This window comes from Xyrauchen texanus, chromosome 13 (assembly GCF_025860055.1).
Source record: "Xyrauchen texanus isolate HMW12.3.18 chromosome 13, RBS_HiC_50CHRs, whole genome shotgun sequence".
NCBI lineage: Eukaryota > Metazoa > Chordata > Actinopteri > Cypriniformes > Catostomidae > Xyrauchen > Xyrauchen texanus.
In genome coordinates this window covers 20108454-20252632 of record NC_068288.1, presented here as the reverse complement: position 1 = coordinate 20252632, position 144179 = coordinate 20108454, and the positions used below count along the sequence as shown (strand labels likewise).

The 144179-nt window shown below is 37.5% G+C and overlaps 1 protein-coding gene across 2 annotated transcripts; it reads left to right on the top strand.

The window, feature by feature from the left end:
- Positions 1-41837: 41837 nt before the first annotated feature.
- LOC127653844 (serine/threonine-protein kinase N2-like) lies at positions 41838-141358 on the top strand. Of its 2 annotated transcripts, none has more exons than XM_052140625.1 (22): positions 41838-42371; positions 73795-74095; positions 107310-107470; positions 119538-119661; positions 119754-119908; positions 121063-121276; positions 122453-122638; positions 124493-124602; positions 128124-128267; positions 128362-128437; positions 128783-128942; positions 133928-134054; positions 134366-134493; positions 134583-134658; positions 135356-135447; positions 135969-136145; positions 136246-136308; positions 136390-136466; positions 137181-137323; positions 138276-138383; positions 138551-138631; positions 139966-141358. In XM_052140625.1, the coding sequence occupies exons 1-22, from the start codon at positions 42351-42353 to the stop codon at positions 140167-140169; spliced, it is 2928 nt and encodes a 975-aa protein (XP_051996585.1). In that variant the 5' UTR covers positions 41838-42350; the 3' UTR covers positions 140170-141358. The 2 variants fall into 2 exon arrangements, with proteins under 2 accessions (XP_051996585.1, XP_051996586.1); XM_052140626.1 differs by lacking the exon at positions 41838-42371 and adding an exon at positions 57785-57982.
- The last annotated feature ends 2821 nt before the right edge of the window (positions 141359-144179 follow it).

Below are 144179 nucleotides of genomic sequence, written 5' to 3'. Positions count from 1 at the left end.
GGACTCACTGGACTGATCTCTCCTGTGATTCTGTGAGAGGGATTCTATGGGGCTTCTCTGGTCGTGTGAGAGGGACTCACTGGACTGATCTCTCCTGTGATTCCGTGAGAGGGATTTACTTGGGCCTCTTCTCTGGTCGTGTGAGAGGGACTCACTGGACTGATCTCTCCTGTGATTCTGTGAGAGGGATTTACTTGGGCCTCTTCTCTGGTCATGTGAGAGGGACTCACTGGACTGATCTCTCCTGTGATTCCGTGAGAGGGATTCTATGGGGCTTCTCTGGTGGTGTGAGAGGGACTCACTGGACTGATCTCTCCTGTGATTCCGTGAGAGGGATTTACTTGGGCCTCTTCTCTGGTCGTGTGAGAGGGACTCACTGGACTGATCTCTCCTGTGATTCCGTGAGAGGGACTCTATGGGGCTTCTCTGGTCGTGTGAGAGGGACTCACTGGACTGATCTCTCCTGTGATTCTGTGAGAGGGATTTACTTGGGCCTCTTCTCTGGTCGTGTGAGAGGGACTCACTGGACTGATCTCTCCTGTGATTCTGTGAGAGGGATTCTATGGGGCATCTCTGGTCGTGTGAGAGGGACTCAGAGGGATTACTTGGGCTGCATGTGGATGGTCTGCTTTGGTTTGGACAGATGCCAACAGTTTCTGCTAAAAAAGAACAGATGACAATAAAGACAAAATACTAAAAAACAGTTATGTACCGAGCCGATCTTAAGGATCAATATCAGGGCTGATTAAACTTTAACTATCCTAAGCCCAATCCCTTATTTTATATCAGCTATATTAAGTGACTCGGATCGGGGGCACAAAAAAAATTGGGACATCCCTACTAAACTTTTACTATGCACTAACTTACATGGAACAAAATTTAAGATTAGTGTTGAAATAAGACAAGATTTTGATTTAAGTTCAGCAGAAAAAAAGGGTTGAACAAACACCAACCAGAATGCACATTCTTCTGAACTTTCTTGGGTACATCAGGAAGAAAGAGATCATCTACGAGGAAAAAGGATATAGATACTAAATATCTCTGACCATAGGCTCCATTCAGTTCAGATTTATAAGCATCATTGGCAGGCATTAACAATTTATCAATTTTAATGTGAAAAATGTTTTTTACTACAATGTCAGATACCTGCGTGCTCACGTATTTGGGGCCCAGCAACAGCCACCATTTCAAATCCATTTACATTAGTGTCAGGAAGGTCATCTGCAATAATTTACATTCAATATTTTTTATTTTTAAAAGGTTCAGTCTTACACAAAAGGAAAACAACTAAAATCAAATCTCCTCATTTATCTTTATGGCATTTTAAGTAGAAAATCAAAATACCAGAAGGTACACCGAACGCCATGAAAGTTTTATGGATATTATTAAAAATGCACTGGCTGGTAACTTAAAAATAAAATGCAGGCGGGGAAACAGTTAATAATAAACTACCAACCCATTTGATAGTCAGGATAGCTCTTCTTCTTTGACTTCCTCTTTTCTGGGATCTTTAATGGTTCTTCCTCTGGGCAGCTCAATTCAGCAGTGGTTGTTAAATCATAGTTTTCACATTCCTGTCTGTTATCTGAAAGACGTTGTTTGCACAGGTATAATGGAATTATTAATGTTACACCTACTCTGATAACAGCTTGTAAACTAGGGCTGGGTATTCACACACAAATTAAAAAATAAAATAAAAAATCCACTGTAAACTATACAGGGAAAATTAAATGATTTGTATACAAACACTTAAAGAACGCCAAAATGGTATTCATAATAAAATAGACAGAATCTGATAATTTTTGTTTCACATCAGAAGTAAAAAAGCTTATTGAGATTTACTGGATGCATACACGCTACAAACTTTTGTTCATTCATCAACTGAAAACAGTATAGAATAAAAGATTAAAAGACTAAAATGTTATTGGGATTTAAGAATTTATAGCCTACCAGTTCACAAAAAAAGACAACAGATTATAAAATCAAGAAATTTATATTTTTCTCAGCCATAATGTAAACAAAATAATTACATACCTGACTGAAATTTTACTTTGATAAGAGGAAACTTCATCCATATATCTTCAGGCTCTTTGCAGGTTTTCATGGCTTTTTTCACTCCTTGATCAGGCCAAAACACACAACCATTTTTAACCCAACATGATGGTATGACTCCCTCCATCTCTCCATTGCATTCTCTCCATACAGCTCTGGCCCACATTGTTCTTGTCTTCCACTATACATAAACAAACATAAAAACAATAAAAGTTTAAAAGCTATGACATTTTGTGACAATTGTGCAGATGGTTAAATGGAAAAGGATACTGGTGAAATGTTATTGCCATAACATTTAATACAAAACATATAGTACAAAACATTAGTAGGATTGGGGTTACCTATTACAAATACTAAATTTGTCCAGTTTTGAAAACATGGATTTTAAGTTAGTCTCCACTCCAGAAACCATTTGTCTTCAGATTTCCTCCCCTCTTATTTTGTAAAAACCTTATCAATTTTGCGAGCACCATTTTATACCTGTCTTAAGCACAGACCACTTGTGATCTGATCTTAAATATGAATCACAATACCAGGTGTAAACGGTGTCAATATTTTTACCGGTGTACACACATATTTAAAGTATGAACACCTTCACAGTGGGATATCTGTGTTTGAAATGTGCTTTTTTGTTATAATACAACAAAAAATTAGTGACATCCCTTGAAACAGAACATTTGTGTGAAAAAAAATTACCATGTCTTTAACACCTCTTGCACACACTTGGACAGTTCTTAATGCTTTTCACTGCCATGAAGCATTGGTATCAGAACAAATCCATTTCCATATGGAAGACAGACAGCTTTCTTTCTCAGGTCTTTCAGTTCAATGAGCTTTCGTTGGTAACACTTTAGAATAATGGTCCGTAGTTAACAAGTAGCTATGCAGGAAGTAATAGGTAGTACTGCATTAACACCGAACTTAATACTATTAACTAATATGGAAGCAATATTAACTAAGCAGTAAGTAATAGGTAATTTAGTACAAAGGTAGTTCCTTGGTAGGTATTTGATTATTACTAAAGAAATATATCCTCATTGAGAACTACTTGTGAATAATGCAGTACTACCTATTACTTCCTGCATAGCTACTTGTTAACTACGGACCATTATTCTAAAGTGTTACCCAAGTTATTTAATTTTATATTTGACTCATACTGTACAGGTTCTGTGAGGCACTATAACAAACACTGTAATCTGGAAGATGTGGTTTTACGCTTATCGCAACATAAATGCAGCCAATTTCTTCATTAAAGATGCAAATTGTTTTTGACAAGAGAACATCAATGTTTATATTCATATCCTAAAGAGAAGTCCTCCTCAGGCAGCTACTGTAACATAAAGGTAGGTCTTTGGAGTCTGAGATATATTGAACTGACACTCAATAGAGCTCATGATAGTGAACTAATCCAATCATGAGAGTGTCAACATCACTTCCTAATTATTTAAGATTTAAAAAAATATATCATTATTAGTATTATTCTATGTTTAAGTTTGAAATAAACAGAGAACATACGTCCATCCTTTGGCAAGAGTAGTAGTCACAATCTCAACCTGTAGCTAATGTATTTGGGGAGATAATATTCATAAACTGGTTTCCACAAAGAACCCAATTGAGGCACATGCTTCTGAAATGTTATGACCATGATGACCATACCCCCACAATTGTTCACTTTTAGACATGTTACTTTTGTGATTAGTAATTAATTGGTTATTATTTCTTAGTTCACAAGTAGTTCTCAATGAGGATATATTTCTTTAGTAATAATCAAATACCTACCAAGGAACTACCTTTGTACTAAATTACCTATTACTTACTGCTTAGTTAATATTGCTTCCATATTAGTTAATAGTATTAAGTTCGGTGTTAATGCAGTACTACCTATTACTTCCTGCATAGCTACTTGTTAACTACGGACCATTATTCTAAAGTGTTACCCTTTCGTTTTACAGGTCTTCTTTTATCCCTTAGAAGCGCAATGTTTATAAGTTTGGAGTTGCATGGAGTGTCAAAGAAACTGTCTAAATGGTCAAGGTTGTACACCTCACACACACACACTTTATCCATTGTCTTTTCCTTTACAAAGGCAAAACCATCTCCAACAAGAAAACAGGAGTCCTTCTTTTTGGTGGACACAAATGTCCGGTGGAGTGCTGGTGTAATGCATACTTTGGCATTATCCATTTCAGTTATTCTCTTGTAAAGTTGTGTAATGGGTTTTTTTGCATTCCTGACACTTTTCTTCAGCTTTTGCAGATGGTTCTCGAATGAAAAAGCACTTATCTCATTTAGTGAAGTTCCAAAATTTCTAACATCTTCTGCTAAGTGGGTAACAGAGTGAACATTGTAAGAAGGAAAGATGGGACTGTATAGCTTAGTAGATGCTTTATAAAAATACATCAGTAGTTCTTCAGCAAAGGCAGTATATGCACTCCTAGTGTAGTCATCAGAGTCCAACAGTATGGACATGGCAACAGTCAGTGTCAGGAAGTGGTGGTAGAAGCTCTCAGGCAGCACTGCACGAAGAGCAACAGGTCCAGTGTACAGTAAGAACTGTCGGAATTCAGTTGCTTTCCATCTGTCCAGAACAGCAAGAGACCGCGGCTGTCTGGCAAATTCCCTTGGCAATGTTCCATTGAGGGACTCAAGTTTGGATGAAATTTCACCAATTTGTCTCTGAGAAAGTTTACACTCTCTTGGACCCTGTCTGAGGAAATTCAGTAAGCGTCTAACCACCCCTAGGCAGACAAGATGCATGTAGTCTAAGACAAATGACTGTATGCATGGAAAGCCTACATCTACGAGGGGTGAGTGTCCACTTTGGTGAGAAGAGTAGGACTGCCTGTTGAATTCCTCTTCTGTTCTTGATGAAACATTCTCTTGTGGTTGGTGATTAAACACAACCCTGTGGTTCACATATTGTCTTTAAAAGTGCATCGCTCGCAACTATTGTATCCAGTGTGTCCCTTTATGCATTTTAAGAAGGCTCTTGCTGGAGCATCACAAATGAAAGCATTAACTTTCACATTTAAGGTTTCATCTTTGAAAGCAATTCCATCTTGTTGGAGGCTAGTAAGCTCTTCAAGAAATTCTGACATGAAATCACTCACAGAATTGGGTTTTTCATTGCCACAAAATACAGCTACAATAAAAGGCTGAAACCTTTTGACACTGCAAAGGATTGGCCAAATCTGGACATTTGATGACTTGAACAATGGCAAACCGTCTATGTTAAAATTCAGGAGTACATGATTTTCTCTGGAGAAGTCATCAGGGTATTGTGAACATATTTTAAAAATTCCTGACTCAAGACCAAAATACAGATATTGTCCACCACATAATTCCCGTTCTTCTACTTGGCGAGGAGTTCCTAACAGTGTTCTTGCATCTTTAGATGCAAGAACAGAGAGAAGCTCACAGAGAGGAGCTCATCAACAGATGTTCGTGTTGCTTTATTCTGAACAGCCCATTTACCCAAATCACTCCTCAAATCACTTAATTCATCTGAGGAGGTGTCGGTTTCAGTACCATGATCACTTTCATTGTAACTATCATACGGCTGGCCATCATGATCATAAGCAAGATCATCGATGTCTGCAGCACTCTCTGCACCATTTTCTCTCTGAAAGCTGTTACTGGTTGCACCCAGGTCAGACCCAGAAGCAAAAGAAGAATGATCCTCCTCTGTGTCACTGCTAGACAGCGCTATTACATGCAATTCAGCATTCTGCCTCCTCCATTTTTTATGGTAAGCCATCTATGAAAAAAGTATGATTTTTACTGTCATAACAGAAGGGAAAGACAAAGGTAAAATGTGTTTAGGTAACAGTCTGTCAGAACAAGAATTATTTTCGGTATGATTAATCTTTTCTGCAAGTTATAGTTTAAATGAGTGTTTAAATGAGTGTATTAGTATTTATATTATTATAATAACATTAGATAAAAAGTTACATTTTAATCTAATAGTATACTGTTAGTATACTGTTAGTATGTTAATATATTCATAATTTAATTTTACTATATGCATTGTAATTTTATGTAATAATATGCTATATAGCTCACCACAGGTATAATATTTATTCCAGTCGGACAAAACAGCAGTTTCATATTTGTGAGTTGTTTTCATTTATTAAATCCCTGTTCAAGAAAAATGGCCTACATTGGTCTCTAATTTGTTAATGCTACCATCTCATCAATAATCAGAACTATTCATGCAGGAGGAGATCAACATTTGAAAGTTTATTGTAGCACGTCAAACTTTTTTTTTGCTGTGCACTAGTGGAGATGGACACAGCCATTGATTAACATGCAAGCCGAAAAAAATATGCGCTGCTCATGCGCCACTGACGCTTCCGGTGTGAAACGGCCGTATAATTGATTGGTGAATTAATGTTTTTTTTTGTTATTGTGTGACCCCTTATTTATACTGCACACGTCTGCGGCGCGTTACGGCTGCGACACGGCTACCGGAGCTGATCGCGCCCACTCTAGTCAATGATTGTGTTTACACCAGCCACGACGCGGCGCGTTTAAGAAGCGTCCCAGCTTCGCTAAAGATAGGTGCCTAGTCTGTTTTTGACGGACGTCGCGTCCAAGCCGAACCGTAAATACTTTAAATAAAGGGGTCAGTGTGACCAATATAACGCGTGAATGCAGCATGATCTGAATGCAGGGAAATACACGGAAGTGAATTGCCATCAATAAGAAATGAGATCGCATTTATGTTTGAATTGAGATCGTGATTTTTTATTTTTTTTTGATTAATCGTGCAGCCCTACTGTGCACTTTACTACCTGTGGTCCTTTAAGTGTATTAGAAAAACTGATGGCTGACTGACTCAAAACATTATTTTGGCTATAGCCTTCTTTGTTGTAGTTTTTAGTTTAAAGTAGTCTAAACTAAATTTAAAGACTCAGATGTTCTGTCTTTTATCTTTTTTTTATTTTATATTCTACAGGAAAGTTGTATTTGTCAAGCCCTAAGCTGTTCCCAATAACCAAGCACAGGCTGCTAATTTAATATGCTGGACATGTTGCTTGCAAATAAATACACTGGTGTCAATTCATGATACGTTGTCTTCTCTTAATTGTAATACTTAATGTACATTGATGTTAAATATAGTTTAATAAATAATGCTACATGATAAATAGAAGGCTTCAAATAGACCCTGTAATCGGTGATTGGTATCGGGTGATACAGCTTCCAGTAATCGGGTATCGGTGATCGGCCCCAAAAATCCTGATCTGAGCACCCCTAGTTAATATGAATGATTTTAAAGTTTGAACATGCAATACAGATACAGATTTAACTACTGTGACTTAAAAAAAAATTCTTAAAATTAAATAAAATCACTTTTTCTAAAGTAGAATAGTCTTTTCAATGAATGATGCATTCTTTATAACTAGCCTACTTGCATACATCATTCTTTATTCTTTCAAGCAGCAGACATTTATTTGTATGAATTAAATATAATGAATCCTTATTAAAGCTATTAACGAGCAGTGAATGCTTTTCTCTTTTCTTTTGTTGCTTGATCAATATTAAGGACACAGACCACATTAGGTTTATTACCCACTTTTTTGGATTTACTTTTTTTTTTTTTTTTTTACTTCAGTAATAATCTGCCACGGGTCTTCTTTAAAATTTTACCAAACTTAAGTCCTCTATGTAGCTATGTCTAACTTTTTTTAATTGATGCACAAGGGTTAAGAAACATTATAGATTTAAGACGTGAAAAATGATCAACTTTAGTGATGCACTGTCCGAAAGAAACCGTTCTAGGTTCAGTACTAGTGATTCGAGAACCGCTGTACCTGTGCATTCGGTAGTACGCGCATGCTCAATATCAACAGCTCGTGCTCATCACTTCTCTCAGCACAACAAATCGTGAACTGTTGAGTTACTGGAGAAATATACTCCGGGGTATTGGTTTATTTGTAGTCGGAGGGACTGTCAGGCATGTCCGAATGTGAGTAACTTTAGGAACTTGTAGATGAGCGCTGACTAAAGACGCGAACTGTTTTGAACGATTCAGTCAGATTTGGTGAACTGGTTCGACCGGTTCACTAAAAAGAACCTGTTCAAAAGAACGATTCCTTCACGAACCAGACAACAACGAAGATGCAAAAATAAGAAGCACCCATTGTCCTTTAACATTTCATTGGTACGCCAATGTTATATGACGGTTATTATCAAATAAAAAACCTTGCAAAACTGCCCCATCTTAACTTAACGCTACCGAATCACACGCGGCTATAACTTAGGCATACTTCAGATTCATAGGGGAATTGACCATACAAATAAGGCCTAGCTAGAGTTAAATAGCTGAAAAATAGTGAAAAAAATAAAAGCTTCGAACGTTAAATTGGCGGTTGACCTAACGTTACACAAACACTTGTCTCTCTGAAAATCACCGTAGCAACTGCAAAAACACAATGGTGGCAAAAGTAGTTAAGTGAAATAAATGTCGAAACACATTTCCTGACCCTCGTTAATAAGTTAATTTAGCTAACTGTAGCGTTAACATTCGTGTTTCAGTCATACAACTTCACATTATAAACTAACTTACCTTAGTTCGTCGTCGCTCAAAATCCCGCCTCTCTGCTCTCTCGGTGTCCTTCCTTGAACTTGAGCCACCTGAGCAATCTTGCACGAAATATAATTAACTAGAAATATCGCGATGGGTAAATATCTGGGTGGTTAACCAAATAATATATATCTGCTCCGACCGAGAAATATTTGCAAACTGCTGTGCTCACGTGCAACGAGTTGACTCAAACAGTAACGGACGTGTTTTTCAAAAATGAATAGGCACGAACATTGTCATTGGCCAGTTTCCTGAAAGACAGAAAGATTAACCAATCATGATCAAAAGTAAAACGGTGAAATGACCAATATGGCGAAGTGTTGATTTGCAGTCTATTTAATTTGACAAAAGTGTTTTCATATGCATGGTAAACGGCAAGCACACAAAATTGTAAATCCACACAAAATCTCGTTAAGGCAAAGTTTCTGCTGCTCTCTTGTGGTTGAAATTATTAATGATAATAATTATATTTACAGCCGTGAACACTTTTCTGTTGTTGAAAACAACAGAATACAGCAACTATGCGCACAGACCACGGGTCATGAAAATCTGGGTTGCCTGACTGGTGACGAAATTTAGGATTTAGCTATCAGCAATGTGGACAACTGAAGTATTCTCAGGCCTTGTGTTTGAAGGTAATTACTTAAAAAAAAAAAAAAAAAAAAAGAAGAGAAAAGTCTGATATTTTGACATGGTCAGTTATTATCCCTGTCCCTAAGAAACCTAAAATCACAGGACTTAATGACTACAGACCTGTCGCCCTGACATCTGTGGTCATGAAGTCATTTGAAAGACTGGTGTTGGCCCACCTGAAGGACATCAATGGACCCTTTCTGGATCCCCATCAATTTGCTTATCGAGCAAACAGGTCTGTGGATGATGCAGTCAACATGGGATTGCATCACGTCCTGCAAGATCTGGACAGACCGGGGACATACGCAAGGATCCTTTTTGTGGACTTCAGCTCGGCTTTCAACACAATCATCCCAGCTATACTCCGGACTGAGTTAAACCAACTCCCTGTTCCCACCTCTACCTGTCAGTGGATTACCATCTTTCTGAAGGACAGGCAGCAGCTTGTGAGGCAGGGAAAATTCACTTCCACCACCTGTACCATCAGCACTGGTGCCCCCCAGGGATGTGTGCACTCCCCACTACTCTACTCGCTCTACACAAATGACTGCACCACCAAGGACCCCTCTGTCAAGCTCCTGAAGTTTGCAGACGACACCACTGTCATCGGCCTCATCCGAGATGATGATGAGTCTGCATATAGAAAGGAGGTTGAACGGCTGGCTGTCTGGTGCATTCAAAACAACCTGGAGCTGAACACGCTCAAAATGGTGGATATGATTGTGGACTCTAAAGGACAGTTCGGCCTGCTGAGAGGATTATTGGTTGCCCCCTGCCCCCCCTTCAAGAACTATACACTTCCAGAGTGAGGAAAAAGGCTGTAAAAATCACTCTGGATCCCACTCACCCTGCCCACTAACTTTTTGAACTGTTGCCTTCTGGCCAGCACTTCAGAGCTCTGAACACCAGAACCGTCAGACACAGGAACAGTTTTTTCCCTCAGGCTATCTATCAAATGAACAATTAAATTGCCCCATTGAGCAGTAATTATGTGCAATACACAGTTTAAGTCTATTTATATTATCCAACATATCCACTTCTGCCATTACTTACATTGCTCTGTACATAATGTACTGTATTTTGTTCTTTATATAACAGATTGTAATAGATTTGCACTACGTGTGTGTATGTAGGTATGTATGAAGGTGAGTGTATGTACGTATATGTATAATTATTAATTATTTATTCTTTTTTGTTTTTTTGTTTTAATTACCTATGTCTTGCTGCTGTTTTTGGTATTGTTTGTATTGTTGTACACTGGAAGCTCCTGTCACCAAGATAAATTCCTTGTATGTGTAAGCATACATGGCAATAAAGCTGATTCTGATTCTGATGTTTATGAAAAGGCACATTTTGTTCAGGTCAAATGGAGTAACCATCAAATCTGTAAAAACATTGTGGGTTTTTTCTATCTTGAATTGATTGTTACACCACTTGACATTTTTAAAGCCACAGCTTTAAAAGAGCACAGATTACAGTACATTTGTACCAACTTCACGTGTGTTTTAAACTAGATATTTAAAATATTTTATTTATATAATTTAGGACAACCTTATTTGTCAGTTACAGTTCCGGTACTATGATAAGACCTTTAGGAGTCCATTTTGACCTTTAGGGTGGGCAACAGGTTTCCTTTTTGTCTGATCGTTTCGAAGCCCTACTGGGGAGCATTTCGAATGGACAAATCAAATGTTGGGTAGAAACTATAGGGATAGTTCATTCATATTGTCAAAACCGGAAAACATGGTTTTAAATTTCAGATCCTTACTGTTTGCCCTTCATTCACACGAAATCTGAGTTTAAACAGGTCATTAAGTTTAATGACCATAAAGCTCTGTAAAGACATATGCCAGACCATAATGAAACTCTAATCCCTAATTTCAGCACATGATCCTGAAAACAAAATGGCTGCCAGTATGGCTACCAGCCCTGTTATATAACCACTTCTGAAAGACCTTGTTACAATTTTCATTTCCTCATGTGGCACAAACCTCATTCCATATTTCATTTATTTTTGTTAACTGATTGTTTACTTTGTGGAGTTCATAAAATCCAAGCATTGTCAAGTTTTGGCTTTCCATGTTAATTTCTGTTCAAGCCAATATTTCTTCAGACCAGGCTTTATGCCAGAAAATTGTAAGACTCACTTCAAAAACACAAGTGGTTGCCACATTGCTCTTACTAGTACAGTTCCACATTGTCTGTATGTCTTTCAGGTTTCACCAGACTTCACAAAATTCATGTTAAAGGGGAAACAGTAGGGTACATTTGCAATGCCCATGTTAGAAACTGCCTGTATAGTATAGCTGGAAAGCATACAGTACAACCACATACAACATTGCACACTTAAATACACAAAAAATACTAATAACACAATAATAGCGTATCATATTTTACAGAGTTATTCCTAAAGAACAGGACATCATGTTGGATTAAAATGAGAATGAATTAAATTGTGTGTCATTTGAAAAACCACTGGCATCCAGTATGATGCACAATGACTTGCTCTCCCCAGCAAGTCATGAGTTAGTCTGCTGCGATGCATGAGCCATTGTGAGCATGGCAAACGTTATACAAAAACAAACAGCATTCAGGTTACAGGCCAATCGATCTCCAGTCATTAGCCATGTGCGTGTGGCGCCACTGGATGACTAGCAGAGCTTAGGGGTAACCCAACCTGCCCCTAATGAGACAGCACCCCAGCAAGCCACAGATAATTGATTCTGGTCAAAAAGGCTTTGTGTCACAGGAAACAGGACAAAATCTTAAAGCCAAGATGGATGTGAAGGTTTAAAGCAAACTGATATATAGCACAGTCCAGGACATTATCTGTTATTCATCCCAATGTGCTGACATACCTGGAAAATGTGGTGCAAAAGTTGGATAGAAAACAAGAGGTTTATGCATTCTGAAGTTAGGTAAAGTACTGTTCGTTTTGTTGATGTAACAATGGTAACAGTAGAGATATTTTTAAATATGTGACATACTTCATTCATAAAAGAAGAATGACTGTTCTTCCCAATATTCCCTTCCCATTAGTGCTCTGCAATACCCAAAATTCCAAGCTTGCCCTTGCCTGACAATGTAGAGTGCATGGACACACTGTCTACTAATAAATCCCAAACGGCAATGAGGAGAACTAACTGTCAAACCAAATCAGAAATCATAAAGTATTCTCTAAATACAGGTTGTGTCTTGTCCTCACCTAGCCTAATATATTCAATTTTCTACATGGTCAGAGAACCTAAGATAGTGAGTTCTCATTCACATTAGGGCAGTTAATTTACAGTATGAGTCTAGTGAGGACTGGTATATTACCATGAGCCAGAAGCCGGAACTATAATAGACAGGAAGAGAACTGGAGGGCAGTTCCTGCTTGTGGAATACTGATGATTAGGTCTGTCCTAGTCCTAAGAGGAGCATAAGTGCTGAACAGCTAGTCAGAGTTGGAATGCACTTGTGCAAGCAGGCAGTGCACAAGACTGAATGGGATAATGATGTACCTGTCCTCTACTATAACTCTAATCATGTCTCACCAGCAGGTCAGGCCTTTATAAGGTCACAACAAATTCACTGCTAGGAATTTTAAATCCTGTTGTGTTTTATTGAGGCACATTTTAATTAGAGTAGAAAGAAAGAAAGAAAGAAAGAAAGAAAGAAAGAAAGAAAGAAAGAAAGAAAGAAAAGAAACTGTCCTCTGTACTCTTAAAGCAAACATTAGGCTTTGTGTTGGATATTGCACTGGTGGGAATGAATGTCTATTTGTGATGAATGTGAAAGCCTGTCAGTGCCCAGAAGTTGGTTTACAGTGCCCACTACGGTCTGAAATTACAACCGGCGAAACACCTTTCCACCTTGCAAATTAATGAAGTCAACAAACACTGGCCAGTATATGCGACCAAACTTTAACGAACATCTGTGACGGTACAGGGCTCTGAGAGGAATTCATCATAAAGGGACCACACAACTACATTTATGTTTCTTCCTCCAATTACCAGACCTTTAAATAATAGAGTAAAATAAATAGCATCCATTAAACTGATCACATTATGCTAACTCAAATTGTGTTTATTATGCTAATGGTACATGAAATTAAGAAAAAGGCGTCGATGTCAGGAGAGTTAATTAATGGACTTTCGGAGAGAGCCCCGAGATGTAATTCATTTCAGGGTAAGCGAGTCTCATTTGCAGTTGCATGGGTCCGAGAGCTGCTGATTGCATGAGTTATTCTTGCAGATGTGCCACTCAAAGCAAATTCCCTTCATTAGAAATGAACACATCATTATATAAAGCAGATAATTAAACATAAGATAGCCCTGCAATGACTCATAAATACAAGGCTCCTGTTTCTTCATAACCACTTTTAGATGGAAAAAAGAGAGAATGCAATCCAAACACCAAGGCTATGCTATGACTTCAGCATCATCTCAATACATCTCCACATTAACATTGGAGAAAACAATGCTATTAAAGACAGCAATAAAAAGGAGGGTAACACTTTTTTCCCATCCTTTTCATCTTTTTTATCCACCTGCCATTATTCTTTATCAAGAGCACCTGTCATGGCTTCAGTTCGCATTAAATCATGATGCCCTCAATAAATTTGCATGGTTGTGCATAATGCACCGCCCATGTATTCTTCAAAGGGACTGGTAATCAAATTCACAACAAATCCTCAGTGAGGACACTGTAATTATGACAATAAAAAGTGGGACAAACAGAGCCAACAGAGGGAGAGTAACTATCCATGGGATCTAATTGAACCTCAGTCACACAAGTTCCAATCATCCCCTTCCTATCTTACAAACACACACTCTATTGCATTGGTAAGCCCCAATAATTCAGTGCTAATTAAAAATGCTTGGGAATGCACAAATGCTCAGAGAGGAGGCGAGAGGAGTCACCAATCCTTAGAGTACTCCAGTAGCTGAATGTGAGAGTATGTGCATGCATATGTGTGTCTGAGTATGTCAGAAAGACACTTCTATTGTGTTGTTACAATATATTAAGTATAATTACTTGTCATTATGTTGGCTTGACAAAACTAACACATTGTTATCCTACAGACTTCGTTAAATGTTTTTCTAAAATCCCTAAACCAAGACCACAATTTTAAAAAGTTCTGTCCTCCTATAGACCATTTCAAGACAGTTTAACGAAGTGACATCCTTTTGTTCCATAAATATTTCCTGATTGATGTCAAAATCACACTGCATTTCACATTGCAGAAATCACCCTCCGAAGGGCACTATGAAGGGAGAACCTAAAATGTTTTAGCTTGGATGGTAATGGAACGCACCTCATTCAAAACACCAATGGGAAGCGCTTCATTCATAGTAACTTTAACACGATTAACATTACTAAGGTTAACACGAATGTCATAAAATATCATTATTAACCCTATCACGCTGTATGTATCAAATATCATACACAACGTTTGCCGTTTGTTCAAGCTGAAAAGCAAAAACTTATGGTATGTAAGTTTCACATGTTTATGGCACCATGTTAGTGTTTGGTGCATAAAATTAATTTGATAAAAATAGTTTATTGAAAAAAAAACATTTATTCATATTGTATTTGATGTGCTGAATTGAACTGTGATACATTTCAATCCATATTTATAGTGCAAGGAGAGGATGTTGTCATGGTCAAACTCTCAAACATTTGGTATCTCTCAAAAGCCCTGGGAGTCCTCTGATAATACCCCAAGATTTACTACTGTGGCATGTATGGGCTTAGAGAAACTTAAATAAAAAATGTCCTATACAAAAATGAATTGCTGGGCCTCAGGAAGATAATGACCTTTAAAGCCTAATGGATCAAAAATGATACATAAAAAACAAAAATCTTTTAAATTTTTGCCTAATGGTACTAAAAACAGTTTAATGTAAAAAAAAAAAATTACATTTTCTGACAATTGTTTCATATGTCATGCTTTAAAGGGTTAAAATGTGGGCCATGCTGTTTGGTGGCTGGATGCTCCCTTGATGCCTGGAAGTTGGAACTAACAGAAATAAAAATGTTTGGATATCCGAAAAAGCAATGGAAAATGGACGTATGAACCGCTTAAGTGAAGCGAGGTTGGATATGTGCAGTACAAACACTTGCAACACGTCTTATTGCAGGTAAGGGAAAGGTAAGGGAATTGTAGGTAACTGAACAATATTTTTGTTAAATAATTATACGTTTGAGATGTAGAGCTCTAAAAGTGACTATAGATCACCCCCATTATAATAAATGAAACTGCACAAATACATTTTGTAAGTTTCAATGATTATAATAGGAGCGAACCAATATTCCAGATCTCTTCACTGAGGAAATCATTGTGAGCATCTAAACTATGAGCAATTTTATCACCTCTCTTGCGTAGATGCTTAGTATCAACAACAAGTCTGGATAAGTCACTACAGGTAAACATTTTATGTTATTTGAGGAAAATATGTTAAAGATGCTGTAAGCGATTTTTTCATGGAAAGGTATGCAAATATTTTCCTTCTCCCTGAAAGATATGAATGAAATAAGTTTCATAAGATATCTCAGCTGTTTCTGTGACAGTACTAGACTCTGTAAACAGCAAATAAAAATGTGCCGTGGGCCACGCACAATGACATTTTCGACATGTCAATAATTTGGCGCATTCTAATACAGTGAATTATTGAGGCTTACTGGCATTTTTGAGCTATGTTTTACATAACATTTGTCTGTTGAGGGCACTGTTTTGCTGCGGTTGTTTTAAACAACCATTTGTGCACGATGCTGGTCTCAATAAAGATCATTTGTTATCTTTGGAGTGCAGGGTTTTGGAAAGAGGGGGTATGGCTAATTCAACGTGGAAGTCTTGTGGAAGTAGAACGGATGAAATCGCATACAGCACCTTTAACTCAGAGTCTTATTTAAAGGATTTGTTATGGATACCAGAAGTGCTTCAGGAATCGTTGCATTCTAATTCCTTTGTGTAACAAATGGTAAAAAGGGAAGGAGGAGGGGGAAACAGGACGAAACATCAAAATAATGTTTAATGAGAAATTAAAACATAAAGACAAAACATAAACACAAACGCACAAACTGCAGCTGCATGTGGCTCTCTCTCTCCCGAACAGCCGCGTCCCTCTGCATTTATCCCTCTCCTCGGCTGATTAGCTCGATTAGGGGCCAGGCGTACACAGTCACACAGCCCTCCTCCTCGTCACACTCCTCCCTCCTTAGTCTCAGGGAGGGAAAACCACGGCATGACGTAGACACCCCCCTTCCAGCCTTCTTGGCCCCGCCTGGCTTTTCCCCGCCTCTAGGGCTGGGGAGGGGGGTGAGGGGAGGGGGGAAAAGGAGAGGTAAAGGGCAAAGTGGAGAGACAGCGAGAGAGAGAGAGAGGAGAGAAAATAAATACCTTGTACGCCGGCACCCAGATATGCTGTCGCCCGGCACACAGCCACTCCTCAACCTCTGGCGGATGAAAGCTCACTCCTCCCCAGTTGACGGTAGAAGGTCCTCTGGCCCCGGACAGATGGTCACACTCCTTCCCCCCTCATCCCCCCTTTCCTTTTTTCTCTATTCTTATTTCTATGGAGGGGAAACGGCAGCGTGCCTCAGATCTTGGCCGGCAGTGACGTCTCCGTCCCTGGGAGGATGGCGCGGATGCTCCTGGGTTGGCTGGTAGTGGTGAGCAGAGGTGGGTAGAGTAACCAAAACCTGTACTCAAGTAAAAGTGCTATTATTTCAAAAACATAATTACTCAAGTACAAGTAAAAGTACTAACATAAATAATGAATTGAGTAAGAGTAAGAAAGTATCCAATTAAAAGAGTACTCAAGTAGTGAGTAACTTGTTACTTTCACAAATGACATAATAGACGTTAACTCCCCTATATTCCATTACATAATGCACGTTGAACATGTACTATGGAATTATGATTATTAATAATGGAAATTCGGTCATCATTCACCATCATGTTGTTCCAAACCTGACTTATTTTCTTCCATGCAACACAATAAGGATATATTAGACAGAATGTTTGCCTGAGTCACTATTTACTTTCAGTGAATGTTATATATATATATATATATATATATATATATATATATATATATATATATGTTGAAAGTGAATGGTGACTGAGACTGTCAGTCCCTAACATTCTGTCTAACATATTTTGTGTTCCACATAATACAAAGCCTCACACTGGTTTGGAACAACATGAGGGTAGAGAAATGATGACATAATATTAAATTATGGCTTAGCTATCACTTTAAAGAGATAATTTACCCAAAAATTTCTCGTCCACACCTATCACATTGCTTCTGAAGATACTGATTTAACCACTACAGTCTTATGAATTATTTTTATGCTGACTTGTATTTGTTTGTTTAGCTTTAAAATCTTGCCTTGCCACACATTCACTTGCATTGTATGGACCTACGGAGCTGAGAAACTTTCTAAAGATCTTAATTTAAGTTCAGCAAAAGAAAGAAAGTCATACACATCTGGGGATGCACGAGGGTGAGTAAATAATGAGAATTGTAATTTTTGGGTGAACTATCCCTTTAAGGGCTCTTGTCAGATCTGAATGAATTTGTCAATAAGAAGAGAAGTTTGGAAACATTTCTAGTAATTATTACAGTGAAAAGGTGAAAATGTCCATCGACATTTTATATAATGCTGAAATATAATGCCTTCTTTTGCTATTTCATAGCTTTTGAAGTCCTGTGTGGATTCTTATTTCAGAGTAGATTCAGTTTTTAGTGTTGTAAGTATTTAGATCATTGGTTCTGTAAAGCAGTACTGCAAGGAAAATTGAAAGGAGGAGGCAGGATAATGTTTAATGAGAAATTAAAACATAAACACAAAACATAAACACAAACGCACACACTGCATTTGTCTTTCTCTCTCCCAAACTGTCGCATCCCACTGCATTTATCCCTCTCCTCGGCTGATTGGCCCAATTGGGGGCCAGGCGTGCATAGTCACGGCATGGCCCGGCCCCGCCCCCCCTTCTCATCACACTTTGTTATAGTATACATGCTTGAAATGGCCTATAGACCTTTCAAGCTACATCCATAAAATTTGGCACAGACCTTCAGCCTGTTCTGACTTAGTGTGCTAAGTCTTTTCTAACATTATTGGACATATAGTTTTCCCATAATGGACCATCGAAAATTTAAATTCCATGTATTTAGGCCACATCCACACTAATCCATTTTCTTTGAAAACTCTGCTTTCTGTTTCTTAATGTCATTGTTACAGCATGTGTGACATTATGGAGATGTATCAAAATCAATGCGTATTCAAGTAAAACCATATTTGTCTGGACATAGCCTTAAAATGATGAGTCTTGGGGCCTGGGTAGCTCAGCGAGTATTGACACTGGCTACCACCCCTGGAGTCACGAGTTCAAATCCAGGGTGTGCTGAGTGACTCCAGCCAGGTCTCCTAAGCAACCAAATTGGTAACCTCCTCATGGTCACAATTAGTGGTTCTCGCTCTCAATAGGTCACGTGGTAAGTTGTGCATGGATCACAGAAAGTAGCATGAGTCTCCACATTTGGAGTCTCCACCTTGTCATGCACAACAAGCCACGTGATAAGATGTGCGGATTGATGGACTCAGAAGCGGAGGCAACTGAGACTTGTCCTCCACCACCCGGCCCGAGGTGAGTAATCGCGCCACCACGAGGACCTATTGAGTAGTGGGAACTGGGCATTACAAATTGGGCGAAAAGTTGATGAAAAATGTAAACAATAAAATAATGAGTCTTAAAACTTGATGTGACATCATGTAAAAAGGGCCTACATTGTAGCGAACTCAACAGTTAAAGGTACTGAACACACATTTCTGTTTGATTTCAGTATGCCTGAAGCAATTTCGGGTTGAGCAGCTTGTTCAGTTTACAGATTACCCTTACATAAATCTGACCCTGTAATTTTTGCAACACCAGCCAAGAACCTTAGTCTCTTGCATACAACCACCCAAACCCAATTGTTTTTCCACATAATCTTTCTTCTCTGGTTGCCGCAACCATCAAATATAAGAGGTTTTACTGTGAAAACACTGGTGTAATTCTATGTTTGTACTGCCATGATTGAACTAACTACACATATACTTTACTTAACCTATGATTCATAGCTTTCATTACTCTTTCCAGAATGATAATTTAACAAATAGCTGACTCACATCAGCATACAATATACAAAATTAGACATGTTCGATACACCATGTTCAAATAAATAAACACTTCCCAGGCTTTAATTCATGAGAAAACTTTCATAATACATCCTATGAATCTACAGGAGAGGGCATATAGCCTCAGTCTTACAGATGGTTCGAGAAAAGGTCTCTTCGTGGAGGTTCAACTCTGTCTGCTTCTGTGTTACACAAAACCTTTCTGAAAGTCTGGAGATCTGACAGTGGCTTGACGTTGAGCTGTGTTAATTACTCTAATGGCACATATTCTCGTTAAGACATTGTTTACGTATCCCAGGGCTTTGTGGATTCCAAGTGGCGCTCTTGCTCACTCGTATACCACTGTGTTATTTTGCTCATCGCAACGGCAGTGGCCTCGTTAGTGTAGACAGCTGTTCCTCCCAGCCAAAGATAAGGCCATGGCAGAGAAGGCAGGCTCCAATGGGTCAGGAGAGGCAGCACCACAACACAGAAATGGGGATGACATGCAAGTGTGTGCCCCCACTGCATCAGAAATAGCACAGTGTTACAAGGCGGGTTAATGTTAATGAATAATCAAAAGAAAAGACAATAGGAAGAGGGTGCCCTAGGACACATCATTCTCACTGCCCCCACCTTTTTTCCACAGAGCCCCCATAATGTGCCCATGTGGCAGGCTCCCATGGACTCTCACCATTTCATAAAGCAAAAATGTATACTACCAGAATTGATTGCCAGAGGCATCAGCAGTGGAATTTGGGTTTTAAATTAATTAAATTTAAAAAGAACATTCTCTTGATTAGCTCATCAGAGAAGAATTCTATGCCTACTCATTAACCTTTGCGTTAGGTTAGAGCCTAGGTTAATATGGCTCCTCTAGACAACTGCAGGCATAAGGTGGCCAGGGATATTCCAGAGGAGCTTAATGTTCCCTCTATAAAATTCTACTACTGGGAAGAAGTTGGTATAGTTATCAAACCAGATGATGACATATTTCTGCTCTCTCTCGCTCTCTCTCTCTCTCTCTCTCTCTCTCTCTCAAGCATACCAAGAACAGTAATGAGAAACACAACACCCCACCCAAAACCTTTGCACTACACACACTTTCAAACTGTGACATAGTAGGTTTGATAAGAATTTGTTAAAACATCTTATGACTGGCAGGTCACATCACGGCATGCGAGAAGCAGACACGTGATCGGCGATCTGTGCACACTTTGCTAGTTTTAATAATATTTGTGTCATAAACCGGTGAGATTCGATACACTCTGATTCTTAACTGTTCAAAGAAGACAATATGTCAAAGATTTTAAAATCTTCGGGCTCTGGAGATATTAAAAAACACTTACATGCTCAAGCTGATTCCCCTCAGCGGCAGGCCGAAAGCCCCGGACTCGTTTGTCATCAATGCTGACGAAGGTTGTTGCAGACTTGGAGTATCTTGCTGTAATACGTTGATCGATCACTTCCATGGAGACGAAATTCTCCATGGTAAGATAATCTTGTTGGTAGTAAAGATTGACGGATGTCGAGAGACGGAATGATTATCTGGAGTCATCTGAGAAGGAATTACCTGCTAACCCGCTAGTGAACAAGGCAGACTTGGAACGAGTTTTGGAAAAAACTTGAGAATCAAATCAATTCTTGAGCACGAAGAAAGCCGAGATCTAGTGAAATTCCTAGATGGGCTCCTCCCGAGTCTGCTTGACATATCAGTACATAAGCTGGAAATCGAGCGAGCACACAGGGTCCGGAGGTCCACAGAGGGAGACATACCCTGATCATGTTACATGAGGCGAGGTGTAAGGGAAAGCTCTCTTGGAAGAACCACAGCATTTTCTTATTTCCAGACTTTCATGAAAACATTGGAGTAAGTAAGCCGTTTGGTGATTTTCATCTCGCCACTTAGTGGATATGAGTGTACGAGGGCATGTAAATATTTTAGGACTATCTGAGGAAACTGAGTACCTTTTTTCATTTAATACTGTTTCTGCCTAGCGGCTGGAGTTTGATTTGTTTGATATAATTTCTCTGGGACAGCTTGTGGATGAATCTGCTCGTTTTAGGTGCTTATGCCTTATAAAAAGAAGGAAGGTTATTTCTCTTCTTAACTCTTTCCCAGCCAGCGTTTTTAAAAGAAAGTTGCCAGCCACCGCCAGGGTTTTTGACGATTTTCGCTAAACTTTAATGGCCCGCAGAATATTTTCTTCCATGAATATATGAAGATGCTATATATCACAATAAAGATCTGAGCCTCTGCTTTTAGGCAAAAAAAAAAACGATTTTATTTTATCTTCATTTGTTTTTTTTTTATTGTGACTTGAACAGAGGTAGGTTTTGTCAAAAAACAACATTTCAGACAAAAAGCTGAGAAAAAGGCATGTTTATGTCTGATATTTTGAGCTTCTAAATACTCCACTTCTTCATGTTTGAGACGATCGCAGTCTGTTTCTTTGATCAAAGAGTTGCGTACTCTTTCAAAACATGTGCAGGGGTCTTCCTTACCGTATAACACCTAAAACACGGAAACCCGGAAATTCCGTGTTTGGCGGGGAAGCGTTTTTTCATAAAACACGGAAAATTCCGTGTTTGGCGGGGAAAGAGTTAAACGTAAGAAATATGATATCGTGTTTCTTCAAGAAATGCATCTTTCCAAGAAGCTGAAAACTTTGAGAAGATATGGGGTGGGCATGTTTTCTTTAGTGCTGGCTCAAATAAGATCAGTGGAGTCATTACATTGATATGTAAACATCTATAATTAAAATGCCTCAAACAGAGTTAAGATACATTTGGAAGGGTCATTATTGTTTTAGCGGAAATTCAGGGGTAAAGGTTGATTTCTGCTAATATTTACGCACCTAACGCTGATGATCAGGGCTTTTTTAAAGATCTTGAAGGGATGTTGCAAGCCGCTGGCACCCCTCATGATATAATATTGGGAGGAGACTTTAATCTATGATGGATTCAGTCCTTGATCATAGTGAAGCAAAAGTGTGCAAGCCACCTAGAGCAACATTGACGCTTCTCAGGATGTGTAAAGATCTTGGTCTTACAGATATTTGGAGACTTTTAAACCCATCTGGTAGGGACTACACATTTTTTTCATAAGTTCATAAGATTTATTCTAGAGTACATTTTTGTATATATCTAAGTGAGTCATTTCATCTTTTTTTGATTGCTTAATTAGAAATATTTTAGTCTGAGATCACACCCTGTTTGAGTTTAGAGGTGTTGCTTCATATGGAGAAAAATAAATCATATAGTTGGCGCATTAATGTATCCCTTTTGCAAAATCCTGATTTCCAACAAATGTTAAAGGCTGAAATCAATGTTTATATGGAGACCAACTGGTCCTCAATATACTCTGTGGCCGGTGGCTTGGGAGGCACTTAAGGGGGTTCTTAGGGGTCGGATCATACAGTATGACTCATTCATCAAAAAATCCAAAGCACGAGAACTCGTGGAGTTGGAAGAGAATATTAAAAGTACCGAGACAGAGCTGCAGCGGCAAATGTCGTCTGATGGCCTTAGAGACTTTATCCGATTGAAATACAGATAAAATACTATTTTGTCACAGAAGGAGGTGTTTCGGAAATTTAGGGCAAGACAGTCATATTTTCAGGAGACAAAGCAAGGAAGCTTTTGGCTAGATATATAAAGCAGAGTCTTTTTCTACCATTCTCTCAGTGAAATCTTCATGTGGTGACATTTTTACCTCAGGCATTGGTATTAATAATGCTTTTAAAGAGTTCAATCTTTATCTCTATTGTTCCATGTCTTCGTCTTCTGATGAAGATATTAGAAACTTTGTGGAACCATTACCTGAACTGACGACAGAGCAAAAAAAATTATCTTGATTCTGAGATAAACTTGAAGGAGCTTGATGAGATAATTAAGGCCTTACCTGCAGGCAAGGCTCTGTGGCCAGATGGCTTTGTTGCTGAATTTTTTAGATCTTATGCTAAAGAACTGCATCCACTTTCGTTAGAAATTAAATTATTAAAGAAGGGAAAGCTTCCGCCAACATGACACAATCCCAGATGAGTCTGATTCTTAAAAAGGACAAACTTCCAAGTAAGTGTAAGAGTTACCGTCCAATTTCCCTGATCCAGCTAGATGTTAAAATTATGTCAAAGATTTTGGCTAACCGATTAAGTAAAGTTATGACATCTCTTATACATACAGATCAGGTGGGGTTCATTCAGGGACGCAGCTCTTCTGATAACATTAGGCATTTCATCAATATCATGTGGTCAGTGCGAATGATCAGATTCCAGTCGCTGCCATCTCACTTGATGCTGAAAAGGCGTTTGATATGGTAGAATGGGATTAACTTTTTAAGGTTTTGGAAATACACGGGTTCGGAAATACATTATTGAATCGATTAAATTACTTTATAGACACCCGGTTGCGGAGGTACAAACAAATTTATTAATTTCAGATTATTTTACTCGGGATACTGGCACCCGGCAGGGTTGCCCTCTTTCCCCATTATTGTTCTGTCTTGCCCTGGAACCATTAGCATCTGTGATAAGAAAGAAGGATGATTTTCCATTTGGCTCATTGCTGGTCACTTCCACCTGAGAGAGAGACCGTCCCTGGTTTTGTATTGAACAGGAAATCATTGCCCCTATTTGCAAAGCCTTTCTATCAAACTGTTTTTTCTTTTTTTTTCTTTTTAGGTTCTAGTTGTTGGTGACCACAGCAGTGCGTGTTTGTGTTGGGGGGAGGGGGTTTAATGTGAATAATACATTTCATTTTTTAAGTAGTGTTTGTTTGTTTTATGTTTGGAATCAATAAATTGTTAATATCAACAACAACAAAAAACATCTTATGACTATCAACTGATAAAATTCAAATCACCAATTTACTGTCCAAAGAAAAATGGTTGGGCTGTTACAATATACGGAAATTAGAATATCTAGTTACGGTAGGCCTATATGTTATTTTATTTCAGTGTTCTAACAATAAAAGCTTTATTTTAACTATCATCTCAGGGATCCAGCTGAAATTGGTATTCTTTGTTGGATACCCCTGCGTTTGCTGCCAAAGAAAGCCTTTGAAAAACAAATTACAGTGAATAAAAGAGAAAAAGATTAATTTGTCATTAAGGCAGAGCCTAATTGCAGTCAATTCTGAGTAAACTTAAATTCAATTTATGCTCATTAAAATGAATATGCAGTGCGTTTCTCCCCATCATTGCTTTGAGCTCTCAGATGAGAACAAGGGAATAACTTCATCCTTATTAAATAGAGGGGAGTTTATTTGGCCCTGTTGTTGCCGAGCCACTTTTATTTTGGCATGGATGGAAGAAAAGAGCAGCTGGAGGAGAAATAAAGTTGAAACCAAGCCGGAAATTTGACGGAAACGTGAGCGTAATAATATTTAATAATTAAATTCGCACAAACAATGTCGAGCGGATAAGTAATCTGCAACAAATGCGCACATGTCATTTGCATAATTGACTCTAGTCCCCCCTCACCATACCATCATCCCCATGTAGCAGACCCCCTCCCCCATAAATGAATAATGAAGATAATAAAAGATGTTGCTAAAATTGTGCACAATAACAGCAAAATTTCATCAAGATCCCGCGCTCTGATTAATCTGCTCTTGCAAATCAGCACGGCGAGGAGAGAGAGAGGGCGGGAAGCGCGTGATTAACAACGCTGGGGACCGCTGCGCTGGGCACGCTGCCCTGCGCGTGAGCCACCCCTCCGCGCGCAGCTGCTGTGCTTGCGCGCTCTGGCGGTGCCGCTGCCTGGAGGAACACGGGCAACTTTCCGCTGCCATAATTTGTAATGTCGTTAACCCTTCACATACCGGTCCGTGGTTTAAAGCCTCATTAGGCCCTTTCCCTTTCGTATTCCACCCCAAGCGCACCTCTCGCTTAAATTAGCAGCGATGTAGCCTACCTTGAAAACAAATGAGGAAGCCCAAGGCTTTTTCTTCCCCTCTGGTTTATGGGGGAATGAGGTAAGGAGGGGTAGTGGTAGATGTTGTCCTCTACTCAAGATGGTTAGAGGCTGGCTCTTTAAATGATTCACTGTGTGATGAAATGGAAACTAATTTAGGTTATTAGAAACTGGATTACAGTTTGTATCTGTATGATTTTGTGCTGGCATTATCTTATTATCGTTGATTTAAAAGCAGTTACAGGCTGGTGTGTCATGGGTTGTCTTTCTAATCATAGAGACTGTATAAAACACTGTTTGAGTGTGGTAGGGCAAAGGTGTATCCCTGTCCTTTAAACGCTAAAGGAAATGTGACTGGACAAGTGTCAAGGTCAAGAAGCTGACACTACTGGCATAATTTAGGTAATAACTGTGCTCATTTACAAATGTTTACCATGTCTGAAAAGCAAGCACAGACAAGATTTATATATTCTCTTTGATACTTTTAATTGAGTTTGTGTTTAATAGTCAATTAGCTTGATTAAATTCATAATTATGGAATACAGTTTATTTTTTGGATGCATTTGCTCTGCTGCAGTCTGTTAATTGGTGGGTGTTGGAGATCCAGCAGGCAGTTTACTGTCCTTCTTATGTCAGTGTTCACTACCTAAAAGCACAATGTGCAATTCCAATGTACTCAGTTGAGAGGAAACAAATAAGTTATATTTTCCTTTTTTTCTTCTTTTTTTATTAATTTATGTTTAATTACCTTGCTTTACAAGGACATCTTTTCTTTTTTAGCATAATTTGTTATTCATCATCATTTTAAATTAGTGACATTTTTGTGAGTAAGTGTTGAAATTATCGTTAATCGTTAGTTGGTAATTGAAGTAGCAATAAGTTTGAGTTATGCATTGAGCACAAGATAGATAACGATCCCCCCTCCACTCTAGACCCAATAATCAAAAAGACAACAAATGAAGAAAAAAACAACAGATGGGCAGTGAGAGCACTCTCAATGTGTGAGTTCTCAGTTGCCATTCGCCCAAGTGCTTAAATACATAATTCACATAATACACATTCAGAGCAAATCAATGAGTCATATATGGGGGAATCAGACTCCAGAAAAAAGAAAATCTTTCACTTTCACTCTTTATTTCTCCCTCTTTCTCTCTCTCACTGGTCGTCAGTCTGTTATGACAAAATGTTTATTTAGATATTAGAATATCAGCTATAAGTATTTCAGATATTTAAGTGGAGGCTCTTTAGGATATGTAAGCGCAGCGTAGTTCTAGCAGGAAGACTAGAAGCTGTACATCATCGCACCATTAGCTGGGCAATTCCCAGCCAATCACTTGTAAGCCATTGCTTTATAAGTCTGCTCACAATCTATCACATTGCTGTTTCAGTGTGCAAACACGGCAACCTCCACCACCTCACCACCACAAGTTGAGTCCTGTCCTGCACAGGGTAGGCTCCTCGCCCCTGCCTCCTATCTCCGGCAGGATATGACGGTTCTGAGTACAACTTCTTCGGACCGCCAGATGGGGCCTACGCGAAAGAAAGACATTACTTTTCTGTTTTCTATTCATCAAATAAATGTCATCTTAAATTTCACTCAAGTCTGTGAGTCTTCCTGATAGAAATATAGTTATAGAACAAATACCTGATGTCTCAAATCTTTAAGGAATATTCTTGGTTCAAACCAAGTTAAGCTCAATCGATAGCATTTGTGGCATAATGTTGATTACCACAAAATACATTTCTACTCATCTCTTTTCTTTAAAAAACACACTTTTTCTTTTCTTTAAAAAAGTAAACATTTTGTTTACAGTGAGGCATTTACAATGAAAGTGAATGTGGCCAATTTTTGGAGGGTTTGCAGGCAAAAATTAGAAGCTTGTAATTTACATTATACTTACATTCATTCTTCTGTTAAAACTCATATATTATTTGAGCTGTAAAGTTGTTTAAATTGTAATGTTTACAGTCATTTTAGGGTTTTAGTGTTTGTTTACATTACATCGTCATGGTAACGAAGTTGTAGAATTGGCTATATCTTTACACAGAAAAGGTTAGTATGTAATTTAATCACAATAAATTCATGTTTACCACATCTTATAGCTATACCTTTGAAACAGTAAGTATTTTAATGTTCAAAAATTGGCCACCATTCAATTCTATTGTAAGTGCCTCACTGAAACCTAGATATTTGTATTTATTTATTTTTTAAGAAAAGGAGGGGCAAGTCCAAAATATTTTTGTGGTAATCAACATTATACCACAAATGCTGTTGATGTAGCTTAACTTGTATTGAACCCAGAATATTCCTTTAATAATTATATAAGTGTGACAATTACACCTTCCTAATAAACATTCAAACTGCAAGGGAAATGAACCTCCTAATGTATAAAATATATTCCAGGTGATACTGTATTGTAATGCAAAACCAGTCTTTTATTTTAGCTCATCAAAGATAAAATACTGAAACAAGATAATAAGTGGTGCAATTGCAAATGCACTATTCAGTCAGCATGTACAGAAATATATTTTTAAAAGTATAGTTAATGCCTTCATAGCATGTCTGACAGAATGCTTAACTGGTAATCATTTGGATATGGCTATGGCTAATTCTTAGTTTTTTTTTACCACTCAATGGAAACAGTATGTAAATGGTTCAAGTTTGTTATGAACTAAATTGAATATATTGAAAGGAACTCATGAGAGGATGGCTCAGAGCCATGCAGAACAAACTCAGTGTCAGTAACGGCGAGACCTCTGGGCCTCTCTCTGTGCTGTTATTTCTGTCCACTGCGGCATTAATACCTTTGACATCATTAGAACTATAATCCCTCCACTCATTAGTGTATTAATAAAGGGTATGAACATCTGTGAGTGTTGAAGGTTCATCTGCACATGTATGAATGACACTTTCCCTTATTTAATGACAACAGCCTCCCTCAAGCACCCAGCAAAGATCAGTCATGATTTAATATTCCCGCAAGCCAGCCGCACCGTAGCCTTTCTTGCAAATTCCATACAATTAGTGGGCTACTACGTAGCCGGAGACATCATTTGATTTTAACCTCCTCTGTACAATTAACAAAATGTAGGTTGGAAAATAAATGGCAGACGCCGGGGCAAATTAATTATGTGTCCTGCAAGATGTTAGCCAGCGAGCACCATGCCGAGCTGCCATTGGATGCGAGGGTGTGTGTGCACCATATGGCTTGTGTGAGAGCGGATATCATTTGGGGTGCTACAGTGAACCCAATGGATATCTCACAAATCTTCTCACATGGATTTCTCACTTTCTTTTTTACTGTCAATAGTAGGCCTACAGAATTGCGTTGTCTCTTTAAACAAGAACAACTATATGTGATTTGATAGGTAAGGCTTTTTAAATTGCTAATAATTATAAAAGATTTTCAAAATATGGGTACCATTATATTGTTTGTTCTTATACGTCCTTCCAAAAAGTCTCGCTGTGTACTATTAACATTACAACGCAATCAGTTTGAGTGACTCGCTGTGCAATACCACCATCTAGAGGTTACATTTAGAATGATGTTCAACATATTCTTTCTTTTGAAAAGAAGATTAAAGGGGACATATTATGCCCCTTTTTACACGATGTAATATAAGTCTCAGGTGTCCCTGGAATGTGTCAAGTTTCAGCTCAAAACACCTCACAGATTGTTTATTATATCATGCCTTTATACCCCTGTTTTGTAGCCCTGTTCCAAACAGGCTGTTTTAGTGTCTGTAGCTTTAAATGCAAAAGAGCAGTTGCTCCCCAGCCTTGACCCTTGTTGAAGCAGTTTGATGTAAAATTATTTGCACAAACATATAGGGATTTTCCTATTGTTGTGGGCACATTGCCATCAAAAATAAAACTAATCCACTGGGTCTTCAGTGGCTCAGATGCTGGGAGTACATTAAGACTCTTTAGTTCGCTCTAGAAGCCAACAACAGAACATTTGGTGTGTTTACCTCGTAGCTAGGACATTCTCGAGTTAGCACAAGCGGCTCTAGAGAGGAGATAAATATGGCGGACAGTACTCCATTCAGGTTTTCATAAAAGCGGAACTAAGCAACTCTGGCAGATCTCTTCACCAGCTGTGAGCGGTACCTTTCCCTTTTTGACATCATAAGGGGCTGCAAACCTGAATGGCTCATTCGTTTACAGTTTTTTATTGATGGGGAAAGGGATGAAACGAGTGTATGGTCTTTTACCATATTTTATGGTTGTCTAGATACACTGGGGACACATAATTATGAAAAAAAAACATGTAATCTTTAATAACTGAAATAATTTGTTTAAACCATTCCCAGATAGCACACAAACATCTCTGAGATGTCTGCTTTAGATATTTTCATCTGATAAGCATCATAGTCTAATTAACATCTGCTAAAGGTTTTTAAAAAGGTCTGGTTTACAAACATTCTAAATCATGAATGTCTCAAAGACATCTGATGAATGTCTTATTGACATCCAAGAGGAAGCGTCTTATTGATGTATTGCAGTTGAGCAAACAACCTCCAAAATATTTCTTCCAGATGTAAACACACACATCAAATAGACATCTGGCTGATATACAGTACGTCTACTATCAGGGTTGGAACTGAGTCGAAGTTTGCATATTACTTAGGGCTGGCGATATGGCCAACATTTTTCTCATGATAATCTTTTTCATACTGTTTGATATCTACAGTATATTTATCACGATATACATTTACACATTGCACTTTCTTTTTTTTATTTCAAAGTTGACGGAAGAAAAACATAAATTCTACAAAACTGCAAAGGGGATCTAGAGACGGCCAAAGCAGTGTGGTCTGTGGGATCTTTTACCAAAATATTAAAATATTTTATAGTTTGTTCTGAAGCATAGTGACAGGAGTCCAGTATTTGTTGGAATATTTTTACATTAAAATGTCATATTTTTTATATTTCTTTAGATTCAGACACCCAAGTATGGGCGCATAGAAGCCCTTCTGACTGTGAAATGATGCTGAATGCCCAGCCCTAATATTACTCATAAAGGAATATTCCGGATTCAATACAAGTTCATCTCAATAGATAACATTTGTGGCATAATGTTGATTATCACAAAAATGTATAACAACATGTCCCTCATTTTCTTAAAAAAATTGTATAAATCGAGGTTACAGTGAGGCACTTGCTGTGGAAGTGAATGTGATGAATAGGGTTTTAGTGTTTGTTGATATTACTCATTATTATTGTCATCGTCATGGTAGCAAATTTGTAGAATTTGCTATATCTTTACACAGAAAAGGTCAGTAAGTAATTTAATCACACTAAATGAATGTTTACCTGCATATTGTTTATGTCTTATGGCTATATTTTTGAAACGGTGAGTATTTTACTTTTTCACTTACATTGTAAGTGCCTCACCCTAACCCAGATATTTGCTTTTGTTAAAGAAAATGTTGAAATACATTTTAATGGTAATCAATATTATATCACAAATGCTTTTGATTGTGCTTAACTGGTATTGAACCTGGAATAATTAAGGGTTGGAATCACTAAAAACCTAATTGAGCAGAGGGAAGTCAAATGCAATCACAGTGCAAATTTATTGTCCAAATTAATCTGACCAAATGAACATTTTGTGGGAGAAGAGGCCTTTCAGAGCTTTGCCTCAGCAAGAAAAACATAGAACTGCATTAATTCCCTTGGAAGCTGCATTAATTGAAACATCCCTCGTAGTCTAAATATCTGATGCATTTTTAATTGTCTGAGCTGGCTCAGTTAGTGTATATAAACATGAGGTGTGTTCTGTGGCTCAGGTGGTGGATTTGTATGCTAGAACTCGTGAATGTCACAACATCCCTGTTCGTACAATGGCTCATACTGTGCTTGATAAACATAACTGCTGCCATCTGCTTCAGAGAAATTTGTGATTACACATTGTTTTCTCAACCATTGTATGGCACATTAAAAAACTGGAATAAGTCAAGAACATAATAAAATAGCACACACCAGCCCAACCAAAACTACTCAAGAAAGTTTCTACTGTAAATCAGTTTATTCTTCAGCAGATATTGTGTCAACCCAAAGCTAACATAGACACTTCTGTGGTTGTTTCCTTGTAAGATGATAAATACAATTCTAAGTGACTGATAGATGCAAAGTGCATTATAGTTACAATGTGGGCAGTTGTCTACACAGGTGCTAAAAATCATTTCTGGGTTTGAATTGAAGGAATATTCCAGGTTCAATTCAAGTTAATCACAATTGACAGCATTTGTGGGATAATGTTGATTACCACAAAAATGTATTTCCACTCATTCCTCATAAGAAAAATGTAAATAAAAATGGAACAGTGAGGGACTTACAATGGAATTGAATGTGGCCAAATTTTAGAGGGATTAACGGCAGATATGTGAATCTTTTAATTTTATAAATGCACTTACATGTATTCTTCTGTTAAAACTCATATATTATTTGAGCTGTAAAGTTGTTTACATTTTAGGGTTTTAGTGTTTGTTGACATTACATTGTCATGGCTACGAAGTTCTAAAATTGGCTAAAATGACACAGAAAAGATTAGTAAACTATTTTATCACAGTAAAATCATGATTATCTTGCATATTGCTTACAGCACATAAAGTCTTCAGACCCCTTAATTTTTTCACATTTTGTTATGTTACAGCCTTGTGCTAAAATACTTTAAATTATTATTTATTTTTTTACAACAATCTTCACTTCATACCCCATAATGAAAAAGCAAAAACAGATTTCTGATAACTTTGCAAATGTATTAAAAAGAAAAAAACTGAAATATTACATTGACATAAGTATTCAGATCCTTAACTCACTTAGTTGAAGCACCTTTGGCAGCGATTAAAGCCTCAAGTCTTTTTGGGTACGATGCAACAAGCTTTGCACACCTGAAGTTGGGGATTTTCTGCCATTCTTCCGTGCAGATCCTCTCAAACTCTGGCAGGTTGTATGGGGACCATTGGTGGATAGCCATTTTCAGGTCTCTCCAGAGATGTTCAATTAGGTTCAAATTCGGGCTCTGGCTGGGCCACTCAGTAACATTCACAGAGTTGTCCCTAAGCCACTCTTGCGTTGTCATGGCTGTGTACTTGGGGAGTACATTGGCTTGTTGGAAGGTGAACCCTGGGCCCAGTCTGAGGTCCTGAGTGGTCTGGAACCAGTTTTCATTAAGCATATCTCTGTATTTTGCTGCATTCAGCTTTCCTTCAACTAGAGTTGGGGTACTCGAGTTTGAACTCGGACTCAAGTCCACGACAATTTTAATAGACTTGGACTTGACACAGACAAGTCTTCACTGTGTTTAAGCAAACACATGCACACACACATATGCACGTGCACAGGCACAATCATCAGTCAATAAATTAATAAAGTAAGTCTTGAATGTTACTACAGAGACTACTTTATAACATTGACAACCAAGGTGGCTGGCACGACGAAAACATAAAGACGGGTATGTATCTAGTGTAATAGAAATGAAACAAGGAAGTTTAACATGACATGGACCTGACAACTGGTAAAATTGCATGTGGCGTTTGTGCAGCCAAGACAGTGCTCGCATTGTGGTTACATCGTGGTTAAAAACTTAAAATCAAGAACTTAATTGAGTCAAGTCACCCACATCATATAAATTTTATTTATATAAATTATTATTATTTAATATAAATTATTATGTTTTTGATCTTCTGTGGCAGCTGTTGCAAGATGCACATGGATGCATCAGGGATTTAGGTACACAAACAACATGCAGAACTGCCCTGAATTGTGCTGTTTCCCACAAATTAACTAGAAAAATCATGTCCTTGATAAAATGTCTCTAATATTATCAGTGGACTTTTCCAGTGTGTTTGGATATAGCATTTGCAGTCATGAGACGTAACTTCTCATTGAGTGCTAATTACTACTTTGTTGACTCATTTGTATGTACTGAATTTTCCCAAATCAGTCAGCAGATAGAGAAAAAATATTCTGAAAGAAATCTCAGTATAGACTATTATTTCTTTCGATAGGGATAATTATAATAAAACTAAATTAAATTGACAAAATGAAGTAGAAATAAAAACTAAATAAAAATTCAAACCAAAATAACCTTGTTTGTAATGACTAAAGCAGCTTTCACTTTCTTTAGTCTATGTTTGAGTTGAGGGGAAAAGCAACAAATAATTTAAATGTCAACAGAACACAATAAGAATTATGTTGAAGAACAATTTTGTCTTCATACACCTAAAGCATATGCTTTCATTCTGAAACCACTTTGACGTTTGTTCAGCAAGAAACTAATCATAAAATATATATATATATATATATATATATATATATATATATATATATATATATATATATATATATATATATATATATATAAATAGCAACAGATGTGTTTTTGTTACATTTATATTGACAAACGTCTTTTCTTAGTTGTGAAAAATTGATGTTGAGTTTATTGGTTAGAATTTTAATTCAGATTCATGAACAGATTCATTCAGACTCGACTTGGACTCGGCCTGTTCTGGACTCAGTTTTGAGTATGACCCAGCCACTTTTGGACTCGGACTCGGAATCAACTCGGACTTGATTGTTTAAAGACTCAGACTTGACTCAGATTTGACTAAGGTGGACTCAAACCCAACATTACCTTTAACCCTGACTAGTCTCCCAGTCCCTGCCACTGAAAAACACACCCACATCATGATGCTACCACCATGCTTCACCGTTGGAATGGTATTGCGCAGGTGATGAGTGGTGCCTGGTTTCCTCCAGACATGACGCTTGGAATTGAGTCCAAATAGTTCAATCTTCGCTTCATCAGACCAGAGAATCTTGTTTCTCACATTCTGAGAGTCCTTTATGTGCTTTTTTGCAAATTCCAAGCAGGCTTTCATGTGTCTTGCAATGAGGAGAGTCTTCCGTCTGGCCACTCTGCCATAAAGCCCAGATTTTTGGAGTGTTGCAGTGATGGTTGTCCTTCTTCAAGTTTCTCCCATTCCCACACATGATCTCTAGAGCTCAACCAGAGCTTGTTCTTGTTCACCTCTCTCACCAAGGCCAGCTCTTTGAAGAGTCCTGGTTGTTCCAAACTTCTTCCATTTAAGAATTATGGACGCCACTGTGCTCTTGGGAATCTTCAGTGCAGCCAAAATTGTTATGTAGCCTTCACCAGATCTGTGCATCGACAAAGTCCTGTCTCTAAGCTCTGCAAGCAGTTTCTTTGACCTCATGGCTCTGATATACATTTTCAGCTGTGCGACCTTATAAAGATAGGTGTGTTAGACAGGCCTTTCTAAATCATGTTCAGTCAATTGAATTTGCCACAGGTGGACTCCAAACAAAGTCTAGAAACATCTCAAAGATGATCCAGAGAAATGGGATGCACCTGAGCTAAATTTCAAGTGTCACAGCAAAGGGTCTGAATATTTATGTCAATGTAATATTTAAGTTTTTATTTTTAATACATTTGCAAAGTTAGCATAAATCTGTTTTTGCTCCGTCATTATGGAGTAAATATTTTTTAGTGTATGAGTGTAAATTTATGTGAAAAAAATTATAATGTAAAGCATTATAGCATAAGGTGTTAACATAGCAAAATATGAAAAAAAAAAAAAAGAAAAAAGAAAGAAAGAAAGGGTCTGAATACTTTATGAATTCACTGTACATTTTGTGGCTATCCTTTTGAAAAAGTGAGTATTTTAACATTTAAACATTGGGTCCCATTCACTTCCATTGTAAGTGCCTCAATGGAACCCAGATTTTTGCTTTTTTAAAAGAAAAGGAGGGACAAATCAAAATACATTTTTGTGGTAATCAACATTATGCTTCAAATGCTGTCGATTGAGCTTAACTTGTATTGAACCCAGAATATTCCTTTAATGTTATAGACTCTATTCACTAAAGTAAGAAACATCTCAACTTACAAGTGAAAAACATGAACATTTAACTCTGGCCAGTAAGCTTGAGTTTACTTAACCTATTTATGAGCATCTGAGTTGCCACAGGTAATTATTTACTGTTGTGATTTGTTCTGGTTAATATGGAAATAAAATTAGGTGCTGTCGCCCTTTAATCCTGAATTAGTAGCCATCATGCATTAAAGCTGATCCCTCACTACACATTCACAGGGGATTAAGGGGTGAAAAGGTTTTGAATGTGTATAAAAATGGATATAGAAATGGTAATGAAAACCACTGAATTAATGGTAAACACCTGCTGTGGTTTGATTTTATTTATTATTTTCATTGGTGGGTTTTGCTTCCTCCCTCCAAAAGATGGAATATGAATTAGAATCAAATCAAATTAATACAAAAATGTAAACAAGTGTGACACATGAGTACAAACATATATTATGGCAAAAAGTATTTGGACGTCCAAACATATATGTGCTTGTTGAACATTTACTATAATTAAATTAAATGTATAATTTCACATTTCAAATCTATGAACATTAATAGAAAGTTATTAACAGCTAACAGCTTCTGGTCTTCTGGGAAAGCTTTCAGATAATTATTGGAACATGGCAGTGTGGAATTTCTCCCATTCAGACACAACTGCATCAGTCAGCTCAGGCACTGATGTTGTGTGATGGAGCCTGGCTCGTAGTTGGCATACCGGTTCATTCCAAAGGTGCATTGGGGTTCTGGTCTGGGCTTTGTGCAGGCTATAGTCAAGCTCTTCCACAACAGGCTGAATAAACCATTCCTTCATGGATGGACAGGGTCGTCCCAACCAAAGGGCAGTGTCCCTTGCAGTCCAGGTTTTCGGAATTTTTGTCTTTTAAAGGGCTAGGCCTTCTTGTTTAAATTGAAAATTTACTCATTCTGTGTAATTATGTAACTATTATTTCCCAGGAACTTGATTTACACATTTACTCACTTTTTTGTTGTTCCAAACCCTCATGAAGCTCTCTCTTCAATTGAACACAAAAGGAGAATTTTTTAATAACATCCTGGCTGCTCTTAACCATAGAAATTTAATCGGGACTGGGCCTGTCAAGCTGCAAAATAAATAAATAAATATAAAACACCTCATAAAGTATCTTTAATGTCTCATTAATGTAGTCCATATGATTTGTGTGCAATATTCCAAGTCCTCTGAAGTTACAATACGAAAACCACATGTGAGTACCATAGCGCTGAAATGAACTACAAAATTCATATATAGACTACAAAAATGGCATACCAGTGCTATTTGACACCATTGATGCAAAATGTCTTGTGCAAAAAAATTTCAGTGTTGTCAAACATGACAATGAGGATGACTAAATGATGACAGAAATTTTATTTTAGGAGATTAATGATCTGTTGAACTGGGAAAATATATTTGTGAATTTTATGAACTAATGCCAAGCTTGATGCCAAGCTCAAGATTGATGCTGATGAACCACAAAGCCCAATAACTTAATTTAGGGTGTAAAGTGTTACATCTGTCCCCCACTGATCACCTGCTTGCCTTATTTTCTCAGTGACCTTGTATCATAGCATGTCCCAAAATACATTAATTTTACGTAAACAAAACTATATACAACAAGTAAGTTTCCTTTCATGATCACTCAGGATTTAGACTCAGAATCAGAATGAGCTTTATTGCCAGGTATGCTTACATATACAAGGAATTTGTCTTTGTGACAGGAGCGTCCAGTGCACAAACAATACAATACAGCAACTAGACAGAGATAATAATAACAAATAATACAAAAATAAATAAAAATATAATAAAATAAAAATGTATTGTATAAAGTATAGAATACACAATAAGACAATATATATGTGTGTGTGTGTGTGTGTGTGTGTGTGTGTGTGTGTGTGTGTGTGTGTGTGTGTGTGTGTGTGTGTGTGTACAGGATTGAGTAGTAACAGAATACATGTAACAGGATTGCATATTTAAAATACTAAATATAAGTAACTGTATTCCACTACAGATACAATTTCAATCATGGGTAATTACAATAGAGATACATTCAAAAAGTATTTTGATTACTGAAAAGATTACTTTGCATTTTATTATCATTTGTTTCATTTAATATTTAGTCCTTTCAGATGGAAAACATTTATATATATAAATGATGCAATCCAAAGAGTGTTTGAACAGCGGTGAAACACTTTCTTATGATGTGTTACATTCATACAAGCAGACAGAGATGTTTGAAGTAAGTATGGAGTTGAAGAAATAGAAATAAACCTTGTGTAAATTGTCAGCTTTAGATAAAATTCTATTTTTAGCCATTTTACATGCACATGTTACCAGGCATGATCATATTTTTTATCAAAATATTTCACGTTGGATAATAATTTCTGTTTTTTTCTAGTAAGATCTTTGATATTAGGGCAAAAATCGTATCCTTGATAATAATTATTTTATTGTTTTCCGGTAATTATATCTAAACATCCTTAAAACAAGATCAATTTGATTTATCTTGTTTTAGAAACAACACTGCATAAAATTCAGAGAATGTATTTTTAACATGTATTTTGTCTTACTGTACTGGCAGAGTTTTTATAGTCAAAACAAGTTAAAAAATCTACCAGTGCTGAAGAAGTAATCCAAAGTATTTAAAATATATTACTGACCTTGAGTAATCTAACAGAATATGTTACAAATTACATTTTACAGCATGTATTCTGTAATCTGTAGTTGAATGTATTTCAAAAGTAACCCTCCCAGTGTTATGTATACCTTGTCTTGTTTCACTGTTGCCCTTTTGTTTGCCATTTTTGTCACTTTTGCACTCCTTAGTTTTCACTTTTGTCCCTTGTTTAACTCCATAGTCTCCTTGTTAGCGTTTGTGTTTTCCGTCATTGCTTTCACCTGTCCCTTAACTTGCCACTTGCCTCTGTTTCTTCCCTCGTTATCATGTTTGGTGTTCTGTTTGTTCATTGGCCCCTTAGTTCTATGTTCATGTATATATATCCTGGTTTTTGGTTTAGTCCCTGTCTTTCGTTGATTGTATGTTAACGTGAATGTCAGCGGTGTATGTTCGCTCGTGGTTACCCTGCTGTCTGTCGTTTCAGGTTTACCCTGCCCACTGTGGATGTTCTCTGCCCAGTCACTCCTGTACCCCTCCTGTGTTAAATCCAGTATTCCCTCCTGTGTTAAATCCAGTATTCCCTCCTGTGTTAAATCCAATATTTCTAGTTTGTGTTTTTCCCATCGTGGATCTTTGCTTTGTGTATTTATTTAGTTATTTGCAATAAAACCGCAACTGGATCCTAATCACCTGGTCCATCACACAGCATAACACCCAGCACTGTGTATAGGGCTGGGAGGGCATTTTTTAATAAATGTGCAAAAATGTCAACAATTCTGTGTTTTTCTGTCAATATGGGGTGCTGTGTGTACAATAATGAGGAAAAAAAAAATGAACTTAAATGATTTTAGCAAATGGCTGCAATATAACAAAGAGTGAAAAATGTAAGGGGGTCTGAATACTTTCCGTACCCACTGTATATATATGTATATATATATATATATACGTACATGTAATTATTGCAATTATAGGTTATATACAGTGGAAGTGAATGTAATGGCAGAAGAGGTAGGATGTGTTGGATAAATATGAAAAGATTAAACTGTGAATTGCACATAATGCTCAATGGGGCAGTTTTAACTGTTCGTGAGATGGATAGCCCGAGGGAGACTTAATTTTTGATTAATTCACAATGAAAGCAGAGTAAAAAATATATAAACCCTCCAGACAGATGATTCTCAATTAATTTCGCATTAATGTGGATTACATCCTTCAAATTTCCCACACAGAGAGAGCTAATATGAATGTGCACACAGAAAATGACATGAGAAGGGAAATATTCACAGTGTTACATCTATACTTATAACTTATACGTTTACAAGCCTGGAGTAAGTGTGCCAGTTTATAGTGATAAATAATAATGAATCACAAAGAATAAAGCAATAAAACTCTATCTTAACTATATTTCATTGTAGTTCATAGTTATATTGATATAAAACAAAAATACTTTTGCAGACTTGTTGAAGACTCTCCATCAAGGGAAGCCGTCAATACAAAAAACAAAAGTTATAATCCCAACATTTATTAGGCCTATATTTTAGGACACACATTATTAATAATATTATCAGTTCACTTAAATTGATTGCTACAGCCATAACCGTCATAGTCCACGCTTGTAATATTGCAATGTAATACCACCGATAACAGCTAGAGAGCGCCATAATCATGGTAATAGCGAGACAAAATTAATCCGTCGTCCAATCAGAATCAGTCATTTTTCCTGATTCTGAAATTATTGGGACGTATACAGTAAAGTTGTATAATACAATAGTAGTCCAAAAAAACAATATTTACACGCTACTGCGAAATTTAATCAGGATTCACTTGCAATCATGCAAGCGCTTCACCGGCCAGCCACTCAAATCATTATTTTAACAGACTGCCCATCACTTATGGCATAAATGACTGTAACATTGTTAATGAGATAATTATTTGCCATTTTAGCAGTATTTGTCTAATTTCAACAACTCTACAACATTTAATCTTTTTGTGTCATTACAGTTGTTTGTTTGTGTGTCAGAAGCATTGACACAGGGTTGGTGCACTGTCTCTCTCTGGTGTGACAGGACATTGAGAAAATCCCTCCTTCACATTTGATGCATCCCTGAGTTTGCTTTAGAGATGACTCATTGTCAACCCAGCTCCCATTGCAACACAAATGGAAAAATCAGTTGCTATTATTAACTACATCACTCCAGAGACTGGTTTTACTGGTTTTTCCCTTGTCTGTGCACTGAACTTATATGGCGTTTACACATTTTGTGCTAATATTCTCTTCCCCATTATGTTGTTAACAGCACCATATATGAAGTACTGTATTATAAATAATATAACAAATATACACATCGACAGTTTAAAGATAAAATGCTCAATTCCTATTAATACTGTACCATTGACTGCTATTAAAGACTTTCATTCTAAATGAGGAACTCCTGTATTGCTGAGAATAGATACCATTTTGCCATTTAATGCTTTAGTCAAATATCAAGACCTTGTGTGCCGAGTGAATAGATTATATGAAAAGCTACTGAAGATTATCATTGTTGATAGAGAAACACATGGTCTAACACAGGAAGCCCAGTTGTTACCACAGGAAGTTTCTAGCTTGTTGCTCTTCGGGAGATGGGTAAGTCAGAATCAATGGTGGTTACAGAGGTTTAAACAGGACATCCCCACTGTATGAAGCAAATTCAAGCCAAAGACTTATAAGAAAACCAGGGAAAGGAGGAGTGAGCACATTATCTGTATAAAGTTACTTTACAATGTATGTGAACCAACTTAAACAGTACAAAACTAGAGAGGATTTTAAGAATGCATTATATTTCACTATGTGAATGATTTACAAACATACATGCTTGAACACACATGCTATATTTGTCTTTTTTGGTTTGTTTGAAAACTGTTGTTTCCACCTTTATCAGCCTTTTTCTTGTTAAAGGTCTTGTAATATATTATATAATTGGCATGGCATTGTACTGTTATAGCCTGCATTACAGGTTTGAAGTACTTCATGCACTCAAAAAATATTAGTGTCTATTTTAATGCGATTTACGTAAAATTTTTATTTGTACGTATATCACTTTTCACAACACACATCATTTCAAAGTAGCTTTACAGAACATCATGCATTAACAGAAAATGAAACTGTAATATCTAAAAAGTCTTAGAGTCATCATTGTGTAGTTTTAATAAATATGATTGTAAATTGTGTATACAAATAAATACTTAAATCATACTTTTTCTGAGAAACAGATCAATATTTAAGTCCTTTTTCACCATAAATCTCAGCTTTCACTCCCATATTTTTCAATTAATTGTATTTATTTTTTTTGGGGTGATTCAAATTCTTCTTGCATATCGCAATTACTGGTTTGGGCTGGTCAAAGATGGAGATTTAAAGTAAAAAAGGACTTAATATTTATCTGTTTATCACCCACACCTTTCACATAATTTCAGAAGACATGGATTAAACCACTGGAGCCTTAAGGATTACTTTTATCCTAGATTTATGTGATATGGAGATTCACTTGCACTTTTATGCTGCCTTTGTGTGATTTTTTGAGCTTCAAAGTTCTGGTCTTCATTTCCTTGCATTGTGTGGACCTACAGAGCTATACAAATAAAATAAAAAATACAATAAAAAAATCTTAATTTGTGTTTTGTAGAAGAAAGAACGACATATAGGCCTACATCTGCGATGGCATGAGGGTGAGTTAAAGATGAGAGAAAATTAGTTTTGGGGTGAACTATTCCTTTAAGATGCACATGTATAATGGTTGACAGTGCAGAACATGCAGCCTTATCACTCCCAATGTAAATATAAACAACATATTTGGCCACTACATTAACTATTCTGGCATTTCGTGCAGGTGGACAGTACTGAACCCCGCCCAGTGTCAGTCTTGGGTAAAAGTGTACGTCTACACAGGGCTAAGTGTTCCTGTTACCCGGGGGGGAAAGTGACATTAATATTTGATGTGTTCGGATGTGTGTTTTTGTGATTATTAAACGTTATGATCTCTAGTAAATACACACGAATTGTTGAAACTATATTTGGCAGTGTGCATGGACACTCATGAGAAAATGCTTGCATAGAGTTTCTGATCACATGACTGGAATTGTAGGATTTGACTCCAGCTGGGAGAGGAGCGTGTTCAACAATACATGCATTGAAAACACTCGCCTTTCCATATCACAAGACGTGGATCTGTCACAGGAAAACCACTCCATTGATTTCCCGATACATTTGAAGCTCGTATATGATTGTTTTTCCATACAAGAAACTTAAACAAGGAGACGTCGGCTCCGTCATGAGAATTGGGAAGTTTACCGGCTGAGCGATGGAATAAATCGTGGATCTGATGTTGTTTTCTTCAGTATCAGGAAGAAAGAAGGGCTCGATTGGAGAGAAGTGGATGGGTTTTACTTGTTACTGACATTCCTCCCGTTTGCTCTCTTGAGTTTGATTCAAAGTTATTAAGAGGCAAGATGGCGGCCGATTCCGTGCAGGTGAGAAAAAGATTTTATCGGATTTACTAAACACGCACTTCAGCATCGTTAACCCACACTTTGATAGCGAAATCTATCTTTTCATCCCATCTCTGCCTTAGAGAGTCAGTAGTCCTCTTACCGATAAAGTAGTGACTTTAAACTGTGTCAGAAAGGGTTAAATGTGGCCTAGAAATAATGTCACACCGAGACCAACTGTTGCTTCAATCCCTGCCCATATTTCATTTATCCATACTTGACTACAATAGACAGAATATTACATGTATAATTGCATTATATTTGCTTGACCAGCTCTATTAGCGTTCAGTGCAACCGTTTCGATGAGTTCATTCACGTTTTGTAGCTTTTTCTGTTGCGATTGTTTTCTGTAATGGGTCTCGTTTAAAGCTAATGCACTATTCAATATTACTTTGTTGCGTATTCAATGTATATTTCTTAAATCTGCCAACTTGACTGATTAAAAATGTGTTTTTCGAGAAGGAAACACTGAATTATTTAATCCGAATGTCGATATTACATGTAGACACGGTAATTGTACAAACTGTGGAGTCTCGTGTCTGTGTGAGGAAAATCTGGAGTAAAAAATCTATTATTAGTATCATATCCTGAACCATTCAGACTGGCAACTCCCTTCAACGCTGCTACAGGCCAATGTCAGTGTTTGTTGCCCTTTTTCTCCTTAAGATTCACTTTTTAGTAAGTTTTGCAGTTGTACAGTCAATTAACATATGCATAAACGTAGCCTACGTTTCAAAGACGTCAAAAGCCAGCATTAAATATTATGAAAGTATATATAATATAATATAATATTATTTTTTTTTTTATATATATATTTTAGGAAAGACTTTACAGAAAATAAAAACTTGAGGGTTATTGCAAATTTATGCTCCTAACATGTAAATGGCTCTTTTGCCTTTAATGTAAGTAGTTTTTTTTTTTTTTTTTTTTGTTAACTTCAGGTAGGCGAACCAGTGTTTTTGGATGTTGAGTCTTTTGTAAAATGCTGTAATGTTAACTGATATTTCAGCCTGAATAATTTTCAGAGGGACATTGACAGGTTGATTTTGGCTGGAGCGTGGGACAGGTATCCTCTTCAGCATAGCCATTATCTGGTGCTTAATCACCTGAGTCACTGAAGGAGAGAAAGAGAGGCATTAGCTCAGAAATGCCACAGCCTCAGGGTAGGAAGTTATATGTTTCTTTCTGGCTGGTCGGGATGTTCCAAACAATGGGGAAATGTTTTAATAGTGCCTGCAAACCCCCTGAAAATAGAGCTGCATGATTCTGGATAATTGAGAATCCTGATTTTGTTTTATTTAGAAAAAAGATCACGATTCTGAAGAAAAATGCTTATTTCAGTGATTTACAAAACCTGGACATAAGGGTATTAAACAAAGTAACATAATTTACTAGAGGTTCTGACAAAGTGTTCACTGCTTCAATCTTTTCAAAAATGCAATAAAGTTGTAAATCATATATATACATTTAAAATGTCCTAAGTCCACAAGTGGGCACAACGAATACATTATAAACCAAACAGCATCTTGTGATTATTGCAAAACAAATAATAATACTGTTAAAAAAAAGGAATGAATCTGTTTCTCGCATGCTAAGTAAAAGGCAAAACAAGCAGAAAAATCTTCGTTAACAGTTCTGTGTTAACTTGGTATTGCACTGGTAAGCAAATATGCAATAACACACAAACTTTTACAAACTTTTTTTTTTATATCAACAATTTAAATCAAAACAATGAGGTCTTTATTGTTTCTCTTGTAAAACTTGCTTTAAGCTTGTAAAGGAATTATTCAAGAGCCAGTAATTAAATAGAGAACAAAGTAAACAGTTTTTAGCAACAGTAGCAATTAAACATTAAAACAATTATAATATAAAACAGTAATTTAATGTTAAATGAAACTACTTAAATACTTGACACTCTTTACTATGTGAGAGATCTACAGTTTTCGATGCATGTATCAATATTTATCAAGATTTATATTCAACTAATTTGATGTCAATGACGCTTCTGTGAGGAGCGATCTTCATTTAAGCGATCCCCAAGTTGATTAATAAAATCCCAATATTGCTCTTATTCTATATGACATCCTTCTACAAAGCATGTAAATCACTCACATAGTTGGATATGCGAATAAAATTGTCTGTGATTGATTAACCACTGACTGGGAATTTTTCAGATTTCAATCACCAGTGTTTGAGTGGTGTGGGAGATCTTTTCACTGTGTGCTGAGGGTAAAAGTTTGGATTGACTCTTTCCATGTAATGTGCTTTTAAAGACGAGATCCACACAATCCATTTGCCATTGAATATTGACTATGTTTAAATGGACACCAGAATGCAGCTATGGCGAGAAAGCCGTTTATTGCGAGAAAACAATGTTCCGGTTTACATGCACTGTATAAGCGGCATACTCTTTAGTCCCATATACAAGCGGTCAGTTAGCAGCTTTCTCTGCAACAGTGTAATTTCCCTGCTAAGCTTGTAAGATAACAAACATGGGATCCAAGGAAGACTTTGGTATTGGGATGCAGTAGCTGTTTCCCTCTTAAAACTCTGGGATTCCCCTAGTGTATGAGCTCATACGTTAACGTGAGGGGCCGTCTATATTTTCCATTGGTGTGTATAAATGGGTATATTTTATAGTATATGTGATTTTTCCCACTGTACTCCCAGAAATGTGATTTGTTCTTTGTCTCATCTATGACGTTTGTTGTCCTAGTCCGTTCCATGAACGCACACTCTTCAAACACGCATCAGAACGCTGCTTATGTTTTTACAGGACAACATTAAGCCGCATTCTCTGAGAGAAACCTAGGTGTGTTAAACTGCTTTCCAGGTGTGTTAAAGCGGCATCTGGAAATCAGATCAGGAAAAACCCTGGTAAATGGTTTCTTAAGTGCATGTAAACATGGACAATGTCTCTTTTTAATACCCTTTCTGTAAATGCAATTTCAAGATATTATATTTATGGAGTACGTGGATATTTTTAACCTGTTGATACGCAATTTCACCGCACTAGGGAGTGACGTCACTCTTACATTTACAATATAATTTACCATCTATAAATGTAATTAATGTTAACAAATGATACATCTTTTCAAAGGTCTAAGGGTTCAACATTGATATCCAATCTCTGTTTCACGATAGCAATGCTCCAGAAACAGCAATTTAGTTATTTGTGCCAGGAGTACAAATGAAAACATGCAATATCAAAACGGGACTTCATACCTTTGTTATGAAAACACGATCGCCAGATGAATCCATTTCGCCACACTTGGATCAATTGTCCATATCAAGCATTCATAGAAAAACATCCAATAGCACTTTTTGGCCCTAAAAGTGATACATCTGAGAAATATTGGTATATTCTCCATTGTTTATATTCAATCTCGCCTGAAAGAATTACCCTTCGTCATCGTTCATCAACAAACTATGCAATCTGAGCAGTATTCATGTTGTAAAACTGTATAGGAATTTATATATTAGAGTCCTGTAAACAAAATGAGCCTGTCTCCAAAGTCTATTTTAAAAAATGCGGCATAGTTTTCATTCATAATAGCCAGGAAGTGCGGTCAAATTTTGTGCCGTCTTGAAAGGCGGAGCCTTATTTTTACTCTGTATACCGGCAGCGATTTTCAGAGTAAAAAGCTTGCAGGAAACTCATTTTGTTTTTTAGATCATCTTCAAATTTGAAACGTAACTTATTTAGACATGTGGCTTTTAGAACATTGTATATCTGGGTTGTCTTGGCACTTTTATTATTGTTTTTTTTTTTAGATTATAAAAACATGTTCAGCATAAAATATTTCCATTCCTATAAACTTCAGCTTCTCTAACTTTAAAAAAAATAACAACATATATTAATTCTGAAACTTGGGAAATAAAGCCCAAAGTGTCTTCTTTCAAAGATACTACAACTGTGTCCATACTCAAGGGTTCTGAAAATACAACCATTTAAGTTCAGGTATGTCATTTTCATGGTTTGTGCTCAAAAAGGGGGTGCGTATCAACGGGTTAAATATAATTTGATAAATTTACACTGGTGGCCAAAAGTTTGGAATTTTGTACAGATTTGGCTCTTATGGGAAGAAATTGGTACTTTTATTCACCAAAGTGGCATTCAACGGATCACAATTTATAGTCAGGACATCAATAATGTGAAACATTACTATTACAATTTGAAAAAAATGTTCAGAACTTCTTAAATTACATTTGACCCCACTCTTCCTGTAGCACTTGCCATTGATGTGGCTGTCTTGTCGGGCACTTCTCATGCACCTTACAGTCTAGCTGATCCCACAAAACCTCTGGGGCTAAGATCCATAACAGTTTTCCAATTATCTGTTGTCTGTGTTTCTTTGTCCACTCCTACCTTTTTGTTTTTTATTTCTGTTTCAAAAGTAGCTTTTTGCAAATACTGTGGCAACTCAAAAGCAAACATGAAGACAATGTTAAGCTTCATTTAATGAACCAAATAGCTTTAAGATGTGTTTGATATAATGGCAAGTGATTTTCTTGTGCCAATTTAGCAATTTAGCATGATTACTCAATGGAGTATTGGAGTAATGGCTGCTGGAAATGGGGCCCATGTTTTAAATGTTTAAAAAAGTGATGGTGCTGTTTTTTTACATCAGTAATGTCCTCACTATACTTTGTGATCAGTTGAATGCTACTTTGGTGAATTAAAGTTCCAATTTCCTTCCGAAACAGCAAAATCTGTACATTGTTCCATAATTTTGTCTGCCGGCATATATGTTTGTAATGTACCTATAGTTAGCAGGTCCCCTGTATAATTAACAGAATTAGCTGAGAGATAATTTATTTTATATTTAAGCACAATTGTCATGAAATACAAATAAGCACAACTGAAATATACCCATATATACTAGTGATGGACCGATATATGTGTTTTTTTTTTTAACGGCCGGTGGCATATAGGCAGATAAAATGCTGATATATCACACATTTTAATATAGTAAATAACATAAACATAAAATTGCTACAAAATGAATAAAGCACTATTTTTGCTCAATTTCACACTAAACTTCAACTTGGTAGATAGCAGTTTCTTCTGATTTCTCTTTAGTCATCAATTTTTAGTAATTTATTTGCACATGATAATGATAAATTAAGTTATCGATAAAGTATTTGCCCTCATTTGGATTTATTAATTAAACTAAATCTAAAATAAAACAAAGGCAATCTGAGTAAACATAACATAAAATATAGTTTTTAAATTATAATTATATTTATTGAAGCAAAACAATTATCCAATACCAACAGGGCCTGTGTGAAAAGTTACTAAATCCCCAAATTTATGAAACTGCATTCATAATGGGATTGAGCTGGACTAGACATACCCAGTCCTGATTACTGCCAGTCCTATTCAATCAAATTATCACCTAAATATAATTTTTTAAGCAGCATGAAGTTGTCTAAAAGGTCTCAAGCACACTATGCCAAGGTTGAAAGAAATTCCAGAAATTATAAGTATAAGATTATTGAAATGCATCAGTACAAAGCCATTTCAAAGTCTCTGGGACTCCAAAGAACCAAAGTAAGAGCCATTATCTCCAAATGAAGAAAACTTGGCACAGTAGTGAACCTTCCCAGAAGTGGTCTACCTTCCAAGATTCCTCCAAGAGCACAGCGACAACTCTGTGGCCTAGTCAATGTCCTAAATTGAACCTAATTGAGATGCTGTGTCAGGACCTTAAATGTGGCTGAATTAAAGCAGTTCTACAAAGAAGAGTGAGCCAAAATTCCACCAAAGCTTTGTGAAAGACTGATCTCCAGTTAACGGAAGCAGTTGGTTGGAATTGTTGCTGCTAAAGTTGGCATAACAAGCCACTAAGTTTAAGGTGGCAGTTTATTTTGGTTTTGGATAACTTTTTTGCTTAAAAAAAATATATATATTTGCCTTGAATAAAAATCATTGTTTTACATTAACCATAGTTTAACTATATTTTTACTACAAATACCATTGTTACCACAAAATCAACATGGTTACTATAAAGAAACTACAGTATTACTGATGTAAAACCATGTTTAATTGTGTCAAAACCATGATTTCTGCAAAGAACACCATGGTGACAGCAGTCATGGTTACTTGCTATAGTAAAACCATGGTTAATTTTAGCTGGTTCTTTAACTAAACGTGAGAACAGCTGTGAAGATCATCGGGGTCTCTCTTTCCTCCATCAAAGACATTTACATAATACGCTGCATCCGCAAAGCAACCAGCATTGTGGATGACCCCACACACCCCTCACACAAACTCTTCACCCTCCTGCCATCTGGCAAGAGGGTGAGCATTCAGCATTCAGGCCCTCGCGGCCAGACTGTGTAACGGCTTCTTCCCCCAAGTCATCAGACTTCTCAATACTCCGGGACTGGACACATACACACACACACACACACACACACACACACACACACGCACACACACACACACCTTTACATCATCCAACTTTTGCACATGTCCAGAGTTGCACTTTAATTATTCCTATTAGTGTCACTTTATACCTGGCTGCTACCTCAATAACTGCTATGTCCATAGAACACTATCGCATAGTATGTTATATTTACATTTAGCATTTTTGAAACTATCATCTTTTTGCACTACTGTGTGCTGGTCGGCGCTGCACTGTCTCTCACTGTGTCTTTTGTGCTGTTACTTTTAGTAATTTATTGTACTGTCACGTACTGTTTGCACGTGCACTATGTAGAAATGTTTTTTAGTCTGTGTAGTCTCATGTGGTTCTGTGTTTTGTCCTATGTTGTTTTATGTAGCACCATGGTCCTGTAGGAACGTTGTATATTGTTTAAAGACAATAAAAACCACTTGACTAAAAAAATTTTTTTCTAATAAGTCAACATTTTAACTTAATACCTGCACTATTACGCTACAAGCATCAACATAAAATGCATTTCAAACTCTACTGCACATATTCGGAAGCTGTACATCACTATAGACTGAACTTTGTAATTAAAATGGATACGAGGGACGTTGTGACAGCTCGAGTGCTTTAGTCATACGCAGAAATCACATACATTCATCAGCAAAGTAGGGAAACATATCATTGGCAGTGAACATCCTTTTCATTTTAGTTAATGTTTTATGCCTGTCGAATCAGCACCGAGTGCTTGCTTAAAAATTAAAGGGAGTGTGTGCAGTGTCGGCTCATCTGCAGGTCTGTGCGTGCTGCTTGCTATTTTTCCCTGGTGATTTCGGCGTAAATGTCGATGTATTACCAGTATACGGCACTCGTGTTGAGTGATGTTTGAAAACCGTGCCTGTTTTGTAAATGTTTTTTGACCATCGCTGTTGTAATTGACTGCAAATAGAAAATGTTTTCAGACAGGAGACTTTAATAATGCTGGGGGCAATTATTGGCTAAACATGATTCAATCATGGACAGTGGTTCCACATGTTTGAAATTAGTATTCTTGATTACCATGAATACCAATAGAAATTTCCAATTACCATTAAATGCTTTAGGTTAGGGTTGCATGTAGGGCTGGGACAACGTGTCGACGCAAAAATATGCGTGTCGATTCGTCGGACCCAAAACAAAGATGGCGGCGCCGGCGAGTAGTAGAAACACGAGTGGCTCCTCAGACTATCAGAAGTGCAAGGCGGCATGCACTCGTTCCTCTAAAGTATGGGAATTCTTTCATTTAAAAGGAAACAATTCCGTGATATGTCGTCTTTGCAAAATGGAGATTGCCTTCCATTCTAGCACCACGGCAATGCACCAGCATCTGAAGATGCGCCACCCGGGAGCAGCTGCAGATGCCAGAGCACCGCAAGTTTTTTTTTCAACTCCCCACTTTGCACTCGATGTTGGAGTAGGCTATAATACGTTGTCGACACCTAAAGTTTACACTTATAGCTATTAATAATGCGCTTATAGCTATGAATGTCGTGAAAAATACATAGAGGACACTGACAACGCGCTGACAGACAGGTAACATTTAATAAAGTCTCAACTTTCAAATTTGGTCATTCAAAGAAAATTAAACCATAAATAGGCCTACTATTTTGTGGCTCTTTAATGTGTCGTGACAGATTGCCTCAGTTAAAGCTGCTTGTGAACCGATCATCTTTTCCTTGGTTAATTTATAGCATCAAATAGGCTAAACATGAATGTAGCCTACATCAGAAGGACTGTTGTTTTAACTGCGGAAAGATGTCAGTACAGTAGCCTACAATCCATTATTCAAATTCAAATCCACGACGTTAATCTTCTCTCTCATGAATACTTTGTCGGAAAAAAATGGCGTATTATGATTGATTGATCAGATCGCCAGTCAATCAAACTCCCGGCAAATGTATTTTTTTTTATTTTTTTTTATACACCCCCACCCCCGATGAAACCGGTATTACCGGTGTTGTCACAAGTGGATTAATCGAATCGAAATCGAATCAGACTGAAAAAATGAATCGTTCGATTAATCGATGCATCGAAAAAATAAATCGCTAGATTAATCGTTTAAAAAATAATAGTTTATCTCAGCCCTAGTTGCGTGGTAAAGAGGTGGTACAGCAGTGTCACGACACTAAATCAAAATACTGGCGGTGCAACAGTATTTTTTTTTTAACGGTAGTACCAGCAATACGATAGTACCATACGTTATGTATGTGCGGTATTAAATATTATTTAACATTTTAAAATATAGTCTTTTCGAGTGGCTTCCACTTCACGCAGTGCCCTTTGATAGCACAACATATTTAAAGTTTAGTATTTTCCCTATACAACACAATTAATGTAGCAAGATTTGGAATTATTTTGGGTTTTGTCTGATGAAACCAGGAGCTACCGTCTTCCATGAATATCAACAGAGATTTCAACCCAATGGGGAAACACTAGAAATATATTTAACCCCATCGGACACATTCCACTGCTTCTGCAGAATACACATGAGTTAGTGCCACTTCATTTAACTTCACCATTTAAAATCTCACCATTTACAGACTTACTGTTTCTCTGAAAAATCCAAGGTTGCTCTTTTTTTTTTCCCCAGTAGAGGAGTGTCTTTTGCACATGCATGGGTCCTAATGGTCATGGTAAAGCCATAAAAGTTCATCTTTTTTTTTAGATAAAACTGATAAGATGAAGCTCAAACTCATTGGCTCCAAGCTCATTCATGGCTCTGTGCAGTGGGTGGAGTCTAAGATAACTGGGCTGTTCATTGATGATGTGTTTGAGTCCCAGCATAGTGCTATGGAGGGCTTAGCATGTTAAGTTTTCTTTCTACTTACTGTGAAATTGTTGATTTTAGCAGATCTAAATACATACATGCCAAATGCAGTTTGTACTTTTTGTATTATGCTTGGGCTGACCACAAATCTAGCTTAACATTGTCAGTGACTGCCTGTTTCTCACAAAATGTCTCGCTTGTCTGAAATTTGGTACAGAATAGTAGTCTTTTTATCCTTAGTGTGTTGCAGGCCATGTGGCAACCTGCTCTCTGATGTGTTGAAGTTAGTTTGTTATGTAATGTGGATACTTCCCCGTGAATGGATTTGTCCCAAAGCCAGGACCTTTTCACTGAGTGGGTAATTTATTACAGGACAAAGGCAGAAGCAGGAGTTATAGGCAGTCTCCTTTTTCGTACTTTATTTCTTCCTCTCTTATTTACTTATAAATAAGTAAATTGTGCTGTTGTGCCCGCCTCCCTCTCTCAGTAATTATAATTTTTTACTTAATGTTGTGGTTCTTAGCTGGTGGAACAAGACCCAATAATTGGTTGCAGGTCTGTTCTAATAGGGTCATGGACAGAAGGAAAAAACAATGTTAAATGCAATAAGTTAAAATGAAAATTCTTTGTAGTATTAGTACGCTTATCAAATTTTAAAAGTTAAATATGGAGCTCCATGAGCTGGAGCCGTTTGGGATTTCGGCTCTGTTTTTGAGAAGATGTACTGCAGACGGATACTGGAATCTTCCTTGTGTTTGTCCCCCTGCCCAAGAGCGAAAGTTTAATTCTCGCCAGTCGAACATGCTCTGAGGCCAGGAACAGGCTCATCTCGGTGGCCATTTTCTCATGAATCTGCATGCTAAAACCACACGCTTCGTGAGCCACCACTATTAAGAAACATTGGATAATGGGATTCAAAGTTGGACGGTAAGAAAACAAAATGGGCCCCTTTGCCCCTATTGTGTTTTTCTTTTTGTGTCTGTTCTTTAAGAGTGCACCTGAATAAGGCAGTGGAGGCATGGCCTCATGCATCTATTTCTCTCCCCTCCCTGTTCGGAGCTCTGCTCTGCAGATCCTGCATGGAGCTGTGAACCCCGGCCGTGGTAAAAGGGAGCTGGAATAAGAGAAAATTCCCAAACTGAGTGATGCCAAACCATTGCTTCAAACCAAACCAGTGTTTTGTCTGTGCCATTATTCTCATGGGATTCTATCAGGAAAAACAAGTATTGAACTGTTTTTTGCACGTTTCATGGATTATGCAAGCATTCTTTCAAGGGCAGCAAACAACAGCTGTTGGATTTACACACGATGGTTTTGCAGTCCAACCAAGTGCATCGCATTAACGCATGTCTGTAAGTTTCAAAAAATCGAAAGCTCCGCTTGGACTTTTCCTCGACCTCCCCCGCAGCTCGTTCTGAGTCAGTCAAGGCAGTGCTTTTGCTTGCAAAAGGGATGATGGACATAGGGTTTGTCCCTCCTCCTACAAATTCACCATGCACATTTGCGTCTCTAAACACACGAGTGCTTGGAGTTTTGATTGGCGCCGTTAAGTGGACAGCAATATTCTGGCCAGCTGAAGCCTGCTAACATGGTTATTGATGAAGAGGAGGATGAGCCCTAATTCAGTGGACGAAACCGTTCATATTTTCCCATCACACCCTGGTCTGCTCTTCGAATATTTTCAAGACATGTTTGCCGTTCATCACGCCTTGGACGCTTGAAATTGTGTCTCAGTCGTGCCAAGAATAAACAAGGGTCTCGGGTCATGCGTAACAGAATTTGATGTGCAACAAGCACAAGTGTAAACAACACACTGTCATAACAACACACACTGTCCACCCTAGCGCTGTCAAATTAAAATGAGAAATTTGAATATTCGTAGAATTTAAGAAAAACACGCACATTCAAATGCTGTGAATTCGCATTCAAAGTTCCAAGCATTATCGATGACTTCAGACCAATCACATCACACTCTGAACAAGTTATTTTTATACAGTCCTGTGCAAAGGCACTTGTTATGCCATAAATAATTATCAACTATTTCTAGCAATGTCCAGTTAGCCTAAAAAAAATTGCTATATTTGGTGCAACAAAAAAATTATTTTGGTTGTCTTCAAAATGGCACCAATTTTCCATAAAAATCTGTTTATTGTGGGTGTATATCATTACCGACAAGAACATTTAAAAAAAATATATATATATATTTATAATTTTTCTCCACAATTTGGAATGCCCAATTCGTTACTCACCTCAATCCGGGTGGTGGAGGACAAATATCAGTTGCCTCTGCTTCTGAGACATCTTATCGCGTGGCTCATTGTGCATGACACCACAGTGCGACTCCACGATCCACCCACAACTTACCACGCGCCCCATTGAGAGCGAAAACCACTAATCGTTACCACAAAGAGGTTACCCCATATGACTCCTCCCTAGCAACCGGGCTAATTTGGTTGTTTATAAGACATTGGTTGGAGTCACTTAGCACACCCTGGATTCAAACTCACGGCTCCAGGGGTGGTCGTCAACGCACTCTGAGCTACCCAGGCCCCTACTGGTCCTGAAGCCAAACCAGTTGAGAACCATTTATTTGAAGCATAGTGTCAGTTCCTGTCTTCTATGTTAGTTGGATTACTCTCACTCTCTTTGTTCAGCCAAAGCTTTTACACAACTCTTCACAGACTGCACACAGAATTTTCACTGTCTCTGACTGCTGTGTATCAGAAATCTGAGCAGGGATGTTTTTCATCCACAGAGTTTTCTTTTAATTGACCTGTCTGTGAGTCATCTTCCACTCCCTCCTCATACACTAATGGATGGATTGCTGACCCTGGGATGCTTTATAAATTTAAGTTATTAAGAGAATCTTGGAAGGGATTGATGACGTTGGACTCCTGTTCTTTTCTATTATTATGTAGTCCTCCTAAACATACTAGCAAAAGCAAACCACTTCCTACTGTGGCCACATAAAAACTGAGTATAGTTTTAAAGATAAACTAGACTACTTATCAAGGGTAGGGGTGTAACCCTGGTGTCCTGGCCAAATTCCCCCCATTGGCCCCTATCTATCATGGCCTCGTATTAATCTCCATCCCTGAATTGGCTACATCACTTTACTCTCTCCTCTACACCAATAGTTGGTGTGTGGTGGGCGTTCTGGCACACTATGGCTGCCGTCGCATCATCCCTATGATATGTAAAGCGCTTTGAGTGCCTAGAAAAGCGCTATATAAATGTAAGGAATTATTATTATGAATTAATATTATTATTATGTCCATTCTTTAGTAATGTACGATAATTGTTTAAAATCTAAAATCGACATGGCCTCCAGGATTCTTTGTTTTCTATTGTTGCTGCTCTGTATAGATAGTTGTGTATGGAGTTAATTTTGTGCCATAATTAAACAAACAAATGCAGCATTTTGCAAACAAACTCAATCTGCTTTGCAAAGGAAAAACCGACTCGCAAACAAACGTGATCTGCTTTGCAAAGGAAAACTCGACTCGCAAACAAACAGAAAGCAATGTGCAAATACAAAGGTCAATTTGAGTGAAAATGAGCAGAGGAGTAACAAATATGTATAGTGTTTTACAAATATAAATAAACGAGCCAAGATCATATTTTACAAATAAACACAAACCATCCTACAAATTGCTTGTCACCTTTAAACAAATACCAAACCTATTGCATACAAATGCATACCTGTCTGTTACGACTGTGCAGATGGCTTTATATGAGATCCCTCGGCTCGATTTTCTCACAAATGCATCCAGGCAGATTTTCTCACAAATGCGTCCAGGCAGATTTTCTCACAAATGCATCAAGGCAGATTTTCTCACAAATGCATCCAGGCAGATTTTCTCACAAATGCGTCCAGGCAGATTTTCTCACAAATGCGTCCAGGCAGATTTTCTCACAAATGCAGTAGATCCTCTTCCAAAACAGTAGATGGCGCTATGCGATTAATTTAGAGTTAGTCTCCCGGTATGGAAGCATATGGGTAGCAATATTCAATTTGACATTTAATATGCAAAATGACAATGCATTCTGTATTTCAATTTACATTTTACATTACCATTCTAGCAACGTTTGGTGCAAAATGAAAATGAAATTACATAATTTACATTTGCCATTTCATACACTCGTTTTAATATGCATTATTGAAACGCTTTATAAGTTGCAAAATTAAAATGAAAATGTATTACAGAAATGATTAGATATGTGTAACATGTTCAAGCAAAAACTGTGGCAAAATGATCATTCAAATGTTACTTTTCTTAATTGCATTTACACTCACAGTCAAGACACTTGCGATTGCTTTTTCATTAAATGTCCGCTAATGAATGTAGCAAAATTCAATGTGCACATTGAAAATGCATTCCGAGCCGATCATGCCCCTGCCCGCCCCTCCGCCCTCTCCGCCCTGTCAATCACTGCATCAAGACGGGCTCGGCAACAGGTAAACATAACATGTTATGGCTATGTTACGTGTTTTGAGTTTACAGTCTATGGTTTTGAGGTGTTGGAAAAATGGTGGCGGCAGAGCTATCTGGCGTTAAATTCACTAGCAGATGAAGTGGAGCGTGAACAGAGAAACGGTAGTATTTCGAAGATTATTACGAGTATGTAGGTGATAGAACCAGTACGTTGTTGGAACGTCTGGGAGAATTTTCTGCCTTATGGCTTTGACCTCTTAAAGGTGGTGGAAGAACAATTGTATTCGGAGGGAGTGGGGAGACCAGCAGCCGTGGAGATCTCTGGCGAGGCCATAGAGGGGTATCTTATGTATGGGTTAAAAGTTAAAAGCCGCTGGTCTCCCCACTCCCCTAGGCCTCTCGAATACAATTGTTCTTCCACCACCTTTAAGAGGTCAAAGCCATAAGGCAGAAAATTCTCCCAGACGCTCCAACAACGTACTGGTTCTATCACCTACATACTGTAATAATCTTCGGAAATACTACCGTTTCTCTGTTCACGCTCCACTTCATCTGCTAGTGAATTTAACGCTCAGATTAGCTCTGCGCGCCATTTTTCCAACACCTCAAAACCATAGACTGTAAACTCAAAACCCGTAACATAGCCATAACATGTTATGTTTACCTGTTGCCGAGCCCCGTCTTGATGCAGTGATTGACAGGGCGGGAGGGGCGGGGCAGGGGCATGATCGGCTCGAATGCATTTTCAATGTGCACATTGAATTTTGCTACATTCATTGTGGACATTTAATGAAAAAGCAATCGCAAGTGTCTTGACTGTGAGTGTAAATGCAATTAAGAAAAATAACATTTGAATGATCATTTTGCCACAGTTTTTGCTTGAACATGTTACACATATCTAATCATTTCTGTAATACATTTTCATTTTAATTTTGCAACTTATAAAGCGTTTCAATAATGCATATTAAAACGAGTGTATGAAATGGCAAATGTAAATTATGTAATTTCATTTTCATTTTGCACCAAACGTTGCTAGAATGGTAATGTAAATTTAAATACAGAATGCATTGCCATTTTACATATTGCATTGTCATTTTTGCATATTAAATGTCAAATTGAATATTGCTACCCATATGCTTCCATACCGGAGACTAACTCTAAATTAATCGCGATAGCATCATCTACTGTTTTGGAAGAGGATCTACTGCATTTGTGAGAAAATCTGCCTGGACGCATTTGTGAGAAAATCTGCCTGGATGCATTTGTGAGAAAATCTGCCTGGATGCATTTGTGAGAAAATCTGAGCCGAGGGATCTCATAAAAAGCCGATCTGCACAGTCGTAACAGACAGGTATGCATTTGTATGCAATAGGTTTGGTATTTGTTTAAAGGTGACAAGCAATTTGTAGGATGGTTTGTGTTTATTTGTAAAATATGATCTTGGCTCGTTTATTTATATTTGTAAAACACTATACATATTTGTTACTCCTCTGCTCATTTTCACTCAAATTGACCTTTGTATTTGCACATTGCTTTCTGTTTGTTTGCGAGTCGAGTTTTCCTTTGCAAAGCAGATCGCGTTTGTTTGCGAGTCGGTTTTTCCTTTGCAAAGCAGATTGAGTTTGTTTCCAAAATGCTGCATTTGTTTGTTTAATTATGGCACAAAATTAACTCCATAGTTGTGTGGTTCTGATTGGTTGAACTGGAAGAAGGAGATTTTTAAGGCAACTGGAGTTTCAGTGTGTTTGATGTCTTGGTTCTCGTTATTTTAAGACCTACCACGACGTCCGTCAGATTTGTCGTCATTTAGCTGTAATGAACAGCTTATCCGACATAAGGCTTATCTGCAATGGGACCTGCGGCTGCCAAAACTAGCTTACACGCTGTACGGATTTCTACAGGGCTGCCCTTGTTTGAAGATCTCTGGGCTGCTTCACCTTTAGAGTACACATGTTGGTATGTTTAGGAATGGCTTTGAATCCTTAGGATTGTTTGAAATTTGAGATTGTGTGTGTTTGCTGGAGTCATCCATATTTTGGGAAGAAACCAGTTATGTATTTGTTCTGCATGGTTATTATGCCATATACCCATTTTATTGACCCTTTTGTCATGCAAGCATTGCACTGACATTATTTTGACAGGATATGGACTGATGCTTTAGGATGTATGGTTGTAGCACTTTAAAGCTTGTGGTGACCTTCCAGATATCCATCCCTTTCTTTCAGGAAGCTTTTGGTTTAAATCACACAGCTTGGCTTTTTTTTCACTCTGTGTGGCCACATCTAGCTGATGTGAAACAGTTGGAATCTGTGTGTGCTGACCCCACCCTGCTGATAACACACACACACACACACGGAATGCTAAAACTGTGCTTGCTGCATGTCTATAAATCTTCCTTAGAAGATTTATAGATTTATAGACTTCCTCAGAAAGGATCTCCTCGTTCAACACACAGGCATGTTTTTGTGTACTGCAGACCATGTTGTAGTGCGAGAGCTGTGCACTGAATCAACCTAAAGTGGAAAACAATTCTCAGATGAACTTGTTTTTGATATATGATTTGACCTTACCAAAAGAAAGCTTTATGTGTATAATCTCATATACTAATAATTATGATTATGAAGATTAATTGTCTGTTTTATTGCTAGGATGATTAAGTGTCTCTTTATGGGCTTTCAGGATTAATGGTCATATAAATTGTCAGATTTCTTAAGGTGTGCTTTTTTTGCTGTGTGCTTCATACATCTTAAGTCACAGAAGTACATATTTAAATATAAATATATAAATCAAATATTAAAATGGCGATATGCTTTTTAAAAAAAAAAAAAAAATGTAAGGCTTTTAAAACATATGAATGTCGTGAAAAGCAATGTTTTAGTCATAAAAAAATTCCATATACTTAAAATGTCTCTCTTTGGTCAAGTTTAGTTTTGGCCAATTTTACATTGTTGATTTTTTTTTAATTCATTTAAAAAAATAATAATATATATACCAATTAGCCTCAACATTACAACCACATGCCTAATATTTTGTAGGTCTCCCTCGTGGTGCCAAAACAGCGTTAACCTGCATTTCAGAATGGCATTCTGAGATGCTATTCTAACCACAATTGTACAGAGCGGTTATCTGAGTTACTGTAGACTTTGTCAGTTCGAACCAGTCAGGCAATTCTCTGGTGACCTCTCTCATCAGCAAGGGATTTCCATCTGCAGAACTGCCCATTACTGGATGTTTTTTAAACCATTCTGAGTACATTCTAGAGCCTGTTGTGTGTGTGTGTGTGTATGAAAATGCTAGGAGATCAGCAGTTACAGAAATACTCAAACCAGCCCATCTGGCACTAACAATCATCCATGCGATTATCTAATCAGCCAATCGTGTGACATCAGTGCAGTGCATAAAATCATGCAGATATGGATCAGGAGCTTCAGTTAATGTTCGCATCAACAATCACAGTGGGAAACGTGATCTCAGTGATTTGGACCGTGGCATGATTGTTGGTGCGAAACAGGCTGGTTTGAGTAATTCTGTAACTGCTGATCTTCTGGGATTTTCAAACACAACAGTCTCTCGAATTTACTCTGAATGGTGCCAAGTGAGCGCACCAGTGAGCGGCAGTTCTGTGGACAGAAATGCCTTGTTTATGAGAGAGGTCAACGGAGAATGGCCAGATTGGTTCGAACTAAGTCAGCTGTGACTCAGATAACTGCTCTTTAAAATTGTGGTGAGAAGAATATCAGAATGCTATTCTGAGATTGGGGTTGGCGCAGTTTTGGCGTCACAAGGGGGACTAACACAATATTAGGCAGGTGGATTTAAGTGTGTGTGTGTGTGTGTGTGTGTGTGTGTGTTTTTATATATTAGTTGAAGTCAGAAGTTGACATACTATTAGTTTGAAGTCATTAAAACAAATTTTTTAACCACTCCACAGGTTTCATATTAGGTCATTAAGACATCTACTTTGTGGATGACATGAGTAATTTTTCAGACAATTGTTTACAGGCAGATTGTTTCACTTTCACTGGGTAAGACGTTTACATACACTAAGATAAAGGTGCTAATTATAAGATTAACACTAAGCGTTTGAAATGGGTACTGCAGTCCACATTCAAAATATTAGAGAGTTGTCTGCCCCGCCCCAGACTCAAAGCTCATGCAGGCTGCCAGAATGTTGACACACAAATTTGCCATTCTGTTTCATTAGACAATTTAATATATATATATATATATACACACACACTGGCGGCCAAAAGTTTGGAATAATGTTCAGATTTAGCTGTTTCTGAAGGAAATTGGTACTTTATTTTATTTAAACCAATGTGGCATTCAACTGATCAAAAAGTATAGTCAGGACACTACTGTTGTGAAAACAGCACCAGCACCATCACTATTTGGAAAAAGTCATTTTTGATCAAATCTAGACAAGCCCCATTTCCAGCAGCCATCACTCCAACAACTTGTCCTTGAGTAATCATGCTAAATGGCTAATTTGATTCTAGAAAATCACTTGCCATTTTTTTCAAACACTGCTGAAAGCTATTTGGTTCATTAAATGAAGCTTAAAATTATATTTGTATTTGAGTTGCCACAGTATGCATTAGACTGGCATGTTTTAAGGTCAATATGAGGTCAAAAATGGCAAAAAAAAGAAATGACCTTCTCTAGAAACTCATCAGTCAATCGTTGTTTTGATGAATGAAGGATATACAGTGCATCCAGAAAGTATTCACAGCGCATCACTTTTTCCACATTTTGTTATGTTATAGCCTTATTCCTAAATTGATTAAATGGATTATTTTCCTCAAAATTCTACAAACAATACCCCATAATGACAACGTGAAAACCGTTTTTTTAAAATAAAAAAACGAAAAATCACATGTACGTAAGTATTCACAGCCTTTGCCATGACACTCAAAATTGAGCTCAGGTGCATCCTGTTTCCACTGATCATCCTTGGTCTGATGAAACAAAGATTTAACTTTTTGGACTGAATGGCAAGCGTCATGTCTGGAGGAAACCAGTCATCCCTACAGTGAAGCATGGTGGTAGCAGCATCATGCTGTGGGGATGTTTTTCAGCGGCAGGAACTGGGAGACTAGTCAGGATCAAGGAAAAGATGAATGCAGCACTGTACAGAGACATCCTTGATAAAAACCTGCTCCGGAACGTTCTGGACCTCAGACAGGGGTGAAGGTTCATCGTCCAACAGGACAACGATCCCAAGCACACAGCCAAGATAACAAAGGAGTAGCTACGTGACATCTTTTTTTCTTTTTTTCTTTTCAATAAATTTGCAAAGATTTCAAACAAACTTCTTTCACGTTGTCATTATGGGGGTATTGTTTGTAGAATTTTGAGGAACATAATGAATGTGGAATTCATTGTGGAATAAGGCTGTAGCATAACAAAATGTGGAAAAAGTGAAGCACTGTGAAATACTTTACGGGTGCACTGTACAGTGCTTGAAATTGCCAAAAAAAATAATAATTTCATACAAAGCTGTACACCACATTCTTCAAAGACAACTGGCTCTAACAAGGGCAGAAAGAGATGTTGAAGGCCAAATGTACAACTAAACAAGAGGATAAGTACAGCAGAGTCTAGTTTGAGAATTGGATGCCTAACATGTCCTCAGCTGATAGCTTCATTGAATTCTATCTGCTCAACACCAGATTCATGTATAACAGTAAAGAGAAGACTCAGGGGTGCAGGCTTTATGGAAAGAATTGCAAAAAACTGGTAACTTGCAAGTGCCTTAGTGGAAGAGTGAGGTAACATCTCACAGCAAGAACTGGCACATCTGGTCCATGAGGAGGAGATGCACTGCAGTACTTCATGCAGCTGGTGGCCACACCAGATACTGACTGTTGCTTTTGATTTTGACCTCCCCTTTGTCCAGGGACACATTATTCCATTTCTGTTAGTCACATGTATGAAACTTGTACAGTTTATGTTTTAGTTGTTGAATCTTTTTATGTTCATATAAATATTTACACGTTATGTTTGCTGAAAATAAAAGCAGTTGAAAGTGAAAGGATGTTTCTTTTTTTGCTGTGAATGAATGCATGCATGTATAAATACAACAGTTAGTTCCGGTCCTCGAATCTGATTGGACAAGAGACGTTCCATGAGCAATGATGGTCTCACATCATCAGCACTCGGACGCTTCACTGTATCACTCCACTTGTGTTCATGTTAAACTAAAGTGTAAGAGCTGTGCAGATGTGTTAAGAGTAGGGTTGCAACGGTGTGAGTTTTTTGCTGTATGATAACAGTCTCAGAAAATATCACGGCATATGGTATTACACAATTACAATTATCAGTGAAAACAGAAGGGTTATTTATTTTTGAGCAAACACTTTATTTAAAATAAAATGAATAGAAAAAATAAGCTAACAGAATTATAATAAACCTAATAATAAACATGATAAAAAATAGCATGTAACTATAACATGTTATATAAATAAAGCATATTAGTTTACATGTTAGCATAGCATGTTAAATTAACTACTAAATGAAAAATAACATCAGCTGTGTGAGCTTTTGAAGTAATGTCCTATGATTGTTAACAGTTTACATATACTGTAGGTGGATGACAGCACAGCCAGACTGCTCCTGTCTGTTCCTTTTTAACTCACTGGTTCCCAGCTTCAGGACAGATTTTACATTGGATATCAAGTGTCGACCTGCCATAGATTAAACCTAACCTGTATTTAATGTATCCTGGGTCGCATTTCCTTTTGTTGCATAGTTTTGTTCATGGTTTTCTAGTACAGTTACATTATTTTTGACAACAACAACAAAAGTTATTTAAGTAGTGCATATGGGGCCACATTGTTATCCTTTTGAGATTGGTTTGGTATCTTTTAAGCCCAGAAATAGTTGTGTACTTAATTCTCTGAAGTGTATTTGTGACTAATGGGACTATTCTGCAATTGCCTAAAGTATTGTATTGCTCTACAAAGGTAGATACTTTTCTAGCAGGCATTCAAAACTGAATAAATTATAAGCTGAGCTTCTAAATAAATTTTACCATCTCTACTTCCCTGTTAATTTATTATTCAATTTAACATCATCTACATCAGGGGTGTGTTTTAATAAATAAAAAAAAATGTATAGAACTTTTAATGTTTGTCGTGAAGCATGCAAGTTTACTTATTTTTTTCTAAAACATTACCCATTTACATGTTAAATGTTTCATGATGCAGGTCTCCTCTGGTTTTTCAGCACACAACTGAATAACACAGGCTGCATGACTATGATAAATGATTACTGCAAGAGTTAGATTAACATACAGGTGCGAAGGGACTTCAACACTTCTAAATTGCACAAATAAAAAATACATTTACATATTCGTCTCTGGCTTGCTTTTACTCGCATGTCAATGATTACCCCTCCGTGTGTCAACGATGCCGAGATCTACTTCTGTATTTAATTTAATCACTGAGAAGATTTACCTGCTAAATTAGTAGCACCAAACATCACAAGCAGCCTCTAGAATGGACACAGAGTAGCCGTATAACACTTTTCCATTAGCAGAATATTGCACTACAGATTGCCAAGTTTGTTCAAAGGAGAAAGCAAGACGTGCATGGTTGCCAGATTGTATAAAATGAGTATAACATTAGACGGAATATTTCCAATTTGTGCAAGATTAAATCTCAAACTGGGGGTGTTGCGTTGCTTATCTGGCAACCCTGAGCATGTTAAATGCTTGTGGAGATGCATTAGCTCCCAATGCAAGTTAACTGAAATAGCCAGTGAAAAAAAAACGATAAATGAGCGGGATTATCATTAAATCTGCCTCGGCAGTCCTAAATAGTCTATCGCTTGGGCGGCCGCCGGAATATATTCAATGGGAGAACCATGGCATTGTTCTGTCCCTGCTGTCCACGACCCAGTCCAAATAGACCAGTTGAGAAACACTGCTTAAACTCACACACACTCATGTCAGACCCCATCGCCTCACTTCTCTCTGACATTTTCTCCGCTGTGTGTGTGTGTGTGTGTGTGTCGCAAGTTGACGAGCCTGACAGGCAGACAAGGAGGAAAGGAGATGTGTACACGTATGTGAGATCCTCCGTCCGGTTGCGTTTTTTCTCAGTACTATAAATAAGCAAATGTACATGGTATGATAACTGTCAATTTTCAAACCGTGGTATACCGTGAAACCGGTATACCGCTGCAACCCTAGTAGGGCTGGGATAAACGATTATTTTTTAAACGATTAATCTAGCGATTTATTTTTTCCGATGCATCGATTAATCTAACGATTCATTTTTTCAGTTCGATTTCGATTAATCGACTTGTGACAACACCGGTAATACCAGTTTCATCGGGGGTGGGGGTGTATAAAATGTAAAAAAAAAAAAACATTTGCCGGGAGTTTGATTGACTGGCGATCTGATCAATCAATCATAATACGCCATTTTTGTCCGATTAAGTAGTCAGGAGAGAGAAGATTAACGTTGGTGGATTTGAATTTGAATAATGGATTGTAGGCTACTGTACTGACATCTTTCCACAGTTAAAACAACAGTCCTTCTGATGTAGGCTACATTCATGTTTGGCCTATTTGATGCTATAAATTAACCAAGGAAAAGATGATCGGTTCACGAGCAGCTTTAACTGAGGCAATCTGTCACGACACATTAAAGAGCCACAAAATAGTAGGCCTATTTATGGTTTAATTTTCTTTGAATGACCAAATTTGAGTTGAAAGTTGAGACTTTATTAAATGTTACCTGCTTGGTCCTGTCTGTCAGTGCGTTGTCAGTGTCCTCTATGTATTTTTCACGACATTCATAGCTATAAGCGCATTATTAATAGCTATAAGTGTAAACTTTAGGTGTCGACAACGTATTATAGCCTACTCCAACATCGAGTGCAAAGTGGGGAGTTGAAAAAAACTTACGGTGCCCTGTCATCTGCAGCTGCTCCCGGGTGGCGCCTCTTCAGATGCTGGTGCATTGCCGTGGTGCTAGAATGGAAGGCCATCTCCATTTTGCAAAGACGACATATCACGGAATTGTTTCCTTTTAAATGAAAGAATTCCCATACTTCAGAGGAACGAGTGCATGCCGCCTTGCACTTCTGATAGTCTGAGGAGCCACTCGTGTTTCTACTACTCTCCGGCGCCGCCATCTTTGTTTTGGGTCCGACGAATCGACGCGCATATGTTGTGTCAACGTATTTTTTGCGTCAACGTCATTGTCCCAGCCCTAAACCCTAGTTAAGAGCTACTGTATGTTTGTCTCTTCTTCACATGTATTTTTTTTTACATCACATGTTCGCCAGCAGTTGGTGGCAAACGATAATTGTGTGTAATATGAGCCAGTTAGGTAACGTGAATCCGCGTCAGTCTGTTTACATACCACAGCACTCCATGATCGCTCGTATTACTACTACACTACTAAAGTTAGAAAATGGCTTTAAACTAACAACTTCAGTATTAAGGCTCATCACAGCTGAGAAAAGCATCAGACTGATCAATTACACAACTCAAGGTGCTTACCTCTTTCCGGACTTTCCACATTGGAGAGGACGTGGTATTTTAAATGGCAGAGATTGCGGTTTCTATTGTGAAATATAGGGATAAAAACCCCCGCTTGGACAGCTACTTTTCCACTGAGAAAGCTGATCTTTAGAAAGCTGACAGCATCTCTGCTTTGGTGTGGCAACAGGTGATCGCACTCTCTCTCTCTCTTTCACATATCCATCCTTGTTTATCCAATAACTTGTTAGAAACATCACAAGCCGCGATACTATTTCTGAAGTGACATTTTTTTAATTACTAACGAATGCTTGGACACATCATTTGGTTTGAACCAGCAAAGGCAGATTCTGATCCGCCGCATAATAAAAACACAAATGCGTTTTTATGACCATACTCAGTTTTTCCTAATTTCTTTTTATTTACTTGTTCATTGAACTGTTGTATAAAAGCAATATCACACTCGCAATCGTGCTATATGGCCCTAAATCAGCACTGCTGTGATTGCCTAGCCTTCTCCATCACAGGAAGTACAGACGAAGAACATTTAATATAGTCTACCAATTTTAAATCTATTGGAAGATTAATTGCCTTTCAACACATCATCAGACCAGAAAAATCCAATATTGGTTGACTTCTAAATTGTATTTATTTATATAATGGTACATAAACCCATTTTAATGTGATATATTTGTGTATACATGTATTATAAACTTTTGTATATTGTGATTTTAGTGGGTCTGTTTTGGTATGGGGATACAGTATTCATTTTATCTGTTAAGGTCTTGAAAAAGTCTTACATTTGATTTTAAAAACTCTGCAGCAACTCTGTTATTATAGTTTTTATATATATTATTTAGTTGTTTTTTTCTTGCATTGTCAAGCTAAAGTTTTCATCTGTCTGTCTTAGTTGGTGCAAGTATACATGACAGTCCATAATCGAATTAAGATAAGGACGTTAGCTCATGAAATGCTGGTATTGCACGTCGCACAGCACCACTCTCCATGCATTGTTTGTTGACTAAGGGCTTTTTGACTAGTCGAGAAGACCCATCATGACATGATCAAACATTAAAAATGCACTGTTGATGAAAATATGATGAGGGAAAAAATATAATGAAAGATATTCACTTTGTACTAGTACCGTTTTTTTTTTTTTTTTTTCGTGAAAGGAAAAATCTTCAAAAAATGTATTAAAATAGTCCAGTCATAGGGGGTATTCATACTTGGTCATATGTGTTTTTAATGATCTGATTGCCACCCAATTGAATAAGCACATGCCATTTACATTTGGCCACATCAGTGTGTCTCCGCCAAATGGATATAAATCTTTAATTCCTGTGATATTGTTGTTGATTATGCTAATGCCAGGCAGCAAGTTTAAAAGATGCATTATTTGATTCCAAATGGCTTTGCCCTGTGCTTTTGTGTGACATGTTAGATATGTCCATGTTAGTGTTGGGATAAACGATTATTTTTTAAACGATTAATCTAGCGATTTATTTTTTCGATGCATCGATTAATCTAGCGATTCCAGTCCGATTCGATTATCTCCCCATTAATTGACTAATAGCAATTTATACATGTTGATTTACATATCTGAATGGAAAAAAAAAATAATTCCTTAACATTGCAATATATGTTTATTGCTCTAAAATTCCAAAATAAAAGACTATACAAGTGAAAAGTAATGCATTCTTAGTCAGAGGTAGCATTTAATAAAACCTTGAAGCCTTGAAAACACATAGGCCTAGCTTACTGAAAAAAGTGCATCTTGTAAATCTTCTTTCAGATTAAAATAACAACAACTTGATGTCTAGCATTCAATAAAAAAATAAAAAGGTCACCCAAAATACTTGTTTAACAGCGACAGTGGGAGCCAGCAGCCTGTCATGGCGTCCTTCCTGAACCAACAGAATTGAACATTTATGTTGAAAACACATTCCTAGCTTACTGAAAAAAGTGCATCTTTTAATTCTTCATTCACATAAAAATAACAACAACATATAGTAGTAATACACTCTGCCTCTCACCTTTTTCTTAAACTCAAAATTCAAAAATAAATTTCAAGTAAAAGTGTACAAGAGCAAAATAATGCATTCTGATTTCTAGCATTCAATAAAAAAATAAAAAGGTCACCCAGCCACCCTTTCTTAGAGCTATTGTAAACGTGGGGGCTTTAAGCTAATACAGAAAGTGCTTTTCCAACAAAAAATAAATAATGAAAATAAACATTCAGAATTCAACATTTATGTTGAACATACTGAAAAAAAGCATCTTCATTCACATGCAAATAACAACTTACACTCTGACACTTTCCGTTCACCTTAAGAATACTGTGAGTGTGTGCGTGAGTGAGTGTGTGCGTGCGCGCGCATGCGCGGCGCCTCTTCAGGTGCTGGTGCATTGCCGTGGTGCTAGAATGGAAGGCCATCTCCATTTTGCAAAGACGACATATCACGTAATTGTTTCCTTTAATTTAAAAGAATTCCCATACTTTAGAGGAACGAGTGCCTTGCACTTCTGATAGTCTGAGGAGCCACTCGTGTTGCTACTACTCTCTGGCGCCGCCATCTTTGTTTTGGGTCTGACGAATAGACGCGGATATTTTGCGTCGACGTATTTTTTGTTGTCCCAGCCCTAGTCCATGTGCGTCAGCTGCGCTCTTTGTCAGTGTTTAGTTTGTTTCTTCAGCGATCTGCATCAAAGTTCTCCCTCTCCTACTGTCTGCATCTATTTCTTAATTTGGTATTATTTATTGTGCAATGTGAATACAAATACTCTGTACCCTTAGGGGGGTATTTACAATAGGTCTCTGCATGTGTTTTTGCTGATCGGTTTGCTATCTGATCGTGTAAATGCCCTCCAAGATGGATTTGAGACTGATATAAATCCTATCACTCCAGATGTGATTTGAGCCACATTCCAGACAAAGCTCAGCCAAGTGTAAATACATTTGTCTGTTCAAACCACATTTGTAAATATTACTATGCCCAAACATAAAAATATAAAAAATTGCAAGTCATGTAATTTTTATTTTGTATAGCACCTTTCACAACACGCATCATTTCAAAGCAGCTTTTCAGAAAATCATCCATTAACAGAAAATGGAACTGTAATGTCTGTTTTGCGTAATGCGTAGTTTGATCAAATGTGATTGTGGATTGTGTTTAAAACAATTTGAATATAATACCAATATTAATTATGTATAGTCATGGTTTAAAATTATTGAACTAAGTAAGTGTTAAGGGTCAGTGTTTACACACAGATTTGTAAGAACTGTAAGATAAATGACTATTGTCTTTGAAGTCCACCCTGGATTAACTGCAGAAGTTCACATAGATGCATTGTCCTTTGTTAGTTGGCAGATGAAGGGTTTTGTTGACAATTAATTGGTAGTCTATGTATTTCATTATAAGAGTATAGTCCATCATTAGGCCGAGGTAATGCAGGCAGAGATCAGTGAGGTGCATCGCAGTTCAACCAGTTGGTAATTTCAGTGAGGTCTATCCTAAATCCAAGTATAAAAAACATATAAAAATAAATATAAAACCATTCAAATGATGTATCCCATGTCTTATGGTTGGTGTTGGCATCAGTTCATCCTCTGATGTCCATCGTAATAAACTGTGAGATGGCGTCTCACCAGTGTGTCTTTGATCCTGTGCTAACCAAATGGACCCCATCTTCACACTTCAATAGATCACTGGATAGTGAGAAGTCACTTCCAGCACCTATTCAATCAGCACTGGTGCCCCCAGGGATGTGTGCTCTCCCCACTACTCTTCTCCCTCTACACCAATGACTGCATCACCAAGGACCCCTCTGTCAAGCTCCTGAAGTTTGCAGATGACACCGTTGTCATCTGCCTCATCCGAGATGACGATGAGTCTGCATACAGAAGTCATGTCAACCTGGAGCTCAACACGCTCAAAACGGTGGAGATGATTGTGGACTTTAGGAGGAACACCCCAACGCTGACCCCCTTTACCATTCTGAACAACACTGTGGCAGCAGTGGAGTCATTCAGGTTCCTTGGAACTACCATGTCACAGGACCTGAAGTGAGAGAAACACATTGACTCAAAAGGCCCAGCAGAGGTTGTACTTCCTTCGCCAGCTGAGGAAGTTCAACCTGTCTAAGGCGCTGCTGATACATTTCTTCTCAGCAGTCATTGAGTCTGTCCTCTGCACTTCATTAACGGTATGGTTTGGTTCAGCTACGAAATTAGACATCAGAAGACTACAAAGGACAGTTCGGTCTGGTGAGAGGATTATTGGTTATCATGCTGGAATACTGCCCTGCGGCCCAGTCTCCGAAGGGAAGGGATCATGCTCTGCTACATTATGTCACAGTACATGTTGGCATTCATGGTTCCCTCAATGAACTGTAGCTCCCCAGTGCCAGCAGCACTCATGCAGCCCCAGACCATGACACTCCCACCACCATTCTTGACTGTAGGCAAGACACACTTGTCTTTGTACTCCTCACCTGGTTTCTGCCACACGCTTGACACCGTCTGAACCAAATACATTTATATTGGTCTCATCGGACCACAGGACATGGTTCCAGTAATCCATGTCCTTAGTCTGCTTGTCTTCAGCAAACTGTTTGCAGGCTTTCTTGTGCATCATCTTTAGAAGAGGCTTCCTTCTGAGACGACAGCCATGCAGACCAAATTGATGCAGTGTGTGGCGTATGGTCTGAGCACTGACAGGCTGACCCCCCACCCCTTCAACCTCTGCAGCAATGCTGGCAGTATTCATACGTCTATTTCCCAAAGACAACCTCTGGATATGATGCTGAGCACGTGCACTCAACTTCTTTGGTCGACCATGGCGAGGCCTGTTCTGAGTGGAACCGTTCCTGTTAAAACACTGTATGGTCTTGGCCACCATGCTGCAGCTCAGTGTCAGGTCTTAGCAATCTTCTTATAGCCTAGGCCATCTTTATGTAGAGCAACAATTATTTTTTTCAGATCCTCAGAGTGTTCTTTGCCATGTGGTGCCATGTTGAAGTTCCATTGACCAGTTTGAGGGAGTGTGAGAGCGATGACACCAAATTTAACACACCTGCTCCCCATTCACAGCTGAGACCCGGGTCATGACACCGGGGAGGGAAAATGGCTAATTGGGCTCAATTTGGACATATTTTCACTTAGGATTGTACTCACTTTTGTTGCGAGCAGTTTAGACATTAATGGCTGTGTGTTCAGTTATTTTGAGGGGACAGAAAATTTACACTGTTATACAAGCTGTACTCTCACTACTTTACATTGTAGCAAAGTGTCATTTATTCAGTGTTGTCACATGAAAAGATATAATCAAATATTTACAAAAATGTGAGGGGTGTACTCACTTTTGTGAGATACTGTATGTGTATGTGTGTATCTATAGATGTGTATTTATTTTATTATTATCTATGTCTTGCTGCTGTTTTTGTATTGTTGTGCACTGGAAACTCCTGTCACTGAGACAAATTCCTTGTATGTGTAAACATACTTGGCAATAAAGCTGATTCTGATAAGTTAACTGATTGATGCACCAACATTTCGGCCGAAAATATGAATGGAAACAGATAAGATAACATAAACTTTGATATGGATGAAACTATATGGATGAAGATTATAGAATGTCGGTTCTGCAGTCTTGACACACGCTCCCAATGCTTGGTGTGTGATTTCATGTGGCTGGCAACCATAGTTACCCATACCCATTCTTGAAAAAATATCCAGTAGTTTTTTTTTTTTCTTAAAAAAAAAAAAAAAGTTTGTTCAGAATATGCAATTTACACCAAGAATTTGTATTTCTCAAGAGTAATGTTTTATAAATTATAGGCCTAGAGGTATAATCTGTAACATCCCTCTAGATTACCTCTATTATACCCACCCCTCTCCTCTTCTCTGTAGTATAACTCTGTTATATCCCCACCTCTCTATATTATACCCCCCGGTTAGAGAAAGTTTTCCGTGTGAATAAATGTGCAAAATAGGGCTACACAAACAAAATAAAATCGAAACCACGATATGACCTTGTGCGATTAAACGGGAAGGGCTGCGATTTGATTAAATAAATAGTCTGCTCCCTTCAAAGTTTATTTGCGCTGCTCTGTCCAGTCTATATTAAGTTAGAGCATTGTTAGTGTTTTCAGAGCAGTTCTGTGCTCCACAACTGCCTCTCATGCTTAAAGTAACAGAAGTGCTCTGAGTTCAGTTCTGTTTGCTTACGTGCGCTAAACGCTTTATTTACACTAAACTGGCACGTCCTGTGTGAAGTGTTTTTATTATCTGCGGTAGCAGAATCTCAGTCTCCGCAAGGCACAGGTATCATAGTAATGCTGAATACAAGCTGGGGTATAATTCAAACATCTTTATTAAATGATTGCTGAGCAAACAGCATTAACAGCAACACCTGTAGAGTCCAGAAACATCTCATCTTCCAGTCTCCTGTCATTTGTTTACCTCACGAGAGAGCGTGTGGCCCTTATTACACTCCTCGCGGAAACAAGTAAATGCGGAACTAATATTACCAACATCCAACAAAATGAAAAGGAAGGAACATGCATATAATAAATCTATATACAATATTTAGTTACTATAATATAATGCATTGCAAAATGTAATATAATAAAATAATGAATTAAAATAATAAAATTAAATGGTAACATACTAACCAAAATTTGCACTTTAAATGTACACCAGTTATCAGTTAAACTTTTGACATTAAGCCTCATTCTTTAGGACTATCTTATATACAGTAAAGAATAGTTTGTATAAGCCTACTAGTTTTTAAGGCCTAGAATAAAGAGTAACATTTATATTTTGTGTATACTGAATTATTAAATCAATCAACATTATTTTTGACAGCAAAAACTAGGCAAAACTATTGTTTTACCAACAGGGAAATGTAGTTAACAGTGACATTGAGCAGGAAGCTTACATATAACCAGTTTTGACAGAGCTGCATCGATTGATGAGATGAAAAGAAAATTGGAGATCGTGATCAGATGTTAAAATCCTGATTGGTGCATCCCTTTGTAACACAGTCAAGTTGAAGACTGACAGTCAAGAATGATTAGTGGGCTGAGACCCTATTACAAAATGGACAAAAACAGGTACATAGTGCATGGTTACATTTGGATATGAAGAAGACATTGTTTCACTGTTTATATTTTTATTTGTTTGTGGTTGAACTGAAAAAAGGTCTCAATTTAGTTCTTTTTAAGAGGGCTCAAGTGTGAAATCCCCAGTAGCCTTTTTGCAGTTGAACATGTGGAAAAAATTACCATCATAATCGTAGGTCAAATCGCAATATTTAAAAAAAAAAAAAAAAATCGCAATTTGACTGTCCAATCGTGCAACCCTAGTGCAAAATATACGTTTTTATTGACTCAATCAGTTGTAACTGTGATTTGTGTGAAAGTGAATAAAAAAAAAAAAAAAAACAGTTCTTGGAGCACCTTTAGTGTTCAATTCACCAGGAAATGGCAGCGACACACGTTCTAATTTTGCTATAGTAACGTTCATTCCATGAGACTAGGTTGAGGTATATAAATATTTGAATACTTAGTTTCTGTTTTATCTGTTACAGTATGATAATGTTTTTATTTTGCATATTATCGTCAACTAATAATTTTTTGTTGACAAATTATATTGCATTTTAGTCAAAGTAAAATTGACAAAAATGAATAAATATTACTTGAAATGTAGACTAAACTGAAATGAGGACTAGAATGCAAAACTGGGAATCATAAAATAAAGACAACATTCTGCCTGATCTGCACGTAGAAAAACAAACATACAGCGTGACTAGTGCAGTCTGATTCACAAACATATCACTTTTATGAGCTCATATGATTCACAAACTCCTGAGTTAAAGTTTGAATTATAGGGGCATTATGGTGGATCATATAGTGTTGCAACATTGCTTACCCTTGTGTGACCAGTGCTCTTTTGGTTTTTACTTTTGTGTATATCTGAAGTTGTGTTGTAATGTTCTTGAGGGGTTCCAGGGCCGCCTCAAGCTGATTAGCTAGCACTTTATTCCATTACATAACGACTGAACTGGATCATACACGCCACCATGTGAAAGTGAAATCCTCCCATACTGCAGTGCAGAGGAATATTACACTCAATGCATGCCACTAATTATTCTGATAACTTGTCATTGCATTGAATTTTGAGAATGATGCTGCTTTCCAGAATGCATGCCATGCCTATGAATCCTCAGATAAATTGAAAAATTTCTGCTATCTCACACTTTCTCCTGCTCCACAGGGTGATGCTCGGGGTCAGATGGTCTCAGAACGCCTGGGTCTTGGTCATAATCTGGACCTCTCGGACACCATGGTCCAGCAAAAGCTGGATGAGATAAAGGACCAGATTAAACGAGAGATCCGTAAAGAGTTGAAAATCAAAGAAGGAGCAGAGAACTTAAGGAAGGTTACCACAGATAAGAAGAGCCTGGCTTATGTTGACAACATGCTAAAGAAGTCCAACAAGAAGGTGGAGGAACTACACCAGGAGCTTCAGGAACTGAACGCACATATAGTGGTGAAGGATCCGGAGGAGCTTGTAGGTATGGCTGACTTCACTTCTCTATGTATTTTTTTTCTCTTACTGTACCGTTAGACAATGCAAGCATTGTGTACATTTTTGTATTTGTTTTCAAGCACATGACTGATTAAAAAATGACCACAACTATTATGTTTTTTTGCACGTGGTACAAGAATTGGTAAAAGATGATTTAGTAAGAAAGGTAAATTGATCTGCTACATTTGAGTCCTTTCACTGATCCATATTAATGTATTTGCTCTAAAATGATTAAAATGTTGCTATTTCAGTCAGAACCATAATTTTATGTCATTGTTACAAAGTAGATCCATTATCCTTTTTACATTAAAGGTGCAGTATGTAAGATTCAGAAACCCTTGTTATTAATGCCACCTTTGGCCATTTAAGTGAACTGCAGCCAGCTACCTGTTGCTCGTGTTCACACTCGCAACTCGCGCACACACTCCATAGGGATGCAAGCATCGGCCAAAACAATGATGTAATATACAAAGAGACAACGTGATTCACCGGCATCATGCTGACAGATGAGGTAGCATAATTCAAATGACACTGTTATGATTATTTTATTACACACTTAGAGACTGTATATTATATTTGAACCTCCAGTGCTGGAACAGGGCTGGAACAGGGCTAAAACAAAGAGTGGATATAGGTCTGACTATGTGAGACTGTAGTTTGAAGTAATCACTTTTCTTTGCATGATACATTGACTGCATTTAAACGATAGCCTATGTTGGCATTAGCTAGCTAGCCAGTTTATCAATAACTGTTAGCAAAATTTGGTGGATGATGACAGTAGCTGTTTATAAAATAGACATTTATAAATATGTTGATACAATTCAGTATTGATGTGATTCAATCACAACTGTCATTTTGATATATCAACTATATTTCTCATGCTTTGCAGTTATGTAAGCTTACCTGTCTGATAAGAAGAATGCCAATTCAGGGTCTGTTTTGATCTCCAAAACCAAACAAAGTTCACTCCAGGAATCAAATGTCCTGCCGATGTTCACTCTAGTTTTCATTCGACCACGATCACGTTCCCGCTTAGCCAGACTGGATTCAGTAGATATGTTGTTTTTTTTTTTTTTTTTTGGGCGTACTCCAAGTTTGTGTAGGAGCGCACAAACATCACATCCTTCGCGACCCACTCCCTTTGCATGACAATCAGTCTACAGGCTTTAATAGGCAACCTAGGAAGTCCAGGAAGGGCTAATTTTTTAAGTTGTGTTATAAACCGTTCACACATTGGCAAAAAAAAAAAAAGGCTAATATTACATGAAAATTGTTACATATTGCACCTTTAAGAACTAAAACAGTAAAACATCAAGGCATAGTTAAAACGTTTTTTTCTCTAAATGAAAACAAGAATAAAATGTCACAATTTTTAGGAGTATGCTCCAATAAACAATAGTAAGCAGTAATATTGAGCAACAGTGTATGAAATTAGCACCCATGGCACATTAAATTCGGGTACTTTTTGTGCAGTGACGGAAATCTTTTTAATTTGGAATTCATTTTGGAGATCTACCCGCTACTGTGGTGGGGTGAGCTAGCTGTAAGATGTCTCAGTGACATGTGAAATGTCTTTAGGCACACAGACTCACACTTGAAACGCATTTGTTTGAATTTTTTAAAGACTAGACAAAAGAAAGCTGTCTATGTGTGTGTCTGTCTGATTTGCTGTCTGTTGCTTCTCACGGAACAATCACACATAGTGTTTTCACTGTTCTCTGTCAGTCATCTGGAAACATTTTGCAAGAATAGTGTTGTATATGTGAAGTTGAAAGCTGCAAACGTTCTCCGACCATCACAGGAGCTTCTTGAGTTTAGTTTGCTTTATTTCCATGTTTATTGTGTTTTACATGCATTTTGAACACTACTCTGAAGTTAATATGCCAATGATTCCATATATTTGTGGATGTTACCATAAAAAGCAATGGTCATGCAGCAACATTGGGGCTATAAGTGAATTGTCATGTGTAGTCATAATAATTCAGTCCAGCTTTATAAATAGTGCTTGAACAACAAGAATCTCCTCTGTGATTGTATACACTTTCGCCTCTGTGTGTGTTGCAAACGTACCATTATGATGATAATGGTATTATGTATTAATATGTGTTATACAGTAGTATATGTTCTATGTTTGTTAATTTCTTACATTTCTTTCACACAAAGGTTATCGAACTCCATACGAGTTATCCTTAGTAGGCTTCAGTGAACAACATCCAATAGAACATTTAGTCCAACAGTGTGCACATTTATAGAAATGTTTATATATTCTCTTATTTATTTCATAAATAATTATTTATGTCTATTTTGCTCTAAATTATGGGATATGATCCGCTGACATGCTGTAATTCTTTCATATGGTGATTTTCAAACCTTCACAAAGCTAGAAGGTGCACAAGTTCTCTGTCCAAATATGGTGAAGATATAGAGGAAGTTATGACATCATGCATACCTCAGTTACCACATGACGGGGACTTCCTCATACTATAGTAGGATAAATTACGTATCAAGCATAAAACGAATCAGTTGACTGCTGAGACTTATTGTAATAAATGGATGACAAAAATATATGGTTTGTCTATTATTTCCATGCAGTCTCTGGTGTTTGTATAAAATTATTGACTGTTCTGTAGCTGTAATTGCAGTAAATGCTGTACACCTGCTATGTCTTCACCTGCCAATAATCTGCTTTCTGCCTCATATGATTTGGAATCCACATGAGATTATTAAAACTGACTTCTATAACAACTCTATTATGATTGGAAGTAAAATATATTCACAACATAATGTTTACTATTCTTTATTTAGGCACTAATGCTAACAGCTAATGCAATTTGCGGCCATAAGCACAATACATGATCTTGCAAAATGATTAATTTAAGTACAATTTTTAAAGTTATCCTCAAATTTGAAATCGAGCATTATCAGATGGCTTCAGTGTCATATGTTATTTCATATAAATATTTATGTAAAAAGAAAATAGTTGATCATTTTACAAAAAATTTGAGCTTTTCTAACAATTTGTTTTTCAGGACCTTTATTGATTTTTACTTTTTAACAACAAACTTCCAAGTGTCTCCTTTCAAAAGAGACCACAATAATGCCTGTAATGCAATGTGGGGATGAACTACAGCCATTGGATTTTTAGTATGTCCTTTTAGGCTTGTGCTCAAACAATGGTGCGCATTAAAGGCACATTTAAATTATTGGGACATTCATAATTTTGCTTAATTTTGTATAACCAGCAAAATCATAATGAATATTTTTATGATTTTGGATATGTAGCATGCCAGTACCATGGATTTTTGCATATCGACTATGAACGTTGTATTCTTTTAACTAACTTGGAGTACCATTTAACTAGATGCATGAATATTGTAATTACTGAATCCATCACTCTTTGGTACTTTTTGGCAAGAGCTCTGTCTCCAAAACAACATTTATCAGTGAATAATACTCTGCCCTGACAAGCACTCCTGTAAATAACTTTAACCCAACAAAACAAGGAACAATTTAACATTTAACAGAGTTTTAAGAGGATTGTTGTCCAAAATAGGAGGTATTGTATTTGTTTCTTTGCTTTGCTGATTTTGAATTTTTATATCACAACCTATTTAAACCATCGGTTCCATATAGAAGGATTAAATGCTGTTCATTTAAATGCAACAGTCTCCCTTCCCCCATTCGCCCTTCCCTATGTGAATTATCAGCGCTCAAATGATAATGGTAGCCTATAATGTGAGAACCTCAAAGTTATTTAAATTATTGCAAATAAACAGCATGACGTGAATGGATTGATGTATGTTTTTCATCTTCTTGTGTCTTGAGTGTTTTATGCTGATGGCATTGTAATAACTCGTAGTTTGACTCATACGAGCCCTTTATGTTGCTTTGTTTCTTGATTAATTTGAGTTGTGCTTCAGGGGACCTTTGTTTTAATTAGAACATTATCTTTGCTTTTTCATTTGTTTGCGTCTGAATGCTTAACTATGTCTGTTCTTGGTTAGTCTATGCAAATATATGTGAAGCCTAAACATTTGATGAATGTTTCTTGAATATGTCTGTTTAGACTTCATATTTTCTGGCAAGATTAGGCTAAGCAGAAGCAACCTGTAGCCAAACTCCATCTCAAGAAGGGGGATGAATGGTGACAGAGGGATTAGGGGAGAATTAGGGCAGGAAGTGTGTCTCTTCCTGGCTCCAAAAAGTGGGGAAACTGAAACTGTGATTTATTTTTTTATGTATTTTTTTGCTTAGTCAATTCCACAAACATTTCATGACATTCAGTGTAATTGTATAAGAGCCAGATTGCGAATTTTTGCTCTTTACACGCAGTCCCAAATTAAACTTGTTAAATGTTAAGGAACTAGTTTGATCACAATAATATAGCTGCAATCCGCAATTGTGGGGCCAAGCACCTAAATAGCCTACAGACCTATTTGACCTACATGACCCATACAGAGCTCCAGACTGCGACTAAATGGTCGCAGTTTGTGACCATTTTTCCCACTGGTGCAGCATAATTTTGTGATGGGTCACTCTGGTGCAACTGCAGTGTTGTACCTCTCTCTCTGTCGTTCCCTCTCTCTCCCCATTTATGCGCAGATTTTTTTTCTGTGCGCATTCACAAGAGAGTTGAGCGTATGATGTATCTATTTCACGACTAAACTATCGGAACTATTTGTCCTATGCTCGGTTCACTTTCAGAAAACGAGTTTTTTAACATTTAAAAACGTTTAGATATCTTAAATCTAACCCTCTTTACCTCAGATCACATTTGCTGAGATTCTTCATAATGTCAATTGCATTATGATGCTAAAATTAGTTTTAGATGACAATCAAGTTTAGGTGGTCATTAACAGTTGCTGGACAAATATGCGGGACATAATGCAGTTGTAATGGCAATGCTTTAGACCAGTGGTTCTCAGCACAGGGTTGCTCAAACTGTTTTCAAGAAAGAAAAAAAAAACAGACAGGGCATCATTTGAGGACTCGGTGTATTTTTATTGCTTTTCATGTAGAATGTACATAAATGATATTGCATTTTCATTTTAATGGGGAGAGGTGGATCTTAGCCTGCCTTTTATCTAGCTGTCAGTGCAGACACGTTTCAGTCAGACTCCGCACGTCAGCCGAGCGGATTTCATATTGGTAAGAATATATGGATATCTTCATCACACGTGCAATAAGGAGTTGTGGCAACGAGTCATCAGCACCAACCCCTAAGAAGTGTTAAACACAGAAGTATGACATTAGCAATCTTCAGTTTGGCTTTAAGGTGGCTGGTGCAGATGCTTAACCGCTGCCTCGGTGTGTCATGTGCAGGTTTGCTGGCAAATAATGATAGCATGAAGCTATGCAACTTGAAGCGACATTTAGAAACCAAACACTCAAAGACAAACCCTTAGATTTCTTTCAAATTAAAGTTATCTTGCCTTTCACCGCAGAAACGCAACATCAGCAAACACACATCAGTGTCTAACAGGTGTCTAGAAGCATCCTACTACGTCTCGCAACGAGTTGCTAAATTAGGAAAACCTCACACAATTGCCGAGGTGCTAATCTTACCTGCTGCCAAAGATATCTGTCAAGTCATGTTTAGAGAGGAATTCGCACAACAGATTGGTGAAATCCCCCTTTCTAACGACACCGTTAGCCACCGCATATCTGACATGGGAAGCAACGTTAAGGAGCAATTGCTAGCTAACATCATGCAAAGCCAGTACTATGCCCTGCAGCTTGATTAGACAAGTGATGTTGCAGGGCTAGCACAGTTGCTTACCTATGTCAGATATATAAAAAAAAAATTATATTCAAGTGGACATTCTTTTCTGTCAGCCTCTTCCAGTGCACACAACTGGTGAGGCATTGTTTGAAGTTCTGGATGGGTATATACGGGATGCAGGCATGTCATGGGATAAGCACAGATGGGGCCTGTTCAATGACTGGGAGGGTTAGCAGTCTTGTCACTCATGTCCAGCATTTAGCCCCTTTAGTGAAGTGGACCCACTGTATGATTCATCGCAAATCTCTCGAATCAAAGCAAATGCCTTTGAGTCTCTGGAGTCAGTTTTAAAGCAGGCAGTGCAAATGGTCAATATCATTAAAGCACCGCCATTAAATGCCTGCTTGTTTTCATTGCTTCGTCAGGAAATGTGAGCCGAACATGAGCAGCTCCTATTTAACACTGAGGTTGATAGGCACAGCATCAGGACCAATATTACAGTCCTATCAGATACTGTTCTGCTCCCTTTTGATTTCAATTCCATCTTTGCATTTTTTGTGAAATAAAAATAACAGTAAGCTGGCTAATTTCAATGAATTGTTTCAATACTCTCCCCGTTTTACCAAAACTTCGGGGGTGGGTGTGGTGTGTGTGTGTGTGTGTGTGTGTGTGTGTGGGGTGGAGGGACATCTAAGAGGCAAAAGGTACAAATTTTTGTATGGAAACGGCTTAAGGCCAGATTTCTTTTGTGATTAAACCAAAACTTCTGCGACTTTTTGAAAAAAAATTTTAAGGCATGATGTCATCACGCACACAATTCTATTCGATAAAAGGCCATTTGAATGGAAACAGGCAGAAGATGGCAAATTTCCCAAACTTTTTTTTACTCATTTTCACTTTGTCGATTACAAAATGGCACAAAAGGGGATGGAAAATGGGCTAATGACAGCTTTGCAGATCCTTTGCATTCTAGCTGTCAGTTTGTCCAGACATTTCACCCCCTCGCTTCCTGTAGCACTTGCCATAGATGTGGCTGTCTTGCCGGGCACATCTCACACACCATACAGTCTAGCTGATCCTACAAAAGCTCAATAGGTTTAAGATCCATAACACTTGACGGTGTTTTTTTGACCACTCTAACCTTTTTCTTTTTGTTTTTCTGTTTCAAAAGTGGCTTTTTCTTTGCAATTCTTCCAATAAGTTCTGGACCCCTGAATCTTCTCTTTAGAATCAGAATCAGCTTTATTGCCAGGTATGTGTGCACATATGAGGAATTTGACTCAGGATTGTACATTGTTCACGATGTGCTTACTCATACAAAAATACAATAATAAAATAAAATCAGACACCGGCTACAGTGTAGACAACACAAATATACACACTATGAACAAAAACAATATAGACATATTGACAAATAGTGCAGTGATCAGAGTGCAAAGAATGCAGGAGTAAAGTTATTATTATCATTATTATGTACATGTCAGAGGTGGATGTGAAATACAGGTAAACATACATACATACATGTACACAGTGCGATGAAGCATAGTGCAAAGGATGCTGGAATAAATAGTATAGGTATTTTATGCAGGAGTTGTTACTTGAGGTAGGTGGATTGGTATACAGTATATACAATATGACAATATAACAGTATGAACATTATGAACAGCTATGAAATAGAGAATGATTAATAAAATTAAGTAGTAACCAGTAAAAAGATGTCTGATTAGAGACAGAGTTACTGGGTTATTGCACAGGAATTGTTCCTGACACTGTGAGTCAAGAAACTTTACTGTTGTAGATCTTTACAGCAGTAGAATTCTGTTTACTGTTGAGCAGGTAGAATTCAATGAAGCTGTCAGCTGAGGGACATGTGAGGTGTCTATTTCTCAAACTAGAGACTCTGATGTACTTATCCTCTTGTTTAGTTGTACATCTGGCCTTCCACATCTCTTTCTGTCCTTGTTAGAGCCAGTTCTCCTTTGTTTTGTTTTTTGGCAATTTCAAGCATTGTGTAGTTTTCGTTTTCCAAAACAATGATTGACTGATGAGTTTCTAGAGAAAGCTGTTTGTTTTGCCATTTTTTCATTCATATTGACCTTAAGACATCCCAGTATAATGCATACTGTGGCAACTCAAACACAGACAATGTTAAGCTTCATTTAATGAATCAAATAGCTTTCAACTCTTTAATATAATGGCAAGTGATTTTATAGTACCAAATTAGCAATTTAGCATGATTACTCGAGAATAATGGCCGCTGGAAATGGGGCCTTTCTAGATTTGATAAATTACTTTTTTCAAATAATGATGGTGCTGTTTTTTACATCAGTAATGTCCTAACTAAATTGTATTATCAAATAGATACCATTTTGGTGAATAAAAGTACCAATTTTCTTCCGAAATAGCTAAATCTGAACATCATTCCAAACCTTTGGCTGCCAGTGTGTATTATATTATTTTATGCAATAGTAAAATATGAATGTCCTAAGTTCTTAACCTTCAAGTTATTTTAATGCTCTGATTAAACCCACAAGCGCCATGTCTGTTGCCATCCATCCATCCATCCATCGTCAACCGCTTATCCTGTGTACAGGGTCACGGGGGGCTGGAGCCTATCCCAGCTAACATTGGGCGAAAGGCGGGGGACACCCTGGACAGGTCGCCAGTCCATCGCAGGGCCACACATAGACAGACATACACTCACACTCACCTCCACATCCACACCTAGGGCAATTTTTTTTGGAGACACCAATTAACCTAGCCTGCTTGTCTTTTGGATGGTGGGAGGAAGCCGGAGTACCCGGAGAGAACCCACGCAGACATGGGGAGAACATGCAAACTCCACACAGAAAGGCCGGGGCAACCAGGGTTTGAACCCACGACCTTCTTGCTTTGAGGCAACAGTGCTAACCGCTGCACCACCGTGCCGCCCCATAAAACGCCCATGTATGTTGCATTTTATTTTATTTATTTGGTAACAAATAAATGAGCAATGTGTCATCTGAAGTTTTGTTGTCTGGGACATGATCAAATGCTGCACTCTAATAAATGCTAAAAAACAAAATACCTTTTAAATGTTCATTTGTGGCTTCATCCGACAATCTAAATTGTTTAATAAACAACACTGTAAATTGTGAATTTGTGATGTTAGAAAGTTTGGCATATGTTGCAATGGTTAGGCATTATTCAAGCTTATCGCGAAAATTAAAAGGGATTTCAGTTCTTCTTTTTTACAGATAGTATTTAAGTTGCTCTTATAAGCTGTATGAACAATTTAAATGTCACACCTGTTAGTAAATGTAGTTGCCAATCACAAACACTGTTTGAACATGGCTAGAAGAATCACCCTTGTAGATAATGCAGATGATTTGTTTTGACCGAAATCTACTCTTTGGTTTAAGAGGATATTTTTTATGGTTATATAATCGTAGTTACGAGGGTAGCAGAAGCAACCTGTAGCCGAGGGTATTGCTATAAAGGTGGTTTATGACAGGGGTTTTCAAACTGGGGGCCGCAAGAGGAAGCTAGGGGGTCCGTGAAAAACTTGACTGAAAAAAAAAAAAAACATATTTATATATGTAAGATTATAATTTTTTACATAATTTGTTTTTTAACCTAAAGATGTTAATAACCAAATAAACATACAATTTCGTGATGTATAAGAGTGGTTCCTTGTAACATGTTTATCCCAAAATACTTTGCGCCGTTTACGTTTTGCACTTATAGTAAGGTGAACGGAGCAATTAGCGGCTAAATACATGCACTTCAAATGATGGAAAGATTTTTGAATAATCGCGCTCCTGCAAGCAGTTTGTGTCAATCTGACTTGGCGAACACTAAACAAAAACTAGAAAATATGACGACATCTTACATAACGTTTGGGCATTAAATTACCAGCTACTAAAGACATTGTCAGGGAGCTATTTGGAGAGGAAGCGGCACGAAAAGTAGATTGTGTGCCTTTGTCGGACAATACAGTGAGCAGACGCATAGGTGACATGTCCAATGATATTGCTTCGCAGGTTTTAGAACAAGTGCAAGCCAGTGAATATTTTGCACTGCAGTTGGATGAAAGCACTGATGTTGCAAATCAAGCACAGCTTATGGCCTACATTCATTTCCTCGGGCAGGACAAATTTATCGAGGAACTTCTTTTTTGTAGACCCCTTGAAGGCAGAACCACAGGGCAGGACATATTTAATATGATGGATCAGTTCATGACGGTCAATTCAATAGACTGGCCTCGGTGTGTTGGTGTGTGCACTGATGGTGCTGCCGCTATGACCGGTAAGTGCAGTGGTGTGGTGACCCTGATCAAAGCGAAAGCCCCCAATGCTGTTGCCACACACTGTATGCTTCACCGTGAGGCTCTTGTGGCCAACTGCATTGATGATGATTTGCATCACGTGCTGGGGGATGTAGTTAAAACTGTGAACTATATAAAATCACACCCCTTGAAACACAGACTATTTGATTTACTCTGCAAAGAAATGGGTGCTGATTATGAGAGCTTGCTGCTTCACTCAGAGGTACGCTGGCTTTCCTGCGGCGCTATGTTAAATCGCGTGTATGCGCTGCGCAAAGAGCTGAGAGAGTTTCTCTCTGGTGAAAAATCAGAGCTTGCCAGCTGTTTTGAAGATGGCTCATGGATACTGAAGTTGTCATACATGGCAGATTTTTTTCCAGCATCTCAGTGTCCTCAAACAGAGCATGCAAGGGCACAATGTTCACATACTGAACGCACAAGATAAGGTGCGCACGTTCACGCAAAAATTATCTCTGTGGGAAAGCAAACTGAAAGAGGGAGTTACAGAAATGTTTACTCTCTATAACCAGGAGTGCATCTCTTCCACTGCTGACAACATCACACCCATAATCCAATCTCACCTGTCACATCTTCAGGGCTATTTTAAACAATATTTCCCAGATTTGAACAACACCCACCTGGACTTTGTTAGAAACCCATTTGCACCAGAGATTGGCACTCATCTGGATCTAGCCGCCCAAGAGCAACTGATTGATTTGAAAATGAGGGAGAGATGAAAACAAAGTTCCCCTGCCTTCCTCTGTCAGAGTTTTGGATGTCTATGAGAAAGGACTACCCTGTTTTGTCTGAGAAGGCAATAAAGTGTCTTTTACCATTTGCCACAACCTACTTGTGTGAAGCTGGATTTTCAACACTGAAAATACTTCAGTCCAAGCACCGGGCCCGTCTGGAGGTCGAAAGTGACATGCGCCTGGCTCTCACTAAAATGAAACCACGCATTGACAAACTGTGTAGAAGCCACCAGGCTCATCCATCCCATTAGGACATCTTGAATCAGTGAATGTGGTGTTGTTTAGTTTGATTCACATGTTTGAATATGCAAATGCTGCCCTTCAGGTTTAACTTTTCATCTACCAGTGCATTAATACTGTGAAAAAATGTACCCTGTTCAGTTAATGTATATATTTTTTAATTGTTCAGAAAAACACAAAAATACAGAAGCTACATATAATTGTAAATTGTGAGAATTATTTTTGGCTATAGGCCTAGTGAGTTGCCAAATAATAAACGAAAATTGTTATTGAAACAGCATTTCATATTTACATTTATTGTAATATGAATTTAAATATGTCTTTACATTATATACAATTATTTATTAAAAAATACATAGTTACCTTTTATATTTTAGGTAAGGGGGTCCCCAGCATGTAATCATCATATTTGGGTTCCTTGTGATTTAAAAAGTTTGAAAACCCCTGATCTATGAGGACATTCCTAGTGCCCCTGTAATTCAAACAACTTAAACATACAAAACAATGTTGTTGTTTTTTTTTATATTTAAAAATGCCAAATGGTTTCTGTGGGGGTTAGGGGATAGAATAGGTACAATATAAAATCATAGTGATAGGAGTGCTGTGTGTGTGTGTGTGTGTGTGTGTGTGTGTGTGTGTGTGTGTGTGTGTGTACGATTGAGAGATTGTGAGAGAGGAACAGAAACAGGGATTTCACCTTATCTTTGCAGGTGTATAATTTGTGGTTAACTGAACTTGTCAGGACATGAGTGGATGATCTAATCATTCTGAACCTTAGCTAATCATAAAATAAGCCTGAAGTGTACTCCATGTTTTTGTGTGCATGTGTTTCAGAGGGAGAAAATTATAGAACTGCTGAATAGTTTGTGTTTTTTGACAAAGAAATCTGAAAACTATGCAAAATTTACTGTCATCAAAGTTTTAACATTATTTGTATAATTTAGTGTCAGCTACTGTTAAGCTCTTTTAGTGACCAAAAAAGTCAAAACATTATTACTGACAATGGTTGTAGGTTTTCTCTTCTGTATTTTCTGTTCATTTTGGTGTTTGCTCAAGCTTGTGCAAGTCTTTCCATGATAGTCTAGCAGTTCTCACGGAGTCTTTGAGAATCTGGTACACGCTGTCACCTGAGAGAATAGTTCTATTCGTCCTGCCTGCACAAGTCCTTCACTGGGTGTCATTATATTATTGTCATTTCTGTTTATTGCACAACCCATCAAAATGTTAGTTAATACAAATAAAAAAAAAAAAAAACACCCTCGTATTGTTTGGCTAAATGTCTTTAGGTGTTGTTACAAAGTTCTTAAAGTGTTGAATGTACCATGAAATTATTCTAGCTGTTGCATATTAAATGAGTTGTCCAAATTGTTATATATCTCCAAAATAAAATGATTTAATCTCAAATCAATATTTTGTGAGCAGTTTGGTAATTCTTCAATGGTGTAAAAAGATTGATTTGCTTCACATTGGTGTCCTCATCATGGTTTATTTTATATTACTTTCTTGTCCAAGAGAGTTAGCGCTGCTTCGTCTTTCAGTACAAGTTTCTTTGCAAAGCCATATTGGTTCTCAAAAGAATCCATAGAGAAATGTGCCGAACAAACGTATAAACCCACATAGATGCGTATAGGAAATTTGTTTAAACCACTCATTCTTAATGTTGGGATGCTTCAGAATAGAGGTCGACCGATATGGGTTTTTTCAGGCCGATGCCGATTTTTTTAAAATCCGGGATGGCCGATTAATGCTGCCGATTTATTTTGCCCGATATTTGGTCAATATGTGCTTGTTTTTAACCACTTATTTGAACCTTTTATTTGAAAGATAAAATGTAACACAAATAATTACTTAAGATAGACAAAATTTCTCAACAAATACATTTATTGAACACTTGTACTGCACTTGTACACTTAAATTAAAAATGTATAATGTAAAAACATATTTTATAAATAATGTATAACAAATATATTAAATAAACAAAGCAGGTGTTACGAACTGCTCCGAGACACGAAGGTTGAGATCCAAATGCAGCTTTAATTAAGGGGCAATCCCAGACACGTAATCCAATATTCAGAGCATCCAAGAGAAGCACAGGCATAACTAGGGATGGGTATCGTTAAGGTTTTAATGGTATTACTATCTTACCGATACTGCTTATCGATCCGGTACTTTAACGGTATTCTTTTTTTTTAAACTTTATTTTTTTGTTTTTTGACAGAAAGAAGAAAAAAAAACAGACAGACAGACCAAGGAATAGCAGGCAAATACGTCATAGATTAACAGAAATGCTCAACATCATGTAAAACAGGGAGAGAGAAAAAAAAAATTAAAAAAAACAAAAACAAGACATATACATCTCAATTTGTATTCAGATAAGATATCCATTTTTCCCAATATGCTTCACATTTACTCCTGGCATGTCTCAGAGAGAAAGTCAAATGTTCCATAACATAAATTTCCTGCACTATTTCTATCCATTCAGCAATTGTCGGGGATTCTTTACTTAGCCATTTCCTAGTTATTGTTTTCTTGCTACCTGCTAAGAGTATTTGTAACAAATATCTATCTGCCTTTCTCAGTCCTGTTGGTAGATTTCCTAAATACATAACGCTGAAATTAAACTCAAGCTCTGAGCCGATTATTGACCTAATTGCCGTCACAACCTCTACCCAATACAAGGAAATGATAGGACACTCCAAAAAGATATGATAATGACCAGCCGACATATTACCACACACTCTCCAACACTGACCATGTTCAGGATTATTGCTCTGTGACTTTTTTTATATTGGGGGTTATAAAGATTCTTAAAGTGTTTTTCCAAGTGAATTCCCTCCACAGACCTGAGCTAGAGGTGGTAGATTGTGTTCTGCATATATTCAACCAGTCATCCCCACTTATCTTTATGCTAGCTTCTTTTTCCCACCTCATTTTTACATACATTGTTGAGAGTCCCCTGTCCAACTGTAAATATGAATATAACTTGGAAATCAGTTTTCTGCTGGTATTACCCTTATATGCATCGATGGATACTCTAATCAGGTCTGTTCCCTTCTCTCCAGTAGTTTTAATATGTTTATCAAAGTGGTGTCTCAATTGAAGGTATCTGAAGAAATCTTCCTTCCCTAAATAGTATGTATCTATGAGTTTTTTAAAGGCATCCAAACCGTCAGTAGAGGATATCATACAGTGCAAGTGATACCTGAATTAGTCCATTGCTTGAATCTACTGTCCAGACTAGCTGGTGCAAATTCTGTATCATATTCCACCCAACGTAATATTCGTGTATTTCTTTCAAATTCCTTATTTTTAAGTAGTTTGTGCCAGACGTTAAAAGGGGCTGCCATCCAATTAGTTAGTTTGTTCAGATGTTTCTTCAGGAGCGTTTTTTCACCCAGTATAGATTGAAGAGGTATGCTTATTTGACTTTGCTCTAAGTCCTTCCATTTGGCATCACACTCAGGGTCACACCAACAAACCAGAGAACGTAACTGTGCTGCTCTATAATAATCTTCCAAGCACGGTAGAGCCATACCACCTTTGTCCTTGGGGAGTTGTAATGTTTGAAATCTAATCCTTGTTTTTTTTTTCCCCAAATAAAGGATGAGATAATTCTATTCCATTCACTGAATTGTTTGAGAGGCACTTCTACAGGCAATGATTGAAAAAGAAAAAGCAGCCTGGGTAGTATATTCATCTTTATAGCATCTATTCGGTTATGCATGTTCATTGGTAATAATGACCAACGGTTTAAGTCTGCTCTAATATCAGCTGTTATAGGAATGTAATTGTGGTTATAAATGGCAGAGACCTCTTTAGGTATGTGTACCCCTAAATATTTAATAGTATTACCTTTCCATTTAAATTGACAGATTTTATAAATGTTTTCTTGTGGTTCGTAGTTGAAAGTAAGCGTTTGAGTTTTATGCAGATTTAATTTATAGCCGGAATATGAACCAAATTCTTTAAGAAGAGATAATAATTTGGGCAAACTTGCATTAGGATTGGTTAGTGTCACGAGTATGTAGATCCGCATATGCACATATCTTATATTGTGTGTCTCCTATCAATACCCCGTTATATCCTTATCATCTCTGATTGCCTGCGCCAGAGGCTCTATGAAGAGGGCAAATAGAGTGGGACTGAGGGGCATCCTGTCGACATCCCTTTCAAGAAATATTGTTTTGGATAAGTCCCCATTTATTTTAATTCTAGCCGTAGGAGAGGAATATAGGGAGTTCAAACATCTAATTACCTGGTCATCGAAACCAAAACGCTTAAGGACCAAATATAAATATTCCCATCGGACAGAATCAAAAGCCTTTTCAGCGTCAAGACTTATAACCACCGATTCCATGTCACTGTTTCTCATATGATCAATGAGGTGGAGAGCCCGTCTTACATTGTCCTGGGTTTGCCTGTTTTTTACAAAGCCTGTCTGGTCTGTGTCTATCAGATCCGGGATTATGTTTTCCAATCGTTTTGCTAGTATTGACGCATATAATCTATATTTAAAACTGATATAGGTCTATAAGAGCTGCAATCCGTTTTGTTTTTACCCATTTTAGGGATCACTGAGATTACTGCTTGTCTCCAGGACAGCGGGGTCTCGCCACCTCCAAGAACATAGTTAAAGCAATCCTTGAGCAATAATTGGTGTTATTGTTTCCCTGAGGATTTTATACCATTCAGATGGGTACCCATCGGCACCTGGCATTTTATTCGCTTTCAATCTTGATATTGCCTTGTTTATTTCATCGTCTGTTATCTCCTGGGTTATTATTTTATTTTGCTCTGTCCCTAAAGATGGTAAATCCAAAGATGTTAGAAAGGATGACATGACAGCTGACTCTGTTGTCCGAGGTTGAGCATATAATTTTGTGTAGTACGTTTCAAAGGCATTTTGTATGTCTTCCAAATTATGGTACATCTCATTGGTTCTGGGGTCCTTCACTTTATGTATAGATATCTCTGCCTGTTGCTTTCGTATTCTCCATGCAAGTAGTTTCTTAGATTTTGGGCCATTTTCATAGAAATTTTGTTTAATTAGTTTAGCTCTCTTCTCTACTTGGTTTTCATATAGGTCATTTAAGGTTTGTTTAGTCTTCAGTTATGTCATTTAGAATATTAGGGTCATTATACTCCATATGTTTACTCTCCAGTGATTTTAACTTTTCAGTCAAGTCCTTAATTTGTCTCTCTTTTTCCTTTTTCTTCTGATCCGACCACATCATAAGTTTACCTCTAATAACAGCTTTTGCAGCATCCCATAATGTACTAGAGGATACTGCTCCATTATCATTATAGGTCATATAATCTTTAAATTCTGTCTTTATGTACTTTTGACATTGAGGGTCATTCAGAAGGCTAGTGTTAAATCTCCACAAAGTCTCTTTGGGCTTGTTGTCTAAATGCAATGTCAAGTACACCCCTGCATGGTCAGAAATGTCTCTTACCCCTATATCGCAATTTATAATCCTATGTCTATCTGAATTTAGCATAAAAAAATAGTCAATTCTTGAGTATCTTGAGTGAGGGTGGGAAAAAAAGTAAAATGTTTATCATATGGGTGGAGTTCCTCCATATGTCTATCATTCCTATTTCTTTAAGCAGTTTTTTAGCATATAATGCTTCAGGTCTTATGTTTTTTATTCTATTTGAGGAGTCCAAGGTTGGCTGTAGCTGGATGTTCCAGTCCCCCCCACATATCAACACCCCTGACGTTTCCGTAGAGATCATATTAAAAACTTTCTTGATCAGCTGTTTATCATGTCCTGGTGGTCTGTATACATTCATTAATGTAACTTCTTTATGGTCTATAAGACCTTTGACCAGTAAGTACCGCCCTTCTTTGTCAGTAATTTGTGAGGAGAACTGGAAATTTACATTATTTGAAATTAGGATAGCTACCCCCCTCGCACTTCCTCTTTCGAAGGAGGAGTGATATGAGTTTTTGAAACCCATTTTCCGCAACTTTTCATGTTCAATATTTGAAAGATGTGTGTCTTGCCAGAAAATAATGTCTTGTTTTCTCTTTTCATTTTGGCGATTACTTTACTTCTTTTTATAGGATTATGTAATCCGTTTACATTAAGGGTGATTATTCTATATTTTTGATGAGGCATTTTTGTCAATAGAGAAGAAAAAAAAGTTTACTAAGACGTTTAAGTATCCCTGAAAGGCCTGAACAAATGAACTTCTGTCTGTGATTTGAAATAAAACTTAACACATGAATACAAACATTTAACATTAGTGACTTCCATCTCTGAAGTATGAATTCTACTTCAAAAACAAGAGGGGAAACCCTACATCTGGAAGCGGCCCCTCTAAGCATGGACCAAAATCTCTGACTACATGAAATCAGAACAGTCCACATAGAAAAACAGACATAAATTCCCAGATGTGGTCAGTTTAAATTTCTCTAACTTACATGAATAGGAAAATTCGCCTGGGCTTATTGAAATACAGTTCGACGTAGAAATGTGGAGGCTATACTCTTACCGGCCTTTTCAAAAGTTACTCAGTCACTCATAGCACCTTCGTTGCATCGAAATCCCTTTAGTTTCTCCTGGATGTGTTTCATGCGTGCATCTCGGCGACGACGTGATGTAGCACCTGTCGTTTCCCAGGCAGGTTGTCTCCGTCTCGTTGTCTCTGTGGCACGTTCTCCCGCCGGGGTCCCGATTCCGCCGTTCGGCATCAGTCCCCTTTTCTTCAGGTCATCCATCGCCTCTGATGCGCTGTTGTATATAACTGCACCTGTGTTGAAACACTCTTAAGTCTCGCTGGGTGAAGAGTCTGAAAACGGAGCCCCTGTTCTTTAAGTGCCTTTCTGATGCTGGAGTAAGCCTTTCTTTTCATAACTATTTCGGTTGGGTAGTCTTGCTCGAAAAACACTTTTCTCCCATCGTACTGGGTGTTATTCTTTTTCCAGGCGGTGCGGAGCACCAGTTCTTTGGTTTTATACTCCAAGAAATAGACAACTATAGACCTCGGGTTAGCGCCTTGTGGTCGTTTGGCTCCAAGGGACCGGTGACAGCGTTGTATAGCAAAGTTGACATCAGGGAGGGACAGCTCCGCTTTAATAAATGTCTCTAAGAACTCCTGTACGTTGTCTCCCTCGGCTCCCTCTGGGATCCCGTGGATTCGTATGTTGTTTCTGCGTGGCGCGACTCCAAGTCCGTCAGCTGGGCTTGTAATTTGTCTTGGAGCTCCAAAGTGTGGGAAAGCAACTCACTGTTTTCTGCACCCGCTCCTCCATGTCAGCCACTCTCTGCTCCGTCTCCTCGACTCTGTTGGTTATTTCTTTAAAATCGGTAGCAATCGCATTTAGCTTCTGGTTAACGTCTTCCCTAAAGTCTACCAGCTCCTTCTTTAGTGGCCCCATTGTTTCGGTAAATTCTTTTTTCAATTCCAAACGAACCGCCTTTATCTCGGCAATAATGTTAGCTTGGATGGCTTCCATGGTCTCGTGGTTAGCTTGCTTGCTAGCACCGTCGTCAGTATCTCCACTTTCAATCGGAGATTTATCATCTATCTTCGGGTTTTGTTGCGATTTTCCTTTTGTCTTTCTCCTGTTCCCCCCTCTCATGCTATAAATGAAAACTTTTCCTAACTGGATAACCAGTATATATTTCAGGGGAGTAAGACCGTCTGGGAGCCTCTAACTTATGCTGCTGATAGCGTCCGCGCCATCCGGAAGTCATCTATCGGTATTCTTAACGTTTCTTTTTGTTATATATTTTAAACAAAGATAAACAATTACACAAAGATAAACGTTATATAGGCACAGTGATTTAATTTCAGGAAGGTCTACTAACATTACTGTTCAGGTGTGGTCTAAAAAGATATCTAATAAAGTAATCCATTGTAAAATAACACTGCATAGTTTATCATAGATAGATTAATGCTTATTAATGCAGAAGTTATTCATTCAAGAGCTGTAAGTGATTTTCTCTTTGCCTTTTGTTGTTTGATTCGCAGTAATGGCTCAATCGTCAGCATGTTTATTAGACTGCTTCCCCTTTAAGACCGAGTTCAGATCTAATAGGCTCCTGATGCACCATATTTTCTATTTCCATAACTACGTCCATTTAAGACATAAACTGTGTTTAAGTGAATCTCCAAGCCGGTCGTTTTGGCATATGTTTGTGTATAGTTTTTTTTTTTTTTTTAGTTTTAAAGTTTTTATTGAGCATATATATCTTATACAATTTTCAATCAACAATATAAGAGAAGCTCAAATATTTTTGTATTATTGTACACATAAACCAAAATAAAAACAAAAACAAACAGAGCGGAAGTAAAATACAGTTTTGTAGCAGGAAGTACAATAGGAATTTTTACAAGTAAATGAAAGGAAATAAATGTTTATACAGATACTGATTGTAAGAAGTCTATAAAGGGTTGCCAAATCTTATAAAAACCTGAAAGATTATCCTTCAACAAATATCTAATTTTTTCCAAATGTAAGGTATTGGACAGATCCCGAAGCCACATTTTGTCAGTGGGTATCGCTGGCCCTTTCCATGACATCAGAAGTAACTTTTTTGCAGTAATGAGAGAGTAGGAAAGGAACCGCTGCTGGGTTGAAGTCAAATTTCTAAAAAACTGTGATGAGCCAAGGATAATCAACAATGGTTCCGGTGACAATGTAGTCTTAAAAATTCTTGACAGTATATTAAATACATTAGACCAGTAAGTGGCAACTTTAGGACAAGAAAAAAAGGCATGACAAAGTGTTGCATTGAGGGACTGACATTTATCACAACTTGGTGAAGCGTTCGGGAAAATGCTGTGGATCTTTACCTTTGAAAAATGAAGCCTATGTATAATTTTGAATTGTATAAGACAATGTCTTGTGTTATTGGAGCAGGAGTGTATGTATTCCAGAGCTTCTTCCCAGATGTCATCGGGAATATGGATACCCATGTCCTTCTCCCAACTATCTTTATATTTGTTGGACGAGGGTGAAGACATTTTTTGTAGTTTGTTATATATATTAGAAATAAATTTATCTTTATATGGGGGTATAGTGAAACATTCATCTAGCATAGATTGTGGTTGTGTCTCGAAATCTGACATACATTTTCGGATATAGTCTCTGACCTGTGGGTATCTAAAGAAACTATTGTTATGTAGTTTGAACTTTGTCTGTAGTTGTGCAAAGGAAGCAAATTTGCCCTCAGTATACAGGTCACGGATACAACATAATCCTAATTTCCTCCAATCAGAAAACTTCAGATCTAAGTTAGAAGGGGCAAAGGATGGATTTTTTGCAATTGGTAAAGAAAGGGGTAATGTTTTGTGTAAAATGCGATTTGATTTGCTTCCAAATACGAAATAAATTATGTATGATTGGGTTTTTAACGTCCTTTGATTTGTCAAGCGGTGCTGGTGAAAGTACTAGGGCTGCAGGTAAATATGGAACACAGTCTTCCATTTCAATAGCTAACCAAGTGGGAGGTGTATTAGAAGTAATGTTAAAGGAGTTTATACTTTTAAAAGTGCATGCCCAATAATACATCATGAAATTTGGGAGGGCTAGACCTCCATTCATTTTAGATTTGGTTAAATGTTTTTTGTTAATTCTTGGAGTCCTGTAGTCCCACAGGAAGGGTTGAATAATCGAATCAATTTTCTTGAAAAAGGATTTTGTTAAGAAAACAGGAATATTTTGAGTAGAAAATAGTATTTGTGGTAGAAAGATCATCTTGATGGTGTTTATCCTCCCAGTGATAGTAGTGATATTGGCAAGATTTTCCAAAACTGAATTTTGATTTTAAGTTGTTCCAATAAAGGTGGAAAGTTAAAATGCATGAGAGAGGAAAATTGCTTTGTAACCTCTATGCCTAAGTATGTGAATTTATCAGTGATAACCTTAAAGGGGAATCTTGCCAACGTTGTTTGAGGGATGTCATGAATTGGCATTAGTGAACTCTTGGTCCAGTTTATCCGATATCCTGAAAATTTCCCAAACATTTAAATTTTTTCAAGAATGGATGGGATAGAGAGGAGAGGTTTGGTCACATATAGCAAAATAACATCCGCATATAGCAAAATTTTATTTGTTGTAGTCTTAGTCTGATAGCCATATATTTGGAGGTCTAGACGGATACTTTGTGCAAGTGGTTCAATAGCAAGAGCAAAAATCAGTGCTGACAGGGGACATCCTTGCCGTGTTCCTCTGAACAGATTAAATGAGGAAGACAAGTTGTGGTTTGTATGAATTTGTGCTTTAGGATTTGTATATAAGAGTCTTATCCATTTTATGAACCTCACACCTAAATTAAGTCGTTTAAGTACTTCGAACAGGTATTCCCACTCTATCTGATCAAACGCCTTTTCAGCATCGAGGGTCAGTATGGCTAGATCGTTGTGAATTTCCCTGTCAGTGTATAGAATATCAAACAGTCAGTCAGTACATTAGAAGTTAAGGATCTATTTGATATAAAGCCAGTTTGATCGTTGTGAACTATTGTATTCATTAGAGGAGTTAATCTATTGGCCAGGACTTTTGCATATATTTTATAATCTATGTTTAATAGAGAAATTGGACGGTATGAACCTACATTTAGCTCGTCTTTACCTTTTTTATGAATAACAGTAATTGTAGCCTGAGTTAATGTTGGTGGTAGGGTGCCATCTAGTTGGGCCTGGTTGTACATTCTATGGAGAAATGGTGTAAGAATTTTACTGAATTTTTTATAAAGTTCAACCGGTATGCCATCGGGGCCAGGTGATTTTCCGCTTTTAAGGGAGGCTATTGGCATTTGTATTTCTGTGGAATGAATATCTGTATCAAGCCTTTCCGAATCTTCAGGTGAGATTCTTGATAAGTTACATTCGTCTAGGAATTGATTCATCGTATTGGGATCACTATTACATTTTGAGGTGTACAAGTCAGAATAAAACTGTAAAAAACGTGCATTTATCTTCTTTGGGTTGAGTAGTATATGTCCCTTGTCATCTCTAATCCTGTGAATAGCTCGATCGGCTTCTATTTTCCTAAGTTGACACGCTAATAATTTGTGAGGTTTCTCTCCAAATTCAAAGTATTTTTGTTTAATGAATAAAAAAGCTGAGGTAATTTTCCTAGAGAGAAGTTGATTGAGTTGGTATTTCAGATTAGTTATTTCTCTATGCAAGTCGGGAGTGGGGTTTGACGCATTTTGTCTGTCCAATTGTTGTATCTGTTCTTCAAGATGTTTACATTGAGTTACTTCTTTTTTCTTTTGGGCCGCATCATATGAGATTACACATCCCCTTAGATAGGCTTTGAAAGCCTCCCATATAGTGCATGATGTGACTTCTGGGGTATCATTCGTTTCAAAATATAGTTTTATTTGAGCTTCAATGAATTCACAAAACTCCTTGTCTGTCAATAATTGAGGGTTTAATCTCCAAGATTTACTGGGTGGGTCCATACCTTCCAAATATAAGTTGAATGTTAATGGGCTGTGGTCTGAAATTGATATGGTGTGATATTTTACATCAGTTGTAAATGGAATTAGCTGAGCGTCAATTAGAAAATAATCAATTCTACTATAAGAGTTGTGAACTGTCGAAAAAAAAAAGAATAATCCCTGCCAGATGGGTTGTTAAAACGCCATAAGTCTATTAAATTCATAGTTTTAAGGAATGAGTTTAAAAGAACACATGAATTATTTTTGGGTATTTTGTGAGATGATGAACGATCAAGAAATGGGTCTAAAGGTGTGTTAAAGTCTCCTCCTATTATTAACATAGTCTGTGACAAATTGGGGAGTAAACTGAAGACTTTCTTAAAAAATGCTGGATTATCCATATTGGGAGCATATACGTTGACAAGAGTTAGAGATGTGTTGTATATCTCTCCCGTGACAATGATATAACGACCATCTTTATCGGCTATGGTGGAATTATGGATAAAGGGTACTCCTTTCTTTATTATAATGGCTGTCCATCTTGCTTTTGTGGAGAAGGACGTGTGGTATACCTCTTTTACCCATTTAGCTTTCAGTCTGTTGTGAAAATTGTTTTTTAAATGTGTCTCTTGCAAAAATGTTATATCTGAGTGTAATGACTTTAAGTGGTTCAACACTTTACCTCTCTTCACCGGGTTGTTTGCGCCACGTATATTCCAGCTTGTAAACGTCAGTCCCTTTTTAACAATCAGTGAGTCCGTCATATGTAATAGGAAGGAAAATTGGCATATGTATGAGATGGGAAATCAAGTATCTATATGCATTATAGTGAATGAGATCTGCTTCCATTGCTGCACAATAGTTGTAATTCCGCATTCTCGTGAACACAAACATACACATAGTAAATGACAAATAACTGAACAACATAAACTTAAATACCTTAGGCTAATCTAAAGTAGCTGCAGGAAAACAGTTAGCGGGAAAAAGTCCAAAAACAAAAGCAAAACTTCCCTGTATGAGTAACCTAGCTTATAAAAACTGTTACTCCTTTTGGGGAAAGCCCCTCAAGCCTAACTATAAAGTCATGGCCATTTGTAACACAGAGCAAAATATTTTTAGGTTAAATTTAAAAAATGAGAAAATGAATAAAACCTGTGTATTAATCATACATTGTAAAGGGTTTTTAAACTTAATATATTCTTGTACATTAATCTTACTGGATACCTCTAGAACAGAGTTTACGAGACGGTGGAGAAGCATTCCATATAGGGGAAAGGATATTAACTTGAATAAACATTCGTAGCTTATTGACATAGTGTAAGTTTGATATCTCTCTCCACTTGCATTTCTTGTCATGTTATCTCACCACAGTTTGTAAGGATCCCTGTCGGAGTAGGGTACATGATGTGTCAGTCTTTTAACTTCTTCCAGTTGATCCCGGTGGTGTTGCCGTGATACGCTCAGCATACTCCTCAGCCTTCTGCGGGTCTGTAAAGTATGACTGGGAGCCGTTGTGAGTCACCAGGAATCTCGCCGGGTAAAGCAAGCCATATTTGATGCCGGGTTGGTTGCGCAGTAGTTGCCTGGCTCTGTTAAATTGCGCCCTTCGCTTTGCCACTGATGGAGGATAATCGGGGAAGATGCTTATGGCTTTACCTTGATACTGGAGGTTTCTCATAGCAGCAGCTTTGCGGAGAATGTCTTCCAGGACGTGATAGTAATGAAGGCGTACCACGAATGGGCGTGGTGGGTCAGAGGGGCTTGAACGTTGCCGAAGGGTTCTGTGGGCTCTGTCAATAAGCGGGGCCTCGTCCAACGTAAGTACATCTTTCAACAAGTTGGCGATAAAGTCCCTCGGTTTTGTCGTTTCTGAGCCCTCTCGTACACCCGTAATTCTGATGTTGTTTCTACGAGATCTTCCTTCTAAATCTTCATTCTTTTGTTTAAGACTGACAACCTCGGCACTGAGATTAGCCACCTGTTGCTCAAGTTCATTAATGCTATCAGAGTGTGTAGTGGTGGCCTCTTCTATGTCAGTGAGTTTAGCCTGTTGCATCTGAGATTTCGCTTCAAGATTAGTAATAGACACCTGGACGACGTTGTTAGTCGTAACAATCTCCTCTCTCAAATTGTTATATACACGCTCAATGCGTCTGTCCAAGTTCTCACAGATGTCATCCTTTATCTTGGTCATTTCACCTCTGAGTGCTGTAATGGCAGCTAGTAGAGCTAGGTTAGGTGGATCTTCCTCATCACCGCTGGAGTCTTCGGTCTGTGTGCCAGGCAAGGCCGGTGGTTGGTTGAGGCCTAGTTGAGATTTCGTTTTCTTGGGTTTTTGTTTGCTCATGTTGAGATATCTAGTCGAGCTTGAAGTCTTAGTGTTTTAAAAGTAAATGTGCTCTGTAAGCATAGAATTTACATAGTTGTTGGCCCTTAAAAGTAGTTTTTAGCGGATTTGGCTGACGGAGCTCTTAAAGATGCGTCTTACTCAGTCATCGCTCAGTGGCGCCCCCGTGTTTGTGTATAGTTGATCGTTTAGACGCGCATATGAAACCCAAAGTAGCCTATACTTTGCTTGTCTCATTGCGGTCTGTTTCGGAGCACGCGCCGCCTTGGGAACGGTATTTCTTGCGCTTTTTTTATTATTAAACGCGTCCCACAATTTAACAACAATCACCGATCGTGCTGATTCTGACGTTAAATTTGAGTTTTAGGGAGAAATGTCAGTGCACTGCTGTGAAGGGAAGAAAGTTGTGCTAGACAGAATGCGGCTTATATATAAATCTTATTTTTATAATCTTTGGAAGGCGAAATCTAAAATAAAATCAGACTAATATCACAGATCTAAAGTGTAACCAGTTCTGTCCTCCGTCGTCACTCATTAAGCAGGGCTCGTGTTGTGCTCGTGGCACCGCGTGAGAGAGATCTCTCTCTCTCTCTCTCTCTCTCTCTGACTGCGAATAGCTAAATTGCATCACAGACAAATGGTTTCATATTATTATACATAGAAATTGCTGGCGAGATAAAATAACTTTCTCTTTATAGCAATAAATAATGTATTTTCTTAATTTCTCCAGTACCGACAGCAGAACCGATAACGTCCGAGCTTACAAAAGCCAGTCCTTCAATAGCCTATAGTGCGTTGGTATCTTTTTTTTATTATTTCTCTGCATTGAGTGACAACCCTCTCAAATATAAGACACACAAACAGAACAAATAAAAGTCTCAGATTCACTGTCTGTAATTGCAAAATTCTTGCTTACTTATTGTGACATGATAGCAACCCTTCTGCTGTGATAATGCAAATTCAACTACGCTATCAATATCCAAAGTAGCCGAACATCATGTCGCCTATCGCGTTTGTCGCGTTTTTTTCTTGAAGTTGGCAGTAACATATCAAAAGTTTTTAATTAAATATAAAGGAGTTATACAAATTTAATCCTTACCGTTTTCTCCAAGGAACTTAGCTCCTTCCTTGATTTCGGCACTGGATGAGGTCTGCTCACTCTGCTGGAAAATGACTCTAGGGGCAGCGTGTGTCGAACACGTGTTCCACAACAACACTAGGCTGCCCACAGATGCGCCTGCTTAATAATCAGCTTGATATACCTGGATATTGGCCGATGCCGATTATGTTAAAAAATTTAAAAAAATTGACCAATTAATCGGTCGACCTCTACTTCAGAATGCTATGCAGAGATGCAGTTTTCCATAACCAGGAACACAACAACATCTAAAGACCTTACTCAACATTTTAATCTTTCTATTTGTTAAATGTCTGTGTCCTCCAGAAGCTTGTTTTTGGTGGATGAGCACAGAGACACTAAATCACTGTCTCAGTCTTTGACTTTCATCATTCCTCAATGGTGGTAGGATCTTCCTAATGCCATCTGAGTAGCTGATTCTCTTAACTACTTTCAAGAAAAATCTTGAAAAGCCATCTCTTTTGTGTACTAATGTGCTTAACTGTCTTCTTTCTTTCTAAAAATTACATTGTTCTATTGTTTTTTTTTTCTTCTTTTTTTTTTTTTTTAAGGAGAGTAGGGCTGGGTATTGCCACTGACTTCCCAATTTGATATTTCCTAGCCGATTCGATATGTATTGCGATATTGCAATTCTGTAAATATTGCGATTTGATGTTTTGGAAAAAAAATAAACTTCTTAAAGATAAAAAAAAATAACTCTGTCCATTTTCACAGAAATAGATGTCTATTGAATAAAAGTTGTGTCTGAAATTAGAATTGTTTACACTCTGTAATATTTAATTTTCAGGTAAAAAGTAGGGATGTGCTAAACTACCAATTTAAAACTACCAATGGACCAGCCAGTGTGTTGGCTGAGATAGGTGGCTATGTTCAGACTGGAGGCAAATCAGGCAGACTGTCCGCACTATTAATTGCAAGTGATCAAATCAGATATGTGCGTTCAGACATAACCAACCTATCCGCATGGGTTGCTTTGGTAACAACATAGGCGTACCCACGTGACAATGCTTTCAAAACAGATGCGAGGTGCATCATCACGCTCTCCAAATAAGCGCCCTGTCGAGTCGCGGTGCAGTACTCCTCCGTCGCACAAGACAATCTCCGTGGCTGAGGAGACTGGTAAATATTGTTATGTTCCGTGCTGCAATCACCGATTTTTGACATCATCGTTGTGTGTCCTGTTAAGAGTGATGCAAAAGACCATTTGAAATACGAATTGAGCAGCCAGGGCATCCAGACTGAGACGCATCTGAAAAAAAATCTGATTTCAGTCGCATTTGAAACCACCTCCTGATGTGGTTGGAATCGGATTTGGAATAATCTGATTTCATGTGTTTTTTGCTGTCCAGACTATCAAAAACTAATCTGGATATGCAAAAAATCTGATTTTTAGTGGCAGTCTGAAAGAGGCCTTAATGCTAAGGAACACAAAGCTACATTGTGTCCATTTGTATTAAAAAAATGTATGTATACAATATATTATTTTAACTTATCAAACTAATTTAGTTATTTTAGAAAATAAAATATAACACACAAAGGCAAATATACATACAAATGTAGGCTAAAGTGGAAACTTGTTTAACCCTTGTGCATCCTTGTGGACATTTTTGGCTTTTTCAGTTTTGTTTTTTTGATAACTTTGTCTGTGTTAATGCTAACTGCATAACATTTTCCACAGGTGTGAATTTTTATTGGAATTTTAATATTTCACCCTATTTTCTTTAAAAAAATATTTTTTGCACTAGTTACACAAAATACTCCCTCTTAGCGTCGTTTTGGACAAAAATGGCACATTGAAACCCATTAAAACTGCAATTTTTAATCCCAGTGCCATTTAACTATAAAATTATGCAATCTTGTTTAACATGCTTTCATTATGTTGGCAAGGCTTCAAAATTGACATTTTAAATATTTTTTATCAGATCGTGCCATTTTTTCAGGTTTGGCATATCATCGCTTTTGTTGTTGTTTTCTGCTGTTTTTGGCTTATGCATATTATAGAGCCAATTAGATACATTATGAATATATAATTGTGTGAGTGTGTTGGTATGGATTTCAGAGTGTGGTTTGTATGTGTCTGAGGCTCTAATAATAAAAATAAAAAAAAATTCTGTTTAGCATTTATTAAATTGAAAATAATTATAATTATTATATTTTTTATAAAAAACAACAGTGGCATTATGTAAACAAACCGGCGTTTAAAGTGTTAAAATTCTGAAAATAAATAAATGTTTGGTAACTATGATTAGAACTGATTGTGGTTAAAACCTCTTCCCAATCCTGTAAAATTAGCCTAAAACGCCTAATCAAGGCATACCCAAAGTAAATTTAAAGCTGTTCTTGAACCGTTTGGAGTACATGCATGGTTTTGGTCACATTTGAAAGGGGACACTCTGAAGTTTTTTCTCCAGCAGTCAGAATTACTGTAAGTGCTACTGATTTTGAGTAATAGAAGTTTGAACACAATGAAATAGAATTTTCTTTTTCCGCCTGAAATTTTTTTTTGCATACAGATGCCTGCAGATGACTATAACTTGTAGCTATTAGCTTGAGAACACAATGGGATCACAGCATGAATCCTTACCTAGTCCAGGTTCAAATGTTATAACAATATCATAAAAAAATGAATATTTTACACATGTTTTTCTAAGGGTACACCCAGGCGTTTTACAAAAGTGCCTTTTGGATACTCCAAAAGGTCACTTTGGAAACCTAGGACAAAAAGGCTGCAACTTTTGAACGCTTCAACGTACAGTCATAATTGTGGGCTCTAATGAAAGATGACACTTAGAGCTATCATATTCCATATCCAGATCCACTATTAGTTTTGCTGACACAGAGTAACTGATGCATAAACACATTAGAGTGCCTTTTCCTTCTTGAAACTAAATGTTGTGCATATAAAAGAGTCAAAACTAGTGCTATGGTGGACAATTTGTTTATATAAAAATACACAACAAACTATTTACATTAATTTTTACACAAAGTATTTACAAACCATTATAAAATTGTACATGTTTCTAGCAACATGCCAGTCATTGTAGCAGTCACATTTGTGTACAAAGCACATAGGCACAACACAGGAGAGTACTTCACTGGTGTCTTTGCATGACACTGCCTGCACTTCAGACGACCAGCGGTGCAAGATTTGGTGATGTGCAACAGCCTGTGATGTGCTCTTCGTGGAGCAGGAGATACTGGTCTGGCTGTGGATTGAGACCCCAACTCTGCCATGCTCCTCAGCAAGGGTCTCTCTGAAAGCCCTCCTCTCTTGATGAGGTGCTGTCCTGCTGCTCCACTTTATGTGGCCGCTTGCTGAGTGGGGGAGAATAAATAAATGTAATTTACAAAGCTAGACACAACTTCTCCATCTTTTCTGTATTCTATATATATATATATATATATATATATATATAAGTTTTTCTTTTCGAGTGTGTAAAATGTATTATTGTATGTATATTTACTGTAAATACTGTATACTTTGCCAATGTACTATGGAACAAAGAGATGGGCCTACACCTCCCCATGAATTCAGCACTGTAACAAATAGATGGCCCTACACCTCCCCCACCTCCCCGCATTGTAACAAATAGACTCTCAAACACAACATATATTCTTATTTTCAACTTATATTTATTGATTTATTTACTATATATATATATATATATATATATATTTTACAGTAAATATACAAAACATCTATATATCATGTCAATAGATCTGAAACAAACAATGAACTAAAAACACGCACAAACGGTTCAAACACTCACTGAGGAAACACAGGACAAAGGGTAATTACAAAATGTGTATTCATTATTCAAACTAAAGCTTATTTATGCGGAATATACAGTAATATATGTTATAAACACAAGAAAACACTTACTTGTCCAGAGCCGTGTCTCATCTCTCCATCTGCCTCTGAATCATCTGTATTGTTTTCAGAAATTTCATCTCCAAACTCAGAATTTTGACAATGAATGCCTTCTTATATCACATCCTGGGGTGAAAATCCTGTTTTTCAGCGTCCGCTTTCACCATATTTAAATCGCCAAATGTGTAAACAGTTCCAAAGCAGCTCTGCATGCATTTACGCACGGAGGCGCACAGCAGGGGGTAAACTCGAGGAAACTTTGCGCACAGGAATAACAGAGCCGTCATCTAATAGTTCCACTAAAGCCGCATATCACTGTTTTCAGAATTTCATTGGCTATACGATGCGCCAGTCATTTCCACTCTTCAATGTAATTGGTTTGATCAGTAAACAAAGGAAAGTGGGTATGCCCTTACACTCGACACAGATGGTGGTTGGGTATTGAAGGCTGTGGACAGGACATGGAAGCTCCTATTGGGTCAAATGAGGTGTCAATCGAAAGGCCAGAGTGCGTGCTTCCATTTTGATACCGGATATAGGAAATGTTTACATCTGAACTGAAGTTATTACCGGTAATATGTGAAAGATTAGGCACAGCTGCCAGGTGCTTTGAAATGATGCAACAAGAGTCTGTGGATATTTATTGATGTAATACTGTGATTTGGACTAAACATTTTACTTGATTTGATCATTTGGACATTTGACAATGAAACAACACCGTTTTTGTCGGGAAGTTATGGCTCAGTGTACAACTATGAGGCATCATAGGTGAGTTGCCTAAATTTTGTTATTGGTTGTTTATATGTTGGTGGTCTGACAAAGATATAGATTGTACCTGCTGTTGTGATTGTATCTTAAAATGATTTATATCAATAGAAAATCAAGAAATGTAGCTTTCCAAAGATATGTGGCATGTGTACCAATGTAACACACAGCTGTTTTGTTTATCGCATACTTTTATTTTGTACATTTAAGGGCCCGTCCGCGGGCCTAGATTTCCATGGTGTTAAAATATAAGTCAGTGAAAGTAGAAAAAAAATATTATTCTATAATATTTTTATGACACTTTTTTGACATGGCCATTTTTGTCCATTATGGACCTAAGTGGTAGCTTTTTTTTAAATCTGATACTGCATAAAAAAATATGAAAGCATCAATATGAATGTTGTTGTTAATCATTGACATATCCGAGGCTCTAATAATCAAAGAAAAACAATTCTGCTTAGCATCTATTAAATTGAAAATAATTACAATTTTTCATTTTTTCCTAAAAAAACAACAGTGGCATTATGTAAACAAACCAGCGTTTAAAGGGTTAAAATTCTAAAAATGAATGAATGTTTGGTCATTATGATTAGAGCTGATGCTGGTTAAAAAAATTATGTCAGTGAAAGTGGAAAAAAATATAAATCTATAATATTTTTATGACAGTTTTTGGACATGGCCATTTTTGTCCATAATGAACCTATGTATAACTTTTTTTAATTGATGCACAAGGGTTAAGAACAGTTTTTGGGACTGTACTGAATTATGACACACATGACAATTCACCTGTAGTCCCCATGTTGTTGCATGTTATTTGCATATGCATCCTGAGATAGACTGATATCCTATGCATCGTTCTCATAGACAACATTATTCTTACAATCTGCTCCAAGAACACTGACAGAGAGATCTCACAATTTGCACGTGTTCTGCTAGACATGAACGAGCTGTGCATGTTGGAGCCAATGCGCAAATGAACTTCTGAACAAAAAAAGCGCATAGCGTCCATGTCTTTTGTCTGTTCTTCAAAATGTAATCGGGTGCATTTCCTCAAGCACACCTCTTTGTGTCTAGTGGCATTTCTTGTCAACAGTGGCTGGTGAATGTGCAAAATTGCCCGCCACTGCACATGAATACCCTGCTGTTAGATTATAAATACTGCTGGGGGGTGAAAACATGTTGTTTACAGCATCCAACAGTTAAACAGCTAAACTGTTTATTAAAGGAGTGTCAGACAGAATTTGCAGAATGACTTCTGACAAATTCTCTCCACAACCCCTATCAAATAAACTTTAGGATTATGCATAATAACAGGAACATTGATCACAGCAGAAGATTTTGACATCCAACAGTGAACAAACAGAGCTTGATTTCTGTAGCAGCGGTGCATTAAAGGACTAAATGTAAATAATTAAAGAGTCAAAATTTCTCAGAGAAAACCTGTTTGTGTGGAACTCTACACAAATATAGCTTCCTATATGTATCTATTAATCATTGTAACATTAAGGTTTTTTAATAAATAAAAATATATATTTTTCATCAGGGAGACCATTTTAAAATCATTTGGCTCTAGAATCATGAGTTGTAAAATAATCTGTGTTTTTATTCCAAGCCCTGACGGAGAGTGGTCTGAATTTTTTTTTACTTTGGATTAGAGTTTTTGGATGAAAATTGACTGACCAATGAGAAGAGCTTTTCGTCATTTTTACTGTGTTGCTGCTGCTACTCATTCCAGCACGTTGGTGGCACTAATCAACTGGCAAACACTTGAATTGGACGTGCAGCTGGTGCCACCGAAAATTATATACTTAATCATAAATACTTGCAGTTCATGCATGATCTTGTACTGAAAACGTAAACCCGGGATGTTTTTAAAAGGCTGCTTATGTTTTGTTTTTTTTGTCATTATGTACATTATTCAGTGTACGCTATATCACTGTTATATTATCCTGGCATTTAAAATAGCAGTGAGATATGGCAATTCATTTGCACTAAGATTGTAGTCAAATATTCCATAAAAAGACTTTAAAAATTAATACAATAGACAAACCATTTGTAGAACCACACCTTTCTTAATGTACATTATTCAATGTGTATTTATATCACTGTACATTGTGTTTTATTGTCCAGGTATTATAAAAGAAAATTTGGGTGTCAGTTCTTGTAACAAAATACATGAGCAAATAAATATGCAACAGCTCTCTTTACTCATCTCACTCGCTTAAAAAACATTTTATACTCCTCAAACTGCATCAACAATATGGAAAGAACATAATTAAACGGTTATGCCAAATTAGGTAAATAAATGCTTTAACAGCATTCATTATCTCTAACAGCTGAAGGTTGTGGGCAGGAGATGACTGCAATAAATGTTTGTAGAACAGCACAGCCATCCGTTCAGGGTTGAAATATTTTTTTGATTATATTCTTTACAGACTCCGTGTGAATAGACCTTCCGTCAGAGGTTCGTCTCGCAAAACTGTTACTGATTTGGTGTGAACAGGCATTTTTTTTAGTGTGTGTGTGTGTGCAATGACCTCTTATATGTCAATGCACACAATGTCAGATTACATGCGCTGTGATTTCGCAACATTCCTGTATATATTGATTGCTTTTGTATTTTATTTAATCTTTGTTGATTTGTCTTTGTTTAGTTTCAGATTATCCACTTACCCCAGACACCCCAAAGAGTGAAGCCCGGACCTCCACCAATAGTAGCCGACTGGCCGCTCTGAAGAAACAGGCAGACATTGAGCTCAAAGTGAAACAGGGAGCCGAAAATATGATACAGATGTATTCCAATGGCTCTTCTAAGGTAAAATGCCCTCTTGTTGTATGGCTTTTTTCGTATCTGATGTTGTTTTTTTAGGACAAGTTTCAGCACATTATTAAAAAGAATTTAAATAGTAGTCATCCCTCTTTCTTTGAGAGAAGATGAGGTTGTTTGATCTTTTAAAGAGACTGTGTGAGGGTTTTCATCCCAAGAAATAAAACAGTTGTGAGCAATCATATCCACTAAATTGGGCTGAAATATCTTTACTTTCTCCAAAAAAAAGTAAAGAATACCAAAGACTGGCCATATTGTTTTGTACATATATGCCAATGTCATGGTTGTTATCCCCTGGGGTGCAGCTGACATTAAGGAGAACTGGAATAGAACAGTGCAGTTCCACCACCATTCTCCTCTTTAAAAACAAAAAAAAAAAACAGGCTTCAGTGCTGGTTACTGTACACGTTGTTTGTCTAAATATATACTATCAGCAGAATCGCTCTCAGGCTCTGGCTTGGTTTTGGTCTGGAGTGTCTTCCCCTCCTCCCCCCTCTGCTGCTTTTATCAAGAATGACACTGTTAATTACAGAGCCTTTGTGGTTACAATTTGCATATTGGAGTCACAAAGGAGGTCTGTGAAATCAAATCATCACCGCCATTTAGAGAGGGAAAAAAAATTATATATACAGGTCCTTCTCAAAAAATTAGCATATTGTGATAAAGTCCATAATGTAATGATAAAAATTAAACTTTCATATATTTTAGATTCATTGCACACCAACTGAAATATTGCAGGTCTTTTATTTAGGGCTGTCGCGATAACCGCAATATTGTAATACCGTGCTATTGACCAGCCAACCGCAGAGGAAGGAAAGCAATCGCAGCAATCGCAGTGTTCAGTTTTTTTTCTTTCTTCCATAAGGCTGTGGCCTTTTTGTTTTACAATTTGTCACTGTGCATTTAATGTTAAATAAATTAATAATTATGCAAGAGTGTTACGACATTTTCCCACGAACCATTGTAGCTCTATCTGGTGTTTCGTTTATTTTGAATAGGCCTACTAAAATGATGGCAGTCACTCTCGTCCCAAAACCTAATGTCACGTCGCCAGTTTGGGAACATTTCAGCTTTCAACCCAATGAAAAGGGCGAGCCAGCGAATTTAGATGAGCCGATATGCAAAATTTGCGGCAAAAAGGTTCCTGTGACACGCGGCAATACATCTAATTTGAGGTGTCATCTCGCTAACCGAACGGGTTGGCTTAAACCATCATCCGAGGATACCACCTTAACATCGGACATAAAGCACAAAATGTGTGGTGTTCTACATGGGAAGTATGAACCAGCTGCCTTACAAAAACATTTGGCAAAGGCGTGTTGTTTAGATCCTCGATATAGGGGCGATCATATCAATGACACGGAGACAAAATCCGCACTCATCGAAGAGATGGTGGGAGTGGAGGATCGAAGAGACCGCTGCCCGTCAGGCCAGAGGTTGGAGACGAAGAGCAAGCGGTAGTGCCACCTGCAGTAAAGAAAAAGACTCTTGGAGACCTGCTGAAGTCACGGACAACCTCCGCGTCAGCGCCCATACCCAAGAGCGTGAGCAGATAACGAGCTCACGCGCTATCTGCATGAGGAGTGCATCGACACCAACGCGAATCCACTGTCCTGGTGGCGCGATAATCAGTCTAGATTTCCGCTGCTGTCCAAAGTCGCGTGCAAATACATGTGTATTTGTGCAACGAGCACACCGTCGGAAAGGGTTTTCAGTGCCGCGGGGAATATTGTTACCCCCATGCGATCCTCCCTGAAACCACATAAGGTTAATGTTGGTTTTCCTAGCGCGAAACAAGGATGATAACCCAGGTCTAAATCGCATTTGTTAAGGCTTAAGTTTATTCTCTGTATTTTCACTTAGCCTACTTTTAGAATTCTTTCATTTTCAAATTAGAAAAAGGCATTTTCTTATTAGGCTACTTGTTTTCATGTGATACTTTAGAACTCTTTGATTTCTTTCATTTTTTTTATTGGAAAAGGCATGTTCTTGTTGCTGTTTGGCATTTAACAATAAACAAAAATGTTTTAAAACGTGTCTCTCTGTCAGTTACAAAGTAACAATATATATACTACATAACTCAACAATAGAGCTTTGTATGCAGTAAAATCAGGATAAATTAGGTTTGTAAAAAAAACAAATAAAAAAAAATGGCGGTAATACCGCATATCGCGCTATTGAGCCACCCATAATAACCGCAAGGGAAATTTCTTAACCGCGACAGCCCTACTTTTATTGTTTTAATACTGATGATTTTGGCATACAGCTCATGAAAACCCAAAATTCCTATCTCAAATAATTTGCATATTTCATCCGACCAATAAAAGAAGTGTTTTTAATACAAAAAAAGTCAACCTTCAAATAATTATGTTCAGTTATGCAGTCAATACTTGGTCGGGAATCCTTTTGCAGAAATGACTGCTTCAATGCGGCGTGGCATGGAGGCAATCAGCCTGTGGCACTGCTGAGGTGTTATGGAGGCCCAGGATGCTTCGATAGCGGCCTTAAGCTCATCCAGAGTGTTGGGTCTTGCGTCTCAACTTTCTCTTCACAATATTCCACAGATTCTCTATGGGGTTCAGGTCAGGAGAGTTGGCAGGCCAATTGAGCACAGTAATACCATGGTCAGTAAACCATTTACCAGTGGTTTTGGCACTGTGAGCAGGTGCCAGGTCGTGCTGAAAAATGAAATCTTCATCTCCATAAAGCTTTTCAGCAGATGGAAGCATGAAGTGCTCCAAAATCTCCTGATAGCTAGCTGCATTGACCCTGCCCTTGATAAAACACAGTGGACCAACACCAGCAGCTGACATGGCACCCCAGACCATCACTGACTGTGGGTACTTTTCACTGGACTTCAGGCATTTTGGCATTTCCTTCTCCCCAGTCTTCCTCCAGACTCTGGCACCTTGATTTCCGAATGACATGCAAAATTTGCTTTCATCCGAAAAAAGTACTTTGGACCACTGAGCAACAGTCCAGTGCTGCTTCTCTGTAGCCCATTTCCTGCACACGCCTGTGCACGGTGGCTCTGGATGTTTCTACTCCAGACTCAGTCCACTGCTTCCGCAGGTCCCCCAAGGTCTGGAATCGGTCCTTCTCCACAATCTTCCTCAGGGTCCGGTCACCTCTTCTCGTTGTGCAGCGTTTTTTGCCACACTTTTTCCTTCCCACAGACTTCCCACTGAGGTGCCTTGATACAGCACTCTGGGAACAGCCTATTTGTTCAGAAATTTCTTTCTGTGTCTTACCCTCTTGCTTGAGGGTGTCAATGATGGCCTTCTGGACAGCAGTCAGGTCGGCAGTCTTACCCATGATTGCGGTTTTGAGTAATGAAACAGGCTGGGAGTTTTTAAAAGCCTCAGGAATCTTTTGCAGGTGTTTAGAGTTAATTAGTTGATTCAGATGATTAGGTTAATAGCTCGTTTAGAGACCCTTTTCATGATATGCTAATTTTTTGAGATAGGAATTTTGGGTTTTCATGAGCTGTATGCCAAAATCATCAGTATTAAAACAATAAAAGACCTGAAATATTTCAGTTGGTGTGCAATGAATCTAAAATATATGAAAGTTAAATTTTTATCATTACATTATGGAAAATAATGAACTTTATCACAATATGCAAATTTTTTGAGAAGGACCTGTATACATGGAGTTATAAACACAAGGGATAAAGAACAAGAGAGTCTGATTCACTTCCAGATGTATAAATAGTTTTGTACCCTCCCCAAAGCTGTCATGAAAACATCCTCATGACATAATTTAATTTGACACTGATTAAGTCTTACTCCATCTCCATATTTCTGTTGGCCCATTACTGCTCTATTCAAGACTTTTTAAAGCTGCAGCAGATTTTTAAATTAATGACAGGTTTCTCAAACACTCCCTTGTCTTCCATTGTTCCACAAGCGGATAATCCTTCCTCAAACAAATCCATTGGTTGAACCTATGTTGGCATGTTGGGATGCTCACACAAATAGAACAATGTGAAGGTGCCATACATCCACAATGTTTATACTTATCCACAAATGGCTTATTGTTGTCTTTACACATTATAGGTGCATTCTGTGATGTAATATTTTATCTATGTTGCACTGGTCTGTATGGCATATTTGACTAAATGTTACTATTATGTTACTTTCAAATGGAAATTTTCTTTAAAATACAGTCCACTACAGTGGAGAAGATTTTCCTTATTTGAAATTCACATGGGGTTAACTTTGATGCGCAAATTCGATTCACAGAGTTGGCCAATAGAAAGTTGCGGGGGTTTGTCAGAGACCTCTATTTTGGCAGTGCTTAATATATAGCTACTACTGATGTCAATAGTTAAGTAGAAAAGATACAGTCACGATACTAGTGTTTCTACAGTACCGGTTGTACCAAGCACCGACTCTGTTCGGTCCCTGCTTTCAAATGCACACGCTTATGAGTGCATGCTCTGTTACTCATTTTACACTGAAATGCACAATTAATCAAATTAAATTCTTAGTATGTTCTAGTGTGATTAATAAACTGCGAAAGGCTACAATCTTCGTCTGTATGAGCTGCGTGCTATAAATTAATGTTTGAAGCCAACTGCTCATACACAGGAAACTCCACAGACATTGAGAATCATTTGCATTGTATGAGATGACAGATCAGAGCACTAAACCATTGTGAGGCATGCAGCACATGTAGACTATATACTTAAATCACAGCATTTGTGCTAAAATGATCACACAGGGCAATGTTGCTAACTGTTTATCCAGAGAAGTGAAGCTTCCATCAAAATTGTGTGTCAAAATAAAAGCACGATTCAAAATAGTCAAGTCATTTTTTTGTATAGCGCTTATCAAAACACAACGTTTCAAAACAGCTTTACAGAAAATCATGCATTAACAGAAAATGAAACTGTAATATCTACCAAGTCTTTGTCATCATTATGTAGTTTAAATATTATTGCAAATTGTGTATTAAAATAAATAATTAAACAATAATTGAATTAAGAACCCCAATCAGCAAGCCGAAGGCAACTGTGCCAAGGAACACAAAACTCCATAAGATTTTGGTTAATGGAGAAAAATACATTTGGGAGAAACCAGGCTCACTTTGGGGTCCTAAACAGCATGAATATAATGCCAATATTTGTTATTTATGTGCAGTGCAAGTCATGGATTAAAATGAGTAAACTAAGTAAGTGTTAAGTACCAGTGTTAAACCAAGATTTTGTATGAACTTTAAAATAAATTACTAATGAAGTTCGTCCTGGATTAACTGCAGAAATTCACATAGATACATTGTCCTTTGTTAGTTGGCTGATGAAGGCTTTTGTTGGTAATTAATTGATAGTCTATTCAAGGGTGGGGAACCCTGCTCCTGTAGGGCCACTGTCCTGCAGAGTTTAGCTTCAACCATAATTAAACACTCCTGCCCTTCATTTTTTAATGTAATCCTGGAGACCATGATTAGTTTGCTCATGTTTGTCTGATTAGGGTTGGAGCTAAACTCTGCAGAACAGTGGCCCTCCAGGAACAGGGTTACCCGCCATTGCTCTATACTGTGATGTGGCCTTAATCCTGACTGAAATTGTTCATATATACTATCTCTCTGTAGAAATGAACATTGTTGGGAGGACACAATATTTTGTAGTATTTCTGACGTAAATGACAGATTTGAAATGCTTCTATAATTTGCAAATTTTCCAGGATCAAGCTGTAGCTTAATAACAGTTTGATAACTGCAATTTTTAAGTTTCTTGGGACATGTCCTGAGGATAGCGAGGGGTTAATAATATTAAGAAGATGTTCGTAAATTACAGAGAATATCTCTTAAGAGCTTAGTGTGAATTGGATTAACATACATGTTGTGGCTTTTGATGTTTCAATAAGATTTGTTAGCTCTTCATGACCTATGACAGCAAAGGAAGTTTATGAGAAATTATGAGACACTGTGGTACTTTGACAGATGATTTGATCAGTAAAGAAATTCATTAAGTCTTTACTATTGTGCTGACTCTTGGATTTATTCTTAACCACTTTAGCCACAGTACAGAATAAACACCTAGGATTGTTGTGGTTATTTTCTACGAGTTTGCTAAAATATGCTGACCTGGCAGCTTTTAGTGCCTGTCTGTAGCTACAGACACTATCCTTCCATGCGCTGTGAAATACTTCTAATTTTGAATTCATCCACTTGCGCTCCATTTTCCAGAGCTGTTCTCTTGAGAGCATGAGTGTGATTATTGTTCCATGGTGTGGTTTTTTTTTTCTTTAATTCTCTTTAATCGAAGGGAGGCGACATTATCAAGAGTGCTAGAGAAGACTATTTATATTTTCTGTTATTATATCATGTTCTGCTAGGCTTACTGTGTATATGAGATAAATCTAAGAAAGAGGCTGACCGATATATCGGATTTGCCGATTAAATGTCACTGATAACTATTTCTGGAACTATCGTTATCACACCTATAATTTTGTCCCATTGTGTCCGGTGCTGGAGCGGCTGGGATGGACGCGCTGTCATTATACATTATGAGAGTGGCCTCTAGAGGCGAATTGATCATTGATGCCTTGCGGTGGTTGTTTTGACACGTGAGAGGTTGAATGCAGCGGAACACTGCAGGGAGCTGAACAATGCAAATTTAAAACCCCAACAACTAAAAGGTATGTATACAGTACATGTTGTCATATTATAAAGTAATTCATTTCTTGAATAGATGCAGCATTAATAGAGAACAGCAGTATGTTTGCAGAAAAGGTTGAGAGGATGTTAACATTAAAGCTAACCTCAAGCGGTTAGAACAATGTGACGAAAAACACGCAAGTCCTAATTTCTTTTTAAATAAAATGTATTACCATCTATTTGCATTAGTTTAAATCCTGTCACATTTATGCTTTAGCCAGCTAAGTTGTATATTTAAAGGTAGTGAGAGTTTTGAGAAAAATATCTTTATGCAGTCAAGAGAAACGTATAAACAAATCAGAAAGGCATCTGATTTTAATAAATTTTTTATCCTCACAATAATACGTATTTTTTGTCATTTTTATTAGGTAATCCTCAAGGTGTGTGTGTGTGTGAGACGAGTTTCTTGGAGAATTTAAATGAGTGTAACAGCGCAAAATACGAACAAAAAATCACTGAATCTTATAGAAGCGTTAAAAAAGCACAAGACATTGCAATTCTCTAGTTTGCCCTAGTTTCACATTAAAAACCCCTCACCAGAAGTGAAGTGATCTGAGATGTCATCGCACTGCGGCAGAATTTCTATAGTAACAACTACATATGACAATTCAATTTACTGTATGATTATGGTAATGAGTTGGTCCTGTCACATTTTGTCTCCAAGAGAGTTGACAATATCGATATGCTAATACCAGTGTGTCATTTTCATTATCTAGTAACCAACAATTAAAGCTCTATTCACAGTAACTACTAGATCTGATAGAAAATTTGCAAATTCGCCAAGGAAATCCGAATACAGCCTGAGTGATTTATATACTGTAGCAAGGGCAAAATACTTAAACTTATATCCTGTCCTCTAAATAAAACCAAAAACTTCACTCTAAATTACAGCAACATCTTCTCCTCGACCCTTCAGGAGAAGCTTATGTTTATAATATTAACCTGAGGGAGTAGATTCATTTAAACTAATATATTCATCCGGTTAAAGCCAGGTTTCAGTCAAACAGAGCGCATCCAAACTATGGTCTGTAATTTCATTTACAATTAGTGCTTTGGTTGAAAGATCTTGTGATTTTTACCTAAATATTATTTTTTTTCTAAAGATTTAGTGAGTGGTTTGTGTTTGGTAGTTCGGGGAACAGACACAGTCTCTATGTGATATCTAGGTGATACAGTCTGTGTTGTACTTTGTGACCTGTGTGACGTTTCAAGGCAGCTAGCAGATGTTTCGATTAGCCAGTTTGTCTGCTTCCTAACCTGGGCCCCAATTAGTCAAATATTATCACTATTAAGTAGGGCTGCCGCTAATAGTTGACCAAACGTTAGTCGATGAGAAGAGTCTTGGTCGACCAAGTTTTGATTGTTTGGTTGGTTGCTGGGAAAACAAATTCCACAGTTAATAGACAAACACCAGTATTACAGCTGGTTGGATGCTAGATGGTACTATGGGATAATTTTTGTTAAGTAGGGTTAGGGTTAAGCCTACACAATAAAGCAATTTTTATTTATTTTAACTAAAATTACAAATGAATCTGGAAAACAATTAAATGTAATTTAAAATGTGTGTTGTTCAAAGTTTTGAAAGATGGCGTTACAACAGTTGTGAGGGGCAACATCCCTTTGGAATATATACCTAAATCATCTGTCCATTCTCCACCGGTCAGGTATTTCATAGTCCGGGTAAATATATCATGTGTGTGAATACATTTGTTTTGTTCCCTCCTTCACACTATCTATCTATCGATTGATCGACACCACTTCATTCATCATTCTGTGACACTAATCTATGGTAAACCTCATCACCACGACAAGCAGGGAGGGGGCCAGAGCATATTACAGTGTCTGACATTATTTTTGAAAGTTCACACACCTCTTTAACATTATCTCTAGTGATCTCTAACTGGTGAAGCCGGACATCGTTAGTGCTGACATGAATTACAATTTTAGAAAATTATTATATTTAGCGTTAGCTAGCACTTGTAAATTTGATCTGATATCAGATGCTCTGGTACCGGAAATGCATTTGACAATAGTGGCTGGAGTCTCTATTTCCACGTTCCTTCAAATAGAATCTCCTATAATCAGGGCTCTTTAAACATAATTCTCACAGCTAATGGAAGAAGTAAACATGTTGCATGCAATGCAGGAAGCAATAATATGAGCAGGTGCCATGACTTACTGCAATTGTTTGTTGTTGCTGTTATGGTTGTTCTTGAGTGTCGAGCATTTGAGATTGATGTAAATCCCTCATGCAATTGTATGCTGTTGTTGTGTTGGTTTCTGATCAGCAGATTAGATTTAGAATTATTGATGCAATAATCAGTGTAAAACACAGGGGAGAAAACAAATGCATACAGTCAAGATGTAGACAAGTGGAAAAAGAAAAGAAATAGAAAGGAAAACAGGTTTGTGAAGTAATATAACAGTAGAAAAACGGGAAGAAAACGAAGCATGCAGTAAAATGGCAAAGGATAAAATAAAAAGCTATACACCTGAAATTGAAGAATAACTGTATAGTAAAATGTAATATTCGCTGTTGTAATAATGCTAATAAAATGATTATAACAATAATAATTAAGCAATATATCACAAGCAAGAGTACTGTTGTACTGAATAATCGTTTGTTAAAAATGTTTTACTTGTGTTGAAGTGTAACTGTTCTATTTTCACTTTTTAAGAATTAATTTGATTAGACACCATTTTGATGATGAAATTAAATTAAACTTTAAAAACATTAAAAATTAAAACAGATTCCAGTTGGGCCCTACTTAAACACTTAAGCAACACTTTAAGGAAACATCCATTTCTTTAATTGTTTACATTAAATGTAACTTTTTAATAGGTTATAGGAGTGTTCATTAGCTCATAACCATATTAGCATGTTTTTGCTGTGGTATCCAAATTGATCTTGAGAACAGTGAAATTTCACTGGTATCTGTACAGACTACTGAAAGTTGGTATCGTGACAACACTAATAGCTACTCTGATTTTTTGCAATAGACGAGCAAATAATTGTAACGTTTAACATTTTAGAAAAATAAATAGGCTACTTGGCAAGTTGTTTTGGTTGCTTCACATCCACCCATGCCTTCTTCACTTGTGATATTTTGCCATGCAAAGGTAAATGTAACAGCCCTTTTATACTGATACCTGGTGGTGTGGATGCAGAGTCATGTAAAAATATTTCAGTTAACTTTGCCATTGAAGAAATCTGTGATCTGCAATCAGCCATGATTTATTCCACAAATAATAAAGTGAATGGTATTTGGCTGGTAATGCCTCATCCTCCATGTGAAGTAAAACAGCTTATTTTATTACTGTAAAAATGTTTTATGTGGAAACAATAACTTGGTATTCCTTTTTGTTGGATAAGTTGGAAGTAATTTACTGTAGCAGTGAGAAAAAAATCACACATGTCCGCTTTAATGTTGTCAGACTGGAAATGCATGAAGCCTTTTGCCTGGTCAGTCATGAATTGGCTGCTGTGTGAAGTGGTGAGTCCTGCATGCAGGTTCCCAGCTGGTTTAGACATCCAGAGGAAAGGCCTCTAAGGTAACGTAAGCCTCTAATGGCTGCTTACAGGAAGTTCAGTCCACAGAGACTCCTGATGCATTTAAAGTCACTGGATTTAAATACTGTGTGTGACAGGCAAACATGTTAACCCTTTGACACATTACATCAAACAACAGGGAGAAAAAACATTCATACTCTATTGAGTACTGAAAGTGATGCAATGATGGATGTATTGTTTGAATACAAATTTTGGATTGATGCATTTCAATTGTGGGTTTCACTTTATAATAACTTTAACAGTAACCATGCATTCAGACCAGATGAGGCGAGAGTGTCAAAATTCGCTCTGGCTGTCCTGCCAACAATGCTATCGAAGATTCATGGACGTTCTGACGTAGTTGAAATAGGCGGCAACTTTCGTTCTGAATGCCTGGTTTTGTGAACTATATTTAAAGGGGCCGCAAAAGATCCAGACATGTCGACAAAGTAATGATGGCAGAAAGTAATTAAAATTATTGTTGTTTGTTACCAAAATAAAAAAAAATGAAATACATTTGTAATAATAACTGTGGTCCTTGTTGTTTAGTGCAATGAGTCAAATCAGTGTTTTGAGCAAATGAATAGCATTCCCGCTTAAAAACAAGTGTTCTAGAGGGAAAATGTTTCCTATAAATAGTGTTGGGCTTATTATCAAATTCATGTAAGCAAACCGGGACAGATCGTATATTACAGGAAAACCTGCCATGGCAATAATTCATTTTTCTTCAGAACTATTGTTTGTTGGGAACCAAAGTTTACACTGTTGTGTTCTCTAGACTTCGCTAGAGTGGAGAACTTCTATATTCCAATAGGTTGCTGCCGAACTGCGTCAAAGGTCATTACATAATGTTGCCCGCACTTGAACTATCCTCTGACGCACACAACACCCAAGACGCGCCGGCCATGGATGCACCTCTTCTCACTGCCGAGTTATGCTGGTTGCCATAGAAAATGAATGACTTCCAGTCGATTTGATGCTCTCGACGCCTCTGGTCTGAACGCACCATAACAAACATTTCAACAATAAGCGACAAAAGACTGTGCTGCATTTTGAATATACATAATATCATATAAAATTAACATCCAGTCAGATGAAAATCCAGGCACAGAATTATCTGCTTTTGATAATAATGTGAGAGATCATACATTTCCTCCCCTTTTCTCCCCAATTTGGAATGCCCAATTCCCAATGTGCAATAAGTCATCATGGTGGCATGGTGACTCGCCTCAATCCGGGTGGCAGAGGATGAGTCTCAGTTGCGTCTGAGACCGCCAATCCATACATCTTGTCAAGTGGCTTGTTGAGCTCGTTACCGCAGAGACCTAGCGTGTGTGGAGGCTCACGCTATTCTCTGCGGCATCCACGCACAAATCACCACGTCCCCCACCGAGAGCGAGAACCACATTATAGTGACCACGAGGAAGTTAACCCAACGTGACTCTACCCACCTTAGCAACCGGGCCAATTGGATGCTTAGGAAACCTGACTGGTGTCAATCAGCATGCCCTGGATTCAAACTTGCGACTCCAGGTGTGGTAGTTAGCGTCTTTACTTGCTGAGCTACCCAGGCCCCCACAAGATATCATACTTATCTATAATTAATTTAAAATAGAAATGGCATGAATCCTTGATTCATATGTTTTGTATATTTAGATTTCAAAGTGCATAAACTACCAACTCCTTCAGCATTATAATGTTTTACATATTAAACATGTTGAAAGTATTGCCCACTTGTACACGTGTTACATTTTAAAAACTGCATATGTTGCTGCTTCTGTCCTATTTTAATTCATATACTCCTTGTCCTGTTTTTATTTTCCTCCCATGTCATATCTGCAGGACCGCAAACTGCTCTCGGCAGCTCAACAGATGCTTCAGGACAGCAAAACAAAGATTGAGTTCATTCGAATGCAGATCCTCAAATCCAACCAGACCAGTGAGATGAACTACGAGAACAACGATGGTTTGTGGTCTAGCTGATTTACACTCTAATTGTACATTTGCAGCTTTAATGAGCAGAGCTGTGGGATTAAGGCATCAATCCTGACATTACAGATTCTACAAGCAAGGCTATCATCAGTCCACTAGACCTGAGGATAGAGGAGCTAAGACATCACTTCCGGATAGAGTCTGCTGTGGCAGAAGGTGCAAAGAATGTGATGAAATTACTGGGAACAGGAAAGGTGACAGAAAAGAGAGCTCATTCAGAGGTCAGCTGTATTTCCTTTTATGTCAACAAACAAATGAGTATCCTGTATTCATTGAAATAGATTTTCATATAAAGAAAAATGCTTTTAATAGCCTACATTGCCTCAAGGGGCAAATGTTTATAGCTTCTCTTTAGTCCATAATTATGGTACTTCACAGGATTTTAAATATGAGATAGTGTTTAGAACTATCATATAATTGTTTTGTTCCTGTGAGGAATCCTCTGCCTATCAGTTTCCACTTTTTTAGAGAAGGACTTGGCTTAGTTTTATTTTAAAGGTGCTGTAAGCATCTTTTTTTCAGAATTCCATGCATAAAATGTCTCTGATACCTAACAGATATCAGTGCATTTTGCACGTTTCGGTTTGCTGAAATATCTTTGGGCAGCGAGGTTTTGGAGGGAGGGTGTGTGAAGTTAATAAAACAGCTGAAGTTAGCAACAACTGAACTCACTTAGATCAAAGTTAAAGGGCAAGTGTGTAATTTTGGGGCCACTAGCAGCAACAAACGGAATTGCAATATAAGAACACTACCATATCTACCATGGGTCAGACAAACAAGTAAGTCCTGCCCCAAACTCACACCATTTGTTGAGCCAGTGCTTCCGTGTCGGACAGGTCAGGATGCTCAAATGGGCAGTGCATTGTTTTGAAAGTGGTACAGAGCCACAGTGTTTACAATTTTCAAGCAAGTCGACCTACAAATTGCGTACTTATATTGCCTATCCACAGTAAGTCTAGATAATAGGAAGCATTTTAACATAGAAGTAGATACATTTCACCTTTAAGTACACAATTGATCTAATGTAACGAATGAGACTGTTTGGTCACAGAGAAATATGAATCTTCTGCATCAGCAGTGTCACAAGTAAGTAAGGAAATGTTTGTGTTGAACTAAGGCATATGATTAGACATTGTCCCATAGATATACCATGGAGTTTCCCACTCATTTTGCCAAAGGTCTGCACACACCACTGTTTATCTTTGTGTCTGCTTCAAAATCGCACACATCTTTCAGAGGTCTTCTATTGTAATATTTAGATTACTACTCAATGGCAATTACTCTAGTCTGTTCAAATTGTCTTTGTAAAAAAAATCTATGTGGTTTTATGTTTTGTCTGTTTGCATTGTAAGCCCTGTTTAACTCTGTCTTTCAGGCTCTGGCCCGTTTGAATGAGTCCAGTCAGAAATTAGACCTACTGAAATTCTCTCTGGAGCAGAGACTCAGTGAACTGCCTAAAAACCACCTGAAGGCCAGTCTGATTATGGAGGAGTTAGCCATGGTGTCTTCTCCACCTCTCAGTCCTCGCCAAAGCATCATGTCCACCAGCAACCAGTACAGCACTGTGGCCAAACCTGCTGCCCTGACCGGTAACCAAACCAATTCCATAAAGTCACATTGTAGAAATGGAGTTTTGACACATTTGATATTATGATACCTGGTAGCAGGATTAAAGCCCAAAGGCACATGCGCATTCTGCACATTTGGAATACACACGATTGTAAAAACCAGGCCACGCGTGTTCTCAAGCACTCTGTTGATGACGAAATTTGCTTCTCATGTCCTGTACGCAGACAGTTAGTGTTTGCCTCTAACCGAAGTATCCTTTGGGCTCAAGACTTATGCACCTGTGAAACAAAAAAGCCATCCGATTGCAGAACACATAACTATTCACATCATGATCTAAACAAATATTCATTGTGCTGAACAAAAAACTAATTTACTCCAGTACCATAGTTGGTGCAATGCACATTTCAGCTGGTCTGCTATTCACCATAAACTACAGAGGAGTAGAAGACAACCAAACATTACTTGAAAATTCATGAAAGAAAATGTATAAAAACCTTTAAGTTCTACTAGCAGAAAAGAATAAGGTGAACAAAGAAATATGGATTCCTCTAATAGCAACTATGCCCATGTCAGATGCCTCTTCCTTTTAGTGTTTAATGGTGTGGTGGAGCATATAGTAGCATATCCATGGCCTATTCTACATGATCCAAATGCTTATAAATTATTGGTAGGTAGGTGAGTTTTGTCACTGGGTGAAGAAAAAAACAGACCTATGCTGTTGTCAGGCGGATTTCTGTTTCTGTTAATAGTTCCTTGGAATGCAGTATTTCAAAATAAAGTCTTGTTCACAGCCAGTATCCGCTCCCTATGTGAATAGACTCCTAGTTCTCTATTACAACAGATAATATTGTACAGCTCTGTTTGAGAGGGGAGAACAGCTGTCTGAGTAATGGCATGTAGGATCTACATTCGACTTTTTACACTGTGTCAACACACACTCGCCCAGCGTTCCCCTCCCCCTCCCTTTATCTTACACAACTTTGACCTTCATTCTGAAGGGAGAGAGCTTACATTGCCATTATAGAAAGTAGCACTTTCCAAATAAGGCTCTATAACCACTGCATGTGTCTTGAAATAGACTGTGTGTATCTGTTTGCACACATAATTATATTGTGTGAATTACAATTGATATACGTTTACATCTCTGATTGCGCAGCGTTCTGGCTCTCATTGTGGTTTGTGTTGTAAATCCACAGGCACATTAGACGTGAGGCTCATGGGCTGTCAGGACCTCCTGGAGAACGTCCCGGGTCGCTCTAAGACAGCATCTCTTACTCTGCCCGGCTGGAGCCCCAGTGAGGCACGCTCCACATTTATGAGCCGAGGAAACAAGAACAAATCCGGCATCAGCCGAACCCTCTCGAAATCTGATGAACTGTCCAGTTGAGTGGCTTCAGCATTTATTACTTTCACAATCAGATGTTGAAATTCCTGGTAAAAATTTAGGATGCTTTAATGCATTTAGAAGTTGAGATAATTCCAAAGGAACTTGCATTGGCATTGTGGTCTACTATGGGCAATGTGGTGCCCTCCCCCCCCATTCACAGAACTAATTAATCAGTTTTAGTCTCTGCTGGGATCTCTTTAGTCACTAATAACATCATTAGTCTTTAACAGATTACTTACAATGAAAATAATTTTCTGTAGTAGATTCCGAAAATGCACTTTTACTTGCCATCAAGATGACTTTTTAATATAGTTTGCTGGAAAATACCACTTTGCAGATGTTCTGTTCATACCTGGTGTGTATGTGTGAATTTACAGTGGCTCCATGAAGTGTTCAGACACTTAAGCCAAACTTAATGTATGAATTTCAAAACAATGAAAAATATCAAACAAAGTGGCAACTGCAAACAAACGTTGTTCATTAGATATGTTGCCTAACTTCACACATTCCCAAGTGGATGAATTAAGTCAGTTCCTCTCAAGCTAAAGGTTTAGTTCACCCAAAAAGGAAAACTGTCTCATAATTTAACTACCTTTAAGCCATCCCAGATGTGTATGACTTTCCTCCTTCAGCATTTTTTGAAAGTTAATAAAGTTTTAATTATTACACAAATCCTCGATTCGGTTCAGGAGACATTAATTGATATCTGGAATCGAGTGGATTACTAACTGTGCCTTTTGGACAATCAAACAGTCAGCAGCCTGATGGCACCCTTTTACTTGCATTGTATGGACAAACAGAGCTGAAATGGGCTTATAGAAATATATATCTTCGGTTCTGCTGAAGAAGGAAGGTCATACACATCTGGGGTGGTTTAAATGTAGTGGTGGTGGTGTAGTGGGCTAAAGCACTGAACTGTTAAGCAGAAGGTTGTTGGTTTGATCCCCACAGCCACCACCATTGTGTCCTTGAGCAAGGCAATTAACTCCAGGTTGCTCCGGGGGGATTGTCCCTGTAGTAAGGGCACTGTAAGTCGCTTTGGATAAAAGCGTCTGCCAAATGCATAAATGTAAATGTAAGTAAATCATGAGAGAATTCAGATTTTTGGGTGAACTTATCCTTTAAGTTTGCACAGGTTTTTTTTGTAGCGTAACAACAGAAGTAAATAATTTGTTTTAATTTTGAACCGTATATCTATTGTTTAATAATTTTTCATTTACAATAGATATATTATAATTTACAAGTCATTTTCTTATATCATTTTCACTTATTTTTGTAAAATGATGTCAAATGTTCTTGTAAAGTGCACTATATACTGTATATATTTTGATTTTATCATTTATGGTGCTGTAAGCAATTTTAGCATTCTGAAGCTTTCACATGACTGAGCCGTTGAATTAGCCCCTCATTCCAGAATTCCACCCTCCAAAGATAATTTTGAGACCAAATCCAAGCAAAAGAGTAGCATTGTTTTTTCCTGTGGCTGACAAGTTCAACCAGTGTCACAATAGCAACCTCAACTGACAAACATTATGAATCATAGCCTTAATGATCCGCTTCAAATGTAACGCTATGAGAACGAGCAAAATTATTGACAGGTGAAAAGCCTTACATTTTTGATTGCTGTTTACAAAGTCTACAGCTGTCACAGAGACTGGTGAGTTATCTCTGGACACTTATTTAATTAATATCTTTAAGGGAGTTGTAATATTTTTTGTATACTTTTCCATGAAATGTAAAAAAAAAAAAAAATGCTTACAGCACCTTTAAAGTCTCTAAATATTTTTACACTGTGTACTCAAGTCTTTGTACACAACTAATAGTTAGTCATTTTGTTTTGTTATGGCAGATGAAATCAGTGCCGTTCTGAAGCTGGACAACACAGTTGTGGGACAGACCCATTGGAAGCCAGTTAGTAATCAGTCTTGGGACCTGAAGTTTACGCTGGAACTTGACCGGGTAACAAATCTTAAATTACATGGTCAAAAACACAATCTAATCCCATAATCCCCTCAACACATAAGTAAATGTGTACACATATGCTCACATGCACTACATCCCAGGCTCTCTTTCAATTAACTTTAGATTTGTTAATCCCAGATTTGACCCAGTTTTATGGAATCTCATTTAAGGCAGCTCCAGAAGTAATGTAAATCTCTCTACTCTCACAAATATCTTTTTTTCCTCTTTTAGGATGGCATTATTTTGTATTCACTCTTCCATAAGCAAACCTGAAACAAATTTAATGAGTGTGTCATTATAATCATTATCAACACTAATTGCCTGCTATTTGTTCATCTTATGGAAGAATGGAGACACTATAGAGGGCGTCAAGAATGATATGCCGATTTTCTTTTTTCCATTATTATAAATGTTTAATTTAATTTCCTTTGAGGATAAAGTTCTTCTTGAGGTCTTCCAAGCGAGCACAAGTTAAATGACTGTGAATAAATGACTCCTTTGAGGAAAGAATGAGCACAGTTCAGTTACTTCATTAATATGATTCCAATAAGTCTGATATACAGTAGATGCTTACTATTGAGTGCATTGTACTGTAATTGTATTGTACTTAGGGCTGCACGATTATAGCAAAAATCATAATTGTTGATTATTGCCCTTGATAGTGTAATCGCAATTATTAATGTCGGTCGATTAACCCTCTGGGGTCGATGGACACGCCGGCGCATCCTGCTGGATATTTTTGGCATTGCAGTGGAAACAACATAAAATTCTCCATCATTTTTGGGCATACAGATAAGTGTAAGACATCATTAGAGACTATAATTTTGTAGCAAAAACTCTAGACTACAAGATCCAGTTCTCAAAAGGCTTGTGGAGCCTTAGTATGATATTAAGATCTTACACACATGTTGTTCACATATTATTGTTGCCCAGTTTGTGCTGAATACAGTGTTATCAGACTTTAGCCATTAATATGTTTTTAAGCAACTGAAAAAAGCACACATTTCAAGGCATGTCAAAACTTCTCCAGGGCCCAAAACACCCTCAGACCCCAGATGGTTCAAATATAAAATTACCGTGACTTCACAAAGCAAGCAACCGTGTGGTTCTTCATAGTAGCAGATTTCAATCGTGTATATGAGCTGCGCTCCAGTTTCTTTTAAGCATTATATTGTATTGTATTGTATTTTATATTGTAATAATGTTTAAATAATGTTAAACATTATTTTAAATGGATATCTAAATTACTGCTTAAATTATTAGTCCATGTACAGTAAATAATAAGGCATATTCAATATTCAAACTTATTAACAGCAGATTTAAATCGACAAAGTTACTGTGTTCAGTGAGCCCTTTAGTGGCTAGACAGGGGACCAATAATCCCGTTAGATCTTTAATGGTGATCTTGTTCATGTAAAATCATCGTTAGATAATTTTTGGCCTTAGTGGTTGCACTTTGGAAATTAAAAACAGTAATTTGCCATCAGAGTTTGTTAGATTTGTGAAAATGTTATATCTACCAATACCAGCGGTGTGGCAAATTGGTCTTATTAGAGCAGACGTGATCACAATGATGGTGATTCCTGAAATATGCTAGTCATGTCATATTCTTTATGTTGGCTACACCTCCAAAACACACTTAGAACAGTTAAGCTGAATTACTTTATTGCTATTTTGTACAAATCAAATTCACATTGGCCTACTTATTAACATGACAAAACAAAGCTGTTATTGCATTTTTAATGAATTGTACACAGAAATCGAGCAACTCTCCCATTTCAAATGACTGCTGTCACTCACTACAGGTTTACACTGTTTGAGACCTGCATTTCATCTGAGCTCAGTGAAGCTCCACGCAATGTTCTGCACTCTCACAAATGCTCTCAGCATAATAAATCAATTAGTAGATTATTATATGATTAGAACGGTACCTTTTTAGTTTTGTTGTGTTATATACATTGTTAGTGCTGTTTGCGAAGGCAAGCATAATTTATACTGTTGCTCATACTTTGGGTTATCTATTTGAACAAACAAATGCATGGCTGCAGGAGAAACAGACTGTTCATGCTGTAGACATGAATGACAACTCACATTGTGCAATTTGTTGTTGAGAAGTGCGCTATTTTCTTAGTAATTGAACTGGGTGGAAGAATATCAATAGACTGAAGGATGAACCTGAGCTATATCTAGGGACCAAAATATAGGTAGACTGATAAATCAGTTTTACTGATGAATCTATGTTGATAGTTGCCAATTGTGTTTTTGTTTTTTATTTTAATTTTTTATTCTTAATTAACAATCTCATGTGGATTTGCTGCATCTAAATCTTTCATCAATGGCAATATTCATCAAAGTTTCCATCCTAACTAAATTGAAGTGAGGGCATGCAAAGAAAAATGCAACCATTTGGAAATGTCCCCCATCAGCACATACATAGTTTCTCCAACTTCATATCTTGTTAATATAATAAACCTTATTCCAAAGTAAACCTCATCGGGTGAAATATCTGTATACAAAACTCATCTAGTGAATATATAGGCTGCAAAATGCTTAATTTGGTAAATACATAAATATAGAGCATTGTAATGGAGCCAAATCTCCCTTATTTTAAAATAACAGAGCCTGGTGTGTTTCAGGCTTGTTTACAGTACATATGAAAGTACATTTGCACCAAATCTTCAATTGTTTTGGTTATTAATGGGATTCTGGTTGAACACTTGTTGACTCTGTCTATGCCCATCATTTGTAAGAAAAGACAAAGGCTTCTTTTTATATTTAACATTCTATAAATCGATCTTAAAAACTGTCTGCTAAAGACTGTCAGCCTTTTCCACCACCTTTGTTATCGGTATTTACAAAATCCAGTATCGGTTAAACATCTAGACCAGAATATCATTGAGACCTGGGAGTGGGGTCTTTTTACTTGGGCAAGTAAGAAAAACCATCAAACAACCTTGCAGATCACCATAATAGACCTTATTCACGCTAGTGCCATCTTTGATTTTTAATGGAAATGACAACGAGACTGTAAAGAATAGATTTACAGTCTCTACAATGGGCTGTACTGCAGTTTAAAGTGTTATTTGTTTGTTCCAAGGACAAAACATTGATAAAATATCTGTCCAAGAACATTCAGTATACAAAGAATTCCAGAAATGATTTGTGGAAAATCAGATTTGATCTAGGAGCTTTATACAGTTTTATACCATTTGTGCCATTGAAGAGATGGTAAGTCTATCCCTCACTTCCTTGTTTTCATTCCCGTTAAAAATCAAAGATGCCGCTAGTGTGAATAAGGTCCACAAATAAATAGATACACAAAACTCTGTAGCTGCATAGCAATGCCCTGGCAAAGAACTATATTATACAGAAGAATACAGCTTATTTTCATGTGTTTTGTGTTTGGTCATGACCTGATTTTGCATGCACAAATGCATTTTTGTAAATGTTAGTATCTATCCTCCATAAACCCCATATTAAATGCTTTTATTATTTATTTATTTTGGTCTGGCCTGTAGTCTCGTGAGCTGGAGATAGCCGTGTACTGGAGAGACTGGCGTTCGCTGTGTGCTGTTAAGTTTTTAAGGCTGGAGGACTTCCTGGACAACCAGCGTCATGGCATGTGCCTTTACCTTGAACCACAAGGAACACTATTTGCTGAGGTAATTACATTTTTTTCTACTCAACACACATACAATATAAAAGTGTGATGAATTTATGGATATTTTTATTCAATTTATGCCTTTTTGAATATAGGTTACATTTTTTAACCCAGTTATTGAGAGGCGACCTAAACTACAAAGGCAAAAGAAAATATTCTCCAAACAGCAAGGTATGGTTATGAAGTGGCAAATATGCCTCCGTGTTGAGAAGGGTTGACATGTTCTTTTCAAAAGATTAGATAAAGTAGCTTACTTTGACAGAGTTCTGTGGTTCAATATTCCTCTACTGTGGGGCCAATGTTTATACAATGAAGTCAGAATTAACATTGACCTTCTCATTTGAACTTGTTTTAACAGTTTGGTTTCACCTAGAAGGCAATTATTTTAAGAGCTTAGGCTAGAAACATCCTCTGCAGTAGTATGTGATCGCAGATGCTTCTAGCTTTGCAAACTTGACTTCATGCATTGTTGTGTTCTGTTTGCTTAATCTCATAAACAAACCCTTTTGCTCTCAGGTAAAACGTTCCTGCGTGCCCCTCAGATGAACATTAACATTGCCACCTGGGGCAGGTTGGTGAGAAGAGCCATTCCATCAATCAATACCTCATTCAGTCCTCAGGTGACTGAAATGGGCTCTGAAACAGCACCTATCGGCCACCCAGACTCCCTACCCAGGTACATATGCACACAAATTCACTCCAGCTCATTATAGGGATGTGTGAGGATGGTGGACTTATCGACTAGTCATCCAACAACTAGTAAGGTCAACTAGTGACAGTTATATAGCAGTTGACTTTTATGCATAATCCAAGGTTTTCTTTGTGAGGTGTTGTGGAGAGATTCACCCACAATAAGGGATTTTGCACCCACAATAATCGTACAGTTTCTAACACTTTTACAGTTAATGCACTTTTGAATGCGGCGTGAGGATCGCCCTGTGACTAAAGCTGGTCGGTCACCGGTAGGACCAGGCACAGGTATTGCACAAGGATGTGGTGCAGGTGAATCTAGTCACCATACACAGAAGTTACAAAGGTTTTTGTACTACTTTGAGCATGAACAAAGTGCTGTTGATAAGTTTGCAGGTCAGTGTATGAAACTGGTGTGACTGCACAAACTGAATTATTAGAAATGGCTACGTTTCTTAGGCAATTAGTCTTTTTTGCCTTAAATATGTTTCAGTCAAGCTCTCAAACCACAAAAAGTGACACGTAGCAGTGGAGTCCGACACAAAGCAGGAACGGAGCTGGATCTGGTAACCTCAGGATATGAATCCAGAGGTTGAGACATGGAAACCAATAGAATAATATTAGCGTCAATTCCATTCAATTTTATGCCGAGTTATAGATCATGATAGATGTTTCTGGGTCCAGCAGACCTAACTAAATGGTAAATGGTCTGCACTTATATAACGCTTTTCTTTTAACCTTAGAGGTTACCAAAGCGCTTTACACTGTGTCCCAATCACCCATCCACACCCACATTCACACACCAATGGCGAGAGCTGCCATGCAAGGCGCTAGCCTGCCATTGGGAGCAACTTGGGGAGCATGTGGAGTCGTTTGGGCCGGGAATCGAACCACCAACCCTACGATTGGCAGCCGACCCGCTCTACCACCTGAGACATAGCCACCCCTAAATTAAACTAAAGCAGCCTAATTGTGAGTTGATGGATAAATTAGGTGTATGCCTGGCTAAATATATGCGTCTTTAGTCTAGACTTAAACGGAGTCAGTGTGTCTGCATCCCGAACAGTGTTAGGGAGACTATTCCGTAGTTTAGGAGCCAAATATGAAAAGGATCTACCTCCCTATATGGATTTTGATATTCTTGGAATTATTAACTAGCCAGAATTTTGTGATCATAATGAACATGACAGAATATAGTGTGTCAGAAGGTCACTTAAGTACTTTTGAGATATACAATTCAAAACTTTGTATGTAGTTAACAGAATTTTTTAATTAATATGAAATTTAACAGGTAGTCAAAGTAACGGCGATAAAATTGGGCTTATATGGTCCAATTTCTTGGTTGTAGTCAGCACTCTGGCAGATACATTTTGAACCATTTGAAGTTTATTTATTGAATTTTCTGGACATCCTCCCAGTAATGCATTGTAATAATCTAGCCTTGAGGTCATGAATGCATTAATTCGTTTTTTGGCATTAGCATGTGTAGTAATTTAGCAATATTTCTCAGGTGGAAGAATGCTGTTCTGCAAACATTTGGTTTTCAAAGGACAGATTGGTATTAAAAAAATAACACCCATGTTCTTTGCTGTAGAAGAAGACGTAACTGTAACTGTCAAGTTATATTTTGGCTGCTTATATTTAGAAGTTTTTGGTCCAATAATTAGTACCTCTATTTTGTCAGAATTGAGTAGAAGGAAATCTCTGGCCATCCAATCTTTGATTTCATTGATACACTCTGATAATTTGGGGTTAGAAGAAATATAAAGTTGGGTATTGCGACATAACAGTGGAAACTTATTCCATGATTCCTGATAATATCTCCCAGGAGAAGCATGTATAAGGAGAAAAGCAGAGGCCCTAAAACTGATCACAGTGGCACTCTATACTTTTGTTTGATTTGACAATTCCTTGTTTATACATACAAAGTGGTAGCAGTCTCATAAATAGGACCTAATTCATGCTAATGCAAGTCCACTAATGCCAACATAAATCTCCAGCCTATTCAAGAGAATATTGTGACCTACAATGTCGAAGGCAGCACTAGAAGAGAAATGCAGCTGTGATCAGATGATAAGAGAAAGTCATTTATAACTCTGATAAGTGCAGTCTCTGTACTGTGATGGGGCCTAAATCCTGACTGAAATTATTAATATATACCATTTCTCTGTAGAAATTAACATAGTTGGGAGGACACTACATTTACTGGTATTTTTGACATAAATGGTAGATTAGAAATCGGTCCGTAATTTGCCAATTCTCCAGGATCAAGCTGTGGCTTCTTAATAAAAGGTTTGATAAATGCCATTTTTAAGTTTCTTGGAACATGTCCTAAGGATAGAGAGAAGTCAATAATATTAAGAAGAGGTTCTGAGATTACAGGGAATACCTCTTAAGAGCTTAGTTGGTATTGGATCTTGATTTTTTTTTTTTATAAGATTTGTTAGCTCTGATGACCTATGACAGTGGAGGATTGAATTTGCTTGTGAGGAAACTTATGAGACACTGTTTTCTGAGGTGCTGTGATAGTTTGTATAGTTTGATTGCATAGTTCCAGTTTTATTTCTGAGACATCCAGCCATTCAGTGACACTAATCTACTATAAACCTAGTCACCATGGCAAGTAGGGAGGGGGCCAGAGTATATTACAGTGTCTGACATAATTTTTGCAAGTTCACACACCTCTTTAACATTGTCTTTAATGATCTCCGTTAGTGCCGACATGAATAACAATTTGAGAAAATCTGAATTTCGCATTATCCAGCACTTGTAAATTTGATCTGATTTTAGAAGCCCGGGCCCCCGAAATGCATTTAACAATAGTGGCTGGAGTCTGTATTTCCATGTTCCTTTCAGTAGAATCACAAATTATTAAGGCTCTTTCAACATGATTCTCAGTAGTTGCATCCCTAAGTGGGGAGAATCGATTGAAAACCCTAACTGGAGTGGGTGAGTGGTGTCACTTTGCTAAGCGAGTATGCCGCTGAGACGTTAGCCAAACACCCTGCTGCGGGGGGTCTACAGCCAGAACCAATGTGTGTGTGTTGCCCACTGTTCTACCCGCATCAGAAACAGTATCTGATGGCATCACTTTCTCACTGACCTCCACTAGCATTTGGGTGCGTGCCTCTAACTCATCAACCTTCTCCGTCAGCCTGACTAATTCCTTATATTTATCAAATGTAAATCCCTCACTGCTGATGGAAGAAGTTATAATAAATATGTGGTTTGCTATGCAGGAAAAAAATAACATGAGTGGATGCCATGACTTATCGCAATTGTTTGTTGTTGTTATGCCAGGTTCACACATCCTTCGTGAGCGGGGCAGTCGCGTTGGACATTCACATTGGCCGTGTCTCTGCCACGAGAAACAGCAGCGCCTCTGCGCAGGAATTAAAGTTATCTATGGGGTCTTATGCCAACTTTTTTATTTAATAAGGTCGTAATAAGGTTATTGTTGCTTCAAGGACAACAGCAGGCAGCCATGTGCACTTCATCTTTATCAGCACACTTGGTTGTGATTTGGTTAATGTTGTGTCTAAACTGTACACCTATATACACAGATTGGCAAAAGGCCCAGCAGTATGTTAGCACTATTTATTTTATTGAGTTTACTTGCATGCAGACATATAAATTGTAATGTACTGTAGGTTCGGTTTGAAATGTCTGCGACGCTTCACCTCACGCCTCATTCTTGCAGAGTAAATGGTGTCATCTGTTAATATGGGTGCCAAAACGAAAACACACTGCTCATGCCTCGCTCACAGTGGATGTGTGAACCCGGCATTATGGTTGTTTTTGAACGGTGTGGTTCCAAATCAGCAGATGTTTGAGATTGATGCAAAAATCCATGTAAAACACAGTGGAGAAAATTAATGCATGCAGTCAGAATGCAAGATGTAGACAAGTGGAAAAAAGAAAGGGAAAAAAAAAAACAAGAGAAACGGGTGTGCGCAGTAAAATACACAGTTGAAACAGTAGAAAAGCGGAATACCCTGAAGCGCGTGGTAAAATGGCAAAGGATAAAACGATGGATGTGAATAAGCAATGCTAAGCAGGCTAGCAAGCTACAAATTCGTGCCAGTGAGTGTGGAGCTGAGACTCTGAGATTAGGTATGCATACTTTTTTTAGAATTTTAGAATGCGCCATATCGTCCACCAGACATATCAGGTGTGCGACCTCGCTCCCAGCTACCCCCCAAAGCGTTCTGTTACACTGAAGTATATACGGGATCTTGGATAAGACATTTTTGTGTCGCTCTTTATTGGAGTCTTTTTACTTTGTTACATTGTGATAAGGGGTTATTGTTATTTATAACATTGAATATATGTCAGGTACAATTTTGAAGTGCATCCATTAATATATCACTATGAAATGTGTCTGATCGGGATCTGGTGGACATAACGCAGCCTAATTATACATGGGTTCTTTAACACAACCAAGATCCTCAGATAACCCATTAATTTGTTGATTATGTACATTTATTTTTTTTCCCCACACCTTATAACTTATTCTATATACTTCACACAGACTCTTTCCCTCACTAAGCATCTGGTAGCAGAAAGCTCACTGAATGTTCTGCAGTCTATCTTCAATAAACAATGACTAATATGTCTGTAAAACAATTGGTTTTCTCTATTTAGATATTGAGGTGACTCTACAGTCCTCATCCTGAGTACATCATTTCTGGGGAACATATTACAATAAGGTTCCATTCGTTAACATTAGTTAATGCATTAGGTATCATGAACAAACAGTTAACAAGCATTTATTAATCATTGTTAATGGAAGGTAAAAGAAATACAATTGCTTATTGTTAGTTTATGTTAGTCCATAGTGCATTAACTAATGTTAACAAATACATTTCTGGTTTAAAAAAAATTTGTATATGTTGAAATTACCAGTAAATAATATTAATAAAAGCTTAACAAATATTGTTCATTGTGTGTGTGTTTTGCTATCTCCCTCAGTGACCCTACTGTGACCAAATTAGACTTTGACAAAGGAGCCACCCCTCCCTCAAAACGACACTCTCTTTCTGTGGAGATAGATGAAACTGCATCATCGGATAAGATCACGGGTGGAAAAGAGGTGGAGGTAAAGAAGTGGATAGGGGGTAGTTCACTCAAAATGGAAAATTCTGTCATCGTTTACCCACCCTCTTTTATCTTCCGTTAAAGACAAAAGGAGATGTTAGGCAGGATGATGGCTTCGGTCACCATTCACTTTCATTGCATATTTTTTCTGTATAATGAAATCAAATAAATATTGACTGTTTAACATCTCTTTTTGTGTTCCATGGAAGTCATACTGGGTGAGTCAATGATGACAGTTTTCATTTAAGTGTGATTTATAAGGGGAGTTCTCTGCAGTGGTTTGGAATGACTTTAAGTGCCTCTCACTTTCAGGATGCCCTAGCGACTTTTGACTTCCTGAACAACACAGTAGCTAAACCAGATTTGAACAGTCTGGCAGAAAATGAGTCTGAGCAGCCTCACCTGGAACTGAATACAGTGCAACAGCAAGCTGAAATAAGGTACTTTGTTCCCCATTGTGCTATTGCCACACCTAAACATGCATACATTAGTGATAGTCAAATGCGTAAAGTGTGTCTCATGCCTTTAGGGAAGAAGAGGAAGTTCAATTCAGCTTGACAGACTTCAAATGTGTTGCTGTTCTGGGGCGTGGCCACTTTGGAAAGGTAAACTTTGTGCTTTCACGCCAGAGCAATAAAGACATTGCCCAAAAATATGGATATTGTTGCAGTGAGTGTTGCAAATGCGCCATAAGTTTCATTACCAATTTGGTAGTGGATAGTATTGCAGATGATCTGTACTTACTGTATGAAATTAGCTTTTTGTCCTACTAACCATTTTATTAATCCAATTCAAATATGCAAAATTACAGTTCACATTTATATGTAATACATCTATGAAATTAAAGAAACATGCAAAAGACTTCTTTAGGCAAAATAATCAGCATTCCCTGGCTTTGAAAGTGGTGTTGGATCTCATCACTTTAGTAAATCTTTTTCTTTTTTGCAATTCAGTTTATAGAGTTCCCTTTGAAGACAAAATTCTTAACTGCTGAAATGAAGAGTATGGGAACTCCTTGCGTGCATGTTCCATGATAAGAACTCTCTCTATACGTGTGAGCTGCATAGAGCCACTGGCTATCCAAACAAACTGAACCAGACATGCACATGTATGGCTTATCTGTTCTTTATTACATAATCAAATGTGTTTCGTCAAACATATATCATTGCTTCTCATTCAGAGATTTCTTACAGGTCGCCTGCCAGAGTGGCTGGCAGATAAGTAAAATGACTGATGTCTGCAGGAGTAGCAGTTGCATTGTTTCAATTGCTCTTTGATTATTGTTTAAATCTCTTCAAACAGGTTTTACTTGCAGAGTACAAGACCACTGGAGAAATGTTTGCCATTAAAGCTTTGAAGAAAGGTGACATCGTTGCCAGGGATGAAGTTGACAGGTAAAGACTATAAATGTGCTTTTTTCATTCAAAACTTCATCCTAAAGGGATAGTTCACCAAATAAATTCTCCCCATTCTGTTGTCCAAACCTGTATGAAAAATGGGGATGTTTAGGCAGAATGTTCAGCCTTAGTCACCATTTATTTCAATGCATCTTTTGTTTTTCCATAAAATAAAAGTAAACAGTGACAGGGGCTGAACATTCTTGTTAACATCTCTATTTGTGTTCCTTTGAAGATATTCAAAAGGGTTTGAAAACAATATGAGGGTGAGTAAACGATGACGGTTTTCTTTTTTGAACTATCCCTTTAAAGGCAATTATAAAAGCATCTGTAATCATATTCAGTGGGGACGGTAATATTCTGCTATTGTTTTACTTTTGTTATTAAAAGTAAAAAGGTGCAGATTTCCTGCCGTATCTATCTAATAAAACCCTAAATAAAATAAAAGTATCCTCGTTACATAAACTTTATACACTGTATATAACATTTATATATTAACCACTACAATTTATCCACAGCCTTATGTGTGAGAAGAGGATCTTTGAGACCGTGAACAGCGTTAGGCACCCATTCCTGGTGAATCTCTTTGCTTGTTTCCAGACCAAGGAGCATGTGTGTTTTGTCATGGAGTATGCGGCAGGAGGAGACCTGATGATGCACATTCACGCAGATGTGTTCAATGAACCGCGTGCAGTGTGAGTGACTGAATTTAGGTGACTGTTGCTACTAAATTAAATACATGGCTAAAAACATGTGGATTTCATTCTGAAATGTTTAATTTCTGTTCCCTCATAGTTTCTATGCTGCTTGTGTTGTCTCTGGGCTACAGTTTCTGCATGACCATAAAATTGTGTACAGGTGAGTGTCCGTACAGAAACAGGAGACTATATGGAAGTTTTATAAACCAGCCATGTGACTGTCATGATCATTCTTCTGCAGGGATTTGAAGCTAGACAATCTTTTGCTTGATAATGAGGGATATGTTAAGATTGCTGATTTTGGTCTCTGCAAAGAAGGTGGGAAACTCATTGTTTTATTGTGTGTGTGTGTGTGTGTGTGTGTGTGTGTGTGTGTGTGTGTGTGTGTGTGTGTGTGTGTGTGTGTGTGTGCGCACTACCAGTCAAAAGTTTAGGGTCGCTTATTTTTTTCACATTTTAGAATAATAGTAAAGTCAACACAACTATGGAACAACAGAAATAGAACTATAGGAATTATGTTGTGACTTAAAAATCGTAAATAAATCAAAACTGTGTTATATTTTAGCATTTTCAGAGTAGTCACCCTTTGCATAGAATTTGCAGACATGTACTCGTGACATTTTCTCAACCAACTTCTTGAGGAAACACCCTGGGATGCTTTTTAAACAGTATTGAAGGAGTTCCCATCTATGTTGGGCACTTATTAGCTGCTTTTCTTTATTATTCGGTCCAAGTCATCAATTTCAAAAACTTTTTTTTTTTTTTTTTTGTCTTTATAACATTTTTGTTATGTAATGAAATGAATTAATATGCTGTCACAATTATATTTTTGTCTACAAAATAATTTCAAATATTTAAGCATGCGCCTTCATATCTAAAGGTTTTTAAGATCATGAGAAGCATTTCAGTCAAGTGACCCCAAACTTTTGAACGGCAGTGTATGTGTGTAATGTCACTGGTGTTAATTTCTTGAATTTTGTTGTTGTTTGCCAAATGCTATGAATGTAACGCATTCCATCATTCCTCATTTAGGGATGGGCTTTAGAGATCGCACTAATACTTTCTGTGGCACTCCTGAGTTCTTAGCACCTGAAGTTTTAACCGAGACCTCATACACACGAGCGGTGGACTGGTGGGGTCTGGGAGTTCTCATCTTTGAGATGCTGGTTGGAGAGGTATGATAAATGGATGGCTGGACATTCATTTGATCCTGAACGGGAAATTTTATTAACACTATCAACACAAGGGTATTTTAACCCTCAGAATAATTTTTCACAAACATAATCCAATAAAAATTTATTTTTTGCACATGGTTTTTGCCACCACTTCCATGTTTGACATAAGCGGTGACATTGCCAAAGCATTGGTCTAATACGTCATGTCTTGCTGGAAAGCAAAATGACTAAAGGGAAGGGTCACAATATAAGCTACATACTTCAAATGAAATCATTAAGAATGCATGTAGCTTAAGAGTTTTAATGTTTTATTAACTTGTTAACACATAAATGCACAATAAAATATATTTAAAAAAAAACATGTCCAGAGACATTCATGTAGCCTCAGTGGTTTTGTATTTAGCAGCAAATTAATTAATGTGTTTTTGTTTTTTTATTGTGAAAGTGATCTTATATTTTGTTTGATTTGGCCTTAAAAAGTCTTAAATTTAATTCCTTCGAACCTGCAGAGACCCTGCTACATTATGGTAGTTCCATGTCTCCTGTTGCAGTCCGTGGTCTCTTTCTGCTCACTTACTCTGATCATTTCAACTCAAATCAACACTTCATGGCCATTTTATGTATTAAGTTGGTAATTAGTTGTGTAATATATAGGATTATGTACAGTCAGTTGATCATTATCACAAAATCAACCCCTTCAAGTTGATACAAGCTCACTGTTGATTTTGTGATAATGACAGGCTGACTACATTATCCCTTATTGACTAAAATGATTATTTTAATTCATTGTAATTAATATAATGATTGGTGATTAATAATCAAAATTCTAAATGGATTATTATTAATGTTGTAATTGTGATTTTGTAGTGTTCATGCTGAAAGTCCTTCAAATGTAAATGATTTAATTGGTGATAGATCAGTCGTGATAGGACATTTCTCTTTGTGCTCACAGTCCCCATTCCCTGGTGATGATGAAGAGGAGGTGTTTGACAGTATCGTTAATGATGAAGTTCGCTATCCAAGGTTCCTCTCCACAGAAGCCATTTCCATAATGAGAAGGGTATGTTTGGATGCCTCATTTTATTATTCTCAGATTGGTATCCGGAAAAAAAGAACCCATCTTAATTAGAGAAGGCAGTTCTCTTTTGTAATGGTAATTTTATATTCTTAAAAATAATTTACCAGCTTACAATTTGTTTGAGATTTTGCATTCTCTTTCCTTTTCAGTTATTAAGGAGAAATCCAGAGCGACGTCTTGGTGCAGGGGAAAGAGATGCAGAGGAAGTGAAGAGGCATCCGTTTTTCAGAGTAAGTCATTTTTTTACCTCTTATACCTTACTGGGGGTGTCGCAGTACCAACATTTCAGAAGTTAATACAGATACCAGTAAAATTTAATATTTTTTTTTTATAATAATAATTTTGATACTCATATACATTACTATTATGCTATTGAGCATAAATTAATTAAAAGAAAACGGCATTTAGGCTTCAACTCAATTAAGTAAACATTGCTTTAATACGATAAAGAGCAAAATGATAAATTACAAGAAATGGAACAATATTAACAACATTAATATTAATGACGTTACAGACATCGACAAGTTTGTTAGGCTGCATTTACTTTGCAAAACCTAATACACCGATCTGATATTTGACACAAATTCAAATTATTTTTATTTGTACATTTTTTTTTGGTCCTCGTTTAATTTTACTTGAGACATAACCGACTAAAATTAAAGGAATAGTTCACCCAAGAATGAAAATTCTCACATCATTTACTCACCCTCATATCTTATCAGATGTTTATGACTCTTTCTTCTGCAGAACATAAAAAGATTTCTAGAAGAATATTTCAGCTCTGTAGGTCCATACAATGCAAGTGAATGGGTGCCAAAATTTTAATGCTCCAAAATTCAGCCAGTGTAAAGACTCCAGTGGTTAAATCAATGTCTTCAGAAGCGATAAGATAGATGTGGGCGAGAAACAGTTGAATATTTAAGTCCTTTTTTGATAGAAATTCTTCTCCCTCCCCAGTATGGGGCGATATGCATGAAGAATGTGAAACACCAAAAACACAAGAAGAATGTGACAGTGAAGTGGAGATTGACCGAGCAGGGAGAAGGAATTAAATATTGATCTGATCTTTACCCACACCTATCAAATCTCTTCTGAAGACATTGATTTAACCATTGGTGTCTTATGGATTACTTCTATGCTTCCTTTGTGATTTTTGGAGCTACAAAGGCCTGATCACCATTCACTTGCCATTGTATAGACCAAAAGAGATATTCTTCTAAAAATCTTAATATGAGTTCAGCAGAAGAAAGTCACATCTGGGATGGCATACGGTTGTGTAAATGATGAGAGAATTAAATTTTTGGGTGAACTATCCCTTTAATAACCCTGCAAGATGGGTATTCTGACATTGAAATGCATTGCATTGAATTTGATTTGCAATCATATTACTGATACACACATGTGGATGCTGGAAAGCAGCTGCACTGAGTACTCTGTGATACGATACAAGAGAGAATGGCACCAATAATTGTTTTTTGGGATTTGTTTCCTTTAATGTTGACTGTTCACATTTCTACACATCACCAATAAAATCTTTACCACACACTTCTTTATCCTCTCTCAGAATATGGATTGGGCTGCACTGCTGGCAAAGAAGATCCAGCCACCATTCATGCCGACCATCAAAGACCGTGAGGATGTTAGTAATTTTGATGACGAGTTCACCTCAGAGGCACCGATACTGACTCCACCTCGTGAGCCAAGGGTTCTAACTGTCAACGAGCAGGATATGTTTTCAGACTTTGACTACATCGCTGACTGGTGTTAACCCAGATCAGCATAAACCCTGTTCACACATTCTCAACACTGTGAACCAGCTGAAAAACTAAGGGAACAACTCCCTCACTTTAAGACACATTACAGAACAAAAGTGCTTTCCCTCTTCTGTGCTCTTACATGTGCCATTTAATAGATTGGCTCTTACATGCTTTAAGAAATGCTAATTGCATTTTCAAGTCTTTGTAGCCCAGAGGGGCATCTTTCTGTCATCAGAGCACTAGGACACTAAATAGTAAGCATTACAAACTTCTGAGAATTTGACAGGATCAATGAAATTCAGCTACCCTCTCCATTTTCCACACCTTTGCAGGGAAGAACATTTTCAATGGTCATTCTTCTGCTTTTTATAATCCAAAAATGTGCCATTGGCTCCAGATTTGGAGGGCAGACACAGGTGACCTAAAGAATTAAACCCAACTGAGACATCATATTACAAATGATTTACTCTTAAGAGCAGCATTTTAAACAGAAGCTCAAGGACCCTCTAAATTATTTATTTTTGTCTTATATTCCCTTCAAGGCCTTTCAATTCTTTACAGGGCTTCCAAACAGTAACTATCAGTTACAGAAAATCTACCAAAACATCCTGCCAAATGTTCCTCTACCCTTTGTGTATTAAATTTGATTTAAAAGACCATGGCCAAGAGCACAGATGGATGAACTTGAACTTTATAAAGGAAAATGAGAGAAAGCTGCAATAAACTGGTCTTTTGAGAATTTTCAGTTTCTCTTCCTTTATATAAAAGCAACCTTGTACTCTAATCATTGAAATGTAAGTTATAGTTTTATACTGTATTTTTAGAATATTAGCCTTTTGGATCTGCTGTATGCTATGACAATTGTTGTACACCAATATATGAGTTGTAAGATTAACATTTTGGAGAGGGCAGCTCAAAGTTGAGAGCAATTCTGAACTTTTCAAATGGAATGTAAAAATGTATATTCATGAAAACAAACAAAAAAACAATTATATTTTTTGGCAAGTGGTTATGCCAATGCTGGCTGTATGTTTTATTAGTTTACATTTTTTAAAGGACATTCATAGTCAGACTGTTTCTGATCTTGTCTAATTTTCAATGATTTCTCACAATTTAGCCATATTGTGGTTGTATATGTCAATATTAAAGACCACCTTTACTAGAAATTGTGTTTCATACATGGGGGATGTGCAGCTTGTTAACTGTGATCACAGTTGCTATTTCTAGCTTGTTTGACACATTTATTCCTACAGTGATCTCACTGTTCTCTCTGTGGACTCCTGGAATGAAGCAGTCATTTATCCATCAGAAGTAGCTTTTGATGGACTCCTGCCAACATTTCCAACCTGGGAAACTGAGACCTGGTTTCTGTCTGTTCCTCTTGGTAAGCACTTCACAGAAGAATGTTTATGCGCCAAGCAAACTGAAGTCCACACAGCTCCTACTTTCATTGGACTGCTTTGTATTGCTTGCAGGATTGTCTGTTATGAGGAACAAACTTATGTTAGTACTTCTTACTGTTGAGTTATAATGGGACAAATGTGAGCGTTTTCTATAGGTGAAAGATTACTGACGTGGAGAGCACCTGTCTGGTCCATCTTAATGGTCTAGTTTTAGTAGTGTTACAATAAGTGTTATTATCACGGTCAAATGAAAACCTGTCTAGAAGATTTACTAATAACCTAATTTTTCAATTAGCAGTTGGTAAAGGGAGTTTTAGTGTTTGAGTAATCCAACTGCTGAGAGAAAGAGGCATAAAGCTAATGTGCTGCATGATCAGCGGGTCTAACAGGTCCTGGGTGTGTACATGATAATACCAAATGAGTAACAAGGATTTCCCAACCTAGTTTTGCCTCAGCACTTACTATGAACTGTAATATCTCCTTCCCTTCTATCTTTGCTCACGATATTAGTTCACCCAAAAATGAAAATTCTCATCATTTACTCACCTCATGCCATCCCAGAAGTGTTTGAATTTCTTGCTTCTGCAGAACACAAATTAAGATTTTTAGAAGAATATGAAGTGAATTCTGAAGACATGGCTTTAACCACTGGAGTATTGTGGATTACCATTTATGTCCTTTTTAGAGCTTCCATGTTTAAGTCACCATTTACTTGGATTGTATAGACATACAGAGCTGAGAAATTCTTATAAAAAAAATTGTGTTCTGCAAAGGAAAGCTAGTAATTCACGTCTGGGAAGGCATGAGAGAATTTTTGTTTTTGGGTGAACTATTCCTTCAGGGCAGTGTGTTTAAACAGCCACCACTGCACAGTATCATAAACATCTCAAATACTTCTACTGGGGGGTGGTTCTTAAAGGCAACCTATCTTTTTGTGCGAAATGGTGTATATGTGAAACAATACCATGAACTTATGACTGCTCTTTGCGTGTATAAATGTATGTGGAAGCCTGTTTGTGATCCAGGGTAAAACATTAGTTGCTGCCAAATAATAAGAACCTGATCTTACCATCTGACAGTCAGTGACCAGACAGTCTCTTGGGAAACTGTCATAGAAATAGGCTACATTGTCTCCTGGGGAAATATAGGACATGGGATATATTTACTGACAGGAAGAGGAAAGGGAAGCTGGGAAATAGGTTGGAGAGGACATGCTGTGCCCTTCAGTGTTGGCACTTTAGATAATCCCATCTGACAGGAAGTGAGCAGAGTGAATTATGGGTGGCACTGATAAAGTTTAAATGAGTGAGCAGTACTAATGTATTGTTTACCATTTGTGTAGATTTATATAAGGTTTCAGCTGCCTAATTGTGCATTAGAACACTATCTTTTGGCTTCTTAATTTAATACCCCTTTTGCTGGTTCTCAATCTCATAAAAGCTTTGGACACCTTGAAGACACTCATGCCACTATATTAGATAATGCTTTTATGTCTCATATACCATACTCATTTTACATCTCTGTCTCGATTGTAAAAGCATCCCAGTTCAATTTTGCATTTGAGTATGAGGTAAATAAACCGTTATCAAAAGTTTCAGATCTTTAACTTCTCACTAAACATTTGCTGCCAGCTGAAAAATGCAACATTTTAATAAAAAGAAGAGGCCAAATTTAAATCAAATGTCTAATGATAATCATACATGATTAGAACGTAAGGTTATACATTTTGTTTACTGAATTTCTTTCAGGGTGAATGATGCCACCTTGAGGTTGATCAATGACATTGTCAAAAACAAATTCAACTTCAGAACACATGCACACAACTCTGGTCCTTTTGCAAGTTGTTTTTTTAACTTTAGTAACAAGTAACACGTTTCTATGATGTTTACTTTTTTGGACTTTTTCCCTATTCTGTTGACTGTATGGAGTGACTGGGCATTGTTGGCTGGACTAACATCTACTTCAGCACTGTAGTTCAACATGTCAGAAGCATGTGGTTTAACTTCTGCAATACAGCTCCGTTATGAGTTAAATAGCTTTATAGTACTATGAAAATTGTGAATCATTGAAAAGACAAATTATTACAGTTGCCTGGTGTACTGTATCTGTATGCTAGTTGGGTCACAGTTATTGTAAGCTACAGCGAGGGAAACTTACATTAGAAATGCTGACTTGGCACAGTAGTGAACCTTCACAGAAGAGGCCGACCCCTTCCAAAATTCATCCAATAGCACAGTGATGACTTATCCAGGAAGTCACAAAAAAAAAAAAAAAAGCCAAGGACAACATCCAAGGAACTTCAGGCCTCTCTTGCATCAATAAAGGCCTCTGTTCATGACTCCATGATGAGAAAGACACTGGCCAAAAATTGCATCCATGGTGTCGAGTCGAATATCACTGCTAACCCAGAAGAACATTAAGGCTCATCTTTTTTTTTTGCCAAAACATACCTTGATGATCCTCAAACCTTTAGGGAGAATGTTCTGTGGACTGATGAGTCAAACTGTTTGGAAGACAAGGGTCCCGTTACATCTGGTGTAAATCAAACCCAGAATTTCACAAAAAGAACATTGATTCATACCTACGGTCAAGCATGGTGGTGGTAGTGTGATGGTATG

Bases quoted from the DNA above. Each gene is read 5' to 3' on its own strand.
- LOC127653844 (XM_052140625.1), top strand. From the start codon at position 42,351: ATGGCGGCCGATTCCGTGCAG. The intron at 135,448-135,968 runs GTAAAGACTATA...ATTTATCCACAG, and splicing joins GCCAGGGATGAAGTTGACAG to CCTTATGTGTGAGAAGAGGA. The intron at 136,309-136,389 runs GTGAGTGTCCGT...ATTCTTCTGCAG, and splicing joins GACCATAAAATTGTGTACAG to GGATTTGAAGCTAGACAATC.